Source organism: Sorex fumeus, unplaced genomic scaffold (genome assembly GCF_029834395.1).
Source record: "Sorex fumeus unplaced genomic scaffold, SorFum_2.1 ptg000030l, whole genome shotgun sequence".
Lineage (NCBI taxonomy): Eukaryota > Metazoa > Chordata > Mammalia > Eulipotyphla > Soricidae > Sorex > Sorex fumeus.
In genome coordinates this window covers 15,840,759-15,962,654 of record NW_026606087.1, presented here as the reverse complement: position 1 = coordinate 15,962,654, position 121,896 = coordinate 15,840,759, and the positions used below count along the sequence as shown (strand labels likewise).

Below are 121,896 nucleotides of genomic sequence, written 5' to 3'. Positions count from 1 at the left end.
TTTTTTCTTTTCCTCCGGGATCCCGCACCCTCCATGTGTTCCTTCTCTTATTCTGAACGTTTCAAAGATGGCGCTGGGGGGCGGGCTGTGGGCATGACTTCCGGGATCAGAGGTTACCTGGGAGGTGTAGTCCGGCAGTTTTGAGAAAAAGTCCTCGTTCCCGCATACTCAAGCTGTGTTTGTAGAGGCTTCTGGTCACCAGGGTTCCATCTGGGGGAGGCGGGATGCGGCGCCTACTCCATCTGGAACTTCCCGGTGCTCTCGGCTCTTTTTGGAACCTGTTTTTTCTTTTTTCTTTTCCTCCGGGATCCCGCACCCTCCATGTGTTCCTTCTCTTATTCTGAACGTTTCAAAGATGGCGCTGGGGGGCGGGCTGTGGGCATGACTTCCGGGATCAGAGGTTACCTGGGAGGTGTAGTCCGGCAGTTTTGAGAAAAAGTCCTCGTTCCCGCATACTCAAGCTGTGTTTGTAGAGGCTTCTGGTCACCAGGGTTCCATCTGGGGGAGGCGGGATGCGGCGCCTACTCCATCTGGAACTTCCCGGTGCTCTCGGCTCTTTTTGGAACCTGTTTTTTCTTTTTTCTTTTCCTCCGGGATCCCGCACCCTCCATGTGTTCCTTCTCTTATTCTGAACGTTTCAAAGATGGCGCTGGGGGGCGGGCTGTGGGCATGACTTCCGGGATCAGAGGTTACCTGGGAGGTGTAGTCCGGCAGTTTTGAGAAAAAGTCCTCGTTCCCGCATACTCAAGCTGTGTTTGTAGAGGCTTCTGGTCACCAGGGTTCCATCTGGGGGAGGCGGGATGCGGCGCCTACTCCATCTGGAACTTCCCGGTGCTCTCGGCTCTTTTTGGAACCTGTTTTTTCTTTTTTCTTTTCCTCCGGGATCCCGCACCCTCCATGTGTTCCTTCTCTTATTCTGAACGTTTCAAAGATGGCGCTGGGGGGCGGGCTGTGGGCATGACTTCCGGGATCAGAGGTTACCTGGGAGGTGTAGTCCGGCAGTTTTGAGAAAAAGTCCTCGTTCCCGCATACTCAAACTGTGTTTGTAGAGGCTTCTGGTCACCAGGGTTCCATCTGGGGGAGGCGGGATGCGGCGCCTACTCCATCTGGAACTTCCCGGTGCTCTCGGCTCTTTTTGGAACCTGTTTTTTCTTTTTTCTTTTCCTCCGGGATCCCGCACCCTCCATGTGTTCCTTCTCTTATTCTGAACGTTTCAAAGATGGCGCTGGGGGGCGGGCTGTGGGCATGGCTTCCGGGATCAGAGGTTACCTGGGAGGTGTAGTCCGGCAGTTTTGAGAAAAAGTCCTCGTTCCCGCATACTCAAGCTGTGTTTGTAGAGGCTTCTGGTCACCAGGGTTCCATCTGGGGGAGGCGGGATGCGGCGCCTACTCCATCTGGAACTTCCCGGTGCTCTCGGCTCTTTTTGGAACCTGTTTTTTCTTTTTTCTTTTCCTCCGGGATCCCGCACCCTCCATGTGTTCCTTCTCTTATTCTGAACGTTTCAAAGATGGCGCTGGGGGGCGGGCTGTGGGCATGACTTCCGGGATCAGAGGTTACCTGGGAGGTGTAGTCCGGCAGTTTTGAGAAAAAGTCCTCGTTCCCGCATACTCAAGCTGTGTTTGTAGAGGCTTCTGGTCACCAGGGTTCCATCTGGGGGAGGCGGGATGCGGCGCCTACTCCATCTGGAACTTCCCGGTGCTCTCGGCTCTTTTTGGAACCTGTTTTTTCTTTTTTCTTTTCCTCCGGGATCCCGCACCCTCCATGTGTTCCTTCTCTTATTCTGAACGTTTCAAAGATGGCGCTGGGGGGCGGGCTGTGGGCATGGCTTCCGGGATCAGAGGTTACCTGGGAGGTGTAGTCCGGCAGATTTGAGAAAAAGTCCTCGTTCCCGCATACTCAAGCTGTGTTTGTAGAGGCTTCTGGTCACCAGGGTTCCATCTGGGGGAGGCGGGATGCGGCGCCTACTCCATCTGGAACTTCCCGGTGCTCTCGGCTCTTTTTGGAACCTGTTTTTTCTTTTTTCTTTTCCTCCGGGATCCCGCACCCTCCATGTGTTCCTTCTCTTATTCTGAACGTTTCAAAGATGGCGCTGGGGGGCGGGCTGTGGGCATGACTTCCGGGATCAGAGGTTACCTGGGAGGTGTAGTCCGGCAGATTTGAGAAAAAGTCCTCGTTCCCGCATACTCAAGCTGTGTTTGTAGAGGCTTCTGGTCACCAGGGTTCCATCTGGGGGAGGCGGGATGCGGCGCCTACTCCATCTGGAACTTCCCGGTGCTCTCGGCTCTTTTTGGAACCTGTTTTTTCTTTTTTCTTTTCCTCCGGGATCCCGCACCCTCCATGTGTTCCTTCTCTTATTCTGAACGTTTCAAAGATGGCGCTGGGGGGCGGGCTGTGGGCATGACTTCCGGGATCAGAGGTTACCTGGGAGGTGTAGTCCGGCAGTTTTGAGAAAAAGTCCTCGTTCCCGCATACTCAAGCTGTGTTTGTAGAGGCTTCTGGTCACCAGGGTTCCATCTGGGGGAGGCGGGATGCGGCGCCTACTCCATCTGGAACTTCCCGGTGCTCTCGGCTCTTTTTGGAACCTGTTTTTTCTTTTTTCTTTTCCTCCGGGATCCCGCACCCTCCATGTGTTCCTTCTCTTATTCTGAACGTTTCAAAGATGGCGCTGGGGGGCGGGCTGTGGGCATGACTTCCGGGATCAGAGGTTACCTGGGAGGTGTAGTCCGGCAGATTTGAGAAAAAGTCCTCGTTCCCGCATACTCAAGCTGTGTTTGTAGAGGCTTCTGGTCACCAGGGTTCCATCTGGGGGAGGCGGGATGCGGCGCCTACTCCATCTGGAACTTCCCGGTGCTCTCGGCTCTTTTTGGAACCTGTTTTTTCTTTTTTCTTTTCCTCCGGGATCCCGCACCCTCCATGTGTTCCTTCTCTTATTCTGAACGTTTCAAAGATGGCGCTGGGGGGCGGGCTGTGGGCATGACTTCCGGGATCAGAGGTTACCTGGGAGGTGTAGTCCGGCAGATTTGAGAAAAAGTCCTCGTTCCCGCATACTCAAGCTGTGTTTGTAGAGGCTTCTGGTCACCAGGGTTCCATCTGGGGGAGGCGGGATGCGGCGCCTACTCCATCTGGAACTTCCCGGTGCTCTCGGCTCTTTTTGGAACCTGTTTTTTCTTTTTTCTTTTCCTCCGGGATCCCGCACCCTCCATGTGTTCCTTCTCTTATTCTGAACGTTTCAAAGATGGCGCTGGGGGGCGGGCTGTGGGCATGACTTCCGGGATCAGAGGTTACCTGGGAGGTGTAGTCCGGCAGTTTTGAGAAAAAGTCCTCGTTCCCGCATACTCAAGCTGTGTTTGTAGAGGCTTCTGGTCACCAGGGTTCCATCTGGGGGAGGCGGGATGCGGCGCCTACTCCATCTGGAACTTCCCGGTGCTCTCGGCTCTTTTTGGAACCTGTTTTTTCTTTTTTCTTTTCCTCCGGGATCCCGCACCCTCCATGTGTTCCTTCTCTTATTCTGAACGTTTCAAAGATGGCGCTGGGGGGCGGGCTGTGGGCATGACTTCCGGGATCAGAGGTTACCTGGGAGGTGTAGTCCGGCAGATTTGAGAAAAAGTCCTCGTTCCCGCATACTCAAGCTGTGTTTGTAGAGGCTTCTGGTCACCAGGGTTCCATCTGGGGGAGGCGGGATGCGGCGCCTACTCCATCTGGAACTTCCCGGTGCTCTCGGCTCTTTTTGGAACCTGTTTTTTCTTTTTTCTTTTCCTCCGGGATCCCGCACCCTCCATGTGTTCCTTCTCTTATTCTGAACGTTTCAAAGATGGCGCTGGGGGGCGGGCTGTGGGCATGACTTCCGGGATCAGAGGTTACCTGGGAGGTGTAGTCCGGCAGATTTGAGAAAAAGTCCTCGTTCCCGCATACTCAAGCTGTGTTTGTAGAGGCTTCTGGTCACCAGGGTTCCATCTGGGGGAGGCGGGATGCGGCGCCTACTCCATCTGGAACTTCCCGGTGCTCTCGGCTCTTTTTGGAACCTGTTTTTTCTTTTTTCTTTTCCTCCGGGATCCCGCACCCTCCATGTGTTCCTTCTCTTATTCTGAACGTTTCAAAGATGGCGCTGGGGGGCGGGCTGTGGGCATGACTTCCGGGATCAGAGGTTACCTGGGAGGTGTAGTCCGGCAGATTTGAGAAAAAGTCCTCGTTCCCGCATACTCAAGCTGTGTTTGTAGAGGCTTCTGGTCACCAGGGTTCCATCTGGGGGAGGCGGGATGCGGCGCCTACTCCATCTGGAACTTCCCGGTGCTCTCGGCTCTTTTTGGAACCTGTTTTTTCTTTTTTCTTTTCCTCCGGGATCCCGCACCCTCCATGTGTTCCTTCTCTTATTCTGAACGTTTCAAAGATGGCGCTGGGGGGCGGGCTGTGGGCATGGCTTCCGGGATCAGAGGTTACCTGGGAGGTGTAGTCCGGCAGATTTGAGAAAAAGTCCTCGTTCCCGCATACTCAAGCTGTGTTTGTAGAGGCTTCTGGTCACCAGGGTTCCATCTGGGGGAGGCGGGATGCGGCGCCTACTCCATCTGGAACTTCCCGGTGCTCTCGGCTCTTTTTGGAACCTGTTTTTTCTTTTTTCTTTTCCTCCGGGATCCCGCACCCTCCATGTGTTCCTTCTCTTATTCTGAACGTTTCAAAGATGGCGCTGGGGGGCGGGCTGTGGGCATGACTTCCGGGATCAGAGGTTACCTGGGAGGTGTAGTCCGGCAGATTTGAGAAAAAGTCCTCGTTCCCGCATACTCAAGCTGTGTTTGTAGAGGCTTCTGGTCACCAGGGTTCCATCTGGGGGAGGCGGGATGCGGCGCCTACTCCATCTGGAACTTCCCGGTGCTCTCGGCTCTTTTTGGAACCTGTTTTTTCTTTTTTCTTTTCCTCCGGGATCCCGCACCCTCCATGTGTTCCTTCTCTTATTCTGAACGTTTCAAAGATGGCGCTGGGGGGCGGGCTGTGGGCATGACTTCCGGGATCAGAGGTTACCTGGGAGGTGTAGTCCGGCAGATTTGAGAAAAAGTCCTCGTTCCCGCATACTCAAGCTGTGTTTGTAGAGGCTTCTGGTCACCAGGGTTCCATCTGGGGGAGGCGGGATGCGGCGCCTACTCCATCTGGAACTTCCCGGTGCTCTCGGCTCTTTTTGGAACCTGTTTTTTCTTTTTTCTTTTCCTCCGGGATCCCGCACCCTCCATGTGTTCCTTCTCTTATTCTGAACGTTTCAAAGATGGCTCTTTCTTTTTTTTTACTTGTTTTGGGGTCACACCTGGCTATGCTCAGGGGTTACTCCTGGATCTGCACTCAGGAGTCACACCTGGCCATGCTCAGTGTATCATCTGGGATGCAAGGGATCCAACCCAGGTAGGCTGTGTGCAAAGCAAACTGCCCTACCCCCTGTACTATCTCTCTGGCCCCTAGAACACTATATATCTAAATCTCAATTATGAATAACTTTGTAAATCATGGTACTTTAATAATTTTTTTAAAGGTCAGCAGGATAGTACAGTGGGCAGGACGCTTGCCTTGCACATGATGGACACGGGGTTGTAGAATAACATTGGGTTTGTCTTTTCAGACTTGCCGCAGGGAACTTAGTTTAGCTTAAAGCAATGTCCTTTCTGTATGGACACAGGAAGTCAGTTAATATTATGCTTCGTAACTTGGGAGTTGATTGACTCCAGTCATATTTACTCCTGGGCATCTGCTTTCTCGACTCAGTTGCCCTTAGTTCCTAGCACCCCAAAAGCAGGGTCCCGACAAGGGACTGAATGGAACCAGGGCAACCTGTGAGCTACCCTGGTGACAAAATGGGCCAGGCCAAAGCGCCACAATACTCAACTATAAGTCGAGAGCATGGTCATAGACAAATGCTGTCAGGATCCAAAAGTAACAACGAGACTAGGATCCTGCTGGGGTTAGGAAGACTAACCTGGCCTGAGGTCTGTGGCCTGGAATATATAGTAAGACGTCCTCAGGAACTTTAAGTTGATATAGCTCTTACTGTGCTCATACAGAATGACATTTCTAATAGAAATATTAGAAGTAGATTCACTACAACTATTCAAATGGATTACTAGCTGAGGAAAGAAGAAAGTGACATACCCTGGATAGGATGGGATCCTGCCCTTAAGGGATCTCCTAGTGATCCAGAGTCATCTCTTTAGATGAGATTTTTTATCCTTGAATTAATCTCCCGGAGGAGTCGTCTTACCCCTCTTTGTTGATTTGTTAATGTTCAACCTACCTTTATGCCACCACCCTATGTGATTGCTATGTAAACTGAGACTGTAGGACAGGAGGGGGGCAGAGTCAGAATCCAGAGCCAAGGGCTCCAGAGAGAAAGGAGCAGAAGGGCTGTAGAGAGAGACTGGAAGAGACCAGAGGAGAGATTACAGAGACAGAGTCAGAAATAGACGGAAAAGAGCACAGCGGGACACACAGAAGCAGAGCACAAAGGAGGAGCCATTCCGATCCGGTCCATACACTGCAGCCCGAGAGCACCGAAGGCGGGAGGCAAGAGAGAGCCCGATGACAACACACTCACATCGTCATCATCCCCTCCGCCTGCGAGCGGTAATATATTTTTCACATGGGGTCAATCCCTATTTGGCTTGGGACAGCGCCCGGGGAAAGGAGGGTGAGGGGCGTTGATCCCTGAGTGCAGAGACAAGAGTCACTCCTGAGAATCCCCGGGTGTGGTTCCCCCAGCCCCCCAAAGGAAAGACAAGCCACAAATTGACAGAAAATGTTGAAACCCACTTAATACTGACTAATGTACTGAACTTTCAACGAAAAATTTCAATTCAAAAATGTCAAAGTTCAATTAAAAAAAAAACACTCCATAAATCCATCGAAGGAAAAAAAAAGTTTTCGGGGGAGAAAAAAAAAGGATCAAATTTCGGGGACTTCCGTGGGCGTGGGGCGGGGTCCACACTGGCGGGCTCCGAGCGCCCAGCCCGCAGCCGGAGACGGGCTTGGTCACGCCCTCCGCAGAGGTGGGCGAGCGGCGGCTCCCGGCCGGTCTGCGCTCAAGGTGACGGCCGAGCCCAGTGCCGCTTTCTGCGGCGCGGACACTCTCAATATGGCGGAGCCCCGCGCAGGTTCCTGCGGGCTTGTCACACTCAACATGGCGGCGAAGGGGTGCTCTCCACCAGGGGGCGCAGACGCCAAAGTAACGTCCCGGAAACTCCGTCGCGCGTTTTTGCGTTTGCCGTGGCGGGAGCGAGAGTTTGGAGATTCGCGCCTTAGCGCAGAGTGGCAAAGTGCCGACCTGACCGCTTTCGGGTCCCTGCCGCTCTCTGGAGCCGCGCCCTCCGCTCCGCTCTCTGACAGACGCTTTCTGTCACGCCGGCACCTGTCCCCCGTAGCCGCGTCTCCGAGCCCGGGGTCGCCTCAGCCACTGGCCGCGATGCATGTGATCAAGCGAGGTGAGAGGCCGGGGAGCGGCTCTTGGGACGCGCGGGCTGGCGCGCCCGCCCAGGCTTCCCGCGCCGCGGGCCGCGCTTCCCACCTCGCCAGCCTACCCGGCCTCGGGGCTTCCCGCGGGCGCCCCCAGCCCGCCCCCCACCCGCTTCCCCTCCCCCACGCCTCCCCTCCCCCCTGCGCCCGCCGGGCTCGGGGCTTCCCATTCCCCGCGCTTTCCCTGCGACCCCCGACGAGTCATCGGGTGCCGGGGTGGGCGAGGCCGGGGGTCGCCGGGGCCGGGGGGAGGGTTGTTTCCGCTTCCCCCCGCCCCCATCCCCCGTCGCTGCAGTCATTCATTCCGCGCGCGGTCGCCCGCCCGCCTTGGGCAAGACAGACCTTCGCGGCGAGTTCGTCTGGGAAGTTTCGTCCGTGCTCTGACGGGGCCCGGTGGGGTCGTCGGCCGGAGCCCGGGAAAATACAGGGAGCCCGTAAAGTCGCCAAGTCACAGACAGAAAAAGAGGGGGGGAAATAAAAGTAGATGTTAACTTACTATTTATTTATTTATTTATTTATTTGAGAAGCTGGGGTTGAGCCGAATCGGCTGCGTGTCTGCTGCAGGGCTACCCGCGGATGAATTGGAACAAACTTCGGCCAGATACCTGCCGGGTCCCTGAAACTTGAACTTCCTCTGGGCACCTTATTGTGTTTTACTTACTTACAAATGACTTTCATTTATTTCAGGCGGGATTTTAGGGCCACGCCTAGCAGTGCTTAGTTTTTGCTCCTGGCTCTGTGCTCGGGGATCACTCCTGGCGGTGCTGGGGGATGGGACAAGGGTCAGCCATGTGCAAGGCGCGCGTAAGCCTTACCCACTGCCTCCCCTGCTCACCAGGGAGGCTGGAGAGATAGCACAGGGGTTCAGGTTAGCACTTTCGTGCGGGGGCGGCGGGCACCGAGTTCCATTCCCCGGGGTTGCTGAGCACCCCCAAGAGTGATCCCTGTGCATTCCCGTGTGAGCTAAAAACAAACACCCAGGCAGACATTCCAAATGGTCAGTTAACCATAGGGTATTGGGTTTTCGGTAGAGTTATTAACCTGGTGGATAATTTTGTGGAAGGTTTCTTTGGAAACTGTTGGTGGCATTGTATGTACGGCTCTTGGGGAGCGGGAAAAGAAGGGACGCCTGTCCTTGGCAGGCACCTGGTACTTTCTGATCTCCAGGGGAGTGGCAAACCAGGGTTCTTGACCCATACAGCTTCCTGGAATTTGCCCTGTGTGGGAGATGTGGTGTCCCTGACTCCCTGGGGAGTTTGGGATAGAGACCAACTGTCCTGCCCTGCTGATAAGAGATACTTCATGGAGTATCTTGCCTGGACACCTTGAAGGTCAGGAACTGGAAGAGGGAGGAACTGATATTTTTCAACAAGCTGTGCCCCAGTAGACTTTTTGGGGGACCTGCTTCGTGCTAGCCCTTCGTTTGGATATGTGAAGTAGTAACTAACACAGGAGGTCCTTCCTGCTTTGAAAGGAAGTAGAACATAACTTTTTATGGAGAACTGAACAACAAACACGTTCTATTAAAGCAATACAGTTATTTCAGATCTGCAGTTGCTTGATAGATACTTGGTGGACTGGCTGTTTTGTCCACTAGATTTTGTCTCAAAGATGGGGGCTTTTGTTTAGCACAGCTTCTAGCACAGGATCTCCCATTAGTGGATAGATATTCAAAGAATGAATGAGAATTTTTTTTAATATAGGAGTACTGCTATTTATTCAGCCACTGATTAAACTGATTGGAGCAGACTTGAACTCTGCATTACTTTTTAAAAAAAATTTTAAGAAAATTAAAATTTTTTCATAATTGTTCATAATAAATGCTTACATTCAATATTTTAATTCCAACACCATTGCACCTTCTCACCACCACTACTTTGACTCTTCCCACCACCACTCCAGTCTGCCCTTTAGGCAGATTCTAAGTAATTTATTTTATATTGTTTGCCATGAATAGTATGAGATGTCACACGACTGTGAAAGTGACCACACAGTCCTGGAATTTGAAAATTTTTAAGTATTTGGGGTTCGGAGCCATCTCTGTGGTGTGGTGCTTTCTTTGGAGATTAATTTGTGAGTCTCTGACTCATGGCCACCGTTAATGTGCTTAAATGGTGCCCAGAGGCAGTTCTTGGGCGTGACTTCCTGGAAACCAGAAGGATTGGGAGAGGGGAGGAGGTTGCCTATCTCAGACTCCTGTCACTGGTCCTGCGTACCTGAGTTTTTTAGGAGATTAATTCTCATGCTTGGAGGTTTTAGGATGAGCCCATGAAGGTGGTCCATGAGCGTGGCAGCAGTTGGGTTCTGGAGGTTTTGCAGCTGCTGGGCTTCATTTGAGGAAGGCGAGGGACACACCTGTTCCCCTCCAAGGTACCCCAGTTGAAATCAGCCTGGCACAAAGGGGAGGAGGGCGACATCTTTGTGGCGTGCTGCTCTCCTTTGAGAGAATGAATGAGAATTTCATTTATTTATTTAATTTTACTTGGTATGGGGAACACCCTGCTTTGCTTAGGGCTTACTTCTTGCTCTGTGTTCAGGGATCACTCTTGGTAGGACTCTGGATCATATTGGGGTCCAGAGGGGATTGAACCCAGGTCAGCTTCATGGGAGGCAAGTGTCCTGCTCACTAAACTGTTGCTTAAGCTCAAGAATAAATATTTTTTAGAATGAGCAGTGAGTGGATAGGCTGACATGGATCTGACTGTGTCTAGTGTTTAAGCACAAGCAAGAACTGGAGGGATGGATGATGGTGACTCTCTAATAGTATTTTGAGAATATCATTTCTCAGAATTTCCCTAGGCCCCATTTTATCTGTGAGACCAGAATATTTAGGGTGCTTATTTTATTTTATTGTGAGTGAGAGATGAGCATCCTGTTTTTGAGCTCTTTAAGGGGGAGGTATGGAACAATGAAGATGCTTTCAGTTTCTCTCTCTTTTTTTTTCTCTTTTTTCTTTTTGGGTCACCCCCGGCAATGCACAGGGGTTACTCCTGACTCATGCACTCAGGAATTACTCCTGGTGGTGCTCGGGGGACCATATGGGATGCTGGGAATCGAACCCGGGTCAGCCATGGGTTCAGCCACATGCAAGGCAAACGCCCTACCTGCTGTGCTATTGTATTGCTCCAGCCAAGAAGGTGCTTTCAGAAGACTGTAACAGAGATCAATCGAATGGTTGTGGAGTGTTTAATAGCTTATGTTGGAATTTCTTTGGGGAGAGGGCACACCTGGGTTGTGGGACTGTGAGGTATTGGTAGCTGGGACAGAACCCAATGCACCTGGCTCTTCCAAACGCCCACATTTGCTCCACCTTCTGAGTCATCTGTGGCCTTGTGATGAAAAATCGCAGCATTTTGGTACACTTTGAAATACTGTAGTTGAAAAAATGGATTCTACAACAAGTTAGAAAGGCAAGGCTTACTTTATTTTTCTTTCAGAGAATGTAATCCATGTGGTTCGCTATTCCAATCTCCCATTAAAATCTTTCTTGCATTAGCAAGGCTTGTTAGTACACAAAACTATATTTAGATTTATTTTTAATTTTTTAATATGGTTTGGGTTTCTCGTGTTTTGGGCATGTCAGTAAAATAGCAGATTTGCTCGTTTTTGTTAATTTTACTTTTAATAATTTAAAAGAGTAGCTGGCAGTCACCCTACAATTATTTTCTGAATGTGCTAAGCACTATGTGGAAAATAATAGAGAATTTAACTCCATTTTCAAAGATCTTGTAGTTAGGAATGTAGGAACAGTTTGTATGAAAATTGTTCTATGATTATGGAGTAACATTCCTGAGCTGTTTTTCCTAGTAGGAGAGTAACATTGCGCAAGGTGATTAAGGTTAAAAAATGAGTTAAATGCAGTGTAGCTATTAAGTTGTAATCTGTGTATTGGAATTAGGTTTTTACAAGTTTGAGTTGTAATCAAAGTTTTGCAGCTTACATCTTGACTAAGTGTGTACGTTAAATAGAAACAAGTTTCAAAAATAATGCCTTCTTGTGTTCCTTTTTTCCCTTTTTGTATTTTGACTATACCCAGCTGTACTTAGTGTTTAGTCTTGACTCTATGCTCAGGCATCATTCCTAGTGCTGCTTGGGTAACCAAACTAGTAGCAAGGCAATAGTCTTATCTCCTTAAGTATCTTTCCCGCCCCGAAGTAATATTTTCTAAACAAAGCATTTCTTTGCACGGTTTTATTTTTCAGATGGTCGCCAAGAGCGGGTTATGTTTGACAAAATTACCTCTAGAATCCAGAAGCTTTGTTATGGACTCAATATGGACTTTGTTGATCCAGTAAGTAAATAAAATGACTTTGTATCTTGAGTAACTTGCATTATGTGTTTTTTTAAAAAAACTTGTTTCTTTTTTTGGTCAAGTTTCCCCCCTTTATTTAGACACCTTGGTTTGTAGAGTTGTACCAGATACATTTGTTATAGGCATTCAGTATTCCAACACCAATCCTACCACCAGTGTGACCTTCCCTCCACCACTGTCTCCATTTTTTCAACCACCCCCAAGCCTGCCCCTTAGCAGACACAAAATAATTTATTTTATATTGCTTGCTACAAGTAAATGACTAATGGAACTATAAAAAGTACTCCAGTAAAATAAACTGAAAATTATTATATCTCATATGGGTCATTAAGTCCTTGTCTGAAGTTTTACTAAGCTGTTTCTTGTTAGTTGAACCTTCTGAATTATTATTTATAGAGCAGTTGTTGGCTTTTATGTTACTTTCCTATCTAATTTCATGTGCCTTTACTGGGATGTCAGTGCTATAGAATATGGAGGTGTTGTACTACCACTAATGAGGCCGCATACTCCAGAAACACAGAAACTCCAGGCTGTGTGACTGGACCATGAGTTTACAAGGCGGTGGTTGTGAGATGTGGGGTGGGCTTCTGGAAGTATGGGGTCAGGGAGTAGTTTCCTGCCCCCAATCCAAGAAGACCCCAGAGTTATCAGCCTGATAACCCATGTACCTGGGATTTTTTTTCTCCCTCTTTCCTCTCTCCCTGCCTTCTCTCTCCCTCTCCGTCTCTCCCACTTTCTCTTCCCTCTCTCTCTTTTATCTCCCTTTCTCTTCCCCACTGTCTCCTTTCCTCTCTCTTCTTTGTCTCTCTCTTTGTCTTTTTCTCTTTCCATTCTCTCTCACCCCTCTGTTTATTCTCTCTCCCTCTCTTCTCTCTCCTTTTTCTCCCCTCTCTCATCTTTCTCTCTTCCCACTGTCTCTCTCTTCCTCTCTTTCTCTGCTCCTGTCTCTGTGATCTCTCCCTCTCCCCTCTCTCTACCTCTCCCCCTCCCTCTCCTCTCTCTCCCTTCCCTCTCTTTGTCTCTCCCATTTTCTCTTTTCTCTCTCTCCTTTCCCTCCCAGTCTTTTCCTCACCATCTCTCCTTTCCTCTCTCTTCTCTCTCCCTGCCTTTCGCCTCTTTGTCTTTTCTCCTTCTACTCTTTCTCCGAGTCTCTCTCCCTCTCTCCTCTCTCTTCCTCTCCCCCCGCCCTCTCCTCTCTTCTCTGTCTCTCCCACTTTCTCTTTCCTCTCTCTCCTTGCTCTCTCTCCCTCTCCCTGTCTTCCCCCCACTGTCTCTCTCCTTTTCTCTCTCTTCTCTCTCCTTGTCTCTCTACTCTTGATCTTTTTCTCTTTCCATTCTCTCTCCTCTGTCAATTCTATCTCTATTCTCTCTCCTCTCCTTTTTTTCCCTCTCTCCATCTTTCTCTCTTCCCAGTCTCCTCTCTCTCCCTCTCTCCTCTCTCTTCTTCCTCTCCCATCCGTCTCCTCTTGATGTTGGTGGGCCCCACGGGTGACTTATGTGAAGTGGGGAGGAGAAAGACAGTCACTTTCTCCCCACCCGCCTCTGCCACCCGGGACCCAGGGTTACTGGGTTCTTGTCTCGCCTCGCAGAAAGGAATTTCAGGAGTAGACAAGCAGTGAAGTAAATGGATTTTATTTGGAGGATTTTTAGGTACGGAGGGAGAGAGAGGGAGAGAGTAAAGTACTCAAGAGAGAACACGGGCTTCTCCAAGGGCGGGGAGAGCCCCTACACACATCCTAGCATTAGCCATGAAAGCATGAAAGTGCACATCTCAAGAGGGGAGATGCGGGCAACACATGTGGTCGGGAACCACATGTGCTTGGCCACGTGGGCGCAAGCAGCACACGGGCTCATGCCCAGGCAGCATATGCGCCGTACCTGGGATTTTTGACAGTTTGGCGTCTCTACAGAGCTTAGTTGGGAGGCAGTGAAATTGGGCCATTGGCCTGGTGGTATCCATGGGGGTGTGAGTGTGGCTGCTGGGGCTTTGGAGGGTGAGGACTTGACCTGCCCACCTCCCAAACATGCCCCAGAGATTGCAGCTGGGAGAATAATAAAGGTAAAGGTAAAGGCCCTCCCGTTGTTCGTCGATTTGCTCGAGCGGGCCCAGTAACGTCTCCATTGGAGACTTTGTTGTTACTGTGTCTGGCATATCAAATACGTCACGGGGAGCTTGCCAGGCTCTGCCGTGCGGCCGAGATACTCTCGGTAGCTTGCCGGGCTCTCCGAGAGGGGCGGAGGAATCGAACTCGGGTCGGCCATGTTGGCCGCTTGTAAGGCGAAAGCCCCGGAGCAATAGCACAGCGGTAGGGCATTTGCCTTGCACGCAGCCAACATGGCCAACCCGAGTTCGATTCCTCCGCCCCTCTCGGAGAGCCCGGCAAGCTACCGAGAGTATTCGATATGCCAGACACAGTAACAACAAAGTCTCCAATGGAGACGTTACTGGGCCCGCTCAAGCAAATCGATGATCAATGGGAGAATAATATATCCATGAAATTTTGCTGCTTGCTTAGTGTCTTCTGAGATTTAATTTTGAGTGTGGAATATACCATAACATGGATGGAACTGGAAGATAGGCAGTAAGCCAGAAGAAGAAGGACAAACACAGGAGGATAACACCTTTATTTTTTTTAAATCTGATTCAGTTGGGCATGAACTCCACATTACTTTTTTATTTTATTGTATCACTGTGAGATAGAGTTACAAAGCTTTCATGTTTGAGATTCAGCCATACAATGATGGAACACCCATCCCTCCACCAGTGCACATTTTCCACCACCAATGTTCCCAGTATCATACCCCTCCCCCCCCCCCCCACACACACACATACACATCGCAGCCCTCACCCTGCCTCTATGGCAGATAATTTCCCCAATATTCTCTCTCTTTTAATTTGGGGCATTAATTTTGCTAGGATTTTCCCACCACCATTCAAGCCTACCTGCCAGGGGCAGATGCTAGATGATATATTTCCATATCTCATTTTGAATATCACAAGAGCTCGCACGGTTGCGGTTGTAAATGTAAATTTCTAGATTGTAAATGGTTGGGTTCCAGAGACATCTCTGTATGGCGCTAATCCATTTTGGGATTCAGTTTGGAGTCTCTGGGCCAGGCTGCTGCTGGTGGGCTAAGATGATGCCCAGAGGCTATTTTGTGGGCATGACAGCCAGTCTTCTGGGCGGGTGGGGACCCCAGGAGAGACAGCCCAGGACCTCTGCCGCCACGTGGCCTGGAGATTTAGTCCTGGAAACTGCATACCTGGGCCTTGCTTGTGGAAGCTCTTGGTCACCGGGATTCCATCAGGAGTAGGTGGGGAGACTGTACCTGCTCCATCTGGGGTGCCCCAGTGATATTGACTCAGTGTGGGGCCAGAAGAGATCTCTGGTGCTGTGTGTCTTCTGGGTCTTGCTGCTGTGTCTCTGGGCCAAGGCTGTTGGTGTGCTAAGATCCACATTACAAAATTTTCAGCAGATTATATCTTGGTGAGGTCCATCCTGAGATGGTGCAATCAGGCTTGGGGTATGGTGGCAATTTTGGATTGTGGAAGCAAGTGGCTGCCAGGGACTCTGCTTGGGCAGGCACAGGCCAACTCGCCCCCTCCAGTTTACTCCAGACTGTTAAGCCATGTATGGGTCCAAGCTTAACTGCGACTTTTGATCTCTTTCGAGATTTATTTAGGGTTCTCTGAGGCAAGAGCTTACAGGGTGGCACTGGAGTTGATTTGTGGGGGTGATTGCCAGTTCTTCTATATGAAGTGGGGGAGGTAGCCCATACCAACTCTGAGTGAGCTTGTATGGCTGAGCCGGAGGTGGTTTGTGGGTGTGACTCCCACATACCTAACTTTTGGCTGTTTAATTTCTTGGTAAACTTGTTCCCAAGTTATTGGGGTCTGACCAAAGGCACAGTGGCAATTTTGGGGTATCAGGAAGCCTGAAGGCAACATCAGGCTGCTGATGCACTCACCCCACAGGTACAGGTTGACCGTTGGTGGCACCATACCCCCTAGGAGGATAACACTTACATGTGATATTTAGAGTAATTGGATAGGGAAATGCAATTTCCTCATTTAAAGGGGAAGATGCCTAGATAACTCTTGAGACAGTGAAGGGGAATGAAAGAAGAGGTAGATGAGAAGCAGTAGGGGTGGGGCCAAGAGGATTCAGTTACATGGGTGGTGGTAAAAATGGTAAAGCTAAATATCCAAACCACAGAGTCAACGACACTGAAATTGTGAAACCCAGACTTTAATAACCAAATTAAAAATGTGCCTCTCAAGATTCCAGGGTGGGTTGGGGGTGGGTAGGAGAGGGAATCTGTGAATACTGCTGGAGGCAAGTTGACACTGGGTGGGATTCTTTTTTTTTCTTTGCTTTTTTTTGGGTCACACCTGGCGGTGCTTGGGGGACCATATAGGATGCTGGGAATCGAACCCGGGTCGGCCGAGTGCAAGGCAAATGCCCTGCCCGCTCTGCTATCACTCCAGCCCCATTGGGTGGAATTCTTGATGGAACATTGTATGTAAAAAATTCAGCTATGAATAACTTTGTAATTCATGATACTTTAATAAAATAATGCCTTGGGGGAAAAATTGTAAGTTAGTAAAACTGGGCCTAGGAGAGACACACACACATACACACACACACACACACACACACACACGTATCTCTGATCCGAGCAGCTTGCTGCAGAGATGCCTCCGGACTTTGCAATAGGACACTTTTGGCAGGCCACTCCAGACAGGCTGTCCTTCCACCTGCTCCCCATCCCGGTGACTCCCATCTTCTAGAACCCAACAAAAAGTCCAGGTATGCTGGGACAGAAGCGGCAAACGCCAGGCCTCATGGGACAGGGGAGGAGCAGCCCTCCTTCTCCCCACCCCAATGGAACTCTGAGATGATGTCCACAAATTGCCCCCGGCGGCTGCTTTTTAAGCTATTACACAGCCATGATCCAGAGATACACACACGAATCTCGGAACCAAGCAGCTCGATGCTGAGATCTTTCCAGACCCTGTCCTGTCCTCCCGTTGTTCAGTTGTTCATCGATTTGCTCGAGTGGGCCCAGTAACGTTGCTATTGTGAGACTTATTGTTACTGTGTTTTGGCGTATCGAATACTTCACGGGTAGCTTGCCAGGCTTTGCCGTGCAGGCAAGATACTCTCGGTAGCTTGCCGGGCTCTCCAAGAGAGGTGGAGAAATCGCGGAGGAATCGAACCTGGCTCGGCAGGCCGGCTGCACACAAGGCAAATGCCCTACCGCTGTGCTATCGCTCCAGCCCATCCAGACTCTAGTTATTAAAATTTTAGAACTTCTAGAGCAAGAGTTGCTGTGCGACCTTATATGCTATCCATCACAGGCAATGTAAAACAAATTGTCTAGCATTGCCTTTTCAGCAGGTTTGACTGGTGATGGGACTGGTGTCGAAATATTGAATGTAATCGTAGTAGAGAGAGAGAGTACTGTGGAAATTGTCTGCCAGACAGGCAGTGGAAGAGTTGAAATGGGGAGGGGATGGATACTGGATATTTTGGTGGTGGAAAATGTGCACTGGTGAAGGGATGGGTGATTGATCATTGTATGATCAAAGCTCAAATACGAAAACTTTGCAATTGTATCTCACAGTGAATCAATAAAAAAGGAAAAAAAAAACTGGTCCTATAGTTGAGCTTACACAGTGGTGTTGTGGGATCAAACCTGATTTTTTTCTTTGTTTTGTTTTTGGGCCACACCTCTCAATGCTCAGTGGTTACTCCTGGCTCTATATTCAATAATTTATGGCGGGATGGGGATTACATATGGGAAGCCAAGAATTGAGCCCTGGCTTGACACTTATAAGGCAAATACCTATCTTCTGCACTACTGTTCTGGCCTCTCAAAGTTGTTTGTTATCTCTGCTTTTTTTGGGTTTTTGGGCCACACCTAGTGGTGCTCAGGGGCTCTTCCTGACTTGGCTCAAGGGTCACTCCTGGCAGAACTCAAATGAGATACTGGAATTGAACCGGGGATGGCTGCATGCAAGGTATAGTATGCTGTACTAACTCTCTAGCCCTCTTAATTGCTTTTTTATGGAAATGTTGGTTTTAGGGAAAATGCAAATCTCTTATATTTATTTATTTATTTATTTACTAATTTTTTTTTTTTTTTAGGCTCAGATCACCATGAAAGTAATCCAGGGATTATATAGTGGAGTTACCACTGTGGAGTTAGATACTTTGGCTGCTGAAACAGCTGCAACCTTGACTACTAAGCACCCTGACTATGCTATCCTGGCAGCAAGGATTGCTGTCTCTAACTTGCACAAAGAAACAAAGAAAGTATTCAGTGGTGAGTTTAGAAGAAAAAAATTAGAAGCAATTGTGTATTTTCAACAAATTGATAAGGAACTAGAATGTAACCTTGAATGTCAGCAAAAAAGTTATACCTGTAGCCAAACAATTTGTGTAATCAATGGTAGAAAAGGGACTGACCTTCTTTTCCAGGTTGCTTGCTGATCTGCATAAACTAATGAGTCAGTGAATGGTTTTTTTTTTGTTTGTTTGTTTTTTGGCTCCTGCCCTGTGGGGCCTTAAATATGGTAACCCTTTTCATTAGATTTTAAAGAATTAATTCTCCCAAAATTCACCTATAGATTCAAGTTCATACTGGACCTGGAGATAACTCAGTGACAGAAGCTTCTGCCTTTCAAATTGCGCTAGAGGTTCAGTCTCCTGCACTAACAAATATGCACTGGATGTGGTCCTGGAGGGCCTTCCTGCCATTTCGGATCCTGACATCACAACCAAGTGCACACTCTGGCACACTGTAACCTGTATGGACACCACCACTTAACTATATAACTCTAGTGACCACCACAGCTAAAAAGTGTGCAGGCATCTCGGTCAGGCATATGATCCCCAGTCAACATGTTTGTGAATACCACAAATAAGTGCATGGACACTGTAACCAGGAGTGTGCGACCTTGAGTAATCACATCTTGGTCAACAGAAAATGGAATGGGAATTTTTTTAAAAAAATAGATCGAATCCTAATCAAAACCCCAGTATTAGGTGTGTTTAACTTTTATACATAAATGCGTAGGACCAGATATGCTATGGTCTCTTGAAGTAGAGAACTTAGTAAGTGTGCATTTACATGACTGAAATGTTTGGGTTGATAAATTTTGAATTTTAGGTTGAGTTTTTGTTCTGCTAGATTAAAAATAATTAAGTTATTTCTCGTTAGAAGTTTCTTGAACCAATAATTCTCCGTGGGGTTGGTTATCAGAATCACCTGGCAATCTTTTTCAAGATATATGCAATCTGGAAGATTGTTTCCTTAAGAGAGGCATATTTATTGAACATACATATGTTTATTAAATACTCTTGAGCATTGATGAGGGCTAGGGTGAAGAAAAAGAGTTTGAGAACCATTATTTAAAGATTACCTAATACTGAATAGACTGTTGTGTTTATTTATTTAAGATGTGATGGAAGACCTGTACAACTACATAAATCCACATAATGGCAAGCACTCTCCTATGGTGGCCAAGTCAACATTGGATATTGTTTTAGCAAATAAAGATGTATGTATAAAAATTTCCTGGTAAAGTACTTGTGTGTGTATACATGCCTGGAGTGGTTGTATATTGTTTTTGTTGATACCTTTTTCAACTTAGAGATATTTGTATACCAGCACTTAAAAATTTACCCTATTTGGGCTGGAGGGATAGTATAAGGAGTCGGACGCTTGCCTTGCATGTGGCTGACCCACGTTCGATCCCCGGCATCCCATATGGTTATGGTCCCCCAAGCACTGCCAGGAATAGTTCTAAGTGCAGAGCCAGTTACAACCTCCGAGCATTGATGGGTGTGGCCCAGCGAACAACTATATATACATATATATATATTATTAGCCGCTGTATATTTCTTAGTACACATATGAAAGAATTGCTCTAATAATGTTTGCTTATTTTCCAGTTTTGCTCCAGTTACTGTTCTGTGGTAGGTGTTTTGCTCATAGATGAGTATATTGGCAAGATAAATCCCTTAAATGAACTTGCTGGGTCAAATAATAAGTAAATTGAGAATTATAGTAGACTGTGGTAAACTGAGTCCTTTAAGGAAATTTTAGAGAACTTGCTCAGGAAGTTTAAGAAAGTTTAAGAGTGTTCTCTTCCCCTTTTTTTGGAGGTGGGCAACACCCAGCAGTGCTCAGGGTTTGCTCTTGGCATGGCTTAGGGAACCATATGGGGTGTCAGGAGTAGAACCCAGCCACATGCAAGGCAAGTGCTCTACCTCCTGTTTTTATCTCTCTAGCTCCTCCAGATGACGGAAGGGAAAAGATGCCTAGATTCATTCAGCTCTTTGCTGCAGATAGGATTTATTTACATGAATATCTGGAAAGAGTAAAAAACAATTTTAACTTTAAAGTTCTCCATTATTGCATGGAAGATCTCAGGCTAGGTCTTTATCTACCTTTGGCAGTAAAGACACTCTTAAAAATTTAAGTTTTTTTTTTCAGATTTTTAAGAATATTTATTTATTTATTTATTTATTTTCTTTCTTTTTGGGTCATACCTGGCAATGCACAGGGGTTACTCCTGGCTCATGCACTCAGGAATTACTCCTGGCAGTGCTTGGGGACCATATGGGATGCTGGGAATCGAACCCGGGTCGGCCACGTGCAAAGCAAACGCCCTACCAGCTGTGCTATCGCTCCAGCCCCTTTTTAGATTTTTCTAGTCCTTACATGTGAATTATTATTGAGAGCAGCAGAAAAACTGGCTGTTTTTCTTACTAAAATGGTCGTTTGTATGTAATTGTTTCAAAAACCATACTAGGGGCCAGGAGGGATGTGATAGGTGGTAGGGTGTCTTATATGCGAGAGATCTTGGGTTCATTCCCCCCAGCACTACAAAACAAACCACAGAACTATAACAATTGCTCATTCTGCTATAAATCTTACTATCACAGTGGTAGTTTGTCTAAAATTTGTCAAAAGACTGGATTTTTGTATAGGAGTTAAGGCTCATGCCTTGCTTGCAGCCGCTCACATTTGATGCTAAGACTATATATGGTTTCTTAAGTACTACCAGGAATCATTCCTGTAGACATAGCCAGTAGTATTACCTGAGAACTGTTGATGTAGCCTAAAAACTGGAAGAAAAAAGTGAGAACTAATGTAAATCAGTATCTGACAATGTTCATAATATATATTATGGCAATTTAAAATGGGTTAATTTTAAAATGAGAGCAGTAGGTATATGATATACTTTTGGACTAATAGTTAATCTAAAAAAATTTACGGATATTCATGTTCTTTTTATCAACTATAAACATAATAAGGAAACTTTGGAAAATTATGTTTTTATTTAAACGTAACATCTGCATGTACTAGTCTCTTTAAAACCATATCTTTAGTATTCTTTATCTTATATATCAAATAATAATTTATGAGTCAGTGCTGAAAGGTTTGTTTATGAAAATAAATCTAGTCATCTTCATTACATATTTCTTTTCTTTTTCTCCTCCATCAGCGCCTGAATTCTGCCATAATCTACGACCGAGATTTCTCTTATAATTACTTTGGCTTTAAAGTAAGTAACGGGATTCAAGTAAATAGGAATTTCTTCTAAAATCAAGAAACACAGGGTTTAAAAGGGACTGGGGGGGAGGGAGAGAGAGAGAGAGAGAGAGAGAGAGAGAGAGAGAGAGAGAGAGAGAGAAGAAAAAAAGCACCTGCTATAGAAGCAGGCAGTGAGGGTGATGGAAGGGAACCTGGGGGCACTGGTGCTGAGAAATGTCATTGGTTGGAGGGATGGGTGTTGCAATACCATATGACTGAAATCCAATCATGAATAGCTTTGTAAGAGGTCTATCACAGTCATTAAATTAAAAAGTTAAAAAAAAAAAAAGAAGTAGGGACGGGAGAGGGGGGAGAGTTATTTATAGTTATGTCTGCTATTTATAGTTATGTTAATTATAGAGGGAATAAGAAGGATTTGGGATGAATCTGGAATGGGATTAGGATGCTGGTGGTTGAATTTAAGAAAAGATAGCTTATCCGACTATAATTTTCAAAATTTCCCAGTATTTCTTCAGGGTAAACTGAGGAGTTATGAAGCAGATTAGCCAGTATTTTTTCTCAGAGTTACTTCATACTCTGTTGTCTGTGCAACAGTTTTATTAAATCCCTGTTGTGTGCCAAATACTTTTTCAGAGAAGTTTAGGTATTACACTATGTATTGTGAACATAAATGAGGTGAGACCACTTGAGTCCAGGTCTATTTATTAGAAAGTTTCTTAATCTCACTGTGCTTTGGTTTCTTCACTTTAGAATAGGGATGATAGTAATACAGTTTTAGCAACATTTTGTTGAAGAGTAAATGAGTATGTTGCCTAAATATGTTATAAGCACTATATTACTGCTAACTAATGGTGATGATGGTGTTAAACACTTTTGTTTTTAGTGTTATTTTCAAAAATTTTTAAGCAATTTTTCCAAAACAGCTCCTGATTATATTTTAAATTAAAGCTAGTTAAGAATAAATATCTAGTATTTTTTATTTAAAACTGTATTAAAAATTAGAAAACTTAAATAGGTTGCTATATTGTTTTATTAATGTTATGTTCATTGTGTCTTTAAAAATTGTACTCTGGAAGTTTTTAGTTAGTTTTCTCTTTTTTAGACACTGGAGCGGTCCTATTTGTTGAAGATCAATGGAAAAGGTGAAGAAACCTATTTGTGTTACATTTTCAATTCATTATATTGAATGTAGAGCTTTGACCTATTAGCTTTAACATTTCCATTTTTACTCTGATGTGTTTTAGGAAACAAGAGAGCTCTCGAAGTCATGCTCTGGGGACCTGGGGTCTACTCCTTATTATTATTGGCTACCTGTGTGGGCTCTGAAATACTTGGTGCCAACATTTGGTCTGTTGAGCGGCCTCTAGACCCACATACAGTCGTGTTTTGGGGGGCCCATCAGTGCTGTGTATCAAAATGGGACCACTTTACTATTTCCCCAGCTCCCAAGTAACTTTTTAAACAATTTTATTTTACAGTATAAATTATTTAATTAACTCAAATTAACTGTAATTTGAACAATTTAAATAATTATTTTTGATGAATCGTTAATTTATAAAAATTATAAATGAATTTTATAATTTATAATTTTTCGACGAATAACAGGATGGTCGTGATTCGTGATTCGTGGTAAATGAATTATTTATGAATAATGGTTCTGCTTATTGATGGGAATGTTTTATTTTGATGCCAGAGACTGAACCCAGGGATCATGTTTATAAGGCATGTATTTAACTTCTCTGAGCTAGATCCCTGGCTTTTGATAGAAAGTATTATAAATTGTCTTCTGATGTTCATGTTATTGACTCGAGTACATGTCCTAGATTATTTTTTCTGATATATCTCTTCATGTAAAAACCCTTCTGCTTCTAGTGGCTGAAAGACCACAACATATGTTGATGAGAGTATCTGTGGGAATTCACAAAGAAGATATTGATGCTTCCATTGAAACATATAACCTTCTTTCTGAGAAGTGGTTTACACATGCCTCTCCGACTCTCTTCAATGCTGGTACCAACCGCCCACAACTTTCTAGGTATGTGTCATCTGTAGTGCTTTTTAATATTCTGAAATGGTTTTAGGAAGGGAAATTGACTTCAACCTGAGGAAACTGGGCAGTTTATCACATAAAAATTAATTTTGGGGGCCGGAGTGATAGCACAGCGGGTAGGGCGCTTGCCTTGCATGCGGCCGACCTGGGTTCGATTCCCAGCATCCCATATGGTCCCCTGAGCACCGCCAGGAGTGATTCCTGAGTGCAGAGCCAGGAGTAACCCCTGTGCATCGCCGGGTGTGACCCAAAAAGCAAAAAAAAAAAAAAATTAATTAATTTGGAGGGTCTCAGGAGAAGGTTTAAAGGGTTGGAGAGCATGCTTTGCGTGAAGGAGGCTGGGGTTTGATCCTTCAACTGTATTGTGCCCTGCGTACTGCCGGTGTGACCCAGAAAACAAAAAAACAAAGTTCATTAATAAATCTTAGTCCTACACTGATTAAAGAAGAATTAATTTTTTGAAAGATGTCTTATTACAAAGTGTTTAGTGAATTAGAGAAAAGTAGAAATACTGATAGTGAAATGTCCTGAGATTGTAGTGATTCTACATACACTGAAAATTAGTAATTGTACACTTTAAATGGGGAAATGTTACAGAAATCAGTTTATTTCCTTATCCCTTCCCACCCTGCCCAGGCACCTCTGTGAATTATTTTAAAATAAAGTTTTCTGTATTCTTTTTTGGCTTTTGAGCCACATTCTTTTGCTCACGGGCTACTTCTGGTATTGTTGCTGGGGGTTGATCCGGTTGCTACTTGAGTCCATGAAGTGTTGGGGGTTGAATCTGAGCCTCCTGTGAAGCTGGCACTCCAACCCTTTGAACTGTCTTTCTGGTCCAATGAAGTGGGGTGTGTATGTGGTGAGGGAGGGGTTTCTGAGTGCTCCAGAAGTCCAGGCATCCCACTACAATTCTTGGCCAACTAGACCAGTGGTTTAATGAAAGGACCTAAGACTGCTATACTATAGGGTCCTGTGGTGCCAGGATTGCCGGACCGCCCCAGTGGTGCTAGTGGCCTCCATGACTGCACCCAGCAATGCTGGGGACCATGTGGACCAGAGATGAAATTCAGACTGGGAATATGCTAGGCATGCACCCCAACTGCTTTACTATCTTTTAGGAAGCCCTAATAAAATTATTATAAAAGTAGGTAATGTGGGGCCCAGGGAATGACTTAAAGAAAATAAGCATATGCTTTGCATGCAGGAACCCTGGATTTGATTCCTACCACTACATATTTCTCAGGGGACTACCAGGAGCAAATCTTTTAAGTCCCATAACTAAGTAGTACCAAAGCATCAGTGGGTGTGGCCCAAAAGCCAAAATAAAGTACAATTTGAAAGAGGATAATAGGAACAATTAGAGTAGTAGTAGTTGGTGCAAGAGATTATAGATGTTTGGATTAGGGAGTGGAGCGATTGAGATAATTAGGAGGTAGCACTGTAGTACTGTCCTCCCGTTGTTCATCAATTTGCTCGAGTGGGCACCAGTAACTGTCTCCATTGTGAGACTTGTTACTGTTTTTGGCATATTGAATACAGAGCTTGCCAGGCTCTGCTGTGTGGGGAAGATACTCACGGTAGCTTGCCAGGCTCTCCGAGGGGCACAGTGGAATCGAACCTGGGTTGGTCGCGTGCAAGGCAAACGCCCTACCCGCTGTGCTCTCGCTCCGCTCCAATAAAACTGCAGAATTTGGTAGTAGTTTGGATATGGTTAAGGATGATTCCCAAATTTTTGGGAAGAGTAACAGTAGTAGAGGTGATGCCGTGTTCTGAGAAAGGGTGCACTATTCCAGTCCTCTGATGTTAAGAACAAGGTAGATAGCGCAAGTTTGCTTATATTAGGAGTTCATGGTTATGCTGACATCAGAAAGCATATAGGGTTATTCATTGCCCTAATATTTTGTGCCATTTAGTACTCTTAATAACTTTGGCAAAATAGATATAAAAATGACTAACCTTTTCATACCTGTGAACTTTCGTTACATGGACAGGTGGATGAAAACTGCTGCTTTATGAGACTTTATTTTCTTAATTACCATCTAGTTTAAGCAGCAGTGTAATTTAAAATGATCATGTGTTGGTATGTTTTACTGTCATAAACAATGAAAGATTTTCTTGTAAAACTACCTATGGATTTCGTAAAGCTCAGATCTTAGTTTTTTGTTTGCTTGGAGGCATACTTAGTGTTGGGGACAGCTGACAGGTTAGTGATCAGGGGTTGCTCTCTGGGTGTTGGGGGCACCATGCAATGCTGTGGATGGAACTAAGGGTTCCACGTGCTTTTAAACTACTTGCCTTGCCCCCAAAATCAAATGTTTTATTTATGTAACTTAATATCTTTGGATTGTATGGTCATTTTTTGTGAATGCTTTGTTAAATATCTTTGCTCAATTGTAATTTTTCCCCTCATAGCTGTTTCCTTCTCAGTATGAAAGATGATAGTATTGAAGGCATTTATGACACTTTAAAGCAATGTGCACTGATTTCCAAGTCTGCTGGAGGAATTGGTGTTGCTGTGAGTTGTATTCGAGCTACTGGCAGCTACATTGCTGGGGTAAGCTTTTATGGTAAAAGGTAAAGGTAAAGGCCCTCCCGTTGATCGTCGATTTGCTCGAGCGGGCCCAGTAACGTCTCCATTGGAGACTTTGTTGTTACTGTGTCTGGCATATCGGTGACTTAAAAATGTGTAGACTAGAAAGATAAACAAATGGAACTACATTAAACTAAGAAGCTTCTGCACCTCAAGGGAGACAATACCAGAATAAAAAGACTACCCACAGACTGGGAGAAAATATTTGCCCACCACTCACTCATTTAATAAAGGGTTATATCCAAGATATGTAAAGAGTTGGTGGTGGAATTTTACAAGGAAAAAAAAAATACAACAACTATACAAAACCATAGACCTTCACAAGGAAAAAACCTCTTATGAGTCTATCAAAAAATGCGATGAAGAGATGGAAAGAAAATTCCCTCAACGAAGACAGATGGCCAAAGGGCATTAAAAAAAAAAGAGCTCTTCTCACTATTATTCAGAGAAATGAAAATCAAAACAGTGAGATAAACACCAAAAGACTGGCACCTGTCAGTAAGAACAAAAACAACCTGTGTTGGTTATGCAGGGGATAAGGAAACCCTCGTTTGGTCTGCTTTTTTTGGAAAACAGTGTGAACACTCCTCAGGAAACTAGAAATTGGTCTTCCACATGACTCAGCAATTCTTCTTGGAATCTGCCCCACAGACTCAAAAACACTTTTCAGAAAAGATATTTGCACTCCTGTGTTCGTTGCAGCATTTTTCACAGTAGCCAAAATCCATATAACAACTTAAGTGAAAACATGTGACTGGGTAAAGAAAATGTGGTACATAGACACAATGGAAATCATACATACATATACGCAATGGAAGCTGGTACATATAATACTAACCTGTAAGAAAAGATGATATTCTGCAGTTTGCTGCTACGTGGATGGATCTGGAGCTTATGCTGAATGAAGTTAGTCAAAGGGAGAGGGACAGACACAGAAAGATCTTTTTCATAGGTGGATAGAAAGAGATGTGCTAGGGGACTAATAAATGCCACCAGTAACCAAAGCTTAGAACTTGAGAACAGTCTCATATGAAGCTTACCATGGGTGGAGGTTGGTGAGGTTAGCGGGGGAGGTGTTGAGGGTTTAAATAGGACAGGGATGGAAACACTGGAATAAGGGTAAAGGGAAATGGCACTCTGGAGCAGCAGGAGGTAGTGCTGGGAGGTGGTAAAGTTATGTATGAGACTTTATCAGTGACAGTACTATAAACCACAGTGCCTAAAAAAAAGTGCCTGTCATAGAGGCGAAATGGGTATTGGAACATTGTATGTCTGAAAGTCAGTTATGAATAACTTCGTAAATTGTAGTGCCTCAAGAAAAGTGTAAAAAAATGTGATTGTAGAAAGATTCGAGTCCATAAGTAAACAAAAGGTCGAGCAGTACTGGCTTTGGAAGGTCTGAATTTCTGTTAATGACTATATGACTTGGAATGAGTCATTTTGCAACTGAATTTATTTTTATGTCTTTTTCCAAGGATTAAAATCTCGGCCGCGCGACATCTTATCAGGACATCTTTTTATGACATCTTATTATTTCATTCCTACTTTGGACAAACTTGCAGGCTATCGAATGTAGCCTGCCCACAGGGCAGAGTCTGGCAAACTCCCTGTGGCGTACCAAATATGCCAAATACCAGGAACAATGATGGGTCTCATTCTTCTAAAGAGCCTTGAATATAATCTCAGGGCTAGGATGAAAGAGACATTACTGGGGCCTGCTCGAGGCAATCGACGAATAACAGGATGATGAAATGAAATGAAATGAAAATCTCTGATCTGGGTTTTTGGGATCCTTTTATTTGTGGTTTGGGGGTCATACCCAGCAATGCTCAGGGGGATACTCCTGGTTCTGTACTGACAAATCATTACTTGGGGTGCTCAGGGGACCACATGGATTGTGGGGATTGAACCCTGGTTGGCAACCTGCAAGGCAAGCTCTGTAACCCCCGTACTATCTCTCCAGCTTCTCTGGGATCCTTTTTAACTTCGATTGTTGGGATTCTTATTTATTTTAGAAATAACAGTAATGGATATCATTTTTGGTTACTGTTATAAAAGTCTTGCATGATATAGTTAATCTTTACTCAAGCTTTCTGAGATACTTTAGACTTGTGGTAGAAGCTTTTACTCCCTATACTTCGTCAGTATGACATATTTTCATTCTACAAGTGTGAAAGCGTGTTTAGAAAATTAAGTTACAGATCAGATATGTAAATTATACTTATATATCACATAATATGTGATAGTGCCAGAATTTAAGCTTTTAGCATTGGTACTTTATATTGGTGTCAATTCTGTCCCCTTTCTGGTTCACTGTTTATCAGGAGCCAAGATAATGATTTTGGTTAAGAGTTGAATTTGGATCCTATCTGCGCTTTTTACTAGTAGTATGACCTAGCACATGCTATTTTGTATTTCTGAGTTTGTTTTCTTATCTGTAATGTGAAAAAGAACCTGATAGAACAAAGTTAGAAGGGTTGGAGAGAGTACAACGAATGGGTAAGGTATTTGCCTTGCATGAAGCTGGCTAGGTTTAATTCCCAGCACCCTATAGGTCCCCTAAGCCCAATAGAAGTAATTCCAGAGTACACACACAAACGAAGAAAGTACTGAAGGAAATTATTATTTCCTTCATTATTATTTATTTTAAAATAAAATAACACCTTCACATTATTCCATTATGTGGTGATTCAAGATTATGTGATGTTGTAACACACAATACTAGGATAAGGCATAGCTTCTTTTTCTGAACTCAAAAGCCTTGCTTTGAAATTAAAATGGCGATTTTAGATATTTCATGAAGTATCATCTAGTTTTAGGAGTCTGTTTATTTTCTTCTAGGACCCATTTATTGTTGAGCCTCGCCTATCACCTAATGTATCAGTTGCACCTAATTCTTATTGGAAGTTGCCTTGAATTCTTTCAGGGAGAAAGAGATAGTGTTGTTTTCCTCTACCCAAAGCCTATTTCTATATATTGGCCTTTTGAAAGCATGAGCTTTAATTTTAGCTACCCTCATTGCAGATCCTTTTGACTTATGTCTCATTGTAAATTAAAGATACCAGGAAGTAAATGCGTGGTTTCCTGAAGTGTTCCATAAGCGTGCCCTGAGGCTGCACTTTCATTCACCACCCAGGAGAGGACCAGAGAGGCCTGCGTGACATTGAGAAAGATGCACAGCGGAACCTGGATTCACCCAAAGGTCAAAAGGCAGCTTTGTGTCCCAAAGTGGGCAGCCATTAATGTATCCACAGGATAATCTTCATCCCTCAGTAGGGCGTCCCCAGAGACCTTCCTGGAAGTGGTGTGGATGCTGAGAGTGAAGTGGAATAGACACTCTCCCAGACTACAGATGGAACCATGGTAATGCAGTGTAGATTTCTATCATGCGTAGTAGATGAAGATTGTAATCCTGACGACTCAATAATAACCTCCTACATAATCTCTCTAAAAAGGATTTCAGAGTGGAAATGCTTAGGATGTTTAATGAGCTCAAAGAAATAATGGAATGCCAGCCAATAATACACAAAAGATATCAGGGCAGAAATGAGAAAACTGTAAACAAATAACAGAACTTAAAAATCTCATAAGCGAGGTGAAAAACTCACTGGGGAAGGCCTCACCAGCAGAGTAACAGCTGCTTAGGATAGAATCAGTGAGCTCCAAGATGAGGTACAGAAAGCCTCCAGACAACAGCAAAAGATGGAAAAACACCTCAAAATAAATAGCTGATGAGGATTTGGGATGAAATCAGGAGGAACAAAAAAAATCACCCCAGAGGGCAAGGAAAGCACTTTATGTATGGAGAAGCTATAGTCAAAGACATCACTGCTGAGAAGTTCCCAGAGCAGGAGAGTACACGCATCCAGATCCAGGAGACCTGAATGTACCAACTAAAGGAGATCCAGATAAAAATACTCTAAAATAAGTAAAAGTAAAGGCCCTCCCGTTGATCATCGATTTGCTCGAGCGGGCCCAGTAACGTCTCCATTGGAGACTTTGTTGTTACTGTGTCTGGCATATCGAATACTCTCGGTAGCTTGCCAGGCTCTCCGAGAGGGGCGGAGGAATCGAACTCGGGTTGGCCATGTTGGCCGCTTGTAAGGCGAACGCCCTACCCGCTGTGCTATCGCTCCACTCTAGGACATTCTAATCAGAATGATGAAAATGATAAAAGATAGGATATTGAAAGCAGAAATCAAAGAAGGAAATTATATACAAAGGATTGTCCTTAAGATTTACGGATTTAACAAATGAAACACTCCAGGCCCCAAAATAATGGTGGGATATAGTATAAAAAAAAAAAAAATTGACACTTCACCAAGAGTACCCAGCCAGACTCTCATTCAGATTTGAAGAAACCTATACAGCTTCATGGTTGCACAACAGCCCTGGAACTTTGTAGACTCAAAACCATCTTACAAGAAGAATTAGAGGGGGTACTTTAAGATAAGACAAATCTACAAATAGTGCCAAAGTCCTACAAAAGATAGCACAAAACGCCATGACAGTAATCTCAATGTCAGTGGGCTAAATGCAGCAATTAAGAGACATAGAGTGGTGGGAAAGATTAGAACCCAACATTCTGCTGCCTGCGAGAGAAACATTTTGAAAGTCAGAGCAAACAGATTCAAAGTCAAAGGTTAGAAGACAATTCTTGAAACAAACAACTCCCTCAAAAAGACTCTGGCCTTATTGGTATCAGATGACAGACTTCAGGCTCAAAAGGTTGTAAGAGACTGCAAAAGTCATAAATGATTACGGGATATGTACGTTAGAGGAACTCAACACTCAAAAACAGATATGCACTGAATGAGGGATAAGTAAATACTTAAAATAACTGGTAGTAGATGTGAAGAAAGACATTGGTAGGAACACAATAACAGTTGGAAGTTTCAGCACTGCTCTGTTCATACCTCAATAAATAAATTAGCTATTGATAGATCAATAAAGCTCAGTAAGGACGTTCTTTGAAAATAGAAATGGGAGAGGGGATTAGTGTGTGTGTGTGTGTGTGTGTGTGTGTGTGTGTATGCATACATATATATATGACATTTCATCCCCCAGAAACTGAATATACATTCTTCAGTGCACATGAGACATTCTCCAAGATAGACCACATGCTACGACAAAATAAACCACAAAGCCAGGAGGGTAGGAATCATGCCAACTATTTTCTCACACCCTGATGCACTGAAATAAGAAGTTAATCATAAACAGAAATGGAGAAATAACTCAAACTCCTGGAAATTAAACAGCTAGTTATTGAACAACCAGTGGGCCAAGGAGGAAATCAAAAGATTCCTGGAAATAGAGAATGATGACAGAAGTTAACTAGAACTTATAGGACACAGCAAAAGTGGTGGTAAGAGGGAAGTTTATAACTATGCAGGCATTCATCAGGAAGGACCCACAAAAATACCATGACTACACAAGTTAAGAAACTAGAAAATGACCAATAAAAGGAGCCTGAAGCAGGCAGGATGATGGAAATTATAAAACTTAGATTAGAGCATAGTGACCAGAGAGATAGTACAGTGGGTAGGACCTTTGCTTTGCATGCTGCACACCCGGGTTTGATCCCTGGCTTCCCATATGGCTCCTTGAGCACCATCAGGAGTGATTCTGGAGTGCAGAGTCAGGAGTAACCCCTGAGCATTGCCAAGTGTGGTCCCCCTTCCTCCCAAATAAAATCCCACAAAAACCAAAAAGACATAGAGGAGAAAGTAATGAATTGGAATCCATAAAAACAATGTAAGAGATGACCAAAACCAGAAGCTGATTCTTTGAGAAAATAAGCAGGATTGGGGGTCAGGGAAGAGAAAGAGAGAGTGTGTGTCCCCTTATTAACCAAATCAGAAATGAAAGGGAGGGGGTATCACAACAGACAGCACAGAAAGTCATCAGATTACTTTGAGAATTTTTATGCGACAAAATGAGAGAACCTAGTTGAAATGGATCAATTCTTAGACTTCTATAAACTCCCAAGGCTGAACCAAAAGACATGGAACATTTGAACAGACCTATCACTTCCGAAGAAATCAAAATGGTAATCAGAAGTCTCCCCCCAAACAAAAGCGCAGCCCAGATAGATTTGCCATTGAGTTCTTAAATACCTTTGAAGAGGACTTAGTGCCAGTCTTCTTCAGGCTCTTCCAGGAAATTGAAGAAACAAATACTCCCAAACAGTGTCTGTGAAGCAAACATTTACCCTAGTACCAAAGGCAGAGACTCCACAAAAAAGTTACAGATCTGTATCCCTGATGAACATAGATGCAAAGATCCTCTACAAAATAATAGGAAATTGAATCCAACAACTCATCAGAAAATCATATACCATGACCAAGTGGAATTCATTCCAGGCATACAAGAATGGTTTAACATACCCAAGTCGGTCAACTTAATCAGCCAATAACAAAACAAAACAAAAAACATGATTATATTAATAGGTGCAGAGAAAGCATTTGGCAAGATCCAGTATCCATGATAAAAACTCATGAATTGAACTTTCTCTCCTCAACATAGTCAAAGCCGTTTAATGCATGCCCACAGCAAATATTATAACCAATGGGGGATAAATTAAAAAACCTCTCTAAGATCAAGCACAAGACAAGTTGCCCACTCTTGCCACTTTCAATATAGTACTGGAAGTACTTGCTACAGCAATTAGGGAAGTAAAAGAAATCACGGGACCTAGATAGGAAAGGAAGAAGTGAAAAGTGACAGACTACAAAATTACTATGCAAAAGTCTATGGCTTTCTTATATGTAAATAATGAAAGATAAGGGGGTAACTTTCATTTAAAAAACAATTCTGCTTACAGCTGTGCCTCAGAAAATCATGTACCTTGGAATTAGCTTAACTAAAGAGAAAGCAACAAAACATAACTTCAGGAAAACAAAGCAGCAAAACACTACTTTTAGAAATAGGAGAGGACATGAGAAAATGAAAACACAACCCCTGCTCATAACTTGGGAGAATATCAAAATGGCAATCGTCCCAAAAGCATTGTACAGATTCAATGCAGTCTCCACAAGAATACCCATGACATTCTTCAGAGAAATAGTTCAGACACTCTTGAAATTCAAATAAAACAATATCCCCACCCCTGCCCACAGATAGCTAAAGTAATCCTTGGGAAAAAAAGATAGGTATCACTTTTCTCAACTACAAACTGTACTGCAAAGTGGTAGTTATTAAAATGGCATGGTGTTGGAGTAAAGACAGACCCCCAGGTCGGTGGAATAGATTTGAATATTCTGAGTCACACTCGTAGGTGTATGATCAGTTAATCTTTGATAAAGAAGCAAAAAAGTAAGTTACAGAGGATGGAAAACCTTCAAAAACTGGTGTTGAAAAAAACTTCAGCTACATTTAAAACAATGAACTCAGATTCAAAACAATGAACTCAGACCTCTTTCTAATGCCATGAACAAAGTCAAATCAAAATGGATTAATAACCTTAATATCAGATCTGATTCTGAACTCTCCATGACATTGGAGCTAAAGGCATCTTAAAGGCTAAAACACCACTGACCAAGCAAATGGAAGCAAAGATAAACAAATGGGACTAAGCTTCTGCACCTTAAAAGGAGTGATGACCAGGATATAAAGTTAGCCCACACAGAATGAGAAATTATTTACCCACCGCTCATCTGATAAGAGATTAATGTCCAAAATATATAAGGCACAAGAGATTAATGTCCAAGATATATAAGGCACCAATAGAACTGTACAAGAAAAAACATCTAACCACATCAAAAATGGGGAGAAGAAAGGAACAGAAAACTATCTCCAAAAAGAAATACTAATGGCAAAAAGCACATGACAAAATGCTCTGCATCACTAATTGTAATTATCCAAGAGATGCAAATCAAAACTAATGAGATATCTCAAAGTAGAAGTAGAAATGCAATGTGCCAACAAAATTGGATTGGCAGGGAGTAATTTTGTTCTCTAGTGAGTCATTTTTTTTCCCTTACAGTCCTCTATTTCTCCATTCGATACCTTCATTCTTGGTCTCTCTTTCAGACTAATGGCAATTCCAATGGCCTTGTACCTATGCTAAGAGTATATAACAACACAGCTCGCTATGTGGATCAAGGCGGGAACAAGGTATGCTCTATTGAAAAGATACCACAACTAAAAATCTTTAGACATAGAGGTTTATATTATAGTTTGTTGTATATTTTTCTCTTTTGCTCCTCACTCCATCTTTCAAAGTCAGATTTGCACTTGGGATATGGCACAGCAGAAGAACACTTGCCTTGCATGTGTCAAATTTATAGCTCATGCTGCCCCCTCCCCCCAAAAAATCAATTTGATGAGGTATAATTTAAATTACACATACTTTAGGTATTTAGTTTGATGGGTTTTGACAGATTTATACACTTATATTATCATGTCACTCAAGACAACATTTCTGTTATTCCAAGATTTCTTACTCATCTTTGTATTAATCGCCTTCATTTCTACCTATACTTACTTTACACATGTTTCTAGGAAACTATCTAGTTATCTTCTTTAATGACAGTTTATTGGCGAAAAATTGGGCTGGAGAGATGTCTTAGTGGGCTGGAGTATATGCTTTACATGTGTCCTGAAATTTATTCATTTGTCTGTGTGGTGGCAGTGTTTGATACTTATCCCAGCATGGTTATAGACCCTTAGCACCTCTGGGTATTGCCCTCTCCCCTCATTTTTCCTAAACTATGTATCTAAATTGAAAAGGGGGTTGTAGTATGTGTTCTGGGTTCTTATTTTGGACCATATCCAGTGTTGTTCAGGGTTACTCCTGGCTCTGCATTGAGAAATTGCTCTTGGCAGTGCCTGGGGGACCATATGGGATGCCAGCGATTACACCTAGATTGGCTGCATGCATAGCAATCACCTTACCCACTGTACTGTCTTTCCCACCCTGTTCTGGGTTTTCCTTTTTCGAAAGCAAAGCTATTTTGGGACCAGAGATAGTATAGTCGGTAGGATTCTTGCCTTGCATGAAGAGCCAACCCAGGTCCTAATAGTCTCTGGAACCTGATATGGCTCCCTGAGCACTGCTGGGTATAGCAAAAAAAAAAAAAAAAAAAAAACAGAAAGAGGAGGGGGATGGTGGGAAGCAAAACTAATTTACAGAGGGCAAAATAAAACTTGAAGTTTGTTTACTTGTATTGATAGTTTACAACTTAGGCTTGCTAATCACCTAGTTTTCTATTCTTTTCCCCTAGTTTCCAGTCTGTCCCTTCCTTCCTTCCTTCCTTCCTTCCTTCCTTCCTTCCTTCCTCCCTCCCTCCCTCCCTCCCTCCCTCCCTCCCTCCTTCCCTCCTTCCTTCCTTCCTTCCTTCCTTCCTTCCTTCCTTCCGACTCAGGTTTGATCTCTGGCACCAAATATCTCATCCCACACACTGTTGAGTGTGGGTCTCCTCCCCCTGCCAAAAACAATTCTATGGGGAACTTTATAAGGCATATCTGCCTTTTGGGGGGTTTGTTTTTGTTTGTTGGGGGGCCATACCCAGTGATGCTCAGGGTTTACTCCTGGCTCTGTACTCAGAAATTACTCTTAGCCATGCCTGGGCGACCATATGGGATGCTGGGGATCAATCCTTGTAGGTCGTATGGTGCAAGGCAAGCACCCTACTTGCTGTACTATCTCTCCGTCCCCATATCAATCTTTTCTGACCTTAAATAAGAGCATAATGTATTATTGGTAAAGGTGATTTTCTTTAGGCTTTACGTGTACACACACACACACACACACACACACACACACACACATACACACGCACTACACATGTACTGGATAAAGTTACTCAATCTTTTGTATTTCATATTTTTATAATGTCAGTAGCTTTGTGTAATTCTTTGTAAGAAAGATACTGCTATTTTATTTTTATGGTACTGTTGTTTTCTCATTTAATTAATTTGGAGATTGAAAGATGATTAAAAAGGCTTTGGAAACCCTCCCCCCCTGTCGTCCCGTCCCCCCCACCACCATTATGACTTAATTGACATTAGCGACCTGGAGCATTTGCTATTTACCTGGAACCTTGGCATTTGGACATCTTTGAGTTCCTTGATTTGAAGAAGAACACAGGAAAGGAAGAACAGCGTGCTCGGGACCTTTTCTTTGCCCTGTGGATTCCAGATCTTTTCATGAAACGAGTAGAGACTAATCAGGTAAGAGATAGTACTTATTTCTGATAAACTTGATTTATGTAAGATTTTTTTTTTTTCTTAAATCGTGCATGTGAACACCTATGTGTTATTTGAAATTCTAAGCAATTGGAGTTGGGTTTGTTGTTGTTTGAATCACTGTTGAGATAGTTACAAAGCTTTCATGATTGAGTTTCAGTCATTCAGTCATGCAATGATTGAACACTCATCACTCCACCAGTGTGCATTTTCTACCACCAATGTCCCCAGTATCTCTCCTGCTACCCCCACCCCCACCCCCTCCCACTCCCTGCCTCTATGACAGACAGTTTACTTCTTACTCTTTTCTTTGGGCATCATGGTTTTTTTTTTTTTAATTTAATGTAGGAGTACTGCTATTTATTCAGCCATTGATTAAGCTGATTGAATTGAGCATGAATTCCACATTACTTTTTTTTTTTTTATTGAATCACTGTGAGATACAGTTACAAAGCTTTTATGTTCAAGATCCAGCCATTCAATGATCGAACACCCATCCCTCCACCAGTGCACAACCCCTGGTGTCCACAGTCTATCTCCCCCCTCCTCTACCATCCCAGTCCTTACCCTGCCTCCATGGCAGGCAGTTTCCTCAATACTCACCCTCAACTTTTTTTTTTTTAATTTTATTAGTGAAACTCTTTGAGGTACAGTTCTAGACTTACAATTTTTATTAGTGAAACACCATGAGGTACAGTCATAGACTTACAAATTTTTGTGCTTGGGTTTCAGTTATACAATGATCGAGTACCCATCCCTCCACAGTGCCCATTTTCCACCACCACTGATCCCAGTACCCCTCCCACCTCCCATCCTCCCCATCCCACCCTGCCTCTGTGGCAGGGCATTCCCTTTTGTTCTCTCCTTTTGGGTTGCTGTGGTTTGCAAAAGAGACATTGAGTGGCAAATCATGTTTGGTCTATAGTCTACTTTCAGCATGCATCTCCCATCCTGGGAGGATCCTCCCAACACCCTTTATTTGGTGCTCCCTTCTCTATCTGAGCTGCCTTTTCCTCTAGTGTGTGCGGCTGGCCTCCAAGCCGTGGTCACTTTACTTTTGGGCATTATGTTTTGCTCGAATTTTCCTACCACCATTCAAGCCTACCTGCCAGGGGCAGATGCTAGATCATTTATTGTCCATTGCTCATTTTGAATATCTTGGGTGCCACAGCGCTTCTGAATCCTAGATTGTGAATGGTTAGGTTTCAGAGACATTTCTGTAGGGCACTAATACACATTGGGAGTCAGTTGGACGTCTCTGGACCAGGGCTGTTGTTGCACTAAAATGGTGCCCAGAGGCACATTGTAGGTGTGGCAGCCAGGCCACTGAGAGGCCGGGGAGCCAGGGAGGGACAGCCGGCACCTCTGCTGCCATGCGGCATGGAGATTTAATCCTGGAACACGTATACCAGGGCCCTGCTTGTGGAAGCTCTTGGGATTCCATCTGGAGTAGGTCAGGAGACTGCACCTGCTCCATCTGAGGTGTCCTGGTGAAATTGACTTGGCATGGGGCCCGGAGAGATCTCCGGCTCTGTGGTTTCTTCTGGGAACTCACTGTTGTGTCTCTGGACCAGCGCTGTTGGTGTGCTAAGGTGACACCTGGAGCCACATTGTGGGCTGGCAGCTAAGCCAATGAGTGGGCAGGGAACCAGGGAGAGACAGTCTGGCGCCGCTGCCGCCATGCAACATGGAGACTTAATCCTGGAACCCATATACCGGAGCCTTGCTTGTGGAAGCTCTTGGTTGCCAGGATTCCATCCGGAGTAGGCAGGGAGACTGCACCTGCTCCATCTGGGGTGTGCGGCATTATGTTTCGCAATACAGATACTAAGAGGCTGTCATGTTCGGTCCTTTATCTACTTTCAGCACACATCTCTCATTTGGAGCAATCCTTCCAACCATCATTGACTAAGCGATCCCGTCTCTATCCCAGTTGCCATCTCCCACAACTCATGAGGGAGGTTTCCACTTGTGCAGTCTCCCTGGCCCTTGATTCTACTGTCCTTGGATGTTAGTCTTTTATTGTTTATTTATAAAATATTAATATTTTATATTTCACAAATGAGTATAGTCATTCTATGTCTGTCCCTCTCTGACTCATTTCAGTTAGTGTGATACTTTCCATGGCCATCCACTTATAAGCAAATTTCATGACTTCATCTTTTCTAACAGCTGCATAGTATTCCATTGTGTAGATGTACCAAAGTTTCTTTAACCAGTCATCTGTTCTCGGACACTCGGGTTGTTTCAGATTTTAGCTATTGTGAACAGTGCTGCAATGAACATAGAGGTACAGATGTCATTTCTACTGTTCTTTTTTGCACCCCTGGGAAATTTTCCCAAAAGTGTTATTACTGGGTCATATGGAAGCTCAATTTCTAGTTTTTTGATGAATGCCCATATTGTTTTCCCAAAAAAACTGGACCAGTTGGCATTCCCACCAACAATGAAAGAGCGTGCCTTCTGCCCCACATCTGCGCCAGCACTGGTTGTTCTTGTTATTTTTGATGTGTGCCAGTCTGTATGGTATAAGATGATATCTCTTTGTTGTTTTGATTTGCATCTCCCTGATGATTAGTGATGTAGCCTTTTTCATGTGCCTTTTGGCTATTTGTAGTTCTTTTTTGAGGAAGATTCTGTTAATTTCTTCTCATTTTTTGTTGGGATTGGAGGGTTATTTCTTGTACAGTTTTACTAATGTCTTGTATATCCTGGATGTTAATGCTTTGTCTGATGGGTATTAGGTAAATAATTTTTCCCATTCAGTGGGCTCTCTGTATTTTGGTCAGTGTTTCTTTTGAGGTACAGAAGCTTCTTAGTTTAGTGTAGTCACATTTGTTTATGTTTGTTTCCACTTACTTGGTCAGTGGTGTTTTATCCTTAAAGATGCCTTTAGCTTCAATGTCTTGGAGGGTTCTGCCTACATTTTCCTCCATGTACCTTATGGATTCATGTCTGATATTGAGGCCTTTAATCCACTTTGATCTGACTTTTGTGCCTGGCGTTGTCAGAGGTCTGAGTTCATTTTTTTGCAAGTAACTGTCCAGTTTTCTCAGCACCATTTGTTGAAGAAGCTTTCCTTGCTCCACTTCATATTTCCTGCTCCTTTATCAAATACTATGGGTCATATATTTGAGAGTCTGTGACCGAATATTTAACTCTGTTCCATTTAGGTCTGTTTCTATTCTAAAACCAGGCTCTTTTAACTACTAGTGCTTTGTAGTACAGTTTGAAGTTGGGGGAGATGATGTCACCCATCTTCTTTTTCCCAAGGATTGCTTTAGCTATTCGCTGGGGCCTTATTGTTCCATATGAATTTTAGAAGTGTTTTGTCTATTTTTTGAAGAATGCCATAGATATCCTTATAGGGACCACTGTCACTGTCTTCCCATTGTTCATCGATTTGCTCGAGCAGACCCAGTAACATTGTGAGACTTGTTACTGTGTTTGGCATATCAAATACGTCACGAGGAACTTGCCAGGCTTTGCCATGTGGGCGAGATACTCTCGGTAGCTTGCGGGCTCTCCCAGAGGGGTGGAAGAATTGAACTCGGGTCAGCCATGTTGGCGGCCTGCAAGGCAAATGCCTTACTCACTGTGCTATCGCTCTAGCCCATAGGGACCACGCTGAATCTAAATAATGCTTTGGGGAGTATTGCCATTTTGACAATGTTAATGCTCCTGACCCATGAGCAGAGTATGTGTCTCCATTTCCTAGTGTCCTCTTTTATTTCATGAAGTAGTGTTTTGAAATTTTCTTTGTATAGGTCCTTCACCTCTTTAGTTGGGGCTGGAGCAATAGCACAGCTGTAGGGCGTTTGCCTTACAAGCGGCCAACATGGCCGACTCGAGTTCGATTCCTCCGCCCCCTCTTGGAGAGCCCGGCAAGCTACCGAGAGTATCTCGCCCGAGTGGCAGAGCCTGGCAAGCTACCCGTGACGTATTCGATGTGCCAAACACAGTAACAAGTCTCATGATGGAGACGTTACTGGGCCCGCTCGAGCAAATCGATGAACAACGGGAGGACCATGACCTCTTTAGTTAAGCTCATTCCCAGGTACTTGATTTTCTGAGGTGCTATTTTGAACTGGATTGTAATTTTAATATTTCCTTCTTTTTTATTTTTTGTACGTAGGAAAGCCATGGACTTTTGGGTGTTGATTTTGTAGACTGCCATTTTACTTAACAAATCTAATGTTTCTAGGAGCTTTTTTTAAATAGAGTCTTTAGGATTTTCTAACTATAGTATCAGTATCATGTCATTCACAAATAGTGATAGTTTGACCTCTTCCTTTCCTATTTGGATGCCATTGATATTTTTTTCCTGCCTAACTGCTATGGCAAGAACTTTCAGTACTATGTTGAATAGAAATGGCAAGAGTGGGCAACCTTGTCTTGTCCCTGATTTTAGAGGGAAGGCTTTTAGTTTCTCCCCATTGAGAGTAATGCCGGCTGTGGACTTGTGGTAGATGGCTTTGACTATATTGAGAAAAACTGCTTCAATTCCCATTTTGTTGAGTGTTATTATTATTATTATTTTTTTTTTTTTTTGCTTTTTGGGTCACACCCAGTGATGCTCAGGGGTTACTCCTGGCTTTGCACTCAAGAATCACTCCTGGCGGTGCTCGGGGGACCATATGGGATCAGGGAATCGAACCCGGGTCGGCCATGTGCAAGGAAAACACTCTACCCGCTGTGCTATTGCTCCAGCCCCTGTCGAGTGTTTTTATCATGAACGGGTGCTGGATCCTGTCAAGGGCTTTCTCTGCATCTATTGATACGATTATATGGTTTTTATCTTTTATTGATATGTTGTATTATGCTGATTGACTTGTGTTAACCCATCCTTGCATCCCCAGGATGAATCCTGTTTGGTCATGGTGTATGATCTCTTTGATGAGTCATTGGATTCTGTTTGCTAGGATTTTGTTGAGGATCTTTGCATCTGTGTTCATCAGGGATATTGGCCTGTAATTATCTTTCTTTGTGGTGTCTCTATCTGCTTTTGGTAATCAGAGTGATATTTTCCTTATATAAACTGAAAGTGTTTCTGATTCTTCAATTTCCTGGAAAAGCTTGAAAAGGATTGGGAGTAAGTCCTCTTTAAGATTTGGCAGAATTCACTAGTGAATCCATCTGGGTTAGGCCTTTTGTTTTGGGGGAGACTTTATTACCATTTCAATTTCCTTGATAGTAATAGGTTTATTCAGGTACTCCAAGTCCTCTTTGTTCAGCCTTGAGAGGCTATATATAGGAATTCAGGAATTTATCCATTTCCTTGAAGATTTCTTGTTTCATGGCATGAAGATTCTCAAAGTAATCTCTGATGATCCTTTGAATTTCTGTCATCTCTGTTACGTCCCCCTTTTCATGTCTAATTCTGTTTATTAGAAGTCTTTTCCTTTGTGAGTCTTTGCTAGAGGTTTATTGGTCTTGTTTATTTTCCTCGAAGAACCAGCTTTTGTGTCATTGATCTTTCGGATTATTTTTTGGGCTTCCATCTCATTAATTTCTGCTCTTACATTTTATTATTTCCTTCCTCCTTCCTTGGTTAGACTCCTTTTTCAAGATCTTAAGCTGTGAGGTTAGGTTACTTATGTGGGCTTGCTTTTTCTTCTTGAAGAATGGCTTTTAGAGGTTTAAACTTTCCTTTTAACATAGCTTTTGCTGTGCCCATAAATTCTGGTAACTCTTGTCTTCATTCTCATTTGTTTCCAGGAATCTTTTGATTTCCTCTTTGATTTCCTTTCTGAGCCACTGGTTGTTCATTTGTTTGATTTGGTTTTCTGTTTGTGTGTGTGATTCACTTCTATTTTTAGTGCATCGTGATCCAAAAATATCATTGATGCAGTCTTTATTTTCCTAACTTTATGGAGGCATGTTTTGTGGCCCAGCATGTTATCTGTCTTGGAAAATGTTCCATGTGCACTTGAGAAGAATGTGTATCCTGCTTTTGGGGGATGAAGTGTTATCTCTCTATATAGGTAAATAGATAGATAGATAGATAGATAGATAGATAGATAGATAGATATCTACTGACCCCCTTTCTTCCATTTCTTCCCTCAGATAAAGTATGTCCTTGCTGAGCTTGAGTCTGGTTGATCTATCAAGAGGTGATAAAGTGGTGTTGAAATCTCCAACTAGTATTGTGTTGCATCGATGTCTTTCTTCAAGTTGATGAGAAGTTGTTTTAACTATTTTGTGAGTCCCTTATTTGGTGCATATACATCTAGGAGTAGCACAGCGGGTAGGGCGTTCGCCTTACAAGCGGCCAACATGGCCGACCCGAGTTCAATTCCTCCGCCCCTCTCGGAGAGCCCGGCAAGCTACCGAGAGTATTCGATATGCCAGACACAGTAACAACAAAGTCTCCAATGGAGACGTTACTGGGCCCGCTCGAGCAAATCGACGATCAACGGGAGGGCCTTTACCTTTACCTTTACATCTAGGAGTGTGGGTTCTTCCTGATGTACAGATCCCTTGATCATTAAAAAATGACCTTCACTGTCTCTTGTGTCCTTCTTCGGTCTGAAAACAATGTGATTTGTTACCAGTAAGGCCACTCCAGCTTTTTTGAGGGAGTTGTTTGCCTGTAGAATTGTTTTCCAGTCTTTGAGTTTGAGTCTGTTTGCTATGACTGTTCAGATGTGTTTCTTGTAGGCCACAGAATGTTGGGTTCAATTTTCTGGTCCATCCTGCCACTCTGTGTCTTTTAATTGGTGCTTTTAGCCCATTGGCATTGAGAGAGATTATTGTTATGGGGTTTTATTCCATCTTTCTGCTGAAGTTTGATGTATTTGAGGGGCTTGTCATCAGTATCCTGTTGTCAGTATCCCGTTTAGTTTTTCTTATAACCATGGTTTTGAGTCTGAAGTTCGTGAGTTGTTTGTGAAGCTGTATAGTTCCTTCTGATATGAATGAGTCTGCTATAAATCTTAAGGATTTGCTCCTTTATAAGCAGTTTCTTTCTTTGATCCTGCTTCTTTCAGAATTTTATCTCTGTCTTTGGTTTCTGTCATTTTGATAAGGATTTGTCTTGGAGTATTTTTATTCACATCGGGACCCATGGCCTAGAATGGAACGAACAGGGTGAGAGACTGTTTGAGTTCATCATGTCAACCAAGACCATCCATGGTAACTCACAGTTCCAGAAGGCAGAATCTAAACGTTGGACATGGGAGTCTCCTGGTGGACGATTTCACAATGAAATAGACCACATCATATTCAATGACGGTTTTGCCTAACCGATGTCGCTGTTGTCCCAAAATTCCGAATGGGATCGGACCACCGTCTCCTTTGTGCAAAATTCTACTTCACAGAGCGGGGAGAAAGGGCTGCAAAGTTTAAAAAGAGAACTCCCAGAATGACCACCAACTGGGAGCTCTTTGGCACTATTGTGGCAACATGGGAAGATGCCATTGTTGACAACATTGATGAGGAATACGATCAACTGGTTCAGCATCTCCATGATTGTGCGAGGAACGCCAAGAAAGAGATAGCCACAAAAAAACGCCTGTCTTCGAAAACTCTTGAGCTTATTCGCCAATGTGGTTTGGCACATGCCTCAGGCAACCGCAAGCTAACGTCCGAGCTCGCAAAGCAGTGCAGAGATGCGATCAAGGAAGACCTCAAAGAGAGAAGTGCAGAAGTGCTGGTAGAAGCGGCAGAAGCCGGGAAAAGTATTCATAACGCCCGCCTGTCCTTTGCCAACTACAAGACCAAGATGACTGCCCTCCGACGTCCTGATGGATCTATCACATCCTCCAGAACGGCAATGGAGAAGATTATCCATGACTTCTACTCAAATCTCTTCGATAGCCATGTCCACTTGCCAACATAACAAATTCCACAGGATGGATATGTCGTTCCCAATGTTCTCCCTTCCGAAATCCGACACGCCATTTCGTCAGTAAAGAAACGAACAGCACCTGGTCCAGACAAGGTCAGACCTGAACACCTGAAGAACCTGCCGTCAGTACTCATCAATACACTGGCTCGGCTCTTCACACGCTACCTGTCTGAATGCAAGGTTCTGTCCCAATGGAAAACCAGCAGGGCCGTACTACTGTTCAAGAAGGGAGACATCCATGACATTGGCAACTATCACCCAATCTGCCTATTGTCTGTCATCTACAAGTTGTTCACTCGAGTCATCCTAAATAGGATTGGCAGAACACTAGATGAAGGAAAACCATGCGAGCAAGCCGGGTTCCGCAAAGGATTCAGCACCATCGACCATATCCACACGATAACCAAGCTCATTGAGGTTTCTCGGGAGTTCAAGATGCCTCTCTGTCTAACGTTCATTGATTTAAAAAAGGCCTTTGATTCTGTTGAGACGGAAGCGTTCATTGAAGCCCTAGCCAATCATGGCATTCAAGTCCAATACATCAAGATCCTCCGTGAGCTGTATTGCGGATTCACTACCAGGATCTCAGCATTCTACAAAGAAGTAATCATCGATATCAAGAGAGGGGTTCGGCAGGGTGATACCATTTCATCGAAACTCTTCAGTGCCACCCTCGAGAACATCATGCGACGACTGGAATGGGAAGGAATGGGAGTGAAGATAGATGGTCGGCAACTACACCACTTCAGCTTTGCTGATGACATTGTTTTAATAACACCAAACATCAGCCAAGCGGCACAAATGCTGGTCGACTTTGACCGTGAGTGTGGAAAGGTCGGACTACAGCTGAATCTTACGAAGACAATGTTTATGAGAAACAGTCTCGTTTCTGACGCCCCATTCACTCTCAACAGAACGACCATCTCCGAATGCAACAGCTATGTGTACCTAGGTCGAGAAGTCAACATGACAAATGACCTGGCACCTGAGCTGCGCAGGAGGAAGAGAGCGGCTTGGAACGCCTTCAAGAACGTCGAAGAAATAGCTAAGAGGACGAAGAACCTCCGGCTCCGGGCACATCTCTTTGATTCCACTGTTCTTCCTGCATTAACATATGCCTCAGAGACCTGGGCCCTACGCAAACAGGATGAGAAGCTATTCAGGTCTCCCAAAGAAGAATAGAAAGAGCTATGCTTGGAATATCACGTTTCACTCAAATGAGAGAAAGAATCCGGAGTTCCAACATCCGTTGACAATCAAGAATGAGGGACGCTGTCTCGTTTGCCAAGGTGTCAAAAATCAGATGGGCTGGTCACGTAATGAGATTTAAAGACAACCGCTGGACTAGTGCTGTTACCAACTGGATTCCATGGGATGTCAAAAGACCATGTAGCCGCCCACCTACCAGATGGTCAGACTTCTTCATCAAGATCATGAATGATCGGTTTGAGGCTCTTCGTGTTCCTAGAAGGAACAGACGCCATTGGACTACACTAGCACGCGACAGGGACAAATGGAGACGTTACTGGTGCCCGCTCGAGCAAATCGACGATTAACGGGAAGTTAAGTGATTAAGTGATTTTTATTTGGGTTTCTTTTAGCTGGTACCCTGAGAACCTCCTGAATCTGTGTGCATGCGCTCTTCAGCTCTGGGAATGTCTCAGCAATTATATCCTTGACAGTTTCTTCTTCATCAGGGTTTTCTTCTATCTCTCTGGGACTCCAGTGATTCTTAAGTTATTCCTCTTGGCTTCACCCCAATTTTCTCTTGATACCTGTTGGTTAATCTTGAGGTTCTTTTCCATTTTCTGTTGTCTGGAGATTCTCTGCACCTCATCTTGGAGCTCACTGATTCTGTCCTCAGCAGCTGTTACTTTGCTGCTGAGGCTTCCCGCTGAGTTTTTCATTTCACCTACCAGGTTTTTCAGATGTCATTTCTGTTCTTAATTTTGTTTGCATTTTCCTCATTTCGGCTCTCAAGTCCTCTTGTCTTGTATTCGCAGTGTGTTCCATTGTTTCTTTTAGCTCCCTATGCATCCTTAATAGCTACCTTCTAAATTCCTTGTCAGAGGAACTGGTTGGGTGATCTGGGCTAGCTTCTTCACTGACTAAGCATGGTGGGTTTCTGCATTGCTTTACATTGTGACATTGTGCAGTTTCGACTTTCATGCTCACCCTTACCATTGTATTTTTGGTGTAATATTAATTGAAGTAGGGGCTAATGAATTATTGGCCTAATGTGTTTTTGGTGATCAGGCTGCCCTAGTGGAAATTTCATTTAAGAGGCTAATTTATAGTTCTTAAGGGGTATGGTGCCTGTCCCCGTGCCTGACTGTCTTCACTGGGGCCCCTCGGAGGGGGGCGGATTGAATTTCCCTCCCTGCCCCAAGCAGAGCCCCGGCAGCCAAAGACCTCCAGAACCTAGCCATAGCCATGCTCAAGGCCACTCTCCGCTCGCTCGTACGAGCTTCACACATGAGGGAACCGGCAGAGTAACCCAGGTGTGCGGGGTGTGGGACTGAGATCTCCAAACCTGCTCAGATCGGAACTGGGCCTCCTCCACCCAGTTCCCCCATTTTCCAGTAGCTAGGCAGTCACACCCACAAACTGCCCCCAGCACCATGCAATCCCATCAACTGCCAAGATCCAGAGACTATAAAACAAAGCTCCTGGAAATGTGCAGCTTATAGTCTAGTTCTTCCTCTCAGACAACCTGGCAAGCAAACGAGTATCCTGCCCGCACGGCAGCCTGGCAAGCTCCCCATGGTGTATTCAATATGTCAAAAACAATAACAATAACAGGTCTCATTTCCCTGACCCTGAAAGAGCCTCGAACGCAGCACCATTGGGAAGGACAAGTAAAGAGAGACTGCTAAAATCTCAGGGCTAGGACGAATGGAGACATTACTGGTGCCCGCTTGAGCAAATCGATGAACAACGGGATGACAGTGACAGTGATACAGTGATGAAATATGGTGGGGGAGATTAACTCAATGCTGTTACAATAATGGCTGTGGCTCTGGATGCCACACCCACCAGGCCTCTTACCAGGATTAGGAGAAATTGGGTCCTTGTGTCTCAAGTCCTGATGGCAGTGGTGACCGCCTGGGCTGCTGGTCCCTTGCAGGTCCATCCTTGAAAACCCAGCCCGTGCACAGCCAGGGCTCCAGATTTCTGGAGCTGATGTTCTCCATTATAGGGGTGTGTGTGTGTGTGTGTGTGTGTATTTTGGCTACATCCTGTGATACTCAGGAATTACTCCTGGCTCTGACTCTGCATTCAGGAGTTACTCCTGGTGGTGCTCAGAGGACTGTATGGGATTGAACCCAGGTCAGCCATGTGCAAGGCAAGAGCCCTACCCTACTATATTATTGCTCCCGCTCCCTTTTACTTTTTTTTTCTTTTTGGGTCATACCTGGCGATGCACAGGGGTTACCCCTGGCTCTGCACTCAGGAATTATCCCTGGCGGTGCTCAGGGGATCACATGGGATGCTGGGAATCAAACCCCGGTTGGCCACGTGCAAGGCAAACGTCCTACCCGCTGTGCTATTGCTCCAACCCTCACTTTTGTTTTCTTAAGTAGGTTCTATTTGCTCTAAATGCTTGAATGGTCATCTTACAAATAGGCAGAAGTAAATCTTTAGGCCTGAGCCCAATATAATTGTATAGGAAATTTCTAAGAGAATCTATGGAAGCTACTGTCTTTGCAATGTGCCTTACAGATTTTTTTATGGTTGATATTTGAAGTTTCTTGTGGATGGTACTCTTCTCTTTGTAGGACTGGTCTTTGATGTGTCCGAATGAGTGTCCTGGTCTGGATGAGGTTTGGGGAGAAGAATTTGAGAAGCTATATGAAAGGTATGAAAAAACACGAAAGTAAGGGGGTTTTTGTTTACCTTGTAAAAATAAGGTTTGAACTACATATTTCTCTTGGAGTTCCAGAATTAAAAACTACATCAGTTAGCTAGTTTCTAGCTATCTTCAGGAGCGTCTAGAATAAAATGTGGTTAATTATATTTTCGTCAGGTGTATTTTCTGAATCTCCAACAAAAGTCATTCTCTGTGTCTGTCTTTCTCTCCCTCCTTCCTCCCTCCCTTCCTTGGGATTGAAAAGAAAAGAAAGGGCCAGAGTGATAGTACACCACATAGGGCCTTTGTCTTGCATGCTGCTTGCACTACAATGGTTCCCCAAGCTCTCCTGAATGCAGAGCCAGGAGTTAGCCCTAAATGCCACTTCCCCCATCTTACTACCCCACCCCACCCCCCAAAGAAAAGAAAAGAAAAAAAAAGTAAAGGGTGGGAATCACTTAGGGATATTTGAATTGGTGTTGGGCTGTTTTATTTGATGGCAGGGGCTAGAGAGGTAGTATAGCAAGTAGGACACTTACCTTACATGTGGCCGATCCAGGTTTGATCCCTAGCATCCCACATGGTCTGCCAACCTGCCAGGAGTGATCCCTGAGCACAGAGCCATGAGTAAGACCTGAGCACTACTGGGTGTGACTCCAAAACCAAAAATAAACAAGGCAACAGTATCATTTTACTTTGTTATATAATGAATTTGATTAAGTTATGCTTTAATACCATGCATATGAATCAGTAGTCTACATTTGTCAGTAGTTGGTTGAACATCCAGCATTATCATAGGAGATCTGACAACCTTAAATTTGGTTTCTTTTAAGGTATTAATTGATTTAGAGAAATTTGTGTTATATTTGAAAATGCCTCTTTCTGCCTGAGTTTCCTCTGTGGCTTTAGCCAGAGTAAAATGAATACCATCCTTAGCAAAACTTTGCAAAACATTTAGGAGTTCTCATAAGTTATATTTAATATCTTTTTAAGTTGTTTAACATAAGTTTGTTTTGTTTTGATTTTGGTTTTTGGTCCCCAAAACTGACTGTGCTTAGACTAGCCATATGTGATGCCAGGGATAGAACCCAGTCAGTTGTGTGCATGGCAAGTGCCCTGCTTGCTGTACTATTTCTCATTGCCCCAACATAAAGGTTTTCTTCGATAATCTTAGAATAATATCTACATTTGTGTTTTAGGTATGAGAAAGAGGGTCGTGTCCGCAAAGTTGTGAAAGCTCAGCAGCTTTGGTATGCCATCATTGAATCTCAGACAGAAACAGGTACCCCCTACATGCTCTACAAAGATTCCTGCAATCGGAAGAGTAACCAGCAGAACCTGGGGACCATCAAATGCAGCAACCTGTGCACAGAAGTAGTAGAATACACCAGCAAAGATGAAGTGAGTAGGAAAGCTTATGCCTGGAATTCTGAAAGGGGAAGAGAAATTACAGAGTGAATTATTCCTAGCTCAATGTCACTTGAAATATATAAACAGATTTTTGTAAGAAAAAATGCTAAAATAGGGTTTAAGAGGGAAGGGAGCCATGAAGAAAAGACTACCAACTTCTCCTTACATAAACTATGAATAATTTTTTACTTGAGAAGAAGCAGTATATATTTATCATGGTTAGACAAATATAAAAATACGTCAGAATTTTCATTACCTTAATGTAAGCGCATACATAATATAAACACATTCAGTCAATTGTGAGAAAAGATTCTAATATCATCTTTAGTTCACAAATTTAAGACTAGAAATGGGACATAGATTTAAGGGTGTTGGGGGGGCTGGGGGCCAAAGCTAGAGGTGCTCAGGGGCTATTCCTGACTCTGCCCAGGAGTGACCTGGCAGTATTCAGGGGGCCATCTGGATTGAACCTCCTATACTGTGTTTCCAGTCCCTTAAAGTTTTTTTTTTCTTTTTCTTTTTTTTAAAAAGTAATTGTCTTCCTATAGCAAGAGTGATCGTATGGGGGCTAAAGGCATAAAATTGACCTGGTTCAATCTATAGTATCTCATAAAATCCCCTGACCACTGCTTCGTGTGACCCCTGAGCACAGAACAAGGAATAAATAGCTCCTGAGCACTGTCGGGAGTGATACCTCTACCCCACCCTCCAACCCTCAAATTTTATTCCTAAATGAAAAGCTTTCAGTTTGGGGAAATAAAGCTTGTAGGACAGACTCTTTCTAGGGAGAATAGAGAATGTTAACTAAGTTGGTCTTAATGGAGCATATGCATTTGGACTGTGTATATGAAGAGGTCGGGGGGTGGGGGGATGTAAAAACTGGCATGCCATAAAGGTTACGGTCCTTTGAAGTTTTCTGAAGCAAGAACAGCATCAAAATGTCAGGATGAGGATAGTTTTGTATTGGAATGTTGAGTGGCTTCGTGCAAGAAGAGGTTAGAAATTAAGGAGATTGTTTCAGCAGTTGGATGCTAATTGTCTTAGATACTAGATGTAAACTGGAAATGAGGAAAAGAAGCAGGTCCCTAATTTTAGGACCTAAAATTCATGACAAATGGAAAGTCAGAAAAATTCAAGTGAATAAAAATGCAGCTAAGGTTGTAGTTTGCTACAACAAAATTAAGTGAGCACCTTGTGTTCTGGGAATAGAAATGATTGTGACTCAGCTTGTCCTCCCAAAACTTATAATTTATTTGGAGGCAAATGATATATACTGAAGTAACTATTACATGGATAACATTATGTTGCAAAAATAAGACTAAAGTAGTCTTATATTTGTGGGAGAGTGGCATATACCAGCTAGGGCTTATTCCTGGCTTATTCAGGGATCACTCTTGGCAGGGGTCCAGGGACCATATGGGGTGTTGAGGATTGAACCAGGGTCAGCCACTTGCAAGATAAATGTCTTAAGCCTGTACTATCTCTTCAACCTGGATAACCTTTTAAAGAAATAAAGAGTGTGATAGTACAGTACATAGGGTTGTTTCCTTCACACAGTTGACCCAGGTTTGACACCCAGCACCCCTGTGGTACCCTGAACCTACCAGGAGTCATCCCTGAATGCAGGGTCCAGACTAATAAACCCTGAGCATTAATAGGTGTGCTCCTCCCACCCACCCCCAAGAAAAAAAAACTTGAAAAAAAACCACAGAAAACCACACACACACACACACACACTCCAAAATAGATTATATCATCTGTGATGTATTACTTTTTTTTTTAACCCTTTTTAAAAACTTCTGGTTTTAATTCACAGGCCAGGCAGTAATGGCTGCGTGATTTTGGAATTCTGGAATTTTAATAATTAAATCTGGCGGGATTTCTGCGAAAAGCCGCTGGGTTCCGAGATTTGTTTCTGATCTCTGGGATCATGACCCTTCAGCAACTCCATCAGGAGCCAGAAAGGCCGTTCGTGGGCGTCGCGTTGGGGTCTCGTTCGGGTGGGGGGGAAGGGCCGGCCCCACCGCAATCTCATGAGGCCTCGTACGCCTCCTCACTGCGGGCCCAAACGTCGGTTCATTGGCCTCTGGAAGATGGCAGCCCCCTAGCCGCCAGGGGGAAAAAGTCGGTGGATCAGCACGTTTTCCCACCTGGCTGGCCCAGGGCCGAAAACCTAATTCGAAGACCGTACGCGTTTCTGCGAAAAGCCGCTGGTTTTCGCGATTTGTTTCTGAGTCTCTGGGATCATGGCCATTCAGCAACTCGATCAGGAGCCAGAGAGGCCGTTCGTGGGTGGCAAGTCGGGGTCTCGTTCGGGTAGGGGGGGGAAGGGCCAGCCCCACCCCCATCCCGTGAGGCCCCGTCCGCCTCCTCACTGCGGGCCCAAACCTGTTGGTCCACTGGCCTCTGGAAGATGGTGGGCCCCTAGCCGCCAGGGGGAGAAGGCAGTGGATCGGCACGTTTTCCCACCTGGCTGGCCCAGGGCCGAAAACCTAATTCGAAGAAGACCGTACGCGTTTCTGCCAAAAGCCGCTGGTTTTCGCGATTTGTTTCTGAGTCTCTGGGATCATGGCTGTTCAGCAACTTGATCAGGAGCCAGAGATGCCGTTCGTGGGTCGCAAGTCGGGGGTCTCATTTGGGTGGGGGCGAAGGCCGGCCCCACCCCTATCCCGTGAGGCCCTGTATGCCTCCTCACTGTGAGCCCAAACCTGTCGGTCCATTGGCCTCTGGAAGATGGCGGCCCCCTAGCCGCCAGGGGGAAAACGTGGTGGATCGGCACGTTTTCCCACCTGGGGTGGCCTGGGGCTGAAAACCTAATTCGGAGACCGGAAGTGTTTCTGCCAAAAGCCGCTGGGTTCCGAGACTTTTTTCTGAGTCTCTGGGATCATGGCTGTTCAGCAACTAAACAGAAGCCAGAGAGGCCGTTTGTCAGGTATTATTAACCTTTTAAAATATGGGTAGTTAACTGCTTTTGGTATATCCACAAGATTTTGCCCCCATCTCTGCTTTTTCAGGGATGTGGGACATCCTAGGCAGTGTTCAGTGGCTGTATCTGTCTGACTCTGCTCAGGAATTAAACCTGCAGTACTCACGGGACCACATGTAGTTCTGAAGTTGGGGATGAGGGATGGGGATGTAAGACAAGAGTCTTAATTTCTATTCTATCTCTCTTTCCCATGTCAGATATCTTATTCTGAGAACATTTTATCACCCAAAAAGAAATTTTTGGGGGGGTCTATCCATTACCGGTCATTCCTTGTCTTCCTCTTCCTTTGCTCCCTCACTAATAAGTTAATTGCTTATTTTTTGTCTCTGGATTTGCCTATTGGTAGGCATTCTGAATAAAAAGAACTGTATGATACTTAGCCTTTTTGTCAAGCTTCCTCAGATTGCTTGTTTTTAACTATGGTACAGGAAGCATACTTAAGATACTTCATTAATTTGCATCCAGAATAACATCAACACTCCGTAAGGTTCTATATACATCTAGGTACCCTCATCTCATCTGCTATTACTTTCTCCTTACTCATTCTGCCCACCCTTATTAATTCTTTGTCATTCTTTAAGCATGTCAGGCATGCTCCTTTCTCAGAAATTTTTGTTTTGCTTTTGTGACTGTACACATACCTAGCTCTGCCCAGAGGCCCACTCCTGGCTCCACTGATTATTCCATGTGGTGCCAGGGATTAGAGCCAGATCTCCAGCATGCAGAGCATACACTTAGCCTATCGAGCGATTTCTCAGGCTCTTGCACCAGGGATCTTGTAGTGTTTTTGTTTGTTTGTTTGTTTGTTTTGTCTCTTTGGGTCACACCTGGTGATTCTCAGGAATCACTCTTGGTGGTGCTTGGGGGATCATATGGGATGCCCTACCTGCTGTACTCGTGCTCTAGTTTCTTGATCTTCTTTACATTAGAGATATTACAGCTCATATACATGAAAAGTTATCGGGATTTGGAAATTAGTGAATGAAGAAAAAGAACTCAAAGGTAAAATTAAGACATTTTAGCATCATAGTATTAGAGGCTTACATGGTAGTGTCATCGTGATAGAAGGAACAAAAACTCTATGGTTTTGACCCCTTTTATTTGCATTCCAGGTTGCAGTGTGTAACTTGGCTTCCCTAGCCCTGAATATGTATGTTTCATCAGAACACGTATATGACTTTCAGAAGTTGGCCGATGTCACCAGAGTCATTGTCCGAAACTTGAATAAAATTATTGATATTAATTACTACCCTATCCCAGAGGTATGAAGAATTTTGCTCACTTACTGGTAATCATTGGAATCTAAAGTGGAGGAAACCTCATGATGTGCTGTTATTGTCAGGAACTGAGAATGTGGTTCAGGTGGCTGAGCACATGCCTTGCGTCTGTGAGGCCCTGAGTTCAATCCCCAGTGCTTCGTCCACTACCACATGTGATCCTCTGAGCCAACGCTGAATTTCTTCACTTACCCATAGTTTCTGAAATCCAAGGTGGAGGCAGTGTGTCTTTCATGGCCTTCCATGCAATGATAAATGTTTATTGTTAGGTACTGGGAATATGGTTCACATGCTTTGCATCTGTGAGGCCCTGGGTTCAATTCCCAGTACCTCCACCACTGCCACAAGCCATCTCCTGAGCACTGCTGGATTTCTCCACTTTCTGGTAATTACTGAAATTCATGTCTACCATTCAATGATAAATATTTATTCTGTGAGGACTAAGAATGTGTCTCAGGTAGTAGACTACATGCCTCCTATGTGTGAAGCTTTGGGCTTCCCCGGTGCCACTGCCTCTGTACCATATGTGGCTCCCCTAAGCAGCACAGGGTGTGATTGCTATTGCCAGGCATCACCACACCAGCAGCCAGTTGTGACAATTGGAACAGTGGGAGAAAGTTGATTGGCCATGTGTCGTTTGGTGGAGAATGTTACCTTTTCTGTTCAGTTACATCTCTTTAAATCTGTTGTTACCAAGGCAAGCTTATCCAATAAACGCCATCGCCCTATTGGAATTGGGGTACAAGGTCTGGCAGATGCTTTTATTCTGATGAGATATCCTTTTGAGAGTCCGGAAGCCCAGTTATTGAACAAGCAGATCTTTGAGACCATTTATTATGGAGCCTTGGATGCCAGCTGTGATCTTGCCAAGGAGCTTGGCCCATACGAAACCTACGAGGGCTCTCCAGTCAGCAAAGGAGTAAGTAATATGGATGAAATGTCTTACCGTAGACTGAATGGTAACCCTCAGAAAGTTAATCTTGAAATCTTTGCATCCAAGTTTCTGAAACATGTGGAGCTTGTTTCATTTGGTCTAAAAAATGAGTCTTATATATTTAAGGATTTTTGAAGTGGGATTTTCCTGGGTTATCCACATGAGCCTCGGATTCATTATAACAGTTGTCTTGAGAAGAAACCCAGAAGAGGGGTCTAGAGTATAATGGGTAGGGCATTGGCCTTACACTGACCCAGGTCCCCATATCGCGCCCTGAGCCCCACCAGAAGTAATTGCTGAATGCAGAGCCAGGAGTAACCTCTGCTGTGTGGTCTCCCATCCCTCCCTCCCCCCCAAAAAGAAAAGAAAACAAAAAACAAACCCATGGAGGCAGAGGCTGGTGTGCTGCCACTGTCTCAGAATGATCAGAGCTCCTAGAAGCTGGAAAAGGCCAAGAACAGAATCTCTTTAAAGCCACTGGAGGAGTGTAGACTCATCCCAAATACCAACTTTAGGCTTCTGGTTTCCAGAACCACGAAAGAATAAATTTCTGTTGTTTTTAGTAATTTGTTACACTAGCCATAGGCAACTAATTCTGGGTAAAAATACTCTATTTTAATCTATTTTATTTAGAAATAATCGTCATCACTGAACTATTCTAAGATTACCTACTGTAATAGCTTATTAATGTTAAACTTAACCAAATTAAAAGGACTATAACATTCATTCTCAGTTCCACAGGCCAGGCTTGGCGTAGTTGAGTCTGCTTCTGAGTCTCATGAAGCTACTGTACAACTGTCTGTAAGAGGCTGTTGTTTCACCTGAGGCTTTGGATCCCTGAAAAATTCATTTCCTTACAGCTGTAGGTTGCCTTAAAATCAATAGAAGACTCAGTTCAGTTGCTCTTTGAGGATTTTGATCTGTTAAATCAGGGCCACCAAGGATAATCTCTTTAGCTCAAAATAGATTTGTAACTCTAAAGATGTTATCTTGGTGCTGCAATTTGTGTTAATTCAGCCATACTAGTTCAAAAATGAGTCATCAGTGGTACACACCAATACCAACGTGTTAATTACAGGTATAAAGACTTCACTATCATTACGTCACTGGTATCCATCATATATTCAGGTTCCATCTATGCTGGCTTTTGGCCTGGTGTCTCAGGGGAATGGTACTTGGGCCACACTCAGTGGTGCTCATGTGCTATTCTTGGCCCTACCACATTCACAGAGTGACCCCTGGTGGTGCCCGGGAAACTATGTGGTGTCAGGGATTGAATTGGGCAGAAGGTGGGAAACAACATGCAAGGCAAGGCAAGCACCTTCCCTTCTGTACTCGCTTTCCTGCCCAGGGCCCATCTTAGGAGATTATGCATGAGAATACCTAGGGACTAGGACTATAGCTGTCTCAGCAGCTTGCCTTCCACAGCATCTTTATTATTACTAATAGGCTTCTCTTCCTTATAACAGATTGTTTTTATATTTCTGCTCATATTTAGGAAACTCAGTGTACAGTTGTTTGAAAGTTGGTGTTTTATTAGCTAGAGTAAATAAAGGTAGCACTGTAGCACTGTCCTCCCGTTGTTCATCGATTTGCTTGAGCTGGCACCAGTAAAGTCTCACAACAAATTGTGAGAGTTGTTATTGTTTTTGGCATATCGAATACATCACAGGTAGCTTGCCAGGCTTTGCCATATGGGTGAGATACTCTTGGTAGCTTGCCAGGCTCTCCGAGAGGGGCAGAGGAATCGAACCCGGGTTGGCCGCATGCAAGGCAAACTCCCTACCTGCTGTGCTGGATGTTGCTTTTACTGTACAATAAGAGAACAGATCGCAGCAATAGACTTTCTTGAACGTGAAAATTGTCTGGTTGTAGAAGTGATATGAATCTTTTGAGAGAGCTTGGCAAGAATCTAGGGAATAGGTAAACCTTAATCTTAAACTTAGCTTACTTCTGGTCAGTATGACTACATGGAAATTTGTCCCGTAAAGTGTCTGGACTTGGCATTACACATTTCTGCCAGAAGATGGCATGTGGAGGAAAGGTAATCGGGGATTTTTTTTTTAGTCATTGTAAGTTTAAAATTGTAAGTTCGTTATCCTAAATCTGGCTTATTTATTCTTCAGATCCTACAGTATGATATGTGGAATGTTACTCCCACAGGTTTATGGGACTGGAAATTTCTCAAGGAGAAGATTGCAAAGTAAGGAGATTTAAAATAGCTTTGAAGTAAGGGGGTGGAGGTTTGAATTTTCATCCTCACTCTTTAGAAGTGAGGCATTTTAACTTCTAAAACTAAACTTTCCTCTTTTAAATAGGGCTAAAATAATATCAGTGGGACTATTTTTTGCAGAAATACTTTACGGGTTAATATATGTATAGCAAGTTGCAAAGTGATGAGACTGAAAGCATTGCAGCACATAGTTGATACTACTGTTAAGCTTTTTTTTGAGATACTGGCAAAGATTAGGTAGTTCTTTTTTCACATTTCTAAATATGCTTGCTTTTTAAATGTGTTTCACACATTTTTTTTTGCTTAACCACCTTGGACCTGGAATTGATTATCATATAATAATTTAGGGATTTTATAAGAGCTTTTAGAGCCTAATATTAGTGTTAAAGAATATGAAAGGAAAAGGTAAAAATTGAGTATTGGTCGACCTTCCACACTAATTGCGTAAGAAATTTTAGGGCTGTCAGAATATTTTTTGGAGGTAATAGTGAAACAAGCTGTTTCCATCTGCTCTCACTCATCAGTGCGTTAATGTTAATAATGCAGTGTTTAATGTCTGATGGAAGTAGTAACTTAAAATACTTTTTAAAATATGTCTTGAAATTGTTTTATTACTCAAGAAATATCTTAATAAATAAAGGAAAACATTCATTGGAAGGAAGTAAAGTGAAAATTATCCCAAACTATACCATTCGAATATACTGTGGAGGTTAAATGTGTAGATGCTCAGTTAAAAGGTCAGTATATGGAGGTATGGTGCCACCAACAAGTTAACCTGTACCAGCAGGGCGAGTGCATCAGCATCCTGATGGTGCCTTCAGGCTTCCTGATACCCCCAAATTGCTGCTGTGCCTTTGGCCAGACCCCAACAACTTGGGACCAAGTTTACCAAGAAATTAAACAGCCAAAAGCCTTACCCACAAACCACCTCTGGCTCAGCTATACAAGCTCATTTATTGGCCTTATTTCAGAAACTCATAGATAAATCTCGAATGAGATCAAAGACTGCAGATAGGGGCTTGAGCGATAGCACAGCAGGTAGGGTATTTGCCTTGTACACGGCCTACCTGGGTTTGATTCCCAGCATCTCGGTCCTCCGAGCACTGCCAGAAGTAATTCCTGAGTGCATGAACCAGGAATAACTCCTGTGCAACACAGGGTGTGACTCCAAAAGTGGGGGGAAAGAAAAAACAGATAAGCTCAGACCCGCTCATGGCTGAACAGACTGGGTTAAATTGGAAGGGTGTGTGTTGGCCTGGTGGCCTGTCCAAGCAGAGCCCCCAGCAGCCACTTGCTTTCACAGTCCAAAATGGCTGCCATAACCCTGGCCTCACTCCACCGTCTCAGGATGGCCCTCACCAAGATATAGTCTGCTGAAAATTCTGGTATGCAGGTTTTGTGACGAAAATCTCAAGGCTTTCTCAGAATTGGGATGGGCTACCTCCCCCCACTTCCCAATACACATGGAAGCACTGGCAGTCACCCAACACTCCAGCACCAATCCTGGTGACCAAGAGCTTCCACAAGCAAGCCCCCTCCACCCCCCCACCCCCTTGTATGTGGGTTCCAGGACTACAGGCCACATGGCAGCAGAGTACCCAGGCTGACCCTCCCTGAGTCCCCGCCTGCCCAGCAGACTGGCTGTCAAGCCCACAATTTGCCTCTAGGTGCTATCTTAGCACACCAACAGCCTTGGCCCAGAGACTCCCAGTTGAATCCCAAAATGGGTTAGTGCCATACAGAGATGTCTTCGGAACCCAACCATTTACAATCTAGAAATTTACATTTACAATCCCGGCTGCATGAGCTCTCACAATACTGAAAATGAGCTACGGAAAATAAATTATCTAGCATCTTCCTCTGGCAAGTAGGCTTTAATGGGGGTGGGAAAATTCAAGCAAAACACATTGCCCAAAATTAGAGAGTATTGGGGAAATTGTCTGCCTTAGAGGGAGGTTGAGGACTAAGATATGTGTGTGTGGTGGTGGTGGGGGGGTGGATACTGGGGACATTGGTGGTGGAAAATGTGTACTGGTGGAGGCATGTGTGTTTCATCATTGTATGGCTGAATCTCAAATATCAAAGCTTGTAACTATCTCATGGTGATACGATAAAATTTTTTTTTAAAAAGTAATGTGGAGTTCATGCCCAATTGAATCAGCTTAATCAGTGGCTGAACAAATAGCAGTACTCCTAAGCGAAATGGGTCAGAAAGAGAGGGATAGACATAGAAAGATTGCATTCATCTGGGGGATATAAAGGAACTAAATATGAGATTAATACCCAAGAATAGCTGAGATCAGCACCAGGAGGATTACTCCATAGCTTAGAGGCCAGCCGGGCATTCTAGGGGAAAGGGCAGCTCAGATAGAGAAGGGAGCACCAAATAAAGGGTGTTTGGAGGATCCTCCCAGGAGGGGAGATGCATGTCGAAAGTAGACTATGGACTGAACATGTTTGCCACTCAATGCCTCTTTTGCAGACCACAACACCCAAAAGGAGAGAGAGAACACAAGGGATTGCCCTGCCACAGAGGCAGGGGGGGATGGGGGGATGGGGGTGGGAGGGATATTATCCATGGTGGTGGAAAATGGGCACTGGTGGAGGGATGAGTATTTGATCATTGTATAATCGAAACCCAAGCACAAAAAATTGTAAATCTACAACTGTACCTCATGGTGTTTCACTAATAATAAAAAAAAGATGGGGAAAAAAAAGGAATGCCCTGCGACAAAGGCAGGGCGGGGCGGGGGTAGATGGGGTGAGGGGCGTGGGAGGACTACTGGGATGGTGGAGAATGGGTACTGGTGGAGGGATGAGTACTCGATCATTGTATAACTGAAACCCAAGCACGAAAGTTTGTAAGTCTGCAACTGTACCTCATGGTGTTTCACTAATTAAAAAAAAAACAAAACAATAACAACCTAAAAAAAAAAAGTCAGTATATATACTGAGTTAAGTGATTTTGTGGTACTACCCATAGCATCTGCCATCATAGTGATGCAGTGACTTAAAGTAGTTGTTTTCCTGAGGTTAGGATTGGTACCTCATAATTCTCTTTTCTTTAGATACGGTGTTAGAAACAGTTTGCTTATTGCACCGATGCCTACTGCTTCAACTGCTCAGATTCTGGGAAATAACGAGTCCATTGAACCTTATACGAGCAACATTTATACTCGAAGAGTATTGTCAGGAGAATTTCAGGTAAGAAGCTGACAGCCAGACTTTTTTAAAAGCTCATGTTGGGAGTAAATTCCAGCTCATCTTTTATATAATAGCATAATAGACATTTAATGATTTTTGAATGATTGCTCAGTATGAAAATAATATTAGAATTTACATGATGTTTAGCTGTTCTGTAATCATAGTGATGATGTATATACTGTAAATTTGGTGTGTAATTTGGTGATACTCAAAGGTGTATATGAAGCAGCATTTAAAACTGATTCTCAGCCTTTGTTACCAATTGGAAATCTGATGGGGAAGACTAGTATTTTTTTAAGGTTCCAAGGTAATTTTAGTGTGCCACTAGAGTTGAGAATAACCAGTTAAAAATACTAAAATTTGGGCTGGAGCATAGTACAGCAGGTAGGGTGTTTGCCCTGCATGTGGCTAACCCGAGTTCAATCCCTGGCATCCCATATAGTCCCCTGACCACTGCCAGGAATGATTCCTGAGCACAGAGCCAGGAGTAACCCCTGAGCATTGCTGGGTGTGCCTCCACCCACAAAAAAAACGCAAAAGAAAAAGAATTGTGATTTGTGAATTTCTAAATATCTTGTTTCTCTGTAAGTTTTTTTTTTTAATTTTCAAATTTTATTTTCATAAGGTTGTTCACATTAAGGTTGTTCACACGGTCGATATTTTAACACCAATCCCACCACCATTACACCTTTGCACTACCATTATTTTGAATTCTCCCACCATCTGCCACAGGAAGATGCTAATTTATTTTTTATTGCTTATGAGTATCATGAGAGGTTGCGTGGCCGCTTTCGCAACCGTGCACTCCTAGATCTGTACGTTTTAAGGTAGATGCATCTCTAATATTTCTCTTGAGTATTTAGTATAACCTTACTGGTGGGGGGGGGGCGGGAATAAACCTCAATAAATTTCCCACAGCTAAAGCAATATTAGTTATTTTCACATTGTGAGTGCCATGTTTCTATTTTTGTAATAATGACAAGGTTTAAAGTTATATAACTTCTTTACAAGTAGACTGGTCCGTTCAGTTTTACTTAAAAAAAATAAAAAAGGGATTTGCCAAGCAATCTAATGTTGAATGCCCTTTTGGTATTGTTCTTTAATCCACAGGCCCGTGATACTGTTTAGAACCTGTCATTATTTTCCATTTTGATTGTATCTTTTCTGATTTTCCATTCAGATTGTAAATCCTCACTTACTGAAAGATCTTACTGAGCGGGGCTTGTGGAATGAAGAGATGAAAAACCAGATTATTGCGTGCAATGGCTCTATCCAGGTACAGAATGAAAATGAAGTATTCTTTTTGTTGAGTGCTAAGTTGGACATTGTAATACTTTCTTAGTAATACCTGGCAGTTGAGAGACTGAATGGCTGTTTCTGTAGATGAGTAAGCTCAGGCAGCTCTTCACCTCTGCAGTGCTATTCTAGTATTATATACTTTTTAAAAAAATTTTATTGAATCACTGTGAGATAGTTACAAGCTTTCATGTTTGGGTTACAATCACACAATGATCAAACACCCATCCCTCCACCAGTGTACATTCCCCACCACCAACATCCCTGGTATCCCCCCCCCCCCCCCGCCCTTTTCCCACCCTCTCACTACTTCAATTGCAGAGAGTATTCTCCATACTCTTTTCACATTAGTAGACCTTCCCTCCTTATTTGTGTACCAATATAAAACAGCTATTATTAGCCTCTTGCATGTTAGAATCAGTCCAGAAATTTTTGAAATACTGAAGCTTAGGTTTTACCCGTGCTGAATGATCATAATCAGAATGTTTGGTGATGAAAGCAAGGCACCAGTGTTTTGGGGGGGGATCAACCCAGCGGTGCTTAGGGCTTACTCCTGTTTATAACGAGTGTTTTATTGCTTCCCTTGATCATGTCCCTGTGAACTATAGCTCTGATGATTTAAGTTGTCTTTAGAACTTAGGGTTAGTTATTGCTGCTTAGTTCTGAATTTTCCTTCCTTTTTTTTCCTTCTTTTTTTGGTCTCTTACCGGTTCATTAGAGTGCTTTGGCCGTAAAACAATTATGGATAGGCCTTAAGCCATTTTCAACAGATGGACATTTTGTTGGTTGAATAGAGTTTTTATTGTAATTTCTAAGCCAGAGGTGAGCAATTCTTGAGAAATCTGGCAGAAAACCGTACTGTATGATACTGAGTGGTAGGTCAGATCTGGCAGGAAATAGAAATACGTGCAGATTTGTTAATCACTGCTTTCTTGTAATGGAGTACAGTACAATAATATATTTGATTTTCCTTCTTCAGAGTATACCAGAAATTCCTGATGACCTGAAACAACTTTATAAGACCGTCTGGGAAATATCACAGAAAACAGTTCTCAAGATGGCAGCTGACAGAGGAGCTTTCATTGATCAAAGCCAGTCTTTGAACATCCATATTGCTGAGCCGAACTATGGCAAACTCACTAGTATGCACTTCTATGGCTGGAAGCAGGTTAGTAGCGGAATCGCAGGACTTAACTGCTGACATAGGATAGTTTGGAATTGGAGCAGTTTTCTATCTTGTTCGATATTGCAACCTAAATGTTCTTTTACTTTAAATCTATTATGTTAAAAATCAATGCATGGCTTAATTTGGGGGGGGGCTAAGGGGAGGGGGTTGAAGGTCATATCTGGCAGAGCTCGGGGTACCATATGTGGTGCCAGGAGTCAAAATAGATCGACCACCTGCATGGTCAGCCTTACCTGCTCTACTGTCTGTCTGGCTGCAGTCTTTGGCTTTTGTACCAGACCAGATGAATTTTCTTAATTCTTTTAGGAGTTTGATTTGTTGGATTCCTATGATTCTCCCATGGCTCTCAGTGCAATCACTGAGGTTATGCTCGTTGTTCCTTTATATTGTTTCTTAATTATATTTCTCTTATTCTACCACTACTATCTTATTTGGGGGCGTCGGAGATTGAAGGGCAATCCATGTGGTGTCCTTGAGCTATTACTGGCTTTGCTCAGGAGTGACCCCTGGCATTGCTTGTGATGTCCATGTGCAGTGCCAGGGATTGAGCCAGCGTTGACCTTGTACACAGCAATTATTTTACCTCCTGTACTCTCACTCTCTGGTAGGGGTGAGAAGAGCAAATACAGGGCTGGGAGGTGAGAATTGGCAGGGCTCAAGGCTTACTACTAGCAGTGCTCTGGGCACCCTATGTGTTGCCAGGGATCAAACCATAGCCACTGTCTGCATGGCAAGTTCGTAACCTCCTGTAATATCTCTCTGACCACACTTGCCTGTATTCTGAACCAACTTTCTACTGGTATTCGTGCTCTGTGTTTTGTGTACTGTCACCATTTCTAAAACCAGACTCTACATATTTCAGCTCGTTGTTTAGAAACATCCCATTTTGGGGCTGGGGAAATAACTTGTAGGATGAGAATCAGCTCTTGACACTGCATGGGTTCCCTCGCACTGCTGGGAATTGCTAAGCGCTGAGCCAGGAATAGGCCTTGAACACTACTCGGAGTGGCCCAAAAACAAAAAATACGATATTTTGCCACTTAAATTAAATGACTTAGTCTTTGCCAACTATAAAATCTTTGTATTCATATTCCCTGGTAATGTACTGTTTATTTATATAAATTATGGAGTTATTAATAAGCATTTATCAAAAATCTGTCAGGAGTGGAGATTCTGGTTACAAGATAATCTATTCTTTTTGTTGTTGTTGTTGTTGTTATAGTAGAACAGAGTCAAATGTTTTAAATACTTATAATCTAGGGTAATATGTTTTATGTAGTCTTAAAGTTATATGTATAAACCATAAAATGAAATAGAAACATTTGACATTTCTAATTTATTTCTGTATTGGGGGAGAGGGGGTTAGACCTGGTGGTGCTCAGGTATTACTCATGGCTCTGCACTCAGGAATCACTCCTGGTGGTTCTGAGACAACCATATAAGATACCAGGGATTGAACCCAGGTCGATCACATGCAAGGAAGCACATCTGCTGTACTATCACTCTGGCTGCAGTATTTGGCAGTTCGAAAGCAATAGGCCTCTCTAGGGATGAAGAGTAAAACTGATCCACTTTTTCTAAGTATTTTTGATAAGATTTCTAGAGAAAATAGAATTCCAAGTTTAAAAAGTTTGATTTGGTCTATGAGATTTTTATTTTCTAATTATTGGGTTTTTTTTTTTTGAGGGGGTGGTGGGAGGCACACTCCATGGTACTAAGGGCTTACTCCTGGCTCTGATTACTCGAGGTGGTGCTTGGGGGAGATTATGTGGTGTCAGGGCTTAAACATGGGTTGGCCACCTGAAAGGCACATGCTGTATCCGCCGTACTATCTCTCCAACCCCTGAAAATACACTGGTCTTGAAAATCTAGATTTCTGATTTTTTTTCTTCCCTTACAGGGTTTGAAGACTGGGATGTATTACTTAAGGACCAGACCCGCAGCTAATCCGATTCAGTTCACTCTAAATAAGGAGAAGCTGAAAGAAAAAGAAAAGACGTCAAAAGAGGAAGAAGAGAAAGAAAGAAATACAGCAGCTATGGTTTGCTCATTGGAGAACAGGGATGAGTGTTTGATGTGTGGGTCCTGAGAAAGGACTCAACAGCCTGAGAGTCAGGCTGCCTTTCAGTGTAGATAGGTGGAGTAGGTTTCCATAAAGTGGTGACAGACGTAGGTTTCCTTGCTCCTCTGACACCATTTTATTGGGAAACCAAATGGCCTCTATTAAATGAGTCATCCTGAAATAAAGATCATTATTTCTAAGTGGTTGTGTGAGACTAATTTTGTCATTTCTTTTTATACAGAGGTTAAATTTTGAAAACCCCTCTTAATGTTTGAGAGTTCATGGAGGAAATTTGAAGATAGATTTTGAAAAATTTTTTTTTTTTTTTTTGCTTTTTGGGTCATACGCGGCGATGCACTCATTCCTGGCAGTGCTCAGGGGACCATATGGGATGCTGGGAATCGAACCTGGGTCGGCTGCGTGCAAGGCAAACGCCCTACCCGCTGTGCTATCTCTCCAGCCCCTAAAAATCAATTTTTTAATTGAATCACTGCAGTATAATTACAAAGTTGCTCATGATTGGGTATCAGTCATACAATGTCCCAATACCTGTCCTTTCACCCGTGTACATTTCCCACCACCGGTGTCCCCAGTTTCCTTCTTGCCACGCCCTGAAGATTATTAAAATGCTTTGTGGGATTCTTATTTTACAGATACCTTATATAATTGTAAGTAAAGTAAAGGCCCTCCCGTTGATCATTGATTTGCTCGAGCGGGCCCAGTAACGTCTCCATTGGAGACTTTGTTGTTACTGTGTCTGGCATATCGAATACATCACGGGTGGCTTGCCAGGCTCTGCCGTGCGGGTGAGATACTCTTGTTAGCTTGCCGGGCTCTCCGAGAGGGGCGGAGGAATCGAACTCGGGTCGGCCATGTTGGCTGCGTGCAAGGCAAACACCCTACCACTGTGCTATCGCTCCTCTCTGTTTAACTCATTTTTAAGCATCATTCAATTATATACATTTATAAAATACAACCATCAGCACTGTTTCTAGAACTTTCTTATCCCAAACTGTATAACATTTTTTTCTTCCATTTCTTCCCTTTCTTTCTCCCCTAGTTCTTCATCTCTAATTCTTTCTGGCTGTTCATTTTCTTATTCTAAGTTCTCATATACATTGAGTCATATATGTGCCCTTTTGTGCCTGGCCTAGAACAGTGTTTTTAAGACCTATCCATTTAACATCAGAATTTCTTATATATTTTGGGTGGGCAACACCCCGCAGTGCTCAGGGCTTACTCTTGACTCTGGTGGGGCTCAGGGGACCATTAGGGATGCTTGGGAGCAAACCCAGGTTGACTGTATACAAGATAAGCCTCCTACCTTCTCTCTAGATATTTCCATTTTAAGCCTGAACTTTATGTATATATGCATTAAAATTATTTTCATTTTTGGGTCACACTGAGCTGTGCTCAGGGTGTCCTGGCTCTGCATTCAGGGACTACTCCTGGCAGGGTTTGGCAGCCTTGTGGAGTGCCAGGGATCAAACGCAATTTGACTATGTGCCATACCTGCCTGTAGTATCTCTCCAACCCCTGTGTTTTTTCCTTTGATTATGTTTTTGTTGCTAAAATATTAACATTTTGCAGAAAGTGAACTTTGGGGGCTGGAGAGATGATAGTACAGTGGTAAAATGTTTACTTTGCATGCATGTGGCTGACCAGGGCTCAATCCCCGACACCACAGATGGTCTCCCAAGCATTGCCAGGAGTGATTCTGAGTGCAGAGCCAGGAATAACCCCTGAGCATAGCTGGGTGTGGCTTTCAAATTTAATATGTATTTATAATTTTACATTTTGGGCAGGGGAAACTTGTCTACTTATATTGGTCTTAGTAAAGACAATAGAAAGACAATAGGGCTGGAGAGATAGCACAACAGGTAGGGCACTTCCACACAGCTGACCTGGGTTTGATCCCCGAATTCCCCCCAAGAGTGATCCCTGAACACAGAGCCAGAAGTAACCCCTGAAGTAAATGGGTGTGACTCAAAAACATGAACAAACAACTTTCCAAAAGGGAAAAAAAAAATACCTCGCAGCCTGAGCCGCCCTATCTGAATTGGGCTGTTTTCTGTTTTCTTACCTACCTAACAAAGCACGTACTGGGCATATGCAGCAATGTTTCCTGTTCCAGTGGAGGTGCATATGAATAAGTAGGTCCTAAAGCACAAGTAACTCATTGCATTTAGAGGTGATCAAATACTCACAGGCCTGTTGCTCCCTTTCTCTTCCTGCCTGTATTTATGATCTGAGGAGAGGGAGGATTCCTTTTGAATTCCAGTTGACAGGAAAAATCACACATCTGGTTTACTGATGGTTCTCTTGTATAGGCGACTCAGCCTCTTTCTGGAATATCCCTGAAGAACATTCTTTAAATCCGCGCTTCTCAACAAAGGGCCGTATGGTACCCAGTTTGCTCCCAGGACATTCCAAGGGGGCCACAGGTGAAAATTCATGTAGTGGGAACCCCCAGCACAAGACTTGGAAGTCAACTTGTAGAACGGAGGCCACAGAAGGGAAATGATCAAAAGGGGGTTGTGGATAAAAGTTGAAGGCCGCTGCTTTAGATGACAGAGCTGAGACTTCACCAAAGGATAATTCCTAGGTGAATCTCACTAGTATGCAGAGTGGCCTGACTTACCATATTAAGACCTAATCTCATATTTGGGCCAGACTTGGTGCCAGAAAAGGACTCAGTTTGGATGTCTCTCTGCCTAGAGGTCTCCAGGGAGGATTTAACCTGAGTGGCAGGTGATATCCAGGCTATCACCTCCTTGCCTCTGTCAGACTGGAGACATCAGGCTGGACTCAGCTTTGGCACTGACTCGGCCTTAGGATTCATCTGACGTGTTTGGATGAAGCAAAAGGTCTCAAGGTTCTCTTGTATGTCTGTCAAGTCATTGCTGTGTTTGGGACAGACCCAGGCCCTAAATAAAGACGTAGCCAGTATGTTCAGTGCAGGTTGTGGTCTGCACAACTGCTTTAGATAACTTTTGGTGGCGCACCCTTCATCCATATATTATTGGGGCTTTCTCAGGAATTAGGCAAAAGAGGAAAGAAAACAAAATCATAAAGGGGTAAAAGTCATTTTATTACCGGAGCGACGACAGCATTCTAGGAATGAAGCAGCAGTTGATCCACCTCAGCAAACGCTGATCCATAATCTCTTTAGGGTATCCCAGCCTGCACACTGCTGCTTCCCAGAGATCCCGGCTCCAGCTTCCCAAGTGTCACTCACCCTTGCAAGGTTCTCTCCCCGCCCCCGCCCCCCTCCACCCCCACACATTCCGAAGCCTCTGACTTCTCCACTACCTTCTGGGTGGATTACTTGCGGTGGTGCAGCAACTTCTCTATATGTTGCCGAATCTCCCTGGTCCTCACTCCATAAATGACAGGATTCAGGGCTCCAGGGAGAAGCAAATAGATGGCACTGAGCAAGTTCTGGACATCCTGAGACACAGATTTGGCCACCCGGAAGACGATGGAAGTCGAGAGACCAGAGAGGTAAATGGTGAGGATGACCAGTATGTGGGAGCCACATGTGTTCAAGGCCTTGGCACGGGCTCCCCCAGAAGATATCTGGAAGGCAGCATAGATGATGCGGGTGTAGGAGCTTCCTAGCAGGGTTAGGTCGAAGGTCACAGTGATCAGCCTCATGGCCAGCCCCAACCGGTTGTTAAAGGTCAAGTCTCCACATGCTATGCTCAGTAGCGCAATGTACTCACAGGTGAAGTGTCGGATGACAGCTGTCCGGCAGAATTGAGCTTGTGAGGTCAGCACCACCAAGGGCACTGCCACTCCCAGGCTCCGGGTTAGGGCAAGAATAGCCAGGATGCTCAGCAAACGGGAGGTCATCAGGTCTGTGTAGCGGAGTGGATGGCAAATGGCCACATAGCGGTCTAGGGCCATGGCCAGCAGGAGGTTGTAGTCTAGAAGGAGGGTGAAGTAGATAAAGAACATCTGGGTGAGGCAGCCTTGCAGCGATATGGGGTTAGCATAGTGCACAAACCCTTCCAGCATTTTGGGCATTATGGCCGTGGCAGCACAGATGTTGACAGCCAGGAGCAGGGCAATGAGCACGTACATGGGCTGATGCAGGCTCCGCTGGGCGGCCACCGTGTGGATGATTAGGGCATTGGCAGAGATGATGGACACGTAGAGGAAAGTGAGAGGCAGCACCAGGAGGGGCCGCCATTCTCTCAGCCCAGGGAAGCCCACCAGGAAGAAGTTGGTGTAGGAACTGTTGAAGCTGCTGGTACTTCCATTCTCACCCATTAGCCTTTGCCCTGGGATGACCTGGGGATGGGGGAGAAGGGAAGGTTCAGATGGTTAGAACAAAATAGTGAATGGAAGCAAGCTTTCTTCTATTTTAGGGTCTGAGGGTTTGTGATGAAATATATGTATATATATATAAAGGCTGGAGCGATAGCTCAGTGGTAAGGCATTTGCCTTGTGCACAGCCAGCCCGGCTGAGCCAGGTTTGATTCCTCCGCCCCTCTCGGAGAGCCCGGCAAGCTACTGAGAGTATCTTGCCTGCACGGCAAAGCCTGGCAAGCTACCTGTGACGTATTCAATATGCCAAACACAGTAACAACAAGTCTCAAAATGGAGATGTTACTGGGCCTGCTCGAGCAAATCGATGAACAATGGGAGGACGGTGACGGTGATATATATATATATATATATATATATATGAGTTAGATTGTGCAAGACAAGCGCCCTACCACTGTTCTATTGCTCCTGCCATATATATATATGTATATATATATATATATAATACATATATATTCATTTGGATAACAGATATTATGCCAGCTGTTAAGGGAGCTGTAAAGATGAACAAGAAATTTCTTGCCCTCTGGGAACTCGCCCTTAATGTTTGAGGAATGAATATAAAGTTTTGGGGGACTACCCTAGCAGTTCTCAGGGCTTACCCCTGACTTTGTGCTCAGGGTTTGCACCTAGGGTAGCCCCATGGAGGGAACAGGTGGAGCTGGGAATTGAACCGAGGTCAGCTACATGCAGGGCAAGTCCCCACCTGCTGTACTGTCTTTTCAGCCCCAGAAATGTAAACTTTGAAAATATGTGAATTTACCTGTTCTGGGTACTTATTTCTGAGTAAAAGAGTCAAAAAAATGGGAGGATCTGCAAGAGGATAGCTCATGGGCTGGAGCACATGCTTTGCATGCTGGAAACCTGGGTTTGATCTGTACTGCACGGTTGGCCAAGCACCTCTGGGAGCTGTGCTCTCGTATCTCCACCCAGTAACCCAGGAGAAAAAAAAAGATTGTGGGAGGAGCAGGTGTAATAGTAAAGTGGGGGGAAAAAGTGAAGGACCAGAGGTGAAAGTATAAGAAAAGGAGAAGTAAGTTTATGAGAAACCTTTGGTCCAGTAGGCTGGGAAGGATTTTAGGGCTGGTAGTGGAGAGGAGATACAGAACAACAGCCTGAACAGCCTGGGCCATACTGCGGCAAGGACTGAGGGACATTTCTGGTGGGAAATTCTTGGTCTTGGATATAAAGACAAGGTCACAGAGGTGGTCTTTTTAAAAAATCTCTATAGACTGACTGTGGGGCTCTTGCCTGGCCTTGATTCTGCTCTTGGTTGTCTATGGATGGTGATCTCTAATGTTTCCCTTTAAAAATGTACATCTGGTCAGTGCAGCACTATTCACAAGAGTCAGAATCAGGAAACAGCTTGAGTGCCTGAGAATAGACGATTGGTTAAAAAAAAAACTGGTACATCTACACAGTGGAATACTATGCAGTCACCAGGAAAAAAAATGTCATAAAATTCATGTATAAATGGATGGACATGGAGGTTATCATGCTGAGTGAAATGAGTCAGAGGGAGAGGGACAGACATACAGATACAGAATGATTACATTCATTTGTGGGATATAAAAAAAATAGTATGAGACTAATATCCAAGGACAGTGGAAACAAGGGCCAAGAGGAATGATCCACAGTTGGATGCTTGTCACAAATGGTACAAATGGTGGTAGGGAGAGGAAAGCTAGGATAGAGAAGAGATCACTGTGACAAAAATAGTTGAATATTATTGCTCTGGATAAGAACTGAGTGTTGAAGGTTGGTAAAGGGACAAACGTAATAACCTTTCAGTACCTGTATAGCAAACTATAGTACCATAGTGCCAAGAGGGGTAGGGAAGAGAGGGGAGAGAAAGAAGAGAGAGAGAGAGAGAGAAGAAAAGGAAAGTGCCTGTCATAAAGACAGGCTGATGGGTGGGGGAGGAAAACTGGGGACTTTGGTGGTGGAAAAATATACCTGATGAAGGAACGGGTAATGGAATATTGTATGGCTGAAGCTCAATCATGAAAACCTTTGCAACTGTGTATCTCCTGGTGATTTAATAATATATATTATATACTATAAATAACATCACTGTCACTGTCACTGTCCTCCTGTTGTTCATCGATTTGCTCGAGCGGGCCCAGTAACGTCTCCTTTGGAGACTTTGTTGTTACTGTGTTTGGCATATCGAATACGTCACGGGGAGCTTGCCAGGCTCTGCCGTGCGGGCGAGATACTCTCGGTAGCTTGCCAGGCTCTCCGAGAGGGGCAGAGGACTCGAACTCGGGTCGGCCAAGTTGGCTGCGTGCAAAGCAAACGCCCTACCGCTGTGCTGTTGCTCCAGCCCATAAATAGCATATTTTATAATATATATAATAATGTACATTCTGGGCTGAAGAGATTACTCAAAGTGTGGTCTGTATCTTATTGTGCAGGAGGTTCAAGTTCAGTCCCCAGCATTGCATGATCCCTCAAGGATTGCCACGAGTGGCCCCTGAACACTGTTAGGTATGACTCCAAAGCTTCCCACTATCCTAATAATAATAAAAGGTAAGGTAAAGGCCCTCCCGTTGATCGTCGATTTGCTCGAGTGGGCCCAGTAATGTCTCCATTGGAGAATTTGTTGTTACTGTGTCTGGCATATCGAATACTCTCGGTAGCTTGCCGGGCTAATAATAATAATAATAATAATAATAATAATAATAAAGAATGTAAATTCCAGGAGAGTAGGAGGGAAGGCAGCATAATATAGCACATCTTGGAGATATAGCAGGTAGATTCCAGAGGCGTGGAATACCCTACACTGCAATAAGCCAGTCACATGAACATTTTGGTTTTCTAGTGCTTATGAAATTAACATGTTTATGGGATCAGAACAATAACACAGTAGATAGGATGCTTGCCTTGCATGCGCTGACTGGGATTTGATCCCTGGCATCCTATATATTCCTCCCCTGTCCACCAGGAGAGATAACTTATCGAACTATTGCCTTTCATCTCCTCCCATTGTTTTACTCAGCAGTAAATATCTGAATAGATAACTACACATATTTTCAAAGTTTGCATTTCCTGAGCTGGAAAGATACAACAGTGGGTGGGATACTAGCCTTACATGTGGCTGGCCGGGTTCAATCCCCATCACCTCATATGACCCCCCTGAGCACAAAGCCAGGAGTAAGCCCTGAGCACCACTGGGTGTGGCCCTAAGCCCCTCTAAAAAAAAAGTTATGGTTATACTGAACTGTCTTCTACTAAATAGGTAGCAGCATATCTCCAAACAACTAATGTACATACCTTCATTAGAAAATATTTTATTGCTAAAATTTCTCACCATCATCTGAACCTTCAGTGAGTCATATTCTTCCTAGTGGAGGGTCTGGTCTCAATGCTGACGATGACTAATGGATCAGGTGGTAGTCATGGAAGGTAGGGGTGGTCCTGGCAAGTTCTTGAAATAGACAATGAGGTTTGCTACAGCCATTGATGCTTCTTTTCACAGAAGATTTCTCTGTGCTCTATGATAACATTTACCTACACTAGAACTTCTTTTAATATCAGAGTCAGTCCTCTCAAGTCCTGCAGCAGCTTTGCAAGCTATTTGCACAGTGTTCTAAATCCTCTGTGTTTATTTCAGCGGTGTTCTCAGTATCTTTACAAGGACCACATTCCATCTCTAGAAATCGCTTTCTTTGCTCATCCATGGAAGCAACTCCTCATCCCTTGAAGTTTGATGACAAGATTATTGCAATCCATCTTTAGATTTTTTTTATAATTCTAGTTCTCTCTCTAGATATTCCACCCTATCTGTAGCCATGTCCTCCACTGGTCTTAAATCCCTCTAAGCCATTCATTAGGATTAGAATCTCCTTTCTCCAAACTTCTCTTGCCGTCCAGTTTTGGCTTCCTGACAAGAATTTCAAAGTTCGAAAAGGCATTTAGAATGGCGAATCCTTTGCAGGCAGCTTTTAATTTATTTTATTCAGATTCATTGGAAGAAACATTATATATGGCACCTATAGCCTTTTGAATTGCTTTTGTCAAATGATAAGACTTGAATTAATTTCTTGAGCTATGGGCTGCAGAATAGGCTTTGTGCTAGCAGGCATGAAAGCAGCATTCATCTTGTTTATCTTCACCAGACCTCTGGCATTGCCAGTTGCCTTGAGAGTAATAGTTTGTCAATGAAAGTAATAGTTTGTCATTCCTATTGTTCTTTTGAGGGCCATGCCCCGTGGTGCTTAGGGACCATTGCTGGGTTTGAGCAAATGGCACTGCATGGCCCCTTACACATGCAAGGCATGTTTTCTATCATTTGAACCACATTTGGCCCTGAGAGGTAGATCTTTTTCTGGGCAGTATATTTTAACAATGGGGTAAAAGACTCAGTAAGCCATTTGAGAGCACACTCTGCTTTTCAGGCTTTATTGTTCTATTTACAGGGTGTAGGTAGAGTGGATTTAGCATAATTCTTAAGGACCTTAGCATTTTCAGAATGATAATGAACATTGGCTTCAGCTCAAAGTCATAGGCTCTCTTAGCCCCTAACATGAGAGTGAGCTTGTCCTTTGAGTTCTTCCATCACTCACTGATTTCTCGCCTAACGATGAAAGTGCTAGGTGGCATCGTCTTCCATTATGGGGTTTTCTTTACTTCGAACATTTATTGTTTGTGTAGCTGTCTTTATTGATAATATTAGCTAAATATGAACAACTTGCTGCAACTTCTACATCAGTATTTGAGACTTCATCTTGTATTCAATATTATGGAGATGATTTCTTGAACTCACGACCCAGCCTCTGCTAGCTTCTAACTTTTCTTCTGTAACTTCTTAACTTCTCTTAGACTTCACAAAATTAAAGACAGTTAGAGTCTGCTTTAGATTTGACTTAAAGGAACTGTTATGCCTAGTTTGATTTATCCAGACCACTAAAACATTTTCTGAGTCAGAAATAAAATTGTGTACTGGAGTATTACTTCTTTGTTGTTTGGGGGCCACCCTTGGTGATGATCAGGGGCTTTTCCTAGTTCTGTGCTTGGGTTTGCTCATGGTGGTGCTCAGGGAAACACACAGTGCTGGGGATTGAACCTGAATCTCCCCCATGCAAAGCGCGCACTCGACCCATTGAGCTATCTCTCTGCCCCTGAAATATTACTTTTTTGGGGGGAGGGGGTTACATTCAGTGTTGCTCAGTGGTCACTCCTGGCTCTGTACTCAGGAATTAAACCTGGTGGTGCTCAGGGCATCATTTGTGATGCTGGGAATTGAATCAGTTCAACCACATGTAAGGCAAACACCTGAGCCACTGCTCTATCACTCTAGTCCTCTGAAGTATTATTTTTAATTTCCTTTCCTTATATTCACAGTTTAGAAAACTGGATCAAGGAGCAAAAGCAAGATAATTTTTTACTGAACAGAACTTATTTAGAAAGATGTGAGGGGAAAGAAAGAAAATACATGTTCAAAAAAGAACATGGGCTTTTCCAGAGTGGTCATGGTGACGGTCACAGTCCTCCCGTTGTTCATCGAATTGCTCGAGCGGGCCCAGTAATGTCTCCACTGGAGACTTTGTTGTTACTGTGTCTGGCATATCGAATACATCACGGGGAGCTTGCCAGGCTCTGCCGTGCGGGCGAGATACTCTCGGTAGCTTGCCGGGCTCTCCGAGAGGGGCGGAGGAATCGAACTCGGGTCAGCCATGTTGGCTGCGTGCAAGGCAAACGCCCTACCGCTGTGCTGTCAAATAAACAATATTCAGACATAGAAACAAGTAAGATAAGAGTTTGAAAGAGCATGCAGACTTAAAGAGCAAGCCAGCAGCTTAACACTTGACTTGTCTTAGTTTTCTACATGTCTTCCTCATTAAGGTTAATCATTTCTAGCATTGGATTTTAAAAGTGATGTTACACAACCAGTGAGAACAGCAGGTATCAAAAAGACTGGAAACAACGAGGGTTATTGGGGATGTGGAGACTAAAGAAGCCCTCATTTACTGTTGGTGGGAATGTTTTCTGCTTTAGTCTCTATGGAGAACAGTTTGCCTTATTTTTTTTTTGAGTCACACCTGGTGATGCTCAAGGGTTACTCCTGGCTCTGCACTCAGGAATTACTCCTGGCAGTGCTCAGGGGATGATAGGATGATGGGATACCGGGGATTGAACCTGGGTAGACCACATGCAAGGCAAATGCCTTACCTGTTGTACTATTGCTCAGGTCCCAGTATGGAGAACAGTTTGGAAGCCTCTTCAAAAATTAAGAATAGGAGCCAGTGCTGGAGCAGTAGTACAGTGGGTAGGGTGATTTTTTTTCTGTGCAGCTGACCCAAGTTTGATCCCCGGAACCTCATATGGTCCCCCAAGCTTGCCAAGAGTGATCCCTGATTGCAGAGCCAGGAAAAAGTCCTGAGCACTGCCTAGTACACACCCCTGCCAAAACTCTAATAGTACAAATAGGTCTTCCATATGACTCCACAGTCTCATTTCTTGCAATCTATCCCTAAAAGCAAAACATTAATTCAAAGATATGTATTCAGATATTTGTTCATTGCAGAACTTAGTAGAATAGGCAGGATTTGGAAACAACTCAAAGTCCATTGACAGATGAATGGTTAAAGATTCATTGTTTAATGGTTAAACCCTCATTGTTTCTTTTTGGGCTGCATTCTGTGTGCACAGTAGAGTACTATATAGTTGCAAGGAAAGATAAAAGTCATGAGCTTGACTGAAATGTGAATGGAACTGGAGGGTATCTTGCCAAGTAAAGTAAGTCAAGGGAAAAGGAAAAGTACTGGATGATTTCACTCATCTGTGTTATATATGGAAACTAAAGAAGGGACTGGACAGTAACAAATGATGACAAACCCTTGGCCTTGAATCACAAAACTGAGATTACCAAGTAAGAGCAGAGGGTGGGGGAGGTGGGCTAGGAGTAACTGGAGGACAGAGGTGGAGGGTATTGGACACTTCAGTGACTGTGGTAACTGTACATCAAGATCATAAATGTTACTCTAACACTATTATAAAAATTTTCTTAACTTCAAAAAGCAGCAATATATACATATATATATATATATATATGGATGTACATATGAATGTATCTAAATAAAGTGAGAGATTTAGACTCTTCCTTTAACTTGACCACTTAGAGGGTAGAGGCCATTGTAGGGTTCTTAACTGGTTTAATTTCAATCCTGTGCTTTAGAGACTAGGGAGAGAGGGCAGGGTTGGGGACAGCCAATGAGGAGTATAGTCAGAGCACACATTGCTCAGTCAAATTTCCCATCTTACATGGGCATGTTTGGGGAGCCCTTTGATAATGAAAATCGTAACATAAAAAAACCATTAACCATAGACTAAGATGCGGGATGACACAAAACTGGATAAGTTAGAAATATCTCAAGAACTACCCAGACATGACACTGAAACAAGTGTGGAGATTGGTGGGAGAGTGGTGCTGCTTGACTTGTTCAACTCAGTGTCACAGCAAACCTTCCATCAAAGAAAGTCTGCGCCCTTGATGCTCAATACAGTGAAACGCAATCATCAAGGTATGTCTATAGTTCTGGTTTGTTGACTCCAAGCTCAGAGCCACCATAGGAACCCAGGCGGTGCCTGAGCATAGCTTGTTGTGTAGGCAGAGGAGCACCTGGAAGAATAAGGGGGAGGACCCAGGGACTCAGTATGATGGAGAGCAGCCAGGTACACATGGTCAAGTGTGAGTAGGTCCCACAGTGTAAGCGTGCAAGGCCTGTCAACAAACAATAAAAAGGGGAGAGGTGGAGGTGGGGAAGATTATGGGAGACGGCATATTTATTTGGTCTCTGAAATTCTGATTTCAAGGTTTGCTTCTGCTTGTTTCTTTTTGGGCCACATCTGGCAGTAGTGAGGGATTACTCCTGGCTCTTTGCTAATGGATCAGTCCTGGCAGTGTGTGGGGTGCCAGGATTGAACCCTGCTTAGATGCATGCAAGGCAAATGCCCTACCTGCTGTACTATCACCCAGGCCTCTGATTTCAAAGTTTGAACAGATTTATTTTGCTTAATTAGGGGAGAAGATGTGAAACAATATTTAACTCTGCAATGGGCTCACATCTTATCTGGATTTTTAGGGAGCAGGATTTGGTGGTGGGGCAAGTGTGAATAAGAGGAATTACCACTGACATAGATTAAAAATGGCTTCTTCTTTCTGTCCTCAGTTGGTTTCCTATTTCCTCCCTCTTTCCCCTTAGCATCTGAAAATGTTTGAGTCTCTGTCCTTAAAATGATAAACTCTTCCTGAACCTCATATAACCCCCTGGTTTCCAATGTTTCTCCTTTCTTTTAACAAGCCCAGAGCTTGTGTGTATCGAGCCTATCGTTGCTGGCTTGCTGACCTGCCTCTCCACGAGGCTGCAGGTGTTGCTAGAGGGGAGATCTGTCATCTCTATCCTGCTGCTGGGCACAAAGTCTGTTGCCAAACATGTGCTGTGAGACAGGCAGGTAAATAGGGGGTCCCGTGATGAGTTTCAGAAAGAAACAAAACCAAGATCTGATTTTAAAAAGACGTTGCTCTGTCACCAGCCCTTTTGCCAACTCCAAAGCTTGCAGGTGAGACCCTCTTTGGAGATGTGGGCAACTGGGGTCTGATAGGACTCTGAAAGGGACAGAGTGATAGCACAATGGGTAGGGCTCTTGCCTTGATTCCCTGCATCCTATATGGTCTACCGAACACTGCCAGGAGTGATTCCTGAGTACAGAGCCAGGAGTACCCTCAGAACATCAGCAGGTGTGTTCCCAAACCAAAATGACTGGATGATGCCAACACCTGCCCAGAGGAGGCTGGGCCTCCCCTCCCCACTCCAGGATAGGAGAAACTTCAGCAGGAACAAATGACCGTGAAAAGTACATGAAAACCCCCAAAGGTTTGAAATCCTTCCCATTGACCACACCCAGGCAACTCCTATTGGTGCAGAGAATTCTAGGCCACAGCAGTTTCTAGAAAACTCAAGTAACCCCTTCCCAAAAGTCAACTGGGGCTTACCTCTCCCCAAAGCCCATGAACAGGTTGCTTTGGTTCCTCCTCATTGAATGAAATTTATTTGTATCAGTATTTATATCCTCTTCACTTCCTGTGAGCACAGATGTGAGGGCAATCTAGGCAGAGGTCAGAACTGAATTTCCTTTTTCTACAAAGAACAAATCCTTACTCTTGCCTGAGATCCTGGGTTCCCCAAAATTCAAGTGGTGGGGACCAATTCCTGAGCCAGGTACACCAAATTGACCTGAGGTGCTTGTTGATGGACAAGGCTACCTTGTAGGGCTGGTGGGAACCTAGTGTCCCCATGGTATGTCCCAAGAGGCAGGTCAAGTTGGAAAGCAGTTTGTTCTGTCAGTCTCTCTCTCTCCCCTTCCCTTCCTGCTCATGGACTTGCCATCTTCTCACTAGCAACACTTAGACAATATTATCATGAAGAAATAAATGAGCACATAAGATATTGTACTAAACTTTCTCCTTTGCAACCTACAGTAGCCTCTTGAGTTTGAATAATTAAATGAATGAATAAAAAACAAAATCAAGTCTCAGAGATTCTAAGTGATTTACTTCATCAAGCAAGGAGCACCAGAACTCAATTCTAGGATGTTCCTGTGTGCAAAGCTCTCCCCATAAAGCTGTCTCCAGAGCAGCCCTGGTTTGGTGGTGATTCTTCTCAGTCTCAGCGGTGGTAATGTGATGAGAATTAGCATGGAAAAACCATCCATGAGTTTTACTATAGATTATCTTTTTAAGTTTTCTTCTCTTTCTCTCTCTCACTGTCTCTGTCTGTCTGTCTGTCTGTCTCTCTCTCTCTGGTTGTTGGGTCACACCCAGTTATGCTCAGGAATTATTCCTGACTCTGAGCTCAGGGATCACTCTTGATGATACTTGGAGGACCATATGGGATACTTGGGATTGAATCTGGGTTGGCTGCGTGCCAGGCAAGTGCCCTACTGACTACTATTGCTCTGGGCCCCCAAACTATCTCTTTAATATTCACAGCATCCCTGAGATGAGTGTGACTGATGAACTTAGCTTATAGACGACAACACTGATGCTTAGGAAACTTAATTTTCTTTAAGTGCTATTCTTTATCGTGTGTTATACATGATAAAGTTGCCATGAGCTTAGGTTTATCAATGCTAAAAAGTAGAGGCTGGCCCCAACTTCACACTTTGAGCCACCAAGTCCCCATAAGTGTCTTATCCTCTGACCCCCACCTCACCGTGGCAGCCGTTGGTGGTCTCCTGTCCGACTCGGCTCTCTAAGGCGTTGACTTCTCTGAAAGATGAGGACTGAGGACTGAGTTTTACTCAGCCCTAAGACTCGGGTCCGTGAGAGAGTGGGGAGGGACAGAGAAGTGAACTTGTGATTTGGGGGAGGATCCAAAGAATTCCCAGGGGTATCATTTTCAAAGACACAAGAGAGGAAACCATAGAAGCCCAGAAGCTGTGGAGGACCCCAGGGAGAGAGGGAAGCTCTTGCCCCAGGATTCATCCATTTCTTTTCACACAACACATTTGTGCAATTATTGTCATGTTTTATTTCTATGTAAGTTGTAAGTCTAGCAATATATATTTTTGGCTTTATATGTTTTCTTTATTTCTTTATTTATTTTTGAGCCCCTGTCCTGTGATGTGCAGGGCTTACTCCTGACCTCCTTTCTGACTCAGTGCTCAGGAATCTTTCTTGCAGTGCTGAGAGACCCATATGTGGTGTTGGGGATTGAACCAGCAGCAGGCAAAGCAAACACCCTATCCACTACACTATCTTTCTACCCCCGAATACTTAATGGCATAGCATTTTAATAACAGTATTTTGTTGTTGTTGTTGTTTAGGTTTTGGGGCCACACCCAGCTGTACTCGGGGCTTACTTTTGCCTCTCTGCTTAGGTATCACTCTTGGCGGAGCATGGTGGACTATAAGCAGGTCTGGGAATAAAACCTGGGTTAGATGCATGCAAGGCAAGTTCCTTAGCCACTGTACTATCTCTCTGACCCCTACATCTTCAAGAGATTTAGAAAAAGAAGAAAAATTAATATTAAGTTTTCAAAATTCATTTGCATGAATGAAATGTTATCAGTGACTATAGTTTATGTTTTACTGTTGATAACAGCCCAGTGTTTCTATATATGATCATCTACATGCGTTTGCCTTGCAAGTGGTGGACCCGGCCGACCCGAGTTCGATTCCTCCGCCCCTCTTGGAGAGCCCAGCAAGCTACCGAGAGTATCTCGCCCTCACGGCAAAGCTTGGCAAGCTACCCGTGATGTATTCAATATGCCAAACACAGTAACACGTCTCACAATGTTACTGGGCCTGCTTGAGCAAATTGATGAACAACGGGAGGACAGTGCCAGTTACAGTGACATAGTCACATAGTCTATTGCTAAGGATGCTGATATTTTTGGTTTGTCATGATTAGAAATAATCTACTGTAAACATTCCAGGACTTATGTGCCTGGGGAGATTCTGATCATGCAAAGGATGGACATAGCTTCAGTTTTTGTTTATTTTTGGGCTTTGGGCTCCCTGTGATGCTCAGGGATTACTCCTAACTCTGCACTTAGGAATTACCCCTGCTCAGGGGACCAGATGGGATGCTGGGGATCGAACTCCAGTCAGCTGCATGCAAAGAAAATGACCTAGAGTCTGTACTATCACTCTAATCCCTCAGTTTTTACTAGATAATGGCAAGGTATTTTCTTAGTGTTTGTTCCAATATATGAACTGACCAGTAGAGAAAGAGTTTTCATGGTCAACTTCTGGGACTTTGTTATAATACAAATCCATCATGTCTCTACAGTAGATGTTGTGAATTTGTGCAATGTGCAACCTGAATATCTGTCTGTGTATGTGAGAGATTGGAGATTGAGCACCTTTTCATATGCTTAGTTTTTAAAGAGACCATTGAAATCTTTTACCTATTTTGCTGTCATCTTTTATTCTTATTCGTTTATACTTGTTCTTTGTGTTTTCTGTTAACCTTTGCTGGTTAAAGCATGGCCATTGACTTTCTCAAGTTCGCAGCTTGTCCTTTTGTTCTTTTGTTGCATGTGGTGCCTTGCAGAGGTACCTTTGCACAGGAAACAAAAAGGGTCCATCTCTGATGGCCCGAGGAGTACAGTGTGACTGGATTTCATCTTCATGTTTCTGTCAAATGCCTTTGTGCAGGGTGCTACATAATCTAAAACAGACAAGTGGCAGCCTTGCTTTCGATGGACAAATGTGACTTTTAATGAAGTTAAATGTATCATTTTTATCCCTTTATGAAGCGAAATTTTGGTCATATTTTCTCTTTATACAAAGGGTATGGAGGCTGGAGAGATGTTCTTAGCTTCCACGCAGCCAATCCTAGTTTCATATCATATATAACCCCCATCCACAGGAGCGATCCCTGAGCACACAGCCAATTCCTGAGCTCAGCAAGTGTAGACCAAACACCACCTCCTTCCTCTGACAAAGAAAAAGATTAGTGCCTTTTGTGCCCTATTTTTTTTTCTTTTTGGGTCACACCCGGCAATGCACAGGGGTCACTCCTGGCTCTGCACTCAGGAATTATCCCTGGTGGTGCTCAGGGGACCATATGGGATGCTAGGAATCAAACCTGGGTCGGCCACGTTGAAGGCAAACGCCCTACCCGCTGTGCTATCACTCCAGCCCCTTGTGCCCTATTTTAAAGTACCTTTGTTACCCAATTGTTGGGAGGATCTTTTAAAAAGTTATGATTTGGAAGCTAATATTTCCTTCTGTCTTTATTTATAATTTCTGATAATAGTTAACAAATGCATTACACACAATGCACTGAGCTGTTTCTGAGTCTCTCTCTCTCTCTTTCTTTCTTTCTTTCTTTCTTTCTTTCTTTCTTTCTTCTCTCCCTTCTTTCTTTCCTTCTTTCCTTCTTTCTTTCTTTTCTTTCTTTCTTTCTTTCTTCTCTCCCTTCTTTCTTTCCTTCTTTCTTTCTCTCTTTATTTCTCTCTCTCCCTTCCTTCCTTCCTACCTTCCTTCTTTCCTTCCTTTCTTTCTTTCTTCAGATAAATATTAATTTGGATTCTGCTATAAGGAAGATCTTTTGTATTACTCTTTTTAAATAATATAAACTTATGGATTTATATTCTAAGTATGATCATCTATTCTTATTTATTTTCTTATTCAAATTTCTCTGTATTTGTCTCTTCAAAATACCTCCAGTTTGGTTTCGCTTATCCTTTGGAAGCCCTTGCCACTTGATGAGCTTCCCTATTTCCTGTAAACTTTAGATAATCCAGGATCATCTTGTATTTTTCATAGTCCAGTCTTAGAATCAGTCAATTCTCCTGGCATTCCTGATATATATTATTTTTTGGGGGGTGGGGGCACACTTGGTGATGTTCATGGGTCACTCCGGACACTGCAGTGCGGGGTCCCAGCAGTGTAGGGGTTGCAGTGTACAAAGTGTGTACTCCATCCATCTCTGCACTATCTCCTGGTCCTCTGACTCTTGCTACTGGAGAGTATATTTTTGGGGTGGGCACCATTCTCTCGCTGTCACCATCTTCTATATTCAAATATTTGTCAATGAATTCTTTCCTAACATACACACTTTCTCAGAGAATATTTTCTTACTTGATCTTCATTCATCGGTGCACTCGCTCATTCATTCTTCAAACATACATGATGCCTGTCACGGTACTCTGCTTACAATGGTCTCTCCCTTGAACGAATTCCCATTCTAACAAGCTATAAATACAAACACGGTTTTGAAAGTATTTAAAGATATCTTATTCAAGGGCTGGAGTGATAGCACAGAGGGTAGGGCGTTTGCCTTGCACATGGCCGACCCCGGTTCGATCCCCGGCATCCCATATGGTCCCCCAAGCACTGCCAGGATAATTCCTGAGTGCAGAGTCAGGAGTGACCCCTGAGCATCGCTGGATGTGACCCAAAAAGGCAAAAAAAAAAGAGAGAGATATCTTATTCAAGATATCTTACTCTGATATCTTTAAAATAGTTTCTACCCATATAGAACTCACTACAGTTTTTTTTTTTTGGGGGGGGGGGAGGATACATTTGGCCGTGTTCAGGGCTTACTTGCGGCTCTACTCAGGGATCACTCCTGGTGCTGCAGGATCAAACCTGAGTCAGCTACATATGCCTTATGCCCTGTGCTATTTCTACGGCTCTCTTGCTACAGTTCTTCTGTTTTGGGGGGTGGGGGGGCACTCCTGTTAGTGACTTCCATTAAAAATCAAACCGCACCCCTCCACAGTTAAAGACATTTGTCTAGAACTGGTCAAATGATATAAACTTCCAGTTCTAAGATAAACAAGTCTTAGTGATTCAATGTAAGTATGGTAGCATGCCTAAATTTTGTTTTGGGCCACACCCAGGGTGCTCAGGGGTTATTACTGGCTCTGCACTTAGGGATCACTTCTGGCAAGGCTGGGGGACCGCATGGGATGCTGTGGATTGAACCTGGGTCAGCCGCGTGCAGAGTAAGTGCCCTGCGTGCCTGCCTGCTGTACCATTACTCTGACTTCAGGCTCTGTGTGAAGTGTTCCATGCCACTGACTATCCCTTTCCTTCATTCCCAAAGAATTTTGTATAGAAAATTATAATTAAACATCATATGTCCTGGGCTGGACAGATGGAACAGGGGTTAAGACGCTTGACTTGCACTTGGCCGGCCCCAGACTTGTCCCTGGCATTCAATAACCCTAACCCTGAGCACTGCCAGGAGTAATGTTTAAGCACAGAATCAGGAGTAGGCCCTGAGTGTGGTCTGCCCCCCACAAAATAAATAAATAAATAAATAAATAAATAAAAACCCAAAAAGGTGAATGTATTTATAGCTTGTTAGATTGGGAATTCGTTCAAGGGAGAGACCATTGTAAGAGGAGTGACCATAATAGGAATAATGCATGTTTGAGGAACGAATGAGTGACTGCATCTATGAATGAAGATCAAATGCAGAGGAAAGGAGAGACTGTGAAGACAGAGGCAGAAGCTCGCTTTGCTGTCGGTTACTGTGGAACTCTGGAGCTATTTTTCCTGAGATGAAAGCAGACAGCTATACTCAAAACACAGCAGGGACGCCTCACTCTCCCATTTACCCGCTGCATAAGCAGAGAGACTGTAGGCCCCTGGGTGGGGGGGGGGGGCACCTAGGGAAGCCCGGCAGGAAGCCCCTGAGTGGGGGAGGGCGCGGAGACTAGGGCTTCCCAGTGGGGTCCTGGGTCTTTCCCTGTCGGAACATAGTCACCAGGTGCTGTCGGATTTCCTTGGTCCGGGCTCCGTAGATGATGGGGTTGACCAGGCACGGAAGCAACAGGTAGAAGGCGCTGAGCAGGTTGTGGACGTCCTGGGAGGCGGCGCGGGCCAGCCGGTAGACAATGGACGAGGACATGGTGGACGAGTAGACAGTGAAGATGACCAGCAGGTGGGAGCCGCAGGTGTTGAGCGCCTTGGCGCGAGCCCCGCCGGCCGAGATGCGGAAGGCGGCGTGGATGATGCGCGAGTAGGAGGCGCCGAGCAGCAGCATGTCCAGCACGCGGTTGAAGAGGCGGATGGCCAGCCCCACCGTCTTGTTGAGCGAGATGTCCCCGCAGGAGAGCTTCATCAGCGCCATGTGCTCGCAGGCGAAGTGGTGGATCACGTCCGAGCGGCAGAAGCGGACCCGGGCGGCCAGGACCACCACGGGGGCCACGATGCCCGTGCTCCGGGCGGCCGCCAGCCCCAGCAGCCCTGCCAGTGCCCGGCTCGTCACTATCTCCGGATAGCGGAGTGGGTGGCAGATGGCCACGAAGCGATCCAGAGCCATGACCAGGAGGATGTTGCAGTCGAAGACTATGAGGAAGTAGATGCAGAACATCTGCCCCAGACAACGGGCCAGGGAGATGCGATTGAAGCGGCTGGAGAAGCTGAAGAGCATGGCAGGAATCACGGTGGTGGCGGCGCAGATGTTGACAGCCAGGAGCAGGGCGATGAGCAGGTACATGGGCTGATGCAGGCTCCTCTGGACCAGCACTGTGTGGATGACCAGGGCGTTGGCAGAAACGATCACCAGGTAGAGGCTGAGGAAGGGCAGCACCAGCAGGCCGCGGGATTCCCGGAGCCCCGGGAAGCCCACCAGGGTGAAGCTGGTGTAGGACACGTTGGCGCTGCCGTTGCTCCACCCGGCCATGCCCGCTGGCTGGAGAGCTCTGCAGGAGGGTGCAGGAAGTCGGGTGGGGATCCCAGCCCTCCTGCCCCGCCTCACCAGGCAGCCCGTAATGTGTTGGCCTCCATGAACCTCAATAATCTACAAAGAAATCACAGAGTTGTTTGTAGTCAGTGGCATGTTTGAAATAACAAAGGTCTTCGCTAGCCTCACTTTTTATTTTTTATTTTTTTGGCTTTTTGGGTCACACCCAGTGATGCTCAGGTGTTACTCCTGAGTCTGCACTCAGGAGTCACTCCAGGTGCTATTTAGGGGACTACATGGGATTCTGGGAATCCAATCCTGGTTGTCCGCGTGCAAGGCAAATGCCCTTTCTCCTGTGCTCCAGCCCTATTGCTTCAGTCCCTAGCCCCACTTTTCCTAAAAATATTCTTCCTTTTTAAAAATTTACCAGTTCAACTATGGCACTAAACAGCTCAATTAATCCTCAGCGACTTTAATAGCACCACTGTGAGATATAACGGTTTTCATCAATTTTCTTTTACTCATCATTTATGAATTCTTTTACTGCTAATTGTGAATTTTTTTTATAGTTTCATTTGCTATTTTGTTGTAACAAGTTCCTGCTAAGGGGGCAGGCTTGGGAGGTGGGTGGGAAACTGAGGTCAGGGTGGAGGGAAGGTCACACTGGTGGTGGGACTGGTGTTGGAACATCGAATGTTTGAAAGAACAATATTAAGAGCAACTTTGCAAACCGTGGTGTTTGAATAAAGTTAAATAAAGAATAAAGAAACAATTTTTAAAAATAAAATTTACAAGCAAACCATTATGAAGCAGTTCTTTGTGCCAAGATCTGTGCTTGGGGCACTCAATAATGAATGTGCCCACATTATACCAACCTAGATTAGAAGGACAGATGAGAAAGAAAATACCTTAAGGTCTCAGTTGACACATCCACCTTCTTTTTTCCTTATTTCAGATGATCTTCCCAGAGCCTAAGAACAAAGCCCAAGGCTTGTGCTCCTTCACCTGAAATTGAGTGCAGGAGGCCTTCCTTCCCCTGCATTCACAGAGAAGCCTTCACCCTCTCCTTACCTGGAGAGTACGAAAGGCTTGAGGTTGGAGATGCTGAGAGAGAGGAAGCCTTTGGAGAGTAACTAGCATTTCCCCCCCGCCCTGCAACCCAAGGTGGGGGTGGTGGGGACAGGGATGGCAGAGAAGGTTGCCATCTCCTCATCTCGAGCTGGCGAGAGGAGTGTTGCAAAGATAAGGTAGGGACCCAAGCCATAGTACAGTGGGTTGAGCGTTTGACATCTGACTGATGTGGGCTTTATCCCAGCATCCCAATATGGTCCTCCGAGTACCACCAGGAGTGATCCCTGAGTACAGAGCCAGGAGAAACTCCACCCCTAAACATTGTTGGGTGTGCCTCCATTATCCCCCAAAGGGTAAGGTAGTGGAGCTGGGAGATGGCTCAAAGGGTTGGGGTTCCTGTTTTGCAGGTAAGAGCCCTGGGCTCAATCCCACATGATCCCCTGCATACCTCCAATGCCACCCCACCCCAATGAAATGTTATGAGGAGCAGGAGAGAGTACAGGTGGTCCCTCTGCATTGCCAGCTATATCTCTGGAGGCCCCAAGCATTGCCTGGGTGGTCCTGGTGGTCCCCATTACTGCAAGCTCTGAGCATCTGTCACCATGTCCCTGGGAACTTTTGCTTGAAGTTTGGCTGAGTATTATTGGGAGGGGCTTCCGGCACCCCTGAGCACTGCTTGGAAGTCCTAACCCCCCCCAACCCCCCCCCAAAAAAAGAGAAGTGAACCTTGTTGTATTCTCATAATATATCAGGCCCTACCACGTTTAGGGACTCTGGCAAAATATTTGAACGGAGGCATTTGTTTGTGGAGAATCTGGTGTCTTCTGGCTTGTTCCTTTCCTTGCACTGCTCACTAACTAGTCCATTCTATTTCCAGGGATTAAGTTTGAATTTCTATTAGCCACTTTCCTCTTATTTAGGCGAGTTGGTTTTCTCACCAATTTCTGCGTTTTCTCTATGTATTATTACTGGATGTTAGGAAGAAACTATGAAAATATTTGCCATGGAAATTTTTTATAATCTGCAACTTCAGAGCCAATAAATCTTATCTCTTTCCTTGTCAACCAGGTTTATGGCACCTTTCAATATTTCAGAGCATTTCACAGGCTATGAAACAGTTAAAGAATGTCATGAGCGGTATTTCTGTTTTCGTAATTATTGTTAGTTTCACCTAGCCAAAAAGGAACCTTGCTTTCTCCCTCTTTCCCTGCCCCCTCCCCCTTTCTGGAAATTCTGAAAGCTTCATTCTCTCCAACTCTGGCAGCACATGAGAAATAGAGATTTCTAATCCTCAGGGTGACTCGGAAATATCAGACGAAAGGAGGCGTGGAGCCTGGGACCAGGCTAGGGGTGATAGTTCTAGCCCAAGGCTGAGGCCCTGAGAGGGGAGACAGGGAGGAGGAGGGTAGTGCGAGACTCAGGGCCAGGCTACTTCCTACCGGAGGCCCAGGGCAGGTAGCAGGGGCAGGTCCTGCTCCTCCTTAGCCTCTGGCTGGCATCACAGGGCTAGAGACTAAAAGCAACAAAGACCCACAAATTCAGTCCAGAGTAAACTCAGACTCAGAACATGAGATTCAGATCACAGCTCCCCAGAAGATTCCCTCCCAGGTTGCCTGCATCTACTTCCCCCCCTCTCTGTCAGGAAGGGCCTAGATTTTGTTTGCTGCAGTTCATTTCATTTTGGGAAACATCCTTCTGTGAGACAGCCGCAGAAATTCTCTCTCCTTTTTTAAGTGGGAGGTGACACACTGGACTGTGCTCACTCCTGGAGGGGCTTTGGGGACTACATGTGGTACGCAGTATTGAACCGGGATGGGCTTCTTGCAAGACAAGTGCTTTAACCCCCTTACTATCTCTCTGGCCCCCAGATATCTCTCTTTTTGGGCCACATCCAGTGGTGCTCAGGGTTTGTCTCTGGCACACAGAGATCACTTCTGGAGGGGTTCAGGGAACTATGTGGGTGCCAGGGAATTGAACCCAGGTCATCCATATGCAAGACGAGCAACCCACACACTGTATTACCTTTTCACCCCAAAAGTTATTTTTCTAAACTGATCTCATGGTCTCTAAGCGTCCAGCTGCTGCCTCTGACTGATGGTGCTCCGGAACACAGGGCTGTTGTACTCACAGCCACAGTCCTACAGGGGCAGGTCTGGAACTCGGCTGTGCAGACTGGATCAAGCATCTTTCTTTTGGGGAGGAGGTCCCTATACCTGGTGCTCAGGGATTACTCCTCGCTGTGTGCTTAGGGATTACTGCTGACAGTGCCAGGGCTGGAACTTGCATCTGCAGGTGCAAAGCAAGAGCATAGTCCTGGTCGATCTTGCTGCTCCAGGCTTAAATGCATTTAACCTTGGATGCTGGGTGTACGGTTCTGTCTCCTCACCTTACACAGGACTGGGACTGCCACAGAGAAGGAGAAGATGGGTCAGGTTGGAGGGAGGCCACGTGGAAAAGAGGAAGACCCAAAGCTGAAGGATGCTGGGATGTCGGGATGGGACCAGACCAGATACCATTGTGATTCTTGGTCTGCTCTGTGACTCTGGGTGAAGGACTAATGTTATTCCCATCTGTAAAGTGGAACCAACAGAGTGGGAACATGGCTTTTTTTTTTTTGACGGGAGGTGGGGCAGTGATGTTGCTACCTGGCAATGCTCAGGGCTGACTCCTGACTCTCTGCTCAGGAATCAATCCTAGCAGTGCTCAGGGACAATACGGAATGCCATGGATCAAACCTGGGTTGCCCGCATGCATAGCACATGCCCTACACGCTGTACTGTCGCTCAGGCCCAGGAAACAGCTTAGAGAAAGAGCACTGACCTTGCCCTTATGAAGCCCTGGGCTCTCTCTCTGTGAGAATAGAAGAGAAGGGGCTGGGGTCAACACTGGCTTCACGAGATGACGGGAAGGCTTCAGCTTCTCAGGACTTAGAGTTAATGAGCCAGGGAGGCCTCTAAATGGTCTGGGGCTCCATTTCTTTCACACCTCCTTTGGTGGGGGGGGGGGAAGGAAGTGGCTCATGGCCCCATGTCCTAGAGATGAGACGGGAGTGTGGGACAGAGGAGGGAGCTGCCTGGGTCAGTGGGGTTAGGGATGAACCCTCACATTTCCCCCATACTCTCTCTCTACTTTTGGATATTGTGGTTTGCAATATAGACACTGAGAGGTCCTTTATAGACATGTTTAATCCTTTATCTACTTTCAGGACACATCTCCCATCCTGAACGATTCCGCCAATCATCATTGATTTAGTGATCCCTTCTCTATTCCAGCTGCATTCTCCCCAGCTCATGAGACAGGATTCCAACTATGGGCAGCTGTCTCTCTTATCCAGCCCCACTGGTCAGGCACAATCTCAGATCCTCTGTTTAGTGAAGGGGAGGTCTAGCCAGGGCTCGGGTCCTCTCAGAGTGTGGCTTCCTGGGCAGCCACAGGCATCCTGGCACTCTCAGGGACCCACCCTGACGGGAACCCCGGATCCAAACACGGCACAGATTGGCTGACTATATGCAGCCGAGTCACTGGTCACCCACAGACACCTGTGGGTGAGAAGAAGGTTGGAGATCCATTGCTGGGCTGTTTCATGGCTGCTTGCAGAAGCCCACTGAGTTCTGCTTGTCTTCACTTGTGGGTGAAGAAAAGAAAGAATTGGGGCCAGCCTGCTGCTTGAGACTCTGGGTTTGCCTCAGAGGACACAACCACAACTCACAGACATAACCCCTTCCTTCCCTAGAGAAAGGGAGGTGGGTGTTTGATGAGATAGGGATGGCCGAGATGGCCGGTGGGAGGTCCCACCAGCCCTCATTCCTGGCTCAGCTCTGGCCTTATTTCCTCCATCCCCACCTCTCATGATGGTTGAGCTCAGATTTTCTCACTTACCAGGATCCACGCAGAAAGGGAGGCACAGGCTGGGTCAGGCCAGAGGGCCCTGAGCTTAGTTAAACCCACCATGTTCCTCCCTGGGGGAACTTCCTGAGCCACCCAGTACCCACTCGCAAGCTCCTGTCTCGCTAATTACTGAAACCCCAGGGATAAGCAGGCCAAGGGCATGTCCTTGTAGTCCCTGTGGGCCGGACAGAGACTGAGCAGAGAGCCGTGATTTGATAGGGAAATAGTCAGAAGCTTCTTCTACTCCTTCTTCTCCTTCCCTTCCTTCTCCTTATCCTCCTCCGCCTCTTCTTCCTCCACTTCCTCCTCCTCTTCCTCCTCCTCCTCCTCCTTCTCCCTTCTCCTTCTCTTCTTCTTCTTCTTCTTCTTCTTCTTCTTCTTCTTCTTCTTCTTCTTCTTCTTCTTCTTCTTCTTCTCCTCCTCCTTCTTCTTCTCCTTCTTCTCCTTCTCCTTCTTCTCCTTCTTCTCCTTCTTCTCCTTCTTCTCCTTCTTCTCCTTCTCCTCCTTCTCCTCCTTCTCCTCCTTCTCCTCCTTCTCCTCCTTCTCCTCCTTCTCCTTCTTCTCCTTCTTCTCCTTCTTCTCCTTCTTCTCCTTCTTCTCCTTCTCCTTCTTCTCCTTCTTCTCCTTCTTCTCCTTCTTCTCCTTCTTCTCCTTCTTCTCCTTCTTCTCCTTCTTCTCCTTCTTCTCCTTCTTCTCCTTCTCCTTCTCCTTCTCCTTCTCCTTCTCCTTCTCCTTCTCCTTCTCCTTCTTCTTCTTCTTCTTCTTCTTCTTCTTCTTCTTCTTCTTCTTCTTCTTCTTCTCCTTCTTCTTCTGCCACACCCATCAATGTTTAGGGCCTATTCCTGGCTTTGCACTCAGGGATCACTCCTGGTGGGCTCAGGAGCCATATGTGGTTCTGAGGATTGAACCTGAGTCGACCATGTGTACCGCAAACACCCTACTCACTGAACTATTGCTCTGTCTCCCATTGCTTATTCTCTGCAACGAAGCTCTCATTTCTGTCTGCACCACTAACTACCCTGCTATGTTGTGGGATGGTGTCACTTCTCATCCATTTGCTCCAATCATCTCTGCTTTGTTTCTGTTTGTTTGTTTTTGAGTATTAGTTTAGGTGGGAGTGGCATTGTCCAGGGCTTACTCTTGGCTCTGTGCTCATGGATCATTTCTGGCAAGGCTTGGGAGATAGTATGGGGTATTGGAGATCTAATGTGAGTCAGCCACGTGCAAGGCAGGCACCCTGCCCCATCTCCCTGCTGGCATCTTCTCTTTGTACACATCAGAGCATGAGAGTGAACCTCTTCAACATAATTTTCCTAGTCTAAGCTAATGTGGTAGGTGAAAAATGGCACTTCCTCAAATACAGTCTTGGTCACTGCTGAGGCGGGCCGCTGGTTCCATTTCTGCTTTTGTGATGAGGCTATTGCAATTTCCATGGGTCTTAATTCTTTGTTTGCTGCTTCACATATTGAATTTGTTCTCCCTCTGTGCTATGTTGGCTGCTCTCCACACTGGTTCCTGTCACTCCCACCTAAACTAATACTCATTGTGATAAGAATCTGGAACACATAGGCAGGGTGCCCGACATGCATATACAACAACCTCTTATTAATTTTTTACAGCTAAAAAGGATAGGTTTGTCTTTCACATGTAGCAAGTGGGGAAACTGAGGCATCAAATGTATATTGAAGTATTGAAAGGTTTCTGTATGAGCCTCATTTTTTGATACCCCAGGATCTTGATCACCACCCACCCACCCCCGAATGTAGGAGGAAAGCCAGAGAGGTCCCAGTGTCTCCACTGGATAAACGGAAGTGAGATGACCTCGAACCAGGCTTGGGGGAATGTCCGGGGATTAGCAGTCAGGGGAGGAAGGTGTGAGAACAAGTCCAACAAGCCCTGACTGCAGGGGCTGAGATCAACCCGGGATCTTGACAGGGGTCCTGCAGTATGTGGGTGGTCCCACAAAGTCCAAAGGGCAGGAGCAACTCAGGGCAATCCAGGTACAATTTCAGCTGGGGTGCAACCTCTGAGGACATCAGAGTCTAGGGAAAACTGGGCATATGGGGAGACCCTTCAGATCTGGGGGGTTTGAGGACATTTAGGCAGGGTCAGGTGGAGGGAAGCAGGGGTTGTGGGCCTGGTGCATGGATTTCAGAGCGTGACCCAGGTTCTGAAGGGGAAGGTGGAGGAGTTGGAGGTCTCGGGCCCAGTGACCACAGAGAGTGGGGCCAGCTGAGCCTCAGTGGGTGTGGAGCCCCTGGGCAGGGAGGCGGAGCTATTCAGCCACCCTCAGGGCTTGGTCAAGGCTCATGAAGCAGGACTTCATGGACTCCTCAGCTGTGCTAGACTCAGTTTCCCCCTGCTGCAGAGCCTGTCCTGGCTCACTTACATACGGTGGACACAGCTGGATGAAGCAGAGCTGAGGATTCAAGGCAGAGGCTGGTGGTCATGTTCATAGGACTCTCTGGACATCTGGAGATTCCTAAAAGTCCCCTGTGGTTGGGGCCCGAGCGGCAGTACAGTGAGTAGGGCATGCATGTGCCTTGCATGTGACTGACCCTGGTTTGATACCTGGCATCCCATTTGGTCCCCCAAGTACCACCAGGAGTAATTCCTAAGTGCAGAGCTAGGAGTAACCCCTGAGCATTGCCAGTGTGACGCAAAAAGAAAAAAACGTCCCCTGTGGTTCATCCTTCCAGATTTCTGACACTTTCATGCTCTGATGATTTTGCTTCTAGTGCATTGTAGCACTGTAGCACTGTCCTCCTGTCCATCGATTTGCTCGAGTGGGCACCAGTAATGTCTCCATTGTGAGACTTGTTACTGTTTTTGGCATATCGAATATGCCACGGGGAGCTGCCAGGCTCTGCTGATTCTAGTGCACAGAAGGACGTGATTCTCCTGCTTTCTTACTGAAAAGCAGACGCCTTGAGCCTTGGCCACGGTCTGAAGAGCTCAGCACACACTTCCCAATTTTCCAGTGTGCAGGTTTGCAAACTATGCACCCTCTGTAAAGATGCAGCCTTATGTTCATAAGAATCTTTTTTTGGGGGGAGTGAGACACACCCGGTGGTGTTCAGGGCTTACTCCTGGCTTTGTGCTCAGGGATCACTCTTGGGGTGTCAGAGATTAAAACCAGGTTGGCTGTGTGCACGGCAAATGCCCTCCCTGCTGTCACCATCACTCCAGCCTTCTCATGTTTATAAGAATCTTAATTTTCCTCTCAGGCCTAAGTAGAAAAGGATTATGCTTACATATTCTCCACCTTTCAGTGTTTTTTTAACTTTGACAGAATATCAGTCCAATCTGGTGGATTAAAGAAAAAAGACAAATAAACCAAGTAAATAATACACTGGAAAAACAAGTGTGGGATGGGGAGAGGAATCAGTGGCTAATGTATCTGCCTTGCAAGCATGAGGTCTTGAGTTCCATTCCAATTCCTCCCACAGGCTCTCAACATCATCCCCCAGCTCTGCATCTGGGATTCCGGATGCTACAAGGAATTTCTTGCCACGTGGCAACCAGGTGTGTGTGTGAGAACCATGAAGGAAAGGGGCAACCCCCAGTGAGCACCATAAACCAATGTGTCAGTCCCACAACTGTCTGTGCAACCCCAAGAAAGAGCAGAGAAGGTAAAAAGCATCTTGACCCCATACAGCAGTTTCCTGGCTCTCCTCAGTACCCACCGACTGAGACACTGCAGAGCTAAATCGACACGAGTCTCACAGGCAGTCGCTGAGCTCAAGTCTGTAGACAGCACCAAGGACTGCTCTGGGTCCTGAACCCTCCCAAGACTCTCCCACTGTCCTTGTGTCACTTCCCACCAGCCTCTTCCACTCCCCCACTTCCTTCCTTGACTGCTTAGTAAGCTCAATTTGGCAGTGAAAGTCCAAGGGTAGTTATTGTATGTGGTCCATTTTCTCACTTTGTTTTTCTGTTGACCACATATAATTGAGACTATCCAGTGTTTGTCCCTTCATGTCTTATTTTGTTGAACATGATACCCTCTAACTCCATCTACATGCCAAGATTTCATCCTTGCTGCATAGTATTTCATTGTGTATATATACCACAGTCTCTTTATCTTTTTACCTATTATTGGACATCTGGGTTGTTACTGCTTTTTGACTATATACACAGTGTTGGAATGAAATCTGAAACACAGCATAGCAGATGTAGGGCAGGAACAGGGCCCAGGAGGATAGCATGCCCAGGGCTTGACTGTAGAGAAAGTTGGTGAGCCTTCCAGCCTTGTTTAGGGTAAGGCTTCATTAGGGAGTGCTTAATCAGGGCCAGGTGATTGCAGGCAAAGGGGTGGATCACTTCTGAATTGGAGCCTCAACTTCATGGAGCCAGATTCACCCTCCGCAGGCCAGCCAGCAACAGACTGGTCACCATCTCTGATTAACAGAGGGGTCGGCAGATAGCAGCAAGGTGCTCTGGGTCCATGACTGGGTGGAGGTTGTAGTCAGAGATAACTAGGAATAAGAGACAGAATGTCTGGATCAGACAGAGGGTCAGGGAGATTTGGGTGGTGAAACTGAAGAGCCTGGTGGGAATCCCGGAGGTGGTGGCACAGATGTTGCCAGCCAGGAGCAGGGCAAAAAGCATGTGCATGAGGTAATGTAGGCTCTTTTGAACCACCACTGCATGGGCAGCGCAGGAGGGATTAGGGGTTCATGGGCCCCAGGAAGCTCAGCAGGAGGAAGCTGGTGTGAAACGTGTTGGGACGCCATTTCCCTGCGTAGGGAGGCCACGGGAGCAGGCCCAGGAGGGCGGGTTTCTACACTCAGCCCCCTTGCTCCAGCTCTGGGTACTGACGTCCAGGACCCTCTGATGTTTGGAGAGAGAGAACGAGAGTTATATTTTTACCTCATAGTCGTCATTCCTTGGTTCATTTCACTTTCTTGTTTTTGTAAGGACATAGATCATTCCTTTCATTCTTCTATCCTTTATCATTCACTCACATTTTTTAAATATTTCGTTTTCCAGCCACACCCGATGCTCAGGGATCATTCCTGATGGGGCTCAGGGGACTGTTTGTGGTGCTGGGGATTGAAGCTGCGTTGTCAGCATACAAGGCAAACACTCACCTGCTGTGTTACCTCTCTGGCTCTCGTTCCTTCACATCTTTTCTGAAAAGTTATTTATATATAAATATATTATATATAAATATATATATATAATCACTTGATCACTTGATACCCCGTTACTCATCGATTTGCTCAAGTGGGCGCCAGTAACGTCTCCATTCATCCCTGTTGTGTGCTAGTGTAGCCCAGTGGTATCTGCTCCTTCTAGGAACATGAAGAGCCTCAAACCAATCTTTCAGGGTCTTGATGAAGAAGTCTGACCATCTCGTAGGTGGGCGTCCACATGATCTTTTGACGTCCTGTGGAATCCAGTCAGTAATGGCTCTAGTCCAGCAGTCATCTCTGAATCTCATTACGTGTCCAGCCCATCTGATTTTTGATGCCTTGGCAAATGATACAGCATCCTTGATTCTTGAGCATTGTCGGAAATTGGAACTCTGGATTCTATCTCTCATTTGAGTGAAGCGTGATACTCCAAGCATAGCTCTTTCGATTCCTCTTTGAGAGACCTGAGACACATATTTACTGAATCATATGTGGCGTATGGAGAACTTCCTGTCTCCACTGACCGAATCTATCTCCCTCTCAGCAGGTTAGGAATGGCAAAATATGTGTGTGTCTCAGGATGCTGTAATGGATTCCTTTGACTGATTCCAGCAGTGCATGGGAGAAACCAACAACCAAGCAGCGAGCAAATACTTGCCCTGGCTCTGAAGGGAGCTGTTAGGCCAGCAGGAGGCTGAGGATAGAGGCAACCCAAAGATGTCTCCGGAATCCCGATCCCAAACCTGCCTAAGAGCAGGGAGTGGGCTGTATGCTAGACAGGAAGTTGCCTCTGAAGAAAGATCTTGTATCTCTCTTAGCAGGGTGGCTTGAAGGGCTGTTGCAGAGTCTGAAATGTATCTCTGATGCTATGAACAATGATGTGTCTTGTACTTGACCCTATCAGAGGGAAATGAGACTGGAAGCCTGTGGGGGAGGCAGACAATGGCCATGCCAGTGGGCAGGGAGTTCCAGGAGCAAGGTTTGGGCTGTGGGGTTGTAATATGCAGGACCCTGTCTCACTAACTTCCCTAGTCCTGTCTCTGTTGGAACCTTTTTTAATTAATTTTTTTATTGGTTATATCCACTGTGCTCAAGGCTTGCTCCTGGCTCTGCATGAAGGGATCACTCCTGGTGGGGCTCAGGGGACCATATGGGTTGTCAGGGATAGAACCTGGGTCAGACACATGCAAGGCAAGCGTTTTATTGCTGGACTCTCTCTCTGGCCCCTAGGAACCTATTTTATTTAGAACATTGCTATTTTGATTAGTTATGGAATCTTGGCATGGATTCAATTAAAATTGCATTATATTATAATTATATATATAAGGCTTCTTTGGGCTGGAGCGATAGCACAGCGGGTAGGGCGTCTGCCTTGCACGCAGCCAACATGGCCGACCCGAGTTCGATTCCTCCGCCCCTCTCGGAGAGCCCGGCAAGCTATCGAGAGTATTCGATATGCCAGACACAGTAACAACAAAGTCTCCAATGGAGACGTTACTGGGCCCGCTCGAGCAAATCGATGATCAACGGGAGGGCCTTTACTTTACTTTACTATGTTGCTTAATGAATTTTCTTTGGGCTGGAGTGATAGCACAGTGGGTAAGGCATTTGCCTTGCATGTGACCAACCTGGCCGACTTGAGTTCGATTCCTCTGTCCCTCTCGGAGAGCCCGGAAAGCTACCGAGAGTATCTTGCCCACACAGCAGAGCCTGATAAGCTCCCCGTGGCTTATTGAATATGCCAACTATAGTAACAACAAATCTCACAATGTTACTGGGCCTGCTCAAGCAAATCGATGAACAACGGGAGGACAGTGGCAGTGACAGTGGCAATGAATTTTCTTTATTTGGTGCCTAAGCCATGCCCCCATACAAATGCAGGAGTCACATAAAGTGACCAGACTGGACCTGTCTTGAACTTCCTGCCCCAGAGAGCAGACTGTGGAGATGGAAGCTCACCCAGAGGCTGGCTTAGGGAGGTGGTCACAGTTGCCCAGACAGATGCATTGCTCAAGAGATGTGCTCCCCATCCACAAGAACAAAAGCAACCGGTGCTGGCGTGGATGTGGCGAGAAAGGGACCCTCCTTCACTGTTGGTGGGAATGCCGGCTGGTCCAACCCTTTTGGAAAACAGTATGGACGACTCTCAAAAAATTAGAATTTGATCTGCCATTTGACCCAGCTATAGCACTCCTGGGAATATATCCCAGAGAGGCAAAAAGGTATAGTCGAAGTGACATCTGCAATTGTTTGTTCATTGCAGCACTCTTTACAATAGCCAGAATCTGGAAAAAACCTGAGTGCCCAAGAACAGATGACTGGTTAAAGAAACTTTGGCACATCTCCACAATGGAGTACTATGTAGCTGTTAGAAAAGATGAAGTTATGAAATTTACATACAAGTGGTACTACATGGAAAGTATCATGTTAAGCGAAATGAGTCAGAAAGAGCGGGATAGACACAGAAAGATTGCATTCATCTGGGGAACATAAAGCAACAAAAAGGGAGAGTAACACCCAGGAATGGCTGAGATTAGTACCAGGAATTTTGCTCCATGAATGGAAGGCCAGCCACAGGCTCTAGGTGAAAAGGAAGCTCAGATAGAGAAGAGAGCACCAAATAAAGGGTGTTGTGAGGACCCTCCCAGGGTGGGAGAATCACGCTGAAAGTGGTCTATAGACCAAACATGATTGCCACTCAATGCCTCTCTTGCGAAGCACAGTACCCAAAAGAAGAGAGAGAGAACAAGGGGGAATACCCTGCCACAGAGGCAGGATGGGACGGGGGGGGGGGTGCTGGGACCCGTGGGGATGGATGACGGGCACTGGTGGAGGGATGGGCACTTGATCGTTGTATGACTGAAACCCAAGCACAAAATTTGTGGGCCTATAAAAAAAATAAAAATAAAAAAATAAAAGCAATTCTCAAAAAATAAATAAATAAATAAATTCACTAAATTAAAAAAAAAAAAGAGATGTGCTCCCGAGTACCCCCATTCCAGGGCCAAGGATGGACAGTCGGCTGCTCAGATGAGGCCATTGCTCCCCCCAGTCTGGTTTCCAGTCTTCTGGTTTGTTGAGGTATAAAGCCACAAACTGAAAACTATGGAAAAGAAAAAAACCTAAAGGAAAGATGGAGGGACAAATTCATCTAGAAACCCACTTCTCACTGGGGGATCCAGTTTAAAGGGGTCACAAGTGATGTGAGGGGGTAATGTCAACTTTTTGAGATTGGACTTCTTTTCATCTTTTTTATTGAGACTCTGTGATCACAATACTGTTAATGGTAGTTTCATGCATGCATCATTCTCACACCACACCTGCCACCCGTGTCCTGGGCAACCCCCCCTTACCGCCTTTTCTCCAGGGAATCTCAGTTCCATAGTCTTCAGTTCCGTTGCCTTTGGCTAGTTGTTGTTCCTTTACTATGTTTCTTTATTCCCACATGAGTGACATCATTCTGTGTCTGTCCAGACTTTGGACATTTGTCATCAGTTGGCGTGGCTAAAACAATGCTGATGTTGAAAAAACCATAATAGAGTGTAGATTAGGCAGGAAAATAAGCTCCCCCTACCCCCACCCCTGTGAATTTTTGGCATGTTGCTTCCAATATAATGGTATAAGTAAAACAGGTAGAGATCTAAGGGATTGGGAGAGGAATAAAATTTACCAGGGAGAGCTCAGCCTGGTAAGTGATTTACTGAATCCAGCACGTTAGGTTCTAGTTTTAGATGCGTGCAACAACAGAAGCGAGTCCATAACATCCTTTCTCTGTTTTTATTTTTTATTTTTTACTACTCATATGAAATATCTCTTGGATGTTTGAGAAGATAAACTTTATATACTTAATTATCTGGCCATCATCAGCCTCTTTCCTCCCATTTTGACAAGTTTTCAAGTATTTCTCCTGGGTTTACTGGAAGGAAATTCCAAGCAATTATCTTCAGATCTTTTTATAGTGAGGTCAATGCTTTGTCTAGGGGGGGATCTGAATTTGGTCAGCCAGTGAGATGTGCTTGGAATCCTGCACCATTGCAGGGCAGGGCTTGTGTTCTCTCAGGCATGTTGGTTCTGTTTTCTGTTTTTCTCTGTTTTCTCATGATATGGGGATAGAAAGCAATGAAAGTTATGCAATTTGTTTGGTTCTTATTTGTTCGCTCTTCTTTCTTTCTTTCTTTCTTTCTTTCTTTCTTTCTTTCTTTCTTTCTTTCTTTCTTTCTTTTCCCCCCTCCCTCCCCCTCCCTCCCTCCCTTCCTTCCTTCCTTCCTTTTTATTTATTTTTTCTCTCTTCCTTTCTTTCTCCCTTCCTTCCTTCCTCCCTCCCTCCCTCCCTTCCTTCCTTCCTTCCTTCCTCCCTTCTTCCCTCCCTTCCTTTCTTTCTCTCTCCTTTTCTTCCCTTCTCCCTCCCTCCTTCTTCCTTCCTTCCTTCCTTCCTTCCTTCCTTCCTTCCTCCCTCCCTTCCTTCCTTTCTTTCTCTCTCCCTTTCTTCCCTTCTCCCTCCTTCCTCCTTCCTTCCTTCCTTCCTTCCTTCCTTCCTTCCTTCCTTCCTTCCTTTTTCTTTCCTACTTTCTTTTTTGCCTCTGCCCTTTCTGACGCCTCACCTGCTAGGCTCACTTGTGGTGAACACTCAGCACGTGGAGAATTAGGGTTTCAGAAGCAGTCAGTCAGAGAAAAAGGCTTCCTGCTGCTTCCCAAGAGGCTTAAGAGGAGACGGAACCGTCAACCTTCTGGTACTCTGGTGGTAGTGGCTGTAGTAGGAGTCCCGAGATATTGAGACCCAGGGCAGTTGCCCATCAATCCCCCCCACCCCGCCCCGCCCCGGCACTTCTCATACATTTTTTTAAAAATTAAAAAAAATTGAGTGACCGTGAGATACACAGTTACAAAGTTGATTATGATTATGCTACAGTCATAGGATGCTCCAATATCAATCCCTTCACTAGTGTGCATTTCCCAGTGCCAAAATCCCTAGTTTCCCTCCTACTACCACTCCATCCCCTACTCCATCCCAGTCTGCCTCTATGGCAGGTATTTTTATCCTCTCGCTCTCTCTGTCTCTGTCTCTCTGTCTCTCTCTCCCTCTGTTTCTGGGCATTATGGTTTGCAGTACAGATACTGACAGTATGTCCCTTTCCTACTCCAAGCACTCAGTTCCTGCCCAGAGTGATCACTTCCCATCATCACTGTCACAGTTGCCCACTTCTCTGGCAAGGCCTCTGTGAGCCCGGGTCAGAATCATGGCCTCACACGGAGCTCACACGAAGGCTCCCTTCCCCGCAACACTGGCCTCACTGCAGCACTGCAGTGGCTACTGCCTGGCCTCGCTACTGGCTGTCAGGCCTGCAGGCCAGAGAAAATTGAGAAAAAAGGTTTTCCTTACTCAGGTCTCAGAAGTCAGTATGCTGACATCATATTGGCCCCACCTCTGGCCCCTGGGAACTCTGAGAAACAGTTGCCTGCTTGTGGCAGGTAGGCCCCCTTCCTGGGAGGCCAGGGTGGTTGGACCACCCCCAGCAGTGCTTGGGAGCTATTCCTGGCTCAGTGCTCAGGAGTCACCCCTGATGCTGCTCAGGGGACCGTAATTGGTGTGTGGGCCCAGCTGGGATCAGCGGCAGGCAAGGCACGTGCTATTTCTGGTCCCATTTGTACTTTCACAGCTTGTTTCTGCCCCCTAGTGGCCAGGGCAGCTCCATCAAGTAGGTTCTATAAGTGAGATCCAGAGAGATGAAGTGGCCTGATTTGTTCATTCAATTTATATGTGGTGCTGGGGATTGAACCCAGGGCCTCACACTCAGAAGGCAAGTGCATCTGCTCCACCAGGCCCCCTGGCATCCGACACCAGCACAAAGGTCCTGATATTCATGGGGGAGCCAGCAAGTCCAGAAGCTTGAAGCCTGACAGTTGGGGTCATGCCCCTGTGCCTCGGTTTCCGCTTCCATGGAAGGAGGGCACTACAAATGCTTATGCTCTTCTTTGCCTACACTTTCTGATATATATTTGTTTGTTTGTTTGTTTTTGGGTCACACCCGACAGTGCTCAGGGCTCTGTCCTGGCTCTGCACTCAGGGATCACTTTGGTGAGGCTCTGAGGGCCATATGGGATGCGGATATCAGGCCCAGGTGGGCTGTATGCAGGGCAAGAGACCAACCCCCTGTACTGTCTCTCGGCCCCGACCTTCTGATGTTCTAACAAACTTATTTTATTTGATTTTATTTTAGAAAGATCTTTAAAAAGATTATTTTTTCAAAACAAAACCACTTTGTTAAGGTATGAGGGACATTAATAAAACTACTCATACTTGGTGAACTTGTTAATGATGTTTACTTGATGTAATAGGTACATTTAATTCATTAGTTTACCACACTAGAGAATTTCAGGGGTAGAATGTGACACACTACAGGTCAACTCACTGTAGCCACCATCAGAATTCCAACGCTGTCTCATCACCACAGCACCACTCCCTCCACCCAGCCCCCTGCTCCTTCCCTTGTGACCACTATAGTTCCCCCAAGTCCGTAAGCTTGTTGTGTCCTTTTTCATTTCATTTCATTTCATCATCCTGTTATTCATCGATTGCCTCGAGCAGGCCCCAGTAACATCTCTTTCATCCTAGCCCTGAGATTATATTCAAGGCTCTTTAGGAGAATGAGACCCATCATTGTTACTGGTATTTGGCATATTTGGTACGCCAGGGGAGTTTGCCAGACTCTGCCCTGTGGGCAGGCTACATTCAGTAACCTGCCAGTTTGTCCAAAGTAGGAATGAGATAATAAGATGTCATAAAAAGATGTCCTGATAAGATGTCACGCAGCCGCAAATGCGGCCGCGCGGTTCCGGGAGCTGTATTTTATAGTCTCTGAGTCTTGGCCGTTGATGGGATTACACGGCGCCAGGGGGCCAGGTGGTGGGTGTGACCCCCGCCTACTGGAATTTGGAGGATCTGGGTGGAAGATGCTCGACTCCAATTCGAGTAGGCTTGGAGGTCTCGGCCCCGGAACCCGCGTGGATTTGTCCCTCTGCCAGTACCTTCATGTGTGCGGAGAGTGGTCTCAGCATGGTGGTGGCTGGTCCTGGAGGTCTTCGGCTGCCGGAGCCTTGGTCGGGGCGGGGAGGAAAGCTCAACCCGCTTCCCTCCAAGGGGGCTCCGGCGAGGAACAGCCAGGCGCAGGGGCAGAAGACTTTTTGGTAAGTTCATTTACTTTAGCTACTTATATTCTACATACGAGTGAGAACATTAGAAATCCATCCTTCCTTCCTTCCTTCCTTCCTTCCTTCCTTCCTTCCTTCCTTCCTTCCTTCCTTCCTTCCCTCCCTCTCTCCCTCCTTCCTGATGGGCCTGTCCCACCAGGAGAGGGCAGTGTCCCTTCCAGCTGAAGGTGAGGGGTCTTGGAGTCCCATCTCTGGGGCTTGGTTAGACCTGGCCCTCAATTCTCCTTCTCTCTGGTGGTTGGGGAATAAACCAGAACTGGAATCCTCGGCACTGGGCATGATGGGGAAAATTCTTCCTCCATGCGAATCAGGCCTCTGGCCTGCTCTGCCCCCAGGCTTGCTGTCCTGCAATCTTGCCATGTCCCGCCTGGAAAGTGACTCTTGCCCCAGGCAGACCCTGCACCTCTCCATCCTTACCTCTTTCTCTGGAGAGGGGGCCCAGGGAGCATTTCAAGGGTGGTGGGGGGGGAGGGCTAGCAGGTCCTCTCCAGGCAAGGGTGGACTCTGCTCAGTTCTCAGGTCTCCCAGGCAGGGAGGGGAGCCCCCCCCACCCCAGCCCCATCTGCCTGGACCAGACAGAGTGTCTGCCAGGGGCGCTTCTCAGGGGCAGTGCCCTCTGCCCAGCCGCTAGCTCAGCAGCATTGGGAGCCTGGTGCTTCTCCTCATGCTTCACCCGTAGCTCCGTCTTTGAGCCCAGAGGAGACAAATCAGGTTGGAGGAGAACACGGCAACTCCTGCCAATCCTGAAAGCTCTATCCTGGTTTGTGGGGCTCTGGAGTGTGACTGTGACAAAGCCTGGACCCCAACGCCTCTCAGGGGCTGTGGCCAGAGGGCTCCAGCCTTCCCTGGCCCCTTCACTGACTGACCAGGGCAGAAAGGGGTGTGACTCGCTGGACCCGTCTTAAACTCACTCTCCCCAGCAGGGGGCGCTCCTTAACTCTCGGACACCTGAGGAAACTCCGCAGAGTTCAGCCAAGGCTTAGTCAGTGGGTGGCAGAGTCAAGTCTGGTTCTGATCTCCAGACCCTCAAGTATCTGGGTCTGTTTTTGTTAGTTTTTGGTTTGTTTCTGGGCTGCATCCGGCGATGCTCAGGGGTTGCTCCTGGCTCTGCATTTAGGAATCACTCCTGGTGGTGTTCAGGGTACCATGTGGGATGCTGGGGGTTCAAACCCAGTTCAGATGCATGTAAGGGAAACACCCTACCCGCTGTATTATCGCTCTGCCCCAAAGTGTCTGGGTCGGATCTAGCTGCTGGAGCCCAACCCCCACCCCCACCAAGCGCCTGAAGAAATGGGAAATGGGGAGTGGGTGGGGGGGGTTCTCTACGACTGTTTGTGAAAGCAGGTCTCAGTCTGAGCAATGCTTGAGGAAATCACAGTATTCCTCCTGCTCTTTAATTTGCTTTGTTTATTACAACCCCACCCCAATCATTTACTGGACCCCCATTGTTGCGCCCCCCCCCACTCTCCTCTCATCCAGAAGAAGATCACTGGCTTATTTGTAATGTCCTTCTGTCCGTTCATTCTCACGATTTCCTTCTACTATTGTGTTTCTGGCTGAAGCGTCCAGCCTGTCCTCCTCCTCAGGAAGGCCTCAGGCCGAATGAAAGTCTGAGTCCCGCGCTGGCTCTGCTGCTTCACTCCTGCACGAAGGGGAGGAGCCTTGCTGAGAATCCACTGACCCTCAGACAGCCAGTGAGGCCGGGGGCTGGGCCTGCCTGCTCTGGGTGGACAGAGATCATGCCTGTGAGGGGGAGAGGAAACCTTCTATGTTCAGGGCTCAGGGCTTACTCTAAGGGTCGCTGGGGCTGGGCCTCCCTGAACTGAGACACGAGGCTGCAGACCCCCAAGATCTGGGGGTGAGGGCCGTGGGAAATCTGACTAAAAGGCAGGAAAGGGCTCCTGGGTGTGTCATGTGTGAGGGGCCTCTGCAGTGGATACCCCAGAGACTAGGAGACCTCAGGCTTGGACAAGACGTAAGAGCATATCCTGTGCCTCAAGAGGCCCATTTGTGTCTGTCTGAGGCTTTTGGAGCAAACTGTCATCTTCTGCCTGTGCTTGGCTGTCTCAGGCCTCAGTCCTCTGCAGCCAGGCCAAGTGCAGCCTGCTGCACTTCCCACAGAAGCCACTAGGTGGCACCCAAGCACCGCACTGGTCAGAGGTCCAGGGCTAACACAAGCAATGCAGTGCGTTGAGGAGGTGGTCTGTGGCTGTAGGCCAGAGAGTTTGTTGCTGCATTTTCCACCAGGGACATTCCTGGTGCACCCCCTCCCCCCCCTCACAGGACTTCGAGTTTGGGCCAGTCAGGTTGGGCTGATGTCAGGACCAGCCGAGGCAGGTGACCTGAGTCTGTGCATTCCTGGCAAGTTGCTTCTTGACTTTGAATCACTCTGCACTGATTTTGAAAAATGGGCTTAGTAATAACACCAACAGCATCTCTCTGCACTGTGCATCCATCCACCACCTATCCCGTATTCATTTAATTTTTTTGTTTGTTTTTGTGTCACACTTGGCAGTGCTCAGGGGTTACTCTTGGCTCTGTGCTCATCACTCCTGGCAGTGCTCAGGGCACCCAGTAGGATGCCAAATATCGACCCTGGATCAACCACAAGCAAGGCAGACACTCTACATCCTCTACTATCTCCCGGGCTTCACGTATTTACTTAATTTTTGTTTTTTCACATTATTTAATTTTGTTTTTTCACAGCTCTGGCTGTGCTCAGGGCTTACTCCTGGCTCTGTACTCAGGGATCACTCCTAGTTGTGCTCCTGGGCATATATGTGATGTTGGGGATTGAGTCCAGTCAGCAGTGTGCAGGGTAAGTGCCCTACCCATTGTACTATCTCTCGAGTTTTCAAGTTATTTTATTTTTAAAATTTTTTCATTGAATCACAGTGAGATACACAGTTACAAGGTTTTCATGATTGAGTTTTAGTCATATAATGTTCCAATACCTGTCCCTTCATTAGTGTATATTTCCTCCACCAATGTCCCCAGTTTCCACTCCCCCCTGCCTCTCTCTGTGGCAGGCACTTCTCTCTGTCTCTCTGTCTCTCTCTGTCTCTATCTCTGTCTCTCTCTCTGTCTCTGTCTCTCTCTCTCTGTCTCTGTCTCTCTCTCTCTCTCTCTCCTCTTTTGGGCATTATGTTTTGCAGTACAGATACTAAAAGGTTGTTATTCATGCCCCTCTACCTACTTTCAACACTCAGTTCTTGCCAGAGTTAGCACTTCTAACTATTACTGTCATACTGGTCCCTTCTCTATCCTTTGCTGCCCACACACTGTGGCAAGCTTCCAACCATTGGCCAGTCCTCCTGGTCCCTGTTTTTCTTGGCCTTGGATATTAGCCTCATACTATCTAAAAATATTTTAGAGAAGAGTAGACAGTAACAACTCCCATCTGGTGTTTGATGACCAGTTTTGCAAGTTCCATGGATTCCGAGTTCATTCTATAGCAATTCACTCGAAACATGTTTCCTGTGCATTCAGGTGAGATGTGTGACAACGAACAAGCAGAGGCCCGGAACGTGTCCAGAGAGTGAGGTGAGGCCGCCTCTGCCATCTGGTTAGCTTGACTCTGCCCACTCAGGCATGCTCTAGCCCTCACAGCCACCATCCCAGGCTGGTTCTATGTGTTTTTACGAAGGAAGAAGCAGGTTAAGGCCACACCCTTGACCAAGACCGCACAGTTTGAACAGTGTCTGGCTCCACCATCGAGTGACCATGGCTGAGGGGAAAAGGGAAGTGGCACCCGTGATGTAAAGATGAAGTCATGAAATTTATACACAAGTGGTACTACATGACAGTATCATGCTAAGTGAAATGAGTCAGAAAGAGAGGGACAGACATAGAAAAATTGCATTCATCTGGGGAATATAAAGTAACAAAATAGGAGACTAATATCCAAGAATAGTCGAGATAGGTACCAGGAAGTTCACTCCATGGCTTGAAGCCAGCCACACATGCTAGGGGAAAAGGCAGCTCAGATAGAGAAGGGAACACCAAGTAAAGGGTGTTGGGAGTATCCTCCCAGAATGGGAGATGCATGCTGAAAGTAGACTATAGACTGAACATGATTGCCACTCAGTGCCTCTTTTGAAAATGTCAGCAACCAAAAGGAGAGAGAGAACAAAAGGGAATGCTCTGACACAGATGCAGGGTGGGATGGGGGGTATGGGGGGTGGGAGGGAAACTGGGACCCATGGTGGTGGAGAATGGGCACTGGGGGAGGGATGGGTATTTGATCATTGTATAACTGAAACCCAAGCACAAAAACTTGTAAGTCTACAACTGTACCTCATGGTGTTTCACTAATAAAAATTTAAAAAATAAATAAAATTAAAAAAAATTTAAAATATGAAAAAAAAAATCCTGAGAAGGTTCCAGGCTCATTTCCTTCCTGATACCACCTGGGAGGTAAGACCCCATGGAAATAGAGGCCGAGCCTGGCAGTGACCCCTTCATGGTGGCTCCCCACTCCAAGCTGGGGCAGACCTTTCCCAAGGCCAGAGAGCTGAGAGCACGTGCAAACCTCTCTCGCTGAGAGCCCGTGGGCCCCGTCTGGTCGGAAGTGTCACTGAGTAATGGGAGGCGTATTTGCACCTTTGGTCTAGAAACCTCCAAGCGGTGGGTCTGGGGGATAAGAATGAACCTTAACAGAAAGGGGCTTGCCACCCGGCTAGAGGGGGCAGCGGAGGGGACGGGCCCAGAGCTGCCTCTGAGGAGACCTTCTCTCAGGGTTTTGGGCTGGGCCTGGTGGCACTCAGGGTCTGCCCCTGGCTCTGTGCTCAGGGGGTGGCCCTGATGGGCTTTGCCTGTGATGCTAGGGATGGAGCCCAGGTCAGGCCTGAGCGAGGCAAGTGCCTGATTTGCTGTGTAGATCTCTTGGGCCTCACAATCTTTTATGAATTTCTTTTTTTTTTGGGGGGTGGGGGTCACACCCGGCAATGTACAGGGGTTACTCCTGGCTCATGCGCTCAGGAATTACTCTTGGCGGTGTTTAGGGGACCATATGGGATGCTGGGAATCAAACCCGGGTTGACCGTGTGCAAGGCAAACACCCTACCCGCTGTGCTATCGCTCCAGCCCTCTTTTATGAATTTATTTGGAGTGAAGAGCGGAGGGAGGTTTATTCATGAGTTTTCTGGGGGATGGGAAGGGTTTCCCCAGGAACTGGGGTTTCATCCCTTTGACATCGTTGTCGTACCAGCCTCTTTCTGGGGCTTGCCGTCGTGGATCGAGTTGCTTTGAGTTTCTCAGCAGATCTCTTCTATGGGGTGAAGAGTGAGCACAAGAGGTTATCCAGCCTGGGAGATGCTCCCCATCTCAGAGGGGGCTGCGGGACACACGCCTGGCGGGGAGGGGTGCATCTGTGGCTGAGGAAGCTGAGAGCAGGGCCGGGAGCACACAGGTTACGCTGGGCCCCGCTGTCCCTGAGCCTCCATGCCTCTCCTGCTTGTCCTTTGGGGCTGCAGGTGTGCGTTCTGCAGGGTGGGCGCCACCCTATGCCCCCTGACAGGTGCCCAGCAGTGTGTTAGCAGACCCCGCAGACAGTGAGTGACCGGGAGGCTGAGGGAGGCTGTCATCCATCCTGCTGGGATGGTGATGCAGGGCCAGGAGTCAAGGTTCCCGGGCCTCTGCCTCTGCTGGGAGCTAGAGGCAGAGCCAGCCTCGCTTCCCTGCAGCACTGCATCTGGTATCCATCATGGGGGAGGACGGGGGGTAGGGCTTGTGCTTCACTGTAGGTATGACACAATCCGGTGCTGCGGGGGACCACTCATGCTGACCCCTGCCATGACCCTTGCCATGTCCTTCCCTCCCACAGCCTTGGCCTCAGAGGTGCTTATTTCCTCTCTCCTGACCGCTCAAACTCGGGTTCTGCTCAGAGCCGAGTATGGGTGGAGGAGCATGGGGGTCTTTCTAAGTGCCACCTCCAGGCTCCTGTACTTTTTCTTTCCTTTGGCGGCGGTGGCAGGAGTGGGGGGAGGCGGGGGACACAGGGGTTTGGGCCACACCCGGCTGTACTCAGGGCTCTCTCCTGGCAGTGCTCAGGGGACCATATGTGGTGCTGGGAATTGAATGCTGCTCAGTTGAATGCTAGGCAAAGGTCCCACTCGCTCTCTGTACTTTCTCCCGCTGCATAAGCTCTCTTACCCTGCTCAGCCCTCAGGAGCCTCTGGCCCCTGCAGGACTTTGGTGACTGTCTGCATGCACGGCCTTTAGCTTCCCAGTCTTTCCAGACAGACACGGGAGCCCCCCCACATTGGACGTGGAGAAACAGACTCAAGTGTGAGTGTCCAGAGGGCACCAGGGGGAGGGATCACTTAGTTGTGCCCGAATTTCAGGTCCCCAGTCCTGCAGAGAGACCAGTTCCACACACGATAATACAAACGCAAAGGAATTTTATTGCTAGCTCGAGCTAGGGTGCAAGTCTCGTTCCAACACAGTGGAATCTTGACAAGGACCCTGACTCCAAGTCACAAGTAGTTTATATAGGTGTCAAGATTGAGCAAGTACTATGATAACAGTGATCAAGCAACAGTGGTCAGCGATTCGTCAACATTTGATAATAGTCAGTTTGTGGTTGTTCCAAAAAATGGACATAGTGACCCCCTCATGACCAGTCACATGATCTAGAGTTCCTTCTTTGGGCAGGTTTACCAAAAATTGCAAGTTCAGTTTCTGGGAAACAGAAACTCAGGACTAGTCAAAACTTAACGTAATTTGTGGCCTGTCATGGCATCAGTTTCATCCTTACAACTCCAACTCCTACCTCAGCAATCAGTATTTTGCTTTTTTGGGATGGGTGGGGGTTGGGTCACCCCCGGTGGTGCTGGGGGGTCATCCCCGGTGTTAGGGGCAGGCACTGTGCCATGAGGAACTGGGGGTGGCCACAAGCAAAGCAAGTGCTTTAACCCCTGGACTGGCATTTTCTGCAGGTAAAAGGTTGTGTGTGGTGGGCAAAATAAGTATCTCCGGATCTCGGTTTATTAGTCTATGAAATGGGGGTCCTGGTGCGTTGCCAGGGGGGCTTCTCTGGAGTCAGCAGGCTGACAGTGGGAGACACTTGGCTCTGAGACAGAAGCTGTTTACTGCCATTGTCATCTTGCATCACCCGCCTAGCTGTGTGAGGAAAATGACCTAAACAGAGCCAGCAGCGCCCGAGAGGCCCCAGGGGCCCTGGTCATGTTGACAACAAGACATCCTCACATCTTTGGGGACGTCCTGCCGGGCCCCGTGAGCGCTTGGTCCCCGTCCCTGGGCTCAGGAACTGAGCATGCATCCCAGAATGGAACGGGGGTGTGTGTGTGTGTAGCACAGGCCCAGGGCGCCCCTTTCCAGCCTGAGGTCCCCCCTCTGGACTTTGGGGACCTCAGAGGCTCCTCAAACTGTGAGGCTATGGTCAAGGGTCACGCCAGCCACCGCTGAGAGAGACACTGTGTTAACAGCACACCTGAGCCAGGCCACCTGGAGAGCCGCGGGCGCCAGCAGGGACCCCAGCACCTCCCCCGGTGGGGATGAGAAAGTTGGGGCCGCCTGGGAGAAAGTTGTGACTGCTCAAACTTTCCTTGCTGAGTTCGTCACTCTATATCCCTCGGGCGTATTGAGGGATTAGCAGCCAATTAGGCCCTAATGAACTGGACCTCAGTGGGCTGCAGGGCACCCAGGTGGCTGCCAGCTCAGCAGGACACCTGGGGCCCAATTACCTCGGTCCGGGTCTGACGCAGGCCCAGCTGCGGCCTGGCCCCCGGTGCCCACTTTGCAGGCCTGGCCAAACTTTTAATGAGTGGAAATGGCCACTTCTCTCTCCTGGCAACCAGAGTACAAGCAGGTCCCTGGGCACTGCTGGCCCGCTGGCTCCTTAAAGAGCCAAAACACTTTCTTGCTTTCTTTTTAAATTTAAATTTTATGAAGTTGTTCACAATAATTGATTACATTCAATATCCAAACACCAATCCCACCACCGTTATACCTTTCTACCACCATAGTTTGAATTTTTTACCCCTCCCTGTCTGCTTCCCCCCAAGCAGGACATAAATAATTTATCCTGTATTGCTTGTTATGAATAATCAGGCCAAAACACTTTCTAGAGTTCGACTTGCCACCCCTTAAACAAAGAGGTCAATCAGCAGAGGAACTGTGCGGTCACAGATGCTGATCCAGTTGACCCGCCAGACCTGGGAGTCTCAGGGGTGCGTGAGTCACGTGAGCCAGCTGTAAGGCACTGGCCACTTGCAATGGCCTGTGACACTTTATCATCATATCACATCAGCCTTGCTGGGACCAGGTCCCAGCCCTCCCCGCAACCCTGGCCAACCTGAATCAAATCTGATCTTGTTGTTCTCCAAAGTCCTGGTTGGGCCCACCTACTTACTACCTTGGGATTCTGGGGTGCCCTGGGCTCATCTCCCTTTCACTCTCTCCCTCTGATGTCCCTGCTGAGGGTGGGAGAGGCCTGGCCTGGTGAACCCAGGCTCCTACGTCTCAGATGGGGGCACTGAAGTTGGGGAGGAGCACGCCCTGAACCCAGATTTCTTCCTTTTCTCAGCCACTCTTTGTCTACACCCTTCTTTTGGCCTCTCAGCAGCCTGTGAGGGCGGCAGGCAACACCGGTGCCTGTACTTATTGTGGCTAATGATTGCAGGTGCCAAGAACAGACCGGGTTCAAGTCTGTCTCAGTGATTTATCAGGCATCTGTACCCCGGTTTCTTCAGACAGAAAGTCAATGTACTTACCCCATATATTTGCTGCGTTTAAATCCACGTGAAACGCTTGAAATTGGGCCTAGTACATAGGAAACGCTCAACAATTGCTGCTAATTATATTCTGTGTTACAATAATTCAATCATTTGGCTGACAAACTTGGTGACGGGATCTGGGGACATGACAGTGAATATAATAGACTTTTGGATGAGGAGGGGGAGGGGCTGAGGAAATGCAGGAATCAAACTTTGGAGACTGAGGTTGCGTGGTCTTAGCCAAGCCTCACACACTTGTGGGGTATATTCTGGTCCTTTAAACTGATGGTTAAGTTACTTGTCTAAGCTCACCCAGCTGGCTAATGGCCAGCTCAGACTGGGGCTGCCTAACCTCAATCTTTGTCCCTTTAATTCCGACACACAAGGTGCTTGGTGATGGTAGTTGTAACAGTCGGGAGGGTTGAGAGTAGGTGTAGACAGAGAACCATCCCCTCAGAGGGAATTTGGCCTTTGCTGAAAAGTACCCAGACCACGGTTTTCCCTCTAGCTGCCACAACATCGATGGAAAAGGAGGCTATCACGCTTAGTGAAGTCAGCCGTAAGAAAAAGGATCGGCAGAGGGTGATCTCTCCCATATGTGGGGGGACTTAAAGACACTTAGCAAAGCAGCAACAAAGGACCAAAGACAGCACAAGGAGAGAACTAATCCACAATGCTGAGTGTGTGTGTGTGTGTGTGTGTGTGTGTGTGTGTGTGTGTGTGTCACTAAAAGGTTGAGGCAGCGGAAACCTGGAGGTAGGTAGGTGAGCACACTGGTGGTGGGTACGGTGATGTAATTATGCACACAAGCAACCATCATGAACAATATTGTAAATTACAACCACAATCAAAGAAAAAAAGAGATATACAGGGTCTGGAGAGATAGTACAGCAGATTAGGTATCAGCTTACAGTTGAGCACTGCTAGGTATGCCCCCCAAACAAGTAAACAAACCAATCCCCATGTCTGCCTCCCTCCCCTCCAAAAAGGACAAAAACCAAAAAGGAGACTCCTTCTTCCAGCAGTTTGAAACACACCGATTTTATTCACGGCAGACTGTTTCCTTCTTAGAGACTTTGGCAGAAGGGGAGAGGAAGATACAGCCTGTGTTTTCAAATGAAGGGCCAGGGCATTTTATGTTGTGAGGGGTACCAGTGTCAGTGTTGGCCCCTGGAACACGCTTTATGAGAGCGAGAGTGGCCTAGAGCTCCTCTCAGGCACTGTGTCTTCAGGTGACCCTGTGGGCCTTGCCGCAGTTTCCTACATATAGAATGGAATAACAGGGCGGGAGCCATAGTACAGCAGGCAGGGTGTTTGCATGCCGCACACCTGGGTGATTCCCGGCATTCCGTGCAGAATCTGAGCACTCTAGGACTAATTCCTGAGAGCAGCCAGGAGTAACCCTGAGCATTGCTGCATGTGGCCCCCAAGCAAAGTAAAACAAAGGGCCTACAGCACAGGTCCCAGCCATGTGGCTAGAGAATCGTCATTTCCTGGGACCCAGGGATCACCCCCCCCCCCACATACACCGGAATTCCTGGCGAACAGTGGAGAAAGGCGAGGTGCTTACTGCTGCGGCCAGGAGGAACTGTGGCTTTCCTCACCCAGAGAAGAGCACTTGGGGAGAGAGGGATGCTCCCAAGCCCCTTCACTGTGAACGTTGATGCTTGGGCACAGCCCAGGCCGGCCAGCCAGTGAGCACATGTGGCCTTTCCTGCCCTCTTAAGTGACTGGGCCCTCAGCTTTTAAAAGTTTAAATACAAATATTAAAGTCTTGGGAAAAAATAGGTTTGGCCATTAAAAATATTGCTTATATGTTTTTATCAATCTGCTGTGCATTTATTTCACTGTTTGTTTTTGGGCTAAACATTATGATGCTCAGGAACTACTACTGGTGGTGCACTGAAAGGTTGAGGGACCTTTCCGGAATCAGGGGACCATGTGGATGCCAGAGATCAGCAGATGTGGGATGTCCAGGGTTAGGGGACCTTGTGGCATACCGGGAATCAGGGGACCATGTGGAATGCCAGGGATTGGGATTATCTGGGATGTAGGAGATCAGGGGACCATGTCGAATGCCAGGGATCAGGACCATGTGGGATGTAGGAGATCAGGGGACCATATGGATGCCAGGGATGGGGACAATGTGGGATGCCTGGGACGGAACTCCGGTCAGCCTCCTGCAAGGCAAACAACCTACTCGTTGTACTATCACCCTGACCCCTTGGGCCGTCAGCTTTTGGTTGCTCGGGTGGGCCTCGCTGTCCACACTGCACCGGGGTGCGGCCGGGCCCATCCGTCCCTGGCCCGTCCTCGTTGGCAGCTGCGGGGCCTGCGTGGACGCGCGCGGCAGGCAGCGGGTGGAGGTCCCGGCCAGACTGCGGCTCCGTTGCTACGGCGGGGCCTCCGCGCTCCCGCGGGCTTCGTTAGCTCTGCCTGGCCGCCGCCGCCGCCAGGGCCCCGGGGACTCTGGCACTGCGCAAACAGCCGAGCGGCCCTGGGGAGGCCACGGCAAGCGCAGGACACCGGCGCACTCCTTTGCGCCAGGTCTCGGCGGGTGCGCCGCTCGCCCGCAGCCACACGGGGGAGCCCGAGCCCGCGGAATGAGTCTGGCAGCGCGGCTGATAGGACGGAGAGCGGCGCTGCAGCTCTGATTCTGCTTGGGAAGGCCCCGTGAACTTGCCAAGTTTTTAATTTAATTTATTTAATTTAATTTATTTTATTTTAATTTTTTTCCAGGCCAGGAAGAATTATTTTAACTTTCTTGATTTTTAAATTTTTTAATTTTTAAAAATTATTATTTTTTTTTAAACAGAACTCCTAGAGATACCCACATAGAAACTTCCAAATTATGAGCCTCGGAGAGACAGTCTGGGAGGACCTTGGGGCTGGGTTTGCCCTGCAAGATGCAGAGCTGCTCGTGATTCTTGCTCAGTCAGTGAGATTTTAGCAGGCGCCGGAAGCTGAAGCCAGGCACCAAAACTGATCCTGGTGTCAGGGTTTTATTTTATTTTATTTTTGAGTACCTGAATAATTTGTTTTTTAATCGAATCACCGTGAGATACAGAGTTGTAACGTTATTGAAGATTTGGTTTCGGTCATATAATGTTCCCTTCACCAGAGTACATTACATTTCTCACCACCAATGTTCCCAGGTTCCCTCCGCGCCCCTCCCCCCTTTCTTTATGGCAGACACTTTTCTCTTTCTCTGGTGTAGGTTTTTAAAATGCCTGTTCTAAACATTAAAAAAAACCCCAACAGAACAGGGCATCAGCCTTATCACAACAACTCTTTTCTCTTTCTTTGGTTTTTGGGATGCACCTGGCAATGCTCAGGGCTAACTCCTGGCTCTGTGCTCAGGGATCAAACCTGGTGGTGCTTGGGGGACCATATGAGCACTTGAGGATTGAACCCAGGTCAGCCACGTTTATGGCGAGTGTCCTACCTGCTCCAGCTCCATATGAAGATGAAAATTTTCTATTTTAGCATTTCATCAGTGAATCATCCTTCTCCCCTTACCGAAGGAAAAATAAAATCAACCTGGAACGTGTCTGTCTCACACATTACTTCACAGGTTAGCCCTGTGGGGGTCTCAGGACCTGCATCAACTCTCCAAGTGGGCAACTTGGGCTCAGCAGGCCCCGGCTGGCTTGTCAGCTGGTATCTATGATCTCCTCTGCCTCAGAAACTTGATGCTGCACCCTGGCATCACCACAGCCTTCCCATAAACCCGCGCCCTCTCTGCTGTGAGGTCAGCAGTCCAGGTTCACAGATACCTTGCCCGAGGGATCTTTCATTAGTAGGAAAGTTTCCCTACCACATAGGAAAGGGTAGGAAGCCAGGTCTGGGCCAAAAAGGAATTTTGGAGACTTTTTTAATCGCTTTTCTACCTCTTCATAATCATATATATTCATGATAAAAATCACATATATGAGACACAAAATCATATATATACATATATGACACAAAATTATACATACCTATATGTGATACAAAATCATATATTGACACAAAAGTCAAAGGTTTACATATAGATGATATATATATTCACATATATGACACAAAATTATAATACACACATGACACAAAATTATAATACACATATGACACAAATTTTATATACACATATGACACAAAATCATATGAACATATACATGATACAAATTATATATGACACAAAATCATATATATATATGCATAGGTGATGCAAAATTATTATACACAGATATGACACAAATTTTATATACACATAGCACTGTCACTGTCCTGTATGTAGCACTGTCCTCCCATTGTTCATGGATTTGCTTGAGCGGGCCCAGTAACGTCTCCATTGTGAGACTTGTTACTGGTTTCTTTTTTGCATATCGAATACGTCACGGGTAGCTTGCCAGGCTTTGCCATGCGGGAAAAATACTCCCAGTAGCTTGCTGGGCTCTATACATGATACAAATCATATATATGAGACAGAATCATGTGTGTATATTTGTTTTGGGGCCACATTGGGCTGTGCTTGAAGGTCACTCTGCATTCAGGGGTCACTCCTGCTGGGCTCTAGGGACCCTACATGGTGCTGAGGTTAGAACCTGCGTTAGCCACATGCAACACAAGAGCCTTAACTGTAGTAGGGTCTCTCCAAATCCTAGCACTGTAGCACTGTCCTCCTGTTGTTCATCGATTTGCTCGACCAGGCACCAGTAACGTCTCCATTGTGAGACTTGTTACTGTTTTTGGCATATCAAATATGTCACGGGGAGCTTGCCAGGCTTTGCCATGTGGGCGGGGCACTCTTGGTAGCTTGCCGGTCTCTCTGAGAGGGATGGAGGAATCGAAACCGGGTTGGCCGCATGCAAGGCAAACGCCCTACCTGCTGTGCTATTGCTCCAGCCCAAATCCTATATTTAATAAAATGTTTTCTATTTTTCTTCCAACTACATGTGTCAATCTGAAGGGTGTGGGTTACTTGAATTCCAAAGTAACATTGACTGAATACTCAACATCATGATCTAAAATGGGAGTTGGCTGGACCGCTTCACCCTCACCTGGGGTGAACACGTTTGAAAGGGTGTTTCTTAGGAATGGTGGGAGTGAATGCAGGTGCCAGAAGGAATAGCTCAGGGGCTTAGAGCACCTGTCTTGCCAGTGTATGGTCATGAGTTCCAATCCCTGATGCCCCACGTGGGTTGAGCTTGCTCTTGGAAGCTCTGGTCTGTGACATCCAGTGCTGCAAATGATTTCCAGCCACAAAAGAACCACGGAATATGTGAGCACTGCAGAGAAGGGCACAGCCCTTGCTGAGCTCGCCCCTAATAAAGAAGGGCTGGGAGAGAGCTCGGCCAGGGGCATGTGCCCGGCATACACAAGTGCTTAGGTTTGATCCTGGGAGCACATGGTTCCATGAGCATTGCCAGGTGTAGCCCTGGGGTGGCTGTGGTGCCTGTGGCATTGTTGGATGCATGCAGTCTCCTATCACCAGACTCTGGCACTGAACCATCTGACCTAGTTGGCTTAGTGCCACCAGGAGGAGTGGGTGTGGCACGCTGGGGCTCCCGGAGGACTCTGCAGGGGCTGGAGGATGCCCGGGAAATGGGGCCAGTGCCAAGGAATTGCCTGGAAAAGTCATCCCGTGCAGTCTGCAGGGCCAGGGAGGGCTCAGAGCCAAGGACAGGCCGCTGGGAGGAGATTAGCTGTGGCAGGAAGTGGTGGAGGGAAGCCTGGGCCTGGCTGCCCAAGGGGGAGAGGAGGGCTTGCTGCCAGCCCGGGGCGGGTGCCAGGCTCCAGCAGGACTCAGCTCCCCTGGTGCCCCTTGATGAGGTGGCAGTGGGGTGGGGGTGACTGGGAGGGAGGGGAAGAAGCCAGAGATCTGCTGGGGCCAGTTGGTGCTCTGCCTGCAGGCTGAAGTGCCGGTCTCCTAGAAGGCCTGGGGACTGCTGCGGGCACCCACACCTTCCACCTCCGCCGAGGAAGGCCTCAGGCCCACCACACTTTGCTCTCTGTCCCCGCACTGCAGAGAGCAGACCCCCTGAGTCTCTCCCCTGTCCAAGTCACCTCACACCCTCTGCAGGTCACAGGGATACACCCCACAGCCCCTGAGTACATCTGCCTCCGGGCAATGCAGCCCACTTGGTGCCCACCTGCTCCGGAAGACACGAGGACTCTGGCAGGTGTTAGGGCCAGTTGGTGCCAGGCCTGGACCCGAAGGTGCCTCTCCAGGGAGTCTGAGCCCCAGCTGTTTCACCCTGTGTCCCAGTAGCACAGCACTGCTAGGCCTCCCCTGGCAGCTGCTGAGCCCTAAGCCTGCCCTTTCCTGCCCCGAGCTCTTCCCTGCCCCCAGCCCTTCCTTACCCCTTCCCCATGTTGCCTCCAGGGCACAGTATGGTAGCTGGCCTCGGATATCCCTGCTGTGTCCTGCTCAGAGGGCCCCTGTGGCCCCTTTCAGGGGCTAGAGTGATAGTACAGCCAGTAAGGCGTTTGCCTTGCACTTGGCTCATCTGGGTTCCATCACTCCTGGCAGGGCTTGGGGGACCAATGGAGTGCCAGGGATCAGACCCAGTGAAATGGAGTGAAAGCCAGTGCCTACCCACTGTTCTGTTGCTCCGGCTTCACCCCCTAGTCCATCTGCACCAGATGTCTCCCCTCACCCACCCTGCCCAGCAAGGCTGTGAAGGAGGAGAGAGAAGAGCTGAGAGACATGGGAAGACGCTTCTGCTGGGGGAGATGCTGCTGAGGACATAGAGTGAGACTGAGCAGAGAGCCAGTGCTGGCGTCAGCTGTCTGTCTGTCTGTCTGTCTGTGTTTGCACCCTCACAGCCCAGAAAGGCGCAAGGTACTGCAGGTTCAGGAGGAGCCCCCATCCCTGGACAGGAAGAAAATCCTCTGCTGCCTGCCAAGCATGGGGCCTGATCAAGGGCCATGTGTGTGGCCCTTGGGACCAACGTCGGCTAAAGAAGGACAGGAGTGATGGTATGGGGGGGGGGAGGGTATTTTTTTGTGCACAGCTGACCTGGGTTTCATCCTCAGCACCTTGTATGGTCCCACTAAGTCGACCAGGTGTGACCCCTGAGTGCAGAGCCAGGAGTAAGCCCTGAGAAGAGCTGGGCGTGTGAGCCCCTAAACCAAAAACCAAACAATTTCTCCCAAAACAGGGTAAAGACAGGCTGGCCTGGGGAGTGGATTTTGTTTGTGTGCCCCCTGCCCCTCCCCATGATGTTGTTATTGTCTTTGTTGTTGCCACTTACCTGGCATGATGCAGGTGGAGGCACACTAGGCTGTGGTCCAGGCCCCAGTGCCCTTAACACTGCCAACAAAATAGGTGTGAGCACCTTAGCCAGGAATTGCCACCTCTGGTGAGCACATGTCTGTGAGCCCCACAGCCACCTCTTTGGGGCCTCCGCTGAGACCCCTTAGCCTGGCTCCTTCAGTTTCCTGGCTTCCCCTTCCCGCTTTAGCTCTTCTGGGCATTGTGGTTGCTCAACCACTCATAAGGTTTGGATTTCCTCTGACCCAAGTCCTGCAAAGAGCAACGGCCTGACTCCTGAGGCCCAGCGAGCTGACCCCTGTGGCAACGGGGCCTGAGACAGACTGGGTGGGTGGGGGGCCCTCAGGCTGTGGTGGGGGCAGGTGTGGGTCCATCCCGCGGGGGACCCACTGTGATCCCTCTTGCTCTGAGAGAGGCAGGCGTCAGAGAGATCCGGAGTTGCTCACTGGTGCAGAAACCAACCGGGAAATCCTTTCTGCACAATAGCAGTGGTCCGTCTGGGGAGGGTGGTGGGCTGGTGCTTCTGCCTTCCCAGGCCATGTGGAGACATCTTGGCTTGCGGTGGGCACAGGAAGCCCCAGCAGCACGAGCTGGGGCAGCTGCTCTTCTGTACTCCGAAGCCTCTTTTTGGCCTGGGGCCTCCCGGCCTTGTTTTCTTCCTGCTGCTTCCGCTTCCTGCGCCCTGTCCTACTGGTTGGCCTCCTGGTCTTGTGTCATGGCCCCCATTTACATGCTTTCCTCCCGTGGTCCTTGTGGACTATCATGGGGGCCCACAGGGACCCATATGGGGCGGGGGGAGATGTGTGCTGAAAATAGATAATTGACAAAACATGATAACCTCTCAGTATCTGCATTGGAAACCATAATGCCCCAAAGTAGAGAGAGAGTATGGGGAATATTGTCTGTCATGGAGGCAGGGGGAGGGTGAGGAAGGGGGGGAATACTGGGGATATTGGTGGTGGGGAGTGTGCACTGGGGGAGGGATGGGTGTTTGATCATTGTGTGATTGTAGCTCAAACATGAAAGTTTGTAACTGTATCTCATGGTGATTCAATAAAATAAAAAAAATCACTTTTATCACTTCCATTTGTCATCCTGAGGCTCACTGATTTGCTTGAGAGGGCACCAGTAATGTCTCCATTCATCCCTATCACGTGCTAGTGTAGCCTGTGGCGTCTGCTCACTCCAGGAATATGAAGAGCATCAAACCGTTCCTTCAGGGTCTTGACGAAGAAGTCTGACCATCTCGTAGGTGGGTGGCCAGGCGTTCTCTTTTTTTCTGTCAGCATGCAGAAAAAAATATAAAAAAAGGGAGATACTGAGCTGACCTGTCTGTTATATTATGACCTGTCTGTGGACTAGGGGTGAGAGTCTGTGGAAATGCGGCTCTCAGTAAAGCGAGGAACATGGGAATTCGCAGGAGCTGGTGAAGCAGCTGCTCCTTCTTGCTGGTTTATGAGTCTATCACCTGGGCCATTTCAGCAAGACTCTGTGGTAACCTGGGAATGCAACATGGGGTCACCTCACCTCAACCTGCCTGGCCCTGAGGTTAGGGGTTCCCCACGGGTGGTCTGTGTGAGGCAGAGAGGAGACAGATGGTCACGTTCTCCGCATCTGCATCTGCCACCTCAGGACGGCTGGGAAGGCTCAGACTGGTAGAGTCTTCAATGAGCCCGGCACAGCCCAACCAGGTGGTCATCAAGCCACACCTGACCTCCGCTGGGTGTTCTCGGCATGGAAATTGGTCCTCACTACCCGATCTCTCAGGGAGCCGTGGACTCAGGTTGGAGTGAGAAATTTCTCTTTGTAAGAAAGGAAAGTCAGTCTTAGGCCTTCCCCAGGGTGTCTGAGTCCTTGTCTTTTCTCGCAGAAAGGAATTTCGGGATTAAACAACAGTAAAAACAGTAGTGAAGTAAAAACAGATTTTCTTTGGAGGTTTTTAGTAAGGGGAAGGAGAGAGAGCACACACACACACACACAGAGAGAGAGAGAGAGAGAGAGAGAGAGACAGAGACAGAGACAGAGACAGAGACAGAGACAGAGACACAGAGAGAGACACAGAGAGACAGAGGGTGTAACACGCTCAAGATAGAACCCGGGCTTCTCCAGAGATGGAGAGAGCCCCAGGACACGTCTCAAGAGGGGAGATGTGGGCAACACATATGCTCAGCCATGTGGGCACAAGCAGCACATGGGCTCAGGCAGCATATGTACATGCTTCTTTTGTTGAAGGTGGCTTTTATAGATTTTTCCAATCTGTCTCCACATGGATTTTTCTAGCTAGGTAAGAGTCTGTTGCTTGGGTGGTTGCTAAAGGGGTAGAGCTGGGAATGGTCTTCTTTGAAATTCCTTCCCTTGGCCTTTGTTCCTGCTGGAGCCTCACAGGGAGGGGGATGGGAGGCTTGGGGGGTGGGGTCCAGCCTTCTCTGGGTCTCTTGGTGCCAAGTGAAGGTCTTGTCAGGTCTTGATTCCCGTGTTTGCAGCCTTTACACTATTGGTTTTATTACTTTCTAGGAATTCCGTTGGTAGGAGGCTGGATTTATTCTGGTGATCCCTGAACATCACACTGTGTGTCCCACAAGCCAAACAAACAAACAAACAAAAAACAACAAAGAAACAAAAAGAAAGAAGGAAATGTAAAGAATTTCTCCTGGACCAGCTGATGTTTTCCTCCACCCAGGTGAGGGGACAGTAGAATAGCCAGAGGTTAGCTGCCAAGAGGTCACCCACGGGGTGTGTCCAGGCAGGTGCTAGTGTCCAGACTGACAGAAAGCCCCTGAAGTTCTGTTCAAGGACTGTTCAGGGAAAGGTGGGAACAGTGTGGTGGGCTGACAGGTGGGGAAGAAGACGGGAGATAAGTAGGCAGCATTGCTGGCAGGAGAGACTGTCTCTCCATGGCATGGTGCGCCCAGTGAGAGGGTCGGGGCTCCCTGAGGGCAGAATCAAGTCCCCTTTCCACCCTGTTGGGGTCACCCCTGAGAACTCGACTTTCAGCAGCCCCGCCTTTTTTGCCTTTGTTTAGGCCTAGGGGATTGTCCTCCCATCCTTCCCACCTCTCGCCTCCCTGTTACCAGTGCAGGATCCTGGGGTGTGCGGTTTGGGGTGGGCTTGAACCCCAGGCTATGGGAGCCACAGGTAGCCGAATTCACTCTGAACCTGCCAGAGTGTTTCTGTCAATACGGAAATCCTGCCCCCTTCCAGCAAAAAGTAAGATGCTTAAGTCACACTACCTAGGGTGAGGAATGGGAAGGGAGGTTTGGGAGGTGATCGGGGCAGTGACTTGACTCTTTCTGTCTCATAGGAAGGTGAGGCTGCAGCCTGGCAGAGGCAGGCGAGTTTTCGGGTACACGAGCCCCACTGAAGCAGCAGAGAGGAATGTAATTGCAGCCCTGAGTCTGTGGGCACTTTTATTGTTTTTTTTTTTTTTTGAGAGGGTGGGTGGGTGGCTGGCTGGGGGGGTTACACCCAGGGTTGTTCAGGGCTTACTCCTTACTAAGCCTTAGAATTTTCTTTTGGCTATGATTGTGGGGACCACGAGGGATGCCAGGAATCAAACCTGAATTGGCCAAGTGCAAGGCAAATATCCTACCGGCTGTACTATCGCTCCAGCCCTGTGTGAGAAAGGTACCCAA

General features: G+C 46.0%; 3 protein-coding genes across 3 annotated transcripts; 1 reads left to right on the top strand and 2 right to left on the bottom strand.

Moving 5' to 3' along the window:
* Nucleotides 1-7,203: 7,203 nt before the first annotated feature.
* On the top strand, nucleotides 7,204-64,666 carry RRM1 (ribonucleotide reductase catalytic subunit M1). Its single transcript, XM_056115925.1, has 19 exons — nucleotides 7,204-7,451; nucleotides 11,685-11,773; nucleotides 17,947-18,124; nucleotides 19,261-19,361; nucleotides 21,315-21,374; nucleotides 22,467-22,506; nucleotides 23,237-23,399; nucleotides 25,827-25,968; nucleotides 34,036-34,119; nucleotides 36,016-36,177; nucleotides 47,821-47,900; nucleotides 49,091-49,292; nucleotides 53,400-53,549; nucleotides 54,262-54,483; nucleotides 56,625-56,701; nucleotides 59,800-59,935; nucleotides 61,116-61,211; nucleotides 62,211-62,399; nucleotides 64,318-64,666. The coding sequence occupies exons 1-19, from the start codon at nucleotides 7,433-7,435 to the stop codon at nucleotides 64,504-64,506; spliced, it is 2,379 nt and encodes a 792-aa protein (XP_055971900.1). The 5' UTR covers nucleotides 7,204-7,432; the 3' UTR covers nucleotides 64,507-64,666.
* Nucleotides 64,667-67,803: 3,137 nt separating this feature from the next.
* LOC130025491 (olfactory receptor 52E8-like) lies at nucleotides 67,804-68,754 on the bottom strand. Its single transcript, XM_056116425.1, has one exon. The coding sequence runs from the start codon at nucleotides 68,752-68,754 to the stop codon at nucleotides 67,804-67,806; it is 951 nt and encodes a 316-aa protein (XP_055972400.1).
* A 15,239-nt stretch (nucleotides 68,755-83,993) lies between these two features.
* LOC130025490 (olfactory receptor 52K1-like) lies at nucleotides 83,994-84,965 on the bottom strand. The gene has a single exon (XM_056116424.1). The coding sequence runs from the start codon at nucleotides 84,963-84,965 to the stop codon at nucleotides 83,994-83,996; it is 972 nt and encodes a 323-aa protein (XP_055972399.1).
* Between the last annotated feature and the right edge of the window lie 36,931 nt (nucleotides 84,966-121,896).

Bases quoted from the DNA above. Each gene is read 5' to 3' on its own strand.
- LOC130025491 (XM_056116425.1), bottom strand. From the start codon at position 68,754: ATGGGTGAGAATGGAAGTACCAGCAGCTTCAACAGTTCCTACACCAAC.
- RRM1 (XM_056115925.1), top strand. The intron at 11,774-17,946 runs GTAAGTAAATAA...TTTTTTTTTTAG, and splicing joins ATATGGACTTTGTTGATCCA to GCTCAGATCACCATGAAAGT. The intron at 47,901-49,090 runs GTATGAAAAAAC...TTTGTGTTTTAG, and splicing joins TTTGAGAAGCTATATGAAAG to GTATGAGAAAGAGGGTCGTG.
- LOC130025490 (XM_056116424.1), bottom strand. From the start codon at position 84,965: ATGGCCGGGTGGAGCAACGGCAGCGCCAACGTGTCCTACACCAGCTTC.